Genomic DNA, 144,179 nt, shown 5'->3' with positions numbered 1-144,179 from the left:
CAGTGTGCTGTATTCAGGAGACCCATCTCACGTGCAAAGATGCACATAGGTTCAAAATAAAGGGATGGAGAAAGATCTACCAAGCAAATGGAAAGCAAAAAAAAAAAAAAAAAAAAAAAAAAAAAGCAGTGGTTGCAATCCTAGTCTCTGATAAAACAGACTTTAAACCAACAAAGATCAAAAGAGACAAAGAAGGCCATTACATAATGATAAAGGGATCAATTCAACAAGAAGAGCTAACTATCCTAAATATATATGCCCCAATACAGGAGCACCCAGATTCATAAAGCAAGTCCTTAGAAACCTACAAAGAGACTTAGACTCCCACACAATAATAATGGGAGACTTTAACACCCCACTGTCAATACTAGATCAATGAGACAGAAGGTTAACAAAGATTTGAACTCAGCTCTGCACCAAGCAGATCTAATAGACATCTACAGAACTCTCCACCCCAAAGCAACAGAATATACATTCTTCTCAGTACCACATCACACTTATTCTAAAATTCACCACATAATTGGAAGTAAAGCACTCCTCAGCAAAAGTAAAAGAACAGAAATTGTAACAAACTGTCTCTCAGACCACAGTGCAATCAAACTAGAACTCAGGATTAAGAAACTCACTCAAAACCACACAACTACATGGAAACTGAACAACCTGCTCCTGAATGACTACTGTGTGAATAACGAAATGAAGGCAGAAATAAAGATGTTCTTTGAAACCAATGAGAACAAACACACAACATACCAGAATCTCTGGGACATATTTAAAGCAGTGTGTAGAGGGAAATTTATAGCACTAAATACACACAAGAGAAAACAGGAAAGATCTAAAATTGACACCCTAACATCACAATTAAAAGAACTACAGAAACAAGAGCAAATAAATTCAAAAGTTAACAGAAGGCAAGACATAACTAAGATCAGAGCAGAACTGAAAGACATAGAGACACAAAAACCCTTCAAAAAATCAATGAATCCAGGAGCTGGTTTTTTGAAAAGATCAACAAAATTGATACACCTCTAGTAAGACTAATAAAGAAGAAAAGAGAGAAGAATCAAATAGACACAATAAAAAATGATAAAGGGGATATCACCACTGATCCCACAGAAATACAAACTACCATCAGAGAATACTATAAACACCTCTATGCAAATAAACTAGAAAATCTAGAAGAAATGGATAAATTCCTGGACACATACACCCTCCCAAGACTAAACCAGGAAGAAGCTGAATATCTGAATAGACAAATAACAGGCTCTGAAATTGAGCCTGGACCAGGACCAGATGGATTCACAGCTGAATTCTACCAGAGGTACAAGGAGGAGCTGGTACCATTCCTTCTGAAACTATTCCAATCAATAGAAAAAGAGGGAATCCTCCCTAACTCATTTTATAAGGCCAGCATCATCCTGATACCAAAGCCTGGCAGAGACACAACAAAAAATAGAGAATTTTAGACCAATATCCCTGATGAACATGGATGTAAAAATCCTCAATAAAATACTGGCAAACTGAATCCAGCAGCACATCAAAAAGCTTATCCACCACAATCACGTTGGCTTCATCCCTGGGATGCAAGGCTGGTTCAACACATTCAAATCAATAAACATAATCCATCACATAAACAGAACTAATGACAAAAAACACGATTGTCTCAATAGATGCAGAAAAGGCCTTCAACAAAATTCAACTGCCTTTCATGCTAAAAACTCTCAATAAACTAGGTATTGATAGAACATATCTCAAAATAATAAGGGCTATTTATGACAAACCCACAGCCAATATCATACTGAATGGGCAAAAACTGGAAGCATTCCCTTTGAAAACCAGCACAAGACAAGGATGCCCTCTCTCACTACTCCTATTCAACATAGTGTTGGAAGTTCTGGCCAGGGCAATCAGGCAAGAGAAAGAAATAAAGGGTATTCAATTAGGAAATGAGGAAGTCAAATTGTCCCTGTTTGCAGATGACATAATTGTATATTTAGGAAACCCTATCGTCTCAGCCCCAAATCTCCTTAAGCTGACAAGCAAATTCAGCAATGTCTCAGGATACAAAATCAATGTGTAAAAATCACAAACATTTCTATACACCATTAAAAGACAGAGAGCCAAATCATGAGTGAACTCCCATTCACAATTGCTACAAAGAGAATAAAATATCTAGGAATCCAACTTACAAGGGATGTAAAGGACCTCTTCAAGGAGAACTACAAACCACTGCTCAACTGAATAAAAGAGGACACAAACAAATGGAAGAATATTCCATGCTCATGGATAGGAAGAATCAATATCATGAAAATGACCATACTGCCCAAAGTAATTTATAGATTCAATGCCATCCCCATCAAGTTACCAATGACTTTCTTCACAGAATTGGAAAAAAAAAACTACTTTAAATTTCATATGGAACCAAAAAAGAGCCCGCATTGCCAAGACAATCCTAAGCAAAAAAAAACAAAGCTGGAGGCATCATGCTACCTGACTTCAAACTATACTACAAGGCTACAGTAACCAAAACAGCATGGTAGTGCTACCAAAAGAGATATATAGACCAATGGAACAGAACAGAGCCCTCAGAAATAACACCATACATCTACAACCATCTGACCTTTGACAAACCTGACAAAAACAAGAAATGGGGAAAGGATTCTCTATTTAATAAATGGTGCTGGGAAAACTGGCTAGCCATATGTAGAAAGCTGAAACTGGATCCCTTCCTTACACCTTATACAAAAATTAATTCAAGATGGATTAAAGACTTAAATGTTAGACCTAAAACTATAAAAACCCTAGAAGAAAACCAAGGCAATACCATTCAGGATATAGGCATGGACAAGAACTTCACGACTAAAACACCAAAAGCAATGGCAACAAAAGCCAAAATAGACAAAAGGGATCTAATTAAACTAAAGAGCTTCTTCACGGAAAAAGAAACTACCATCAGAGTGAACAGACAACCTGCAGAATGGAAGAAAATTTTTGCAATCTATGCTTCTGACAAAGGGCCAATATCCAGAATCTACAAAGAACTCAAACAAATTTACAAGAAAAAAGCAAACAACCCCATCAAAAAGTGGGCAAAGGATATGAACAGATACTTCTCAAAAGAAGACATCTATGCAGCCAACAGACAGATGAAAAAATGCTCATCATCACTGGTCATCAGGGAAATGCAAATCAAAACCACAATGAGATACCATCTCACACCAGTTAGAATGGCAATCATTAAAAAGTCAGGAAACAACAGACGCTGGAGAGAATGTGGAGAACTAGGTATGCTTTTACAGTGTTGGTGGGAGTGTAAATTAGTTCAACCATTGTGGAAGACAGTGTGGCAATTCCTCAAGGATCTAGAACTAGAATTACCTTTTGACTCAGTAATCCCATTACTGGGTATATACCCAGAGGATTATAAATCATGCTACTATAAAGACACATGTACACATATGTTTATTGTGGCACTATTCACAATAGCAAAGACTTGGAACCAACCCAAACATCCATCAGTGATAGACTGGATCAAGAAACTGTGGTACATATACACCATGGAATACTACGCAGCCTTAAAAAAGGATGAGTTCATGTCCTTTGCAGGGACAGGATGAAGCTGGAAACCATCGTTTTGAGCAAACTATCACAAGGACAGAAAACCAAACACTGCATGTTCTCACTCATAGGTAGGAATTGAACAATGAGATCACTTGGATACAGGGTGGGGAACATCACACACCAGGGCCTGTTGGGGGATGGGGGTGTGGGGGAGGGATAGCATTAGGAGAAATAACTAATGTAATTGATAAGTTGATGGGTGCAGTGAACCAACATGGTACATGTATACCTATGTATCAAACTTGCACGTTGTGCACAGGTACCCTAGAACTTATAGTATAATAATAATAATAAAAACAAAAAACTAAATATGCATCAACAGGTGAATGGATAAGCAAATTGTTTTGTATCCATACTAGAGAATGGCTGATTTTAATGTATGTGATGTCAATGAGTTTGCAGGATTCCCAAATATTTGAAAATTGGCTTTCTGTGAGCTGGTATATGCTGACTGTAGCACACCATTGGATATAAATAATGTATATATGAAAAAAAAAAAGAGCAACAGGCAGTGCAGCTGAGAGAAGGCCGTCTGCCAAGAGGCAGGGGCTGGAGAGAAGTTCTATAGGGTCGTGCTGGAGGGGCTATGTGTGTAATGAGGTATTTGGGAATAGGATGTTGTGCCAGAGGGTTGTTTGTGGCTAGAATTTCTCAGAACAATTGCTCTTCCCCACCCCAGGGCCCCCACCTCATTGTTGCTAACCTATCTTCTCAGGACTCCAGAAAGATGAAGCCCACATGTCAGTCCTGAGCATATTCCCAAGGCTTCCATCTGATTTAGTCACTGTTCCTTAATATTAAAATGGCTTGAGCAACTGTCATACACATGAGAAGAAACCCTGTATCAATCCTCACGTCTCTCAGTACTCTGACGGCTATTCCTTCGAGTCATCACTTTTTCTGACTCTTGCTTCCTGTGAAGTCTCTTTCTCATTCTTATCTCAGCTTCTCTGGCTGTCTCTTCTCTCTCTGTACATAGAACTCCATGGGGAATACCGGCCTCTTTGACTTGATTTCTGCAAACACACTCCACGGAGGCAATGGTGTATGGCAGGCTATCATTGAACCTCAGCTATAACAGAGGGGCCTTAACTGTTAGAGAAGCCCACTTAACGTTGAAGCTGTCTGTTTATGGTCTTGAAAGCCATTGCCTGCTCCATCTGCTAGGAATTTTTTGTTGTTGTTGATATTTATTTTGGGTTCCCCTGAGACAAGGATTTGTGAGCAACTGGTTTCCTTGGGGGTCTCAGAAAGTACTGATGGGCGGTAAGATGGGAAAGGAAGGAAAGCAAAAGAGGAAACGTTGAGGAGGAGGCCCCTGGGTGTTGTCTGCAGCCTTATTCCTTCCCTGCTTCACCAGCTACTGATTGCTGCCTGACAGCCGAGGGAGAACACTTTGCTGAGACCCTAGTTTCTTTGGGACTTTATTCATCTGTCCTGAGGAGGGTTTTGACATTCCGATTTTGTGGTCATCAGTGATACATCCAGAAGAAATCTTACATCTTCGGATTTCGTTTAGAGAGAAGCCTCTCAAAAACTATCGCTTTATTTCATTTAGGTAATCTCTGAAGGTTGTGAGCAGGTGCTCATGGGTAGAAAGCTCATGCAGTGTCTCCCACACCCAGAGGATTCGAAAATGACCCTGGAGGTGTATAAGCTGTCTCTGGAGATTAAACGACTGGAACACGCGTGAGACTTGAAGAGGAACAACGCCAGTTAGAAACCAGTTAGGAAGGATTTTCCTTCCCTTTCCCCACAAAACAGAGAAGCAGTTATATTTCTCTCTTTAGCAATTCTGTGTTTCTCAAGTACTATTATTTACTGGGGAAAAATATCTGTGTTTAGGAGAATTCACTAATATTCTTAGTGGCACTGATCATATGAAACAATTCATAATTTTTGTCTTAGTTCAGTTTAAGTTCCTGCTTTCCTGGATTTGGTGGACTGGCTGAATAAATAATTACCTATCAAAAATCAAATTGTCTTTGCTTTCACTTTGATTTCTGTGTAATGAAAAATTAGGGCTCTCTGCAAGTCATTCTCTGATGTTTCTCTGATTAACTTACTTTTCTACTTTATTGTGTATGTTGTCCTCAAAAAACACATACTTGCATCCTTTATCTGAAATATCTTTACCCTACATTTTCATTTCCTACTCTTCCTGACCTGTATCAGATCAAATATGCCATCTTCTTCTGAGTCTCCTCCATTCTGATTACTAGTATTTCTCTAGAGTAACTTCTTGTTTCCACTTTATATTTAAGGGGTATTTGGTTTTGTTTGATATCCCTTTCACCCAATAATAACAAGCTCGAAAGTGTTTGAAAGCTTAATCTATGTGTAACACAAGTGCTCCTCTTGGGCATACCCAAATCTTTCAATTCAATCTGATCACTCTTTAATATTTTAACTTCAATGACTTTGGTGTCTCTTTTAGGTCAGATTCCTCAGAAGCAGACCCTGAGAAGAGGAATCATGTGTTAGTAATGTATTCAGGAAGTGTTACTGGAAAAACAGGAAAGGCAGTCGTGGTGGCAAGGCTGGAAAGGGAAGGGCCCCCGCAGGGCTATCAGGGACCATCCTAAGGAGAGGGAGGTAGCAGCATAGCTTTATCCCAAAGGGGAACTTTGGGCTATAAACTATGCCTCAGAATTTGCTCCAATTTGAGGAAAAGAAACAGGGCTCTCATTCTGCTTTGCAGCAGCACCCAGATGCCTGCAAAGGGGTGCACAGAAATGATAAAAGGGAACCATGGGGGCCGAGCAGAGCTCTTCAGGGCTCATCCACATGTGTCCCCCTTATATTGCTGGGTATTGGGAGCCTTATATTTCTGACAAGTCACTAACTCTTCCAATATTTGCCTCCTCTGAAATCTCATGCTCACTCCCGCTTACCTTCTGTGGCTGGCCGCTGGTTCTCCACTGCAGCTTGACCAACAGCAGAAAACATTCCCCTGCTGCCCCTGTTTTAAAAATTTTCTCAAAAGAGCAGTCACACAGGAGGTTGCAGAGCAGACTTTAACTAAACTTTTGGGTTAACAGAGAGATATATGACTGGCAATGCCAGACTGGACCTTCACATTGTCATCCAGAAGACCAGCAGGATGGCTAAGTAGTAGAAAGGAGAGATTTATTGGTGATAACAGTTTGCAAACTGTGAAGAAATAGTCTCTGGCATGGACTGAAGGTGATCTCTCTTCACAGAAGGAAAGAGTAGATTGGGGTTTTTGTCTGACAGGGTCCATATTACACAATAGAGTCATGTATATTCAGTAGGTGATATGGTTTGGATGTGTGTCCCCACCAAATCTCATGTTGAATTGTAATCCTTAGTGTTGGAGGTGGGGCCTGGTGGGAGGTGATTGGATCATGGGGGTGGAGTTCTCATGAATGGTTTAGCACCATCCCCCCACTTGGTACTGTAGAGGGAGTGAGTTCTCAGGAGATCTGGTTGTTTAAAAGTGTGTAGCACCTCCCCATTCTCTCTTCCTCTTGTTCCTGCCATGTAAAAGGCCTGCTCCCCCTTTGCCTTCTGCCATGACTAAAAGCTCCCTGTGGCTCCCCAGAAGCAGATGCTGCCATACTTCCTGTACAGCCTGCAGAACCATGAGCAATTAAACCTCTTTTCTTTATAAATTACCCAGTCTCAGGTATTTCTTTATAGCAGTGGGAGAACAAACTAATACAGTCGATTTGGGGGCAAAGCTATACATATTTATGAGGAGGTTGAGCACATGTGCAATGGGTAAATGTACATGTAACATACACCCCATGTTCACTCTGGGGTATTAGCATTGAAAGGATGTGGGAATTTGGCTGTTTACATTAAAAGGTGAACTATAGGACACCAAATTTGCGTGCAGTGCCTTTGTGGGGTGATAGAAATATTCGGGAATCAGTGGTGATGGCTGCACAATCTTATGAATTGTATACTTTAAAATGGTGAACTCTATGGTATGTCAATTGTATCTCAAAAAAGAAAGACACTGAGATAGGCTGAATTGTGTCCCACTCCAAAATTCATATGTTGTTGAAGTCTTAACCCCCAGTACATCAGAATGTAACCATATTTGAAGATAAGGTCTTTAAAGAGGTAATGAAGCTAAAATGTGGTTTTAAAATTAGGCCTTAGTGCAATCTGGCTTGCGTCCTTAGAAGAAAAGAGGAAATTTGGACACAAAGAGAAACACCAGACATGTGGACATGCAGAGTAAAGATCATATAACAGCATAGCCAGAAGGTGGCCATCTGCAAGCCAAGGAGAGAGGCTTGAAAGAAAACAAGCATACTCACACCTTGATCCTAGACTCCCTGTCCCAGAACTGTGAGAATAAGAAAAACCAAAACTCTGTTGTTTAATCCCCCTAGTCTTTGATATTTTGTCATGGCAGCCCTAGAACACTAATATGGACACCAGTAAGAGAGTGAAAGACAAGCTACAATCTGGAAAGCATTATTTGCAAAGCTCATGTCAAACTAAGGGCTTGTGCCCCCCAAATATAAAGAACTTTTACAAATAAATTTAAAAAGATAATCAACCCACCAAGAGAATGGAAAAAGACCTGAAGAACCTTCACAAAAAATGATATTCAACTGGTTTATAGACATAAGAAAACTTGATTAACTTCATTAGTCATTAGGTAAATTAAAATCAAACACAAAGTACAATTTCAGAATTCATACTCAGAAGAATAGCTAAAATGATAAAATATCAAGTATTAGTAAAAATGTATTCCAACCGTAACTCTGAAAACCTGCTGGTGAAAGCATAAATTGGTCCAACTGCCTTACAAAATTCTTTGGCAACTAAGCTGAACATATGTCTACTCTATGATCCAGCAATTCTACCCCTAGAGATTACCTCTCAAAAATGCATCCATATCTATTCACCTATGGACATGTGTTAGAATGTTTATAGCAGCCCTATTTACAATAACCCCAAACTGGAAATGATCAAAATGCTCATGAGTAGTAGAGGATAAATTAATGGTGATACATCATATGATGAAATATACCGCAACAATGAAATGAATGATTATACAGATGAATTTCAAAACACAAAGTGTTTAGTGAAAGATGCCAGATACAAAAGATGTACATACTGTTTTGTTTCATGTATGTAATGTATAAAAACAGGCAAAAGTAATTCATAGTGTTTAAGTCAAAATAGCAATTTCCCCCGGGATGGGGGTATGAGGAAGGCTTTGGAAGTCCTGGTAATGTTTTGTTTCTTCATCTGGGTGGTGTTACATGGGTATGTTCAGTGTGTGAAAAGTCAACTAGCTCTGCATTTGAGACAATGTGCTTTTTTGCATGTAAAATATTCTTCAATAAAAATTAAATTAAAAATTGTAAAGAAAGTGAGTCTTCTTTTTTTTTTTTGTTTGAGACAGAGTCTCACTCTGTAGCCCAGACTGGAGTGCAGTGGTGCGATCTCGGCTCACTGCAACCTCTGCCTCCTGGGTTCAAGCGATTCTCCTGCCTCAGCCTTCCAAGTAGGTGGGATTACAGGTGCATGCCACCACGCCTGGCTAATTTTTCCATTTTTAGTAGAGACACGGTTTCACCATGTTGGTCAGGCTGGTCTGAAAGTCCTAACATCAAATGATCTGCCTGCCTCGGCCTCCCAAAGTGCTGGGATTACAGGCATGAGCCATTGCACTTGGCCAAGGGTTTTCTATACTCCACGGATCTCGGGGCGGGGTAATGGCTGGTCTTCCCATTGACGTAGAATATCCTTACCCATAATGCAGTCAGATATAGGAGAAATTGCTATATTCCTCACAACACAATTCATCTTTTCAGTGCTTATATTGGCTGCAAGTTTTTTTTTTGTTTACAACTACACCTGATATCCCCAAGGTTACTCTGTCCCCAGTTAGGTGGAAAATGTGAATATGTCCCAGAATCCGTAAGTTTCATCTACACTGTTTTGGCTCCCTGCAGGAAAGAATACCTCAGGCATTAGATTTTGTTGGTTTTTTGTCTATATTATTCCAACACTATTTCACTGGACCAGATTCTTGGAAGCTAAAGGTATAGTTTTCATGCCCCATTGGTAAGGTCTACTTCCATCATGCCTCTCAAAGTGATATGGTTTGGATTTGTGTCCCCTTTGCCTTCCACCATGACTGAAAGTTTTCTGAGTCTCTCTCAGCCATGCTTCCTATACAGCCTGTGGACTATGAGCCAATTAAACCTGTTTTATTTGTAAATTACCCAGTCTCAAGTTTTTTTTTTTTTTTTTTTTGAGATGGAGTCTCGCTCTGCTGCCCAGGCTGGAGTGCAGTGGCACGATCTTGGCTCACAGCAGCTCCGCCTCCCAGGTTCACACCATTCTCCTGCCTCAGCCTCCCAAGTAGCTGGGACTACAGGCGCCCACCACCACACCCGGCTAATTTTTTTTGTATTTTTAGTAGAGACGGGGTTTCACCATGTTAGCCAGGATGGTCTCTATCTCCTGACCTTGTAATCCGACCACCTTGGCCTCCCAAAGTGCTGGGATTACAGGCGTTAGTCACCGCGCCCGGCCAGTCTCAAGTATTTCTTTATAGCAGTGTGAGAACAGACGAATCCACGGGCTTTAGCTATCTCATAGTATCACATCGCTCCCCTTCATTGTCCTGTTTCCTCACAGAGACTTGGCTATAACGGGCATGGGGTCTTGCATGAATCCCATTGTCTATGCAATGATAGTATTTATAGTATTGACAAACGTCAAGAGGAGGCTGTGATGGATGGGGACATCAGATGCTTGGGTAAATCAAATCACTTGCATATCTAAAGATACAGAAATATGGGAGGACATTATCAAGGTCTGGATACAGGCAGAGAGATTAGTCACATTTTCCAGGTTAGTTTCCAGCCAAGTTTCCAGCTTTCAAAATCTTCACAGCAGATTCACAGTTGAGATAATTTTATCTGAATGAGTGAGAGCCTCATGAGAACTTTGGAAATGCAAATATTCCCTTCTAAGCATTGCCTTATAAGACTAGAGCAATTCTAGACACGGGCTGCTTTTGATATAGGTTAAGCCAACTCAGCCAGGCCAGGTGTACCTCACTGATATACACAATTACTTCAGGTGTAATGACTCAGCTTTCCTGGCTGATATAGCCCACATCCAGTACATTCCTTATGTAACACTGGGTGTTACTCAAATGTCTCTTGGCATCAGACTGATAGTCCATTAAGGCCAACCCTATATTTATTCTCTGTGCCTGAGTCATTATGTGTTTCTTAAATTGAACCATTGTCTTCAAGCCGGAAAACCACAGGTTTCTTCACATCTTCTCTTTTCCTTATATCTAATCGCTCATTTAATTCATTTCCTTCTTACTTTGAAATGTTTTCGAGAGAATGGAAAAATGTTTGTGTTAGAATTATTGGATAATTTCTACAAAATGTCTATTTTTAAAATTTCATTTACCCCAGTTCCAACTATTATTTGACCCAAAATGGAACTTCATCCAGTCCTTTGACTCTTGTACTTCCATTATTCTTCACCTCTCGTTTTACCAAGAAGGGTTAGAAATCTTTCAAACAAGCATGTTCAAGAATGATTTTTAAACAGGAGGTTGAGAGCCCATGCAAAGAAATGACTATAGAGATCAGTGACATAATCTAAATATATCCACAATTCTGTCATTTCTAATCACATTTACACTATCAATCACCCTGGCCTAAAACACCATCACTTCTGGACTAGATTACCACAATAGGCTTCTGGCTTTAGGCTTCTTCTCTTACCTCCTCACAGCAGTCATGGAGAGCTCAAGTGGTTGTTCCTCTACTCAGAATTCTTGATTAGTTTGTTCTCAAAGACTAATTTTAGATATTATTTTCTGACTTCTGTCATTTCTGAAGAGAAGTCAGCAGTTATTCAAAGTATTCCCTGTATGTGAGCACTGTCTTTTTCCTGGATGCTTTTAAGATTTCCTCTTTATTTTTGGTTTTCAGCAGTTTGACTATAATGTGCCTAGGCATGGTTTTCTTCATATTTGTTCAGCTTGAGTTTCACTGAACACCTTGAACCTGTAAATGTACCTCTTTTCTCAAGTTTGAGAAATCTATTTTTTCAGATAATTTTACTACTTCATTCTCTTTTTCCTCTTATTATGGAACTCCAATGACATGTTTATTTGGTCATCTGATATTGTCTTATAAGTCCTGAGGCTCTGTTTTTTATATAAATGTTTTGTCTTTCTCTACTTCAGATTGGACAATTTCTATTGATTTATCCTTAAGTTCATTGGCTCTTTCCTTTCATTTCCATTCAACTGCCAAGTTCCTCCAGTGACATTTTTATTTCAGAAGGTACGTTTTAGTTGTAGAATTTTTTGATGCCTTTTTTTTTTTTTTTTTTTTTTTTGAGATGGAGTCTCGCTCTGTAGCCTAGGCTGGAATACAGTGGCGTGATCTTGGCTTACTGCAACCTCCACCTCCCGGGTTCAAGTGATTCTCCTGCCTCAGCCTTCAGAGTAGCTGGGACTACAGGTGCATGCCACCATGCCTGGCTAATTTTTTGTATTTTTAGTAGACACGGCGTTTCACCGTGTTAGCCAGGATGGTCTCTATCTCCTGACCTCGTGATCCACCTGCCTTGGCCTCTCAAAGTGCTGGGATTACAGGCTGGGCCTGGCCAATGCTTTTTAATATTTTATTTTCTCTGAGATTTCTTATCTTCCTATCCATTACCAAGCATATATACCTTTACATCACTGAGCATATTTATAATGGCTGTTTTAAAAAACTTGCCTGCTGATTCCAACATTTGGATCATCTTAAAGACAGTCGCCATTGACTTTCCTTTCCCTTAACTGGAGCTCAGATTTTCTAGTTTCTTCATATGTCCAGTAATTTTGAATTGTATCCTGGACATTATAAATGGATTCTATTATATTCTCCCCAAAAAGAAAGTTATTTTTGTTTGTACTATTTTTTGTTTTTCATTTAAACAGACAACTAACTTACTTGCATCCAACCTGAAAACTCTTTCTCTCTGGAACAGCCCAAATCTCAGTTCACTTCTTTTATCCTTAGCTGCTCTGTTTTTAGTCTGTCCTGCTCATGGGTGATTCAGAGATCAGCCAGAGATTTGGGCAGAGTTTATACACAGGATGGGCTCTTCTCTTTGGTTAATTTTTAGAACCCCCATAATTTTCTAGTGGCTGTTGCTGCCCAAAGCTCTGTTTTTTTCAAACCAGAAAGACTTGGCTTTGTCTCAGAGTTTTAGCCATGCCACATCATGCCAACTTTGATATTGTCTCAGGCTAAAAGGCATAACAAATGGGAAGTTTGATCTATGGTGTCCCCTTCTTCTAAGACTTATTGCTCCTTTAGAATGTATCTGCTTTTGTTCACTTTCTGGTTCCTTAAGGTAGGATTTTTGTTGTTGTTTTCTTCCCTATTTTATTCAGAGTTTAGAATTGCTATCTGTGTGAGGGTGGGACCAGTAGACACTTACACAGCTATACTGAAAATGGAAGTCTTCATCCTCTTACCCATATTCAGTCTTTTGAGCTTGCAGAACATGATGTTCCCTCTTCAGACAAAACTTTTCTCCTTGGTATTTTCATGGCTCACTCCCTCACTCAATTCAGGTCTTTACTCGAATGTAACTTATTCAGAAGAGCCTTCCTTGGCCATATCATCTAATGTGTGCTGCCCATCCTACCTCACACCTTACCACCCAGCACATTACTCTGTTTTATTTTTCGTCATACTACTTCTTTCCCTGACCTTGTATATATTTATTTATCTGGTTTATATTTATTTTTCTCACTAGACTATAAGCTCCTTGAGTATGGGACTTTTTTGTCTGCTTTGGGTAGTGTGGCATTCCCAGCACCTAGAATATTGCTTGGCTCATCGTAGGGGCTCAAGAGATATTTGTTCAATGATTAGCTCATATTAGATGCTTAAAAATACATCTACACACAAACATGTTCAACCAATTTTTTATGAAGGTGCAAATGTAAATCAAAGGAGAAAGGATAGCATTTTTTAGAACAACTGAACATCTACACGCAAATAAATAAATAAATCTTGATGTAAACCTCATACTTTATATAAAAATTAACTCAGAATAAATCCTGGACTTAAATGTGAAACATAAAACTACAAAAATAAAAAAAAAACATGAGAAAAACCTATGGGATCTAAGAATTAACTGTAAAGTATAAAACTATAGCACTTACAAAATCTTGGGAAATAGCATAGGGGTAGGCAAAGATTGTTTAGACTTGACACCAAAAGCGTACTCCATTAAATGGAAAAATTGATAAATTGGATCTCATTAAAAGTACTCCGGGGTCGGGTGTGGTGGCTCACACCTGTAATCCCAGCACTTTGCGAGGCCAACGCAGGTGGATCATGAGGTCAGGAGTTCAAAACCAGCTGGCCAAGATAGTGAAATCTCCCATCTCTACTAAAAATACAAAAATTAGCTGGGTGTGGTGGCACACGCCTGTAATCCCAGCTACTCGGGAGGCTGAGGCAGAGAATTGCTTAAAACCCACAAGGCAGAGGTTGCAGTGAGCTGAGATCACGCCACTGCACTCCAGCCTCAGGGACAGAGCAAGACTCCCTCTCAAAAAAAAAAAAAAAGTACCCCGGTACACCCATACCCCATACTATGGAATACTATTTGGCAGTAAAAAAGAAAAAAAATGGATGATTGACACATATAAAATCTTAAATGAATGTCTGGGAATTATGCTGAATAAAAAACATATAATCCAGAAAGTTTATATACTGTAAGTTTACATACTGTATCATTCCATTTATATAACATTGTTGAAAATGACAAAATTTTAGATATGAAAACCAGATTAGTGGCTGTCAGAATTAGAGGTGAGGGGGATGGGCATGAGGGAGGTGAGTGCAGTTACGAAAAGGCAACATGGGTAATCCTTGTGTTGATGGAATTGTTCTGTATCTTGACTGTGATGGTGGATATACCAATCTACATATGTGATAAAACTGTGTAGAACTGAATGCACATGCAAACAAACAGGAATACAAATAAAATGAGAAATTTGAATAATATCAGTGGGTTATATCAATGTTAATATTTGTTTATTATTTCATAGCTCTTAATTATTTCCTTTCGTGATGACTTGGGGGGAAGGAAATAGTATCTCTGCTTTCTAGATATTAACCCCATTTCTTATCTTCTTTGTCTCTACCTAATTACCTAGTTTTCTGTGACAGTTATTTACATTATTTTAAAAGTACTAGATTTTAAATTAATGAGATTGAAGCCATAATAAAAAGTCTTCCAGTAAAGAAAAGCCAAGGACCTAATGGCTTCACTGCTGAATTCTACCAAACATTTAAAGAAATGCTAATACCACTCATACTCAAATTATTCCAAAAAGTAGAGGACAGAATACTTCTAAATTCATTCTAGGAGGCCAATATTACCTTGATACCAAACCCTGAAAGAGACACGTCAAAAAAAGAAAAAAAAAGAAAAAAGAAAAAAGAAAACTACAGGGCAATAACTCCAATGAATATTGATGCAAAAATCCTGAACAAAATACTAGCAAATTGAATTCAACAATACATTAAAAAGATCATTCATCATGACCAAGTAGGATTTATTCCAAGGATGAAAGGATGGTTCAATATATGCAAATCAATCAGTGTGATACATCACATCAACAGAATGAAGGACAAAAACCATATGATCATTTCAATTGTTGCTGAAAAGGCACTTGATAAAATTCAACATCCCTTCATGATAAAAAAAAACTAAAAAAACTAGGTATAGAAGGAAGATACCTCAATATAATAAAAGCCATATATGACAGACCCACAACTAGTACCATACTAAATGGGGAAAAACTAAGAGTCTTCCCTCTAAGATCTGGGACATGACAAGGACTCCCACTTTAACCACTGTAATTCAACATAGTACTGAAGTCCTGGCTAGAGCAATTAGACAAGAGAAAGACATAAAGGGCATCAAAATTGGAAAGGATGAGTCAAATTATAATGATTTGCAGATGATGTGATCTTATATTTGGAAAAATCTAAAGCCTCCACCAAAAAACTATTAGAACTGATAAACAAATTCAGTAAAATTGCAGGATACAAAATTCACACACAAGAATCAGTAACATTTCTATATGCCAACAGTAAACAATCAATCTGAAAAAGAAATAAAAAAGTAATTCCATTTACAATAGCCACAAATAAAATTAAATGCTTAGGAATTAACCTAAGAAGTAAAAGATCTTTACAATGAAAATTATAAAACACTGATAAAAAAATTTGAAAAGGACATCAAAAAATGGAAACATATTCCATGTTCACGGACTAGAAGAATCAATATTTTTAAAAAGTTCATACTATCCAAAGCAATCAACAGATGCAGTGCAATTCCTATGAAAATACCAATGACATTCTTCATAGAAATAGAAAAAAACTATCCTAAAATTTATATAAAACCACAAAAGACCCAGAAGAGCCACAGCTATCCTAAGCAAAAAAAAAAAAAAAATGGAGGAATCATATTACCTGATTTCAAATTATACTACAGACTGATAGTAACCCAAACAGCATGGTACTGGCATAAAAACAGACACATAGACCAATGGAAGAGAAAAGAGAACCCAGAAACAAATCCACAGACCACAGACCTACAGTGAACTCATTTTCAACATAGGTGCCAAGAACGTACACTGAGGAAGACAGTTTCATCAGTAAATGGTGATGGAAAAACTGGATATCCATTTGCAGAAGAATTAAACTAGACCCCTATCTCTCACCATATACAAAGATCAAATAGAAATGGATTAAAAACTGAAATCTAAGACCTCAAATTATTTCACTGCAAGGAAACATTAGGGAAAATCTCCAGGACATTGGTCTGGGCAAAAATTTCTTGAGTAATACCCGAAAAGAACAGGCAACCAAAGCATAAATGGACAAATGGGATCATGTTACGTTAAAAACCTTCTGCACAGCAAACAAAATAGAAAAGCCACAGAATGGGAGAAAGTATTTGAAAACTACCCATCTGCCAAGGGATTAATAACTAGAATATATAAGGAGCTCAAACAACTCTACAGGAAAAAAAATTTCATAATCTGATAAAAAGATGGGAAAAAAGGTTTGAATAGACATTTCTCAAAAGAAGATACAAATGGCAAACAGGTATGTAACATTACAGATCATCAGAAAAATGTGAATCAAAACTAAAACGAGCTACCATCCCCAGTTAAAATGGCTTTTATCGAAAAGATAGGCAATAATAAATGCTGGTGAGGACGTAGAGAAAAGGGAACGCTAGTACACTGTAGGTGGGAATGCAGATTAGCACAACCACCATGGAGAAGAGTTTGGAGGCTCCTCTAAAAATAGAGCTACCATATGATCCAGTAATCCTGCTGCTGGGTATATACCCCAAAGAAAGGAAATCAGTATATTGAAGAGATATCTGTAATCCCATGTATGTTTTTTTGCAACCCTGTTCACAATATCCAAGATTTGGAAAGAACCTAAGTGCCCGTCAACAGATGAATGGATCTATTGAAATGTGGCACATATATACAATGGAGTATTATTCAACTGTAAATAAGAATAAGATCCTATTATTTGCAACAACATGGATAGAACTGGAGGTCATTATGTTAAGTGAAATACGCCAGGCACAGAAAGACAACATCACATGTTCTCACTTCTTTGTGGGATCTAAAAAATCAAAACAATTGAACTCATGGAGATAGAGAGTATAGAGAGATGATTACCAGAGGCTAGGAAGGGTATCAGGGGTGAGCTGGTGGGGGATGTGGGGATGGTTAATGGGCACAAAAAAACAGAACGAATGAATGAATAAGACCTAGTATTTGATATCACAACAGAGTGACTACAGTCAATAATAATTTAATTGTACATTTAAAAATAACTAAAAGAGTATAATTGGATTATTTGTCACAAAAAGGATAAACGCTTGAGGGGATGGACACCCCATTCTCCATGATGTAATTATTACATATTGCATGCCTGTATCAAAACACTTCATGTACCCTATAAATAAATATACCTACTATGTACCCACAAAAATAAAATAATTCCAACATTTTTAAAAAAGCAAGAAAGGTAAAAGCACTAGGTTTTAGTGGAAAGCACAGATTTGATTCAGATTTGTGAACCAAATAAGTGGCTAAAACTTTACAGATAATAAGTGGCTGAACCACTTATTTGGGTACAGACAGGCTTGACAAAATTACTCAAGACAATATTTGAGTGGGACATTCCTTGTTGTTTTTCCTGGTTTACCTAAGTCACCTGATGAGTCACACTTGGTGCCATTCTAATCTGTTGAAAGAGGGAAGTGTGGTGCCTGAAGCACTGGAAAGCATGCAGGAGAAGGTGATAACAAGGCTCAGGTAATGAGGCTCAGCCACTTATTATCTGTAAGGTTTTGGCCAAATGTCACCTACACTTTTCTGAAAAGGGGATTTTAAAAAATCATAAGGCTGTCATAAGACTAAATGCAATCATTTATGGAAAGTGCTTAGAACACAGAGGTGCCTAATAGGTAAAAGAGTCATCTAATGAATGCTCTAAATTCCTCGTTTTTTTCTAACTAATATTCAGTTATTGTCTTAGATTCTCTTCTAAAGTTAAGTCAATTCATGACGAACTTATGTGCTTTCCTTTCTTTTTAGGGAAGTTAAAATTTAATCATGCTGTAATAAATGTTACATCATAATTTACCGAGTTACTTTTGGTAAATGAGAGCTAAGTGCTTTGGATTTTGAACTCCTCTAACAGTCTTTGCAGCTGAACTAGGTAGGCAGGTCATTTTCAGGCCTTTCCCAAAACTCATCTTCTTGTAGTAAAAATCAGCATATTATTACTATTATTCAAGTATTATTTCCCATGAAATATAATTATGCACATAAACAGCTTATCTTTTACTGCCTTTTTTCAGAGACATAACACCAGGCTGAGTGTGGCTTTTGGCTGACTGAAAACCATGCAAGTATTCTTCAGGTCTGATGGAATCTTGCTGTCTGAGTATGTTCCCACTTGCAGCCACATGCTCCTGCATGCTTTTCAGTGCTTCAGGCACCAGTTTCCCTCTTTTAACAGACCAGAATGGCACCAAAATGTGACTCCTTAGGTGACTTAGGTAAATCAGGTAAAACAAAAAGGAATGTCCCACTCAAATATTGTCTGAGTAATTTTGTCAGGCCTGTTTGTATTCGTGAGGCTTTTTTTTTTTTTTTCCATATTTCTCTTTCCCCCTCAGGCTTTAGAACTTTTGGAAGGAAATGTAACTTTCCTCATCAATGTTGTTTTTTTTTTTTTAAATTTCATCCTTCTTTTGGCAGTCCAAACTCATAACTGAAGCCACACCTTGTCCTAAGTAGGCAGTGCTGCTCAGGATGGCTTTCTCTCACACTGTGAATTCCTGACTCGAGTGGATCTCACATTCAGACTTATCACACTCAAGGTTTGCTTTAAGGGTGACTGAGCCTGCCCAGTCTGAACCAAAGTCCGTTTATTCCATCCCTTATTTGTTTTGTCACTCAAAAATGAATTACTTACATTCCTAGATAACAATTTCTTTTAAGTACGGCTCCTACCCTGTAAGGAAAAGATTAGGGTTCTATTGCTAAATGGCTTCAGAATTCCACAAGGTTACTTACTCCTTGCATCAGAACCCCTGATGCTAAAATTGAAGTTTTGAGTGTCCTTTGACTCAATTGATTCTGGGAACCTGATTCCACCCTCTTGCCCTGAGCTCTTCCTTAATGCAGAGCTTGGTCTTGACCTGACTTTGCCCCAGGGTGTAGCTGCTACTGGCTATTGGACGGCTGACCTCCAGTTTGGCAGAGGCTGCTGCTAGTTCTCTTTCTTTCCTTTAGTTGTTTCTAGGTGGAATCTGTGACCTTTGGACTTCTGTCAGTGCAGGTCAACACGTACCATGAGGCCTGCGTCAGGGAGCAAACCACCCTCCCATCTCTGTATCTCATGCCTATCCAGCCTACACCGTGAGCCAGGCATTCCTAGTGCACAGGGCCCCAGGAAAGCCTGGGTAAAGTGCACAATCAATAAAAGGAAGGTAGTTTACATCAATCAATTGCAAAGACATTTATTCCATGTTAGGAATTTTATAAGTATGGTCAAATTGTAGTAATTTACACCAATTTGTGGGAGGCATAATGTTACTTGTTTATTAACAAATTAATTATTTTATTAATGGTATAATAAATTGTTTATTAACTTCCATTTTATTTAAGGAAGGTTTAACTACAATTTTTTTAAGTTTTAATACTTTTAAGTATATGCTAATACCATTATTAGGGGATTAAAAAAACTTGATTTGTATATATTTCTGGGGATCTACTCTAGTAAACAGATAAAGATGAAGTGCAAGCAACTTCGCTTCCTTACATATAAATATAAATACAAAAGTGCTTAAAATTCCTTTACCTCTTAAATGAGTTCATTTTTATCGCCTGCTGTATTTTTGTTTAATAATTGGCTGTCACATTTTACCATCCAGAAAACAAAAGTGAAATTGTTATTGTTGTCACAAATTCTGAGAAAACGAACTAGAACCTACATTTATAAGGTATGTGTAAAAGTTCTCTGTAAACCATAAAACATTACATAAACACAAAGTTTTATTTTTGCAGTTTGGTAAGTAATTTTCATTATTCAAATACTTCAACTTTTTTCCTTAAAATTTTTGTTTGTTTGTTTTGAGATGGAGTCTCGCTCTGTCGCCCAGGCTGGAGTGCAGTGGTATGATCTCAGCTCACTGCAAGCTCTGCCTCCTGGGTTCACGCCATTCTCCTGCCTCAGCCTCCTGAGCAGCTGGGACTACAGGCACCCGCCACCAAACCCAGCTAATTTTTTGTATTTTTAGTGAGACGGGGTTTCACCGTGTTAGCCAGGATGGTCTCCATCTCCTGACCTTGTGATCTGCCCGCCTCAGCCTCCCAAAGTGCTGGGATTACAAGTGTGAGCCACCGCAAATTGTTTTCCATAAATGCAAAACGCAGGATATTGTTGAGGTTGGTAGGTAGGGAAGTGCTTGCAGATTCTGAGTTTGTGCAGTTCTTGCAAGTTTTCACAGGGCAATGTCTCTTTATCACAAAACACTTCTCAAATAACTTCAGTTAAAAAAAAAATCTCCTCTGCTGCTGACTTTATGTCTAAAGGTCCTTCATTGCCCTCAAATAGCACAGGCAGCAAGTTGTAAAGAACACAGACCACGTGGAGCAAAACTAAACTGACTGCTCCTCACTAGCTGTGAGACTTTGGGCAAGTAGCTTTACCTCTCTGTGGTTCTGTTTTGTCATTTGTAAAATGAGGATAATAATAATGCCTATCTCATGTGGTTGTTGGGGGAGTTTATATTTGTTAAATGGTTAAAATATTACCTGATAAATTATAGTAAGCATTTATACATATGTTTTTATTTACTTATTTATTTAGAGACAGGGTCTCGCTCCATTGCCCACCCAGGCTGGAGTGAAATGGTAGGATCTCGGCTCATTGCAACCTCTGCCTCCCAGGTTCAAGTGATTCTCATGCCTCAGCCTCCCAAGTAGCTGGGATTACAGGCAAGTGCCACCATGCCGAGTAATTTTTGTATTTTTAGTAGAGACGGGGTTTCACCATGTTGGCCAGGCTGGTCTCCAACTCCTAGCCTCAAGTGATCTGCCTGCCTTGGCCTCCCAAAATGCTAGGATTACAGGCATGAGTCATTGTGCCCGGCCTACATTTTAAAAATATTTTAAATTATTGAAAGAAATAGTTCTATAGAAGGTGAGAAGTCAATTCTGCTTCCTCCAAATACTTAGACACATACCCACTTTCCTTAATTCTTAGCCACGTGGTAATGTGAGGGAAGGCATCCCCACTTTGTGAATTATGCCATGTTATTTTATTGGCAATGACATTGATTGGGAAGCATAAAAGTCTTCCAATAAATCCCTTTAGTTCTGTGCTGCGTTCTTTAATGAATCAGAAAAAAACACCCTCTTTCCCTCTCCCTCCCTCTCCATCTCTTCCCCCCATTCTCCCCTCTGCCTTCTGTCTCTCTCACTATCCAAGGTTGCAATTCACTTCCCGGGATTACACACTGACACTATGAAAATATTAGTGAATTCCTCACTCAGCACTGTAGTGCAGTGTGAATGCAAGCAAGGATATGCTCTGACTGGAGCAGCTAAAATCTGCAGGTTTGCAGGTTGTTCATCTCTAGCTTCTCAATGCAACGGGAATCCAAGCTCCCCAGCCAAAATAATGCTGAGCAGCTAACCACTACAGAGTGGCTCAGAAGTGACTTGGAGGGAAGTGTTCCTCCCAGCCAGAGGCAGTTGCCATGGGTCAGTGCTTGACTCTGAGTGAGGTGGGTCATGGTTCAATTTCAAATATCCAAGAAATAGCACCATTACTCCCCAGTTTATATGTAGTCCAAAACGTTTCATGAGATAGTTGACCTATGGGGTTGACTCCCACTGTTGGTCAAATGACTGTTACGACAGAATAAGCAAAATATTTCTTAAAAGTTTATTTACATTATTTTACCCAGAACAATTTCAGGAGCTAAGTCATCATCACTGCTTTTATTTTACACAGGGGAAAACCGAGGCAAGAGGAGAAGTCCTGTTGTATAGAAAGAGAGAGCTCAGAAACTGGAATTAGATGCCCTGGGTTCACATCTTGGCTCTGCGTCTTAAAAGGTGCTGTGTGATTCAGCTTCTCCGTGCCTCAGCTTCCTTATCTCTACAGCAAATATGCTCATACACGGTTGCTGAAGGCTTACATGAAATAATGCACGTAATATGCTTGACATGTAGGCTGACATCTAGCAAGTGTTCGGTAAATATCAGCTAGTAAATACCAACTACCACTCAGCTAGTGGTAATGCTGGTTGACATGATGGGGTGGTGATAGCAGTGGTATCCAGAGTAGTGGAAAAAGAAAAGATAAAATTAAGCAAGATTTCTTATCCCTTTTATTAATTATCAGTGTCCAAATGTGTTTTTTCTGAGATTCCTAAGATGCTAAGGTAATGTGTTTTGACTACAGCTCTGTACCTAAAACCAGAAATATTAAATGCAAAGCTGTCTGTGGAGAAGAATCGGTATACCAGCCTTGAAACTGTCACCACCCAATATGACCCTGGCTATTGGACGTTTGGCTCCCAGAGTGTCTTTTCCTCAGAGAACAAATCTTGGAGTCTGGATGTGTCCAAGTGCAAGAGGATGAATAATATGCATTCAATGAATTTTATATATGATACCTCAAAATAAATGATAGGAAAATGGGATGGTTCATAAAATGGGAAAAGTAGTAATATCTCCTAAAGGATGGTCTCAGTTGTTGGGGTTAATTTATAAGGTGTTTACAGGTACTGGTTCTTTCTACCTTGAAACATTGTGATAAATCTGTGGTGGTAGCAAAGTTTATTGCGTTTGTTTTACAGGAGGTCAGCAGAGTCTTATTAACCAGTTGTCCTGGCCCTGGGCCTCAGTATTTCTCTATTATCTGATGTGTTTTTCTGGTGAATTAGTAGAACTGGATCCCCCTGCAGCTTAAGCTTCCTCTTTGCTTGTGCTGATTCTGATTATTGTCTAAGAACAGATATAGATTCAGCTCTCAGGGAAATATTTTGCTAGGATCCAAAGTTATTTTTCTGGAGTCTCCTGCCCATGCATCCTGGGGTCATTCCTTACCTTCTAATCCTCCTGTCACAAGCCTTCCTGAAAAGCTTTGATTTCCTCTTTCCATTCATTTCATTTCATTTCATTTTGATTTCCTCTCAGAAAGTCTCTGAAGGCTGTGACATGGTCACTGCAGGCAAAACCCTCTTACGCTGTCTCCCAAGTCGCAGGGTCTCAATAGTGGCCCTACAGTTACATAAACTGTCTCTACAGATGGAAAAACTGAAGCAAGAGAGAGACAAGGAGAAAACCATTTAAATATACTATACCTCTATTCTCAAGAAGATGGAGAAAAGATTTGCTTTTCTATACAGTTCTTGAGAGAAAACCTCAGTTTATCAACTCCATTTATGTATCATTATTTATGGCAATAAATGACTTTGGCAAAACTTGCTAATGTTCATGTGACCTTAGAATGTGAAATTATTAACTTATATCAGCGTAATTCAGCTGAGGATTTTACTTTTCTGAATTTGGCAGGCTAACTGAAATAAATAATTACCTAATAAAATCAGTTTGTCCTAATTTTCATTTGAATGTCTATGTCATGTAATGTCAGTGCTGTATACAAGTTCACTCCCTAAAGTTTTTCTTTTCCATTTTATTATATCTCAGTGGTTGTGAAGGGCGATGAGTTATGTAACAGTGTTCACGTGATTCTCTCTCTTTCTAGACATCAGTGCAGAGTTTAGTAAATCATATTCCTTAGTTCATAAGAGGCTATTATCCTTGGTCAAGGTAAAAGCCCTTCTCTGCTTTCTTCCCTTATCTCTTGACTGCCATTCCCCATTTTCCTCTCTCCACCCCCATAGGTACCTACTCTAATGTGTATGATACATGTCGCTTAGTGTGCACACAGATTGTGAATGTGTATATGCTTTTCACCTTCCTTGCTCCCAGGTACTACATAGTATTCTAATACATGCATCCTCCATATTTTGTTGATCCATTCCCCTTGTGATGAACACCTAGGTTGCCTCCAGCTTCCCTTTACTATAAATGACTTTGTGATGAGTATCCTTGTATATGTCTCTTTATAAAACTGTTTGAGGTTTTCTGTTGTATATATGCCCTAGAAAGTAGATGCAATATCAATTTATTTTGCTGTGTAGAAGAGATATTTTGTCTCCATTCTCACACAAACATATAGGATTACTTATCTTACTAATTTTTAATATTCTGATTTCTTATCATCATTTTAATATCTGTAAAATCTGTAGTGATGCCACTTTTCTCCTTTTCTCATTCCTGAGATTAATAATTCACATTTCTTTTTTCTTCCTGCTCAGTCTGTCTATAGGTTTTATAAATATTTTTTGATTTCTCAGAGAATTAGCTTTTTGTTTTATTGATTTGCTCTACCATTTTTCTTTGCTATTTCATTGCTTTCTGCACGGACCTTTATTTATTCTGCTTACTTTGAGTTTAATTGGCTCTTGTTTCTAGTTTCTTAAGATGGAAACCAAGGTAACTTTCTTAGACCTTTGTTTCCTTTCTAATAAAGCACTTTACTGCCATAAATTTCTCTCTTAGAACTGCCATGTGGCATTCCACAAATTTTAATATGTCGTACTTTCAATTTCATTCACTTCAAAATACATTCTAAATTCCTTTTCAATAAAAAAGTTGTTTTATGTTATGGCATTTTGGGATTGTTTTGCAGCAAAGCCAAACAAAAACTTCCTTCTACTTTGCTTGCAATTTGAAAGGCTAAGGTAGAGAAAGAACTGCAATGGCATCCAAATTATCAACCCCAGGAGTCTTGCAGGGCTCATTATATGTGCGACAGGTTCAACTTACAAAGAACTGATCTAGGTTTTGACACGTGAAATAGTTCACTTTTTGTTGTTTTGTTGAGGTGATAGTAAGTGTCGCCTTCGTGGTAGACTGTTCTCAAGAAAAGCTGACAGAAATCTTCTCAGAAGAGATGGAGAACTTGAGTGAGGATAGAAAGGAGTGTGAGAGAAGCTTGTTTTCCTAATGCTGCTACAGACCCTCTGATGTCAGGGAGCTTCTCTTTTTTTTTCCTTTTTTGAGACAGAGTCTCGCTCTGTCACCCAGGCTGGGGTGCAGTGGCCTGATCTCGGCTCACTGCAAGCTCCGGTCTACAGCTCCCAGCCTGAGCGACTCAGGCCGAGCTTTTTTTTTTTTTTTTTTTTTTTTTTTTTTTTTTTTTGATCTGCCCCCCCCCAGGCTGAGTCCTCGCCAAGAAAAAAAAAAAAAAAAAAAAAAAAAAAAAAAAAAAAAAAAAAAAAAAAAAAAAAAAAAAAAAAAAAAAAAAAAAAAAAAAAAAAAAAAAAAAAAAAAAAAAAAAAAAAAAAAAAAAAAAAGCTACCTGGGTGATATGACAGGTTTTTTTTTTTTTTTTTTTTTTTTTTTCTGCAATCTCCTTTTAAAGCATGGGGGGGGGGGGGGGGGGGGGGGGGGGGGGGGGGGGGGGGGGGGGGGGGGGGGGGGGGGGGGGGGGGGGGGGGGGGGGGGGGCTGCAGCGGGTGACAAAAAAAAAAAAAAAAAAAAAAAAAAAAAAAAAAAAGCTACAGCTCAGTGAGCGAACAGAAGACGGGTGATTTCTGCATTTCCTTTTGAGGTACTGGGTTCATCTCACTAGGGAATGCCAAACAGTGGGTGCAGGACAGTCGGTGCAGCGCACTGTGTGCGAGCTGAAGCAGGGCGAGGCATTGCCTCACTCGGGAAGTGCAAGGGGTCAGGGAGTTCCCTTTCCTAGTCAAAGAAAGGGGTAACAGATGGCACCTGGAAAATCGGCTCAGCCCCACCCTAATACTGCGCTTTTCCAATGGGCTTGGAAAACGGCACACCAGGAGATTGTGTTCTGCACCTGGCTCGGAGGGTCCTATGCCCATGGAATCTTGCTGATTGCTAGCACAGCAGTCTGAGATCAAACTGCAAGGCGGCAGCGAGGCTGGGGGAGGGGCGCCCGCCATTGCCCAGGCTTGCTTAGGTAAACAAAGCAGCCAGGAAGTTCGAACTGGGTGGAGCCCACCACAGTTCAAGGAGGCCTGCCTGCCTCTGTAGGCTCCACCTCTGGGGGCAGGGCACAGACAAACAAAAATTCAGCAGGAACCTCTGTAGACTTAAATGTCCCTGTCTGACAGCTTTGAAGAGAGTAGTGGTTCTCCCAGCACGCAGCTGGAGATCTGAGAACGGACAGACTGCCTCCTAAAGTGGGTCCCTGACCCCCGAGCAGCCTAACTGGGAGGCACCCCCCAGTAGGGACAGACTGACACCTCACTCGGCCGGGTACTCCTCTGAGACAAAACTTCCAGAGGATCTATCAGACAGCTGAATTTGTGGTCTCACGAAAATCCACTGTTCTTCAGCCACCACTGCTGACACTCAGCCAAACAGGGTCTGGAGTGGACCTCTAGCAAACTCCAACAGACCTGCAGCTGAGGGTCCTGTCTGGTAGAAGGAAAACTAACAAACAGAAAGGACATCCACACCAAAAACCCATCTGTACATCACCATCATCAAAGACCAAAAGTAGATAAAACCACAAAGATGGGGAAAAAACAGAGCAGAAAAACTGGAAACTCTAAAAAGCAGAGCACCTCTCCTCCTCCAAAGGAACGCAGTTCCTCACTGGCAACGGAACAAAGCTGGATGGAGAATGACTTTGACGAGTTGAGAGAAGAAGGCTTCAGACGATCAAACTATTCCGAGCTACGGGAGGAAATTCAAAACAATAGCAAAGAAGTTAAAAACTTTGAAAAAAAATTAGACGAATGGATAACTAGAATAACCAATAGAGAGAAGGGCTTAAAGGAGCTGATGGAGCTGAAAGCCAAGTTTCGAGAACTACGCGAAGATTGCAGAAGCCTCGGGAGCCGATGCGATCAACTGGAAGAAAGGGTATCAGTGATGGAAGATGAAACGAATGAAATGAAGCAAGAAGGGAAGTTTAGAGAAAAAAAGAATAAAAGGAAACAAACAAAGCCTCCAAGAAATTTGGGACTATGTGAAAAGACCAAACCTATGTCTGATTGGTATACCTGAAAATGATGGGGAGAATGGAACCAAGTTGGAAAACACTCTGCAAGATATTATCCAGGAGAACTTCCCCAATCTAGCAAGGCAGGCCAACATTCAGATTCAGGAAATACAGAGAATGCCACAAAGATACTCCTAAAGAAGAGCAACTCTAAGAAACATAATTGTCAGATTCACCAAAGTTGAAATGAAGGAAAAAACATTAAGGGCAGCAGGAGAGAAAGGTCGGGTTACCCACAAAGGGAAGCCCATCAGACTAACAGCTGATCTCTTGGCAGAAACTCTACAAGCCAGAAAAGAGTGGGGGCCAATATTCAACATTCTTAAAGAAAAGAATTTTCAACCCAAAATGTCATATCCAGCCAAACTAAGCTCCTTAAGTGAAGGAGAAATAAAATACTTTACTGACAAGCGAATGCTGAGAGATTTTGTCACCACCAGGCTTGCCCTAAAAGAGCTCCAGAAGGAAGCACTAAACATGGAAAGGAACAACCGGTATCAGCCACTGCAAAAACATGCCAAATTGTAAAGACCATCGAGGCTAGGAAGAAACTGCATCAACTAATGAGCAAAATAACCAACTAACATCATAATGACAAGATCAAATTCACACATAACAATATTAACTTTAAATGTAAATGGGCTAAATGCTCCAATTAACAGACACAGACTGGCAAACTGGATAAGGAGTCAAGACCCATCAGTGTGCTATATTCAGGAAACCCATCTCACGTGCAGAGACACACATAGACTCAAAATAAAGGGATGGAGGAAGATCTATCAAGCAAATGGAAAACAAAAAAAGGCAGGGGTTGCAATCCTAGTCTCTGATAAAATAGACTTTAAACCAACAAAGATCAAAAGAGACAAAGAAGGCCATTACATAATGGTAAAGGGATCAATTCAACAAGAAGAGCTAACTATCCTAAATATACATGTACCCAACACAGGAGCACCCAGATTCATAAAGCAAGACCTGAGTGACCTACAAAGGGACTTAAACTCCCATACAATAATAATGGGAGATTTTAACACCCCACTGCAACATTAGACAGATCAACGAGACAGAAAGTTAACAAGGAGGATATCCAGGAATTGAACTCAGCTCTGCACAAAGTGGACCTAATAGACATCGACAGAACTCTCCACCCCAAATCAACAGAATATACATTTTTTCCAGAACCACACCACACCTATTCCAAAATTGACCACATAGTTGGAAGTAAAGCTCTCCTCAGCAAATGTAAAAGAACAGAAATTATAACAAACTGTCTCTCAGACCACAGTGCAATCAAACTAGAACTCAGGATTAAGAAACTCACTCAAAACCACTCAACTACATGGAAACTGAACAACCTGCTCCTGAATGCCTATTGGGTACATAATGAAATGAAGGCAGAAATAAAGATGTTATTTGAAACCAATGAGAACAAAGACACAACATACCAGAATCTCTGGGACACATTCAAAGCAGTGTGTAGAGGGAAATTTATAGCACGAAATGCCCACAAGAGAAAGCAAGAAAGATCCAAAATTGACACCCTAACATCACAATTAAAAGAACTAGAAAAGCAAGAGCAAACACATCCAAAAGCTAGCAGAAGGCTTGAAATAACTAAAATCAGAGCAGAACTGAAGGAAATAGAGACACAAAAAACCCTTCAAAAAATTAATGAATCCAGGAGCTGGTTTTTTGAAAAGATCAACAAAATTGATAGACCACTAGCAAGACTAATAAAGAAGAAAAGAGAGAAGAATCAAATAGATGCAATAAAAACTGAAAAAGGGGTTATCACCACCAATCCCACAGAAATACAATCTACCGTCAGAGAATACTACAAACACCTCTATGCAAATAAACTAGAAAATCTAGAAGAAATGGATAAATTCCTCGACAAATACACCCTCCCAAGACTAAACCAGGAAGAAGTTGAATCTCGCAATAGACCAATAACAGGCTCTGAAATTGTGGCAATAATCAATAGCTTACCAACCAAAAAGAGTCCAGGACCTGATGGATTCACAGCCAAATTCTACCAGAGGTACAAGGAGGAACTGGTACCATTCCTTCTGAAACTATTCCAATCGATAGAAAAAGAGGGAATCCTCCATAACATATTTTATGAGGCCAGCATCGTCCTGATACCAAAGCCTGGCAGAGACATACCAAAAAAGAGAATTTCAGACCAATATCCTTGATGAACATTGATGCAAAAATCCTCAATAAAATACTGGCAAACCAAATCCAGCAGCACATCAAAAAGCTTATACACCATGATCAAGTCTGCTTCATCCCTGGGATGCAAGGCTGGTTCAACATATGCACATCAATAAATGTAATCCAGCATATAAACAGAACCAAAGACAAAAACCACATGATTATCTCAATAGATGCAGAAAAGGCCTTTGACAAAATTCAACAACCCTTCATGCTAAAAACTCTCCATAAATTAGGTATTGATGGGACGTATCTCAAAATAATAAGAGCTATCTATGACAAACCCACAGCCAATATCATACTGAATGGGCAAAAACTGGAAGCATTCCCTTTGAAAACTGGTACAAGACAGGGATGCCCTCTCTCACCACTCCTATTCAACATAGTGTTGGAAGCTCTGGCCAGGGCAATCAGGCAGGAGAAGGAAATAAAGGGTATTCAATTAGGAAAAGAGGAAGTCAAATTGTCCCTGTTTGCAGATGACATGATTGTATATCTAGAAAACCCCACTGTCTCAGCCCAAAATCTCCTTAAGCTGATTAGCAACTTCAGGAAAGTCTCAGGATACAAAATCAATGTACAAAAATCACAAGCATTTTTGTACACCAATCACAGACAAACAGAGAGCCAAATCATGAGTGAACTCCCATTCACAATTGCTTCAAAGAGAATAAAATACCTAGGAATCCAACTTACAAGGGATGTGAAGGACCTCTTCAAGGAGAACTACAAACCACTGCTCAATGAAATAAAAGAGGATACAAAGAAATGGAAGAACATTCCATGCTCATAGGTTGGAAGAATCAATATCGTGAAAATGGCCATACTGCCCAAGGTAATTTATAGATTCAATGCCATCCCCACCAAGCTACCAATGACTTTCTTCACAGAATTGGAAAAAACTACTTTAAAGTTCATATGGAACCAAAAAAGGAAAAAAGAGCCCGCATCACCAAGTCAATCCTAAGCCAAAAGAACAAAGCCGGAGGCATCATGCTACCTGACTTCAAGCTATACTACAAGGCTACAGTAACCAAAACAGCATGGTACTGGTACCACAACAGAGACATAGATCAATGGAACAGAAAAGAGCCCTCAGAAATAATGCTGCATATCTACAACTATCTGATCTTTGACAAACCTGACAAAAACAAGAAATGGGGAAGGGATTCCCTATTTAATAAATGGTGCTGGGAAAACTGGCTAGCCATATGTAGAAAGCTGAAACTGGATCCCTTCCATACGCCTTATACAAAAATTAATTCAAGATGGATTAAAGACTTACATGTTAGACCTAAAACCATAAAAACCCTAGAAGAAAGCCTAGGCAATACCATTCAGGACATAGGCGTGGCCAAGGACTTCATGTCTAAAACACCAAAAGCAATGGCGACAGAAGCCAAAATTGACAAATGGGATCTAATTAAACTAAAGAGCTTCTGCACAGCAAAAGAAACTACCATCAGAGTGAACAGGCAACCTACAGAATAGGAGAAAATTTTTGCAACCTACTCATCTGACAAAGGGCTAATATCCAGAATCTACAATGAACTCAAACAAATTTACAAGAAAAAAACAAACAACCCCATCGAAAAGTGGGCAAAGGACATGAACAGACACTTCTCAAAAGAAGACATTTATGCAGCCAAAAAACACATGAAAAAATGCTCATCATCACTGGCCATCAGAGAAATGCAAATCAAAACCACAATGAGATACCATCTCACACCAGTCAGAATGGCAATCATTAAAAAGTCAGGAAACAACAGGTGCTGGAGAGGATGTGGAGAAATAGGAACACTTTTACACTGTTGGTGGGACTGTAAACTAGTTCAACCATTGTGGAAGTCAGTGTGGCAATACCTCAGGGATCTAGAACTAGAAATACCATTTGACTCAGCCATCCCATTACTGGGTATATACCCAAAGGACTATAAATCATGCTGCTATAAAGACACATGCACGCATATGTTTATTGCGGCACTATTCACAATAGCAAAGACTTGGAACCAACCCAGATGTCCAACAATGATGGACTGGATTAAGAAAATGTGGCACATATACACCATGGAATACTATGCAGCCATAAAAAATGATGAGTTCATGTCCTTTGTAGGGACATGGATGAAACCGGAAAACATCATTCTCAGTAAACTATTGCAAGGACAAAAAACCAAACACCGCATGTTCTCACTCATAGGTGGGAATTGAACAATGAGAACTCATGGACACAGGAAGGGGAACATCACACTCCGGGGACTGTTGTGGGGTGGGGGGAGGGTGGAGGGTCAGCATTAGGAGATATACCTAATGCTAAATGACGAGTTAATGGGTGCAGCAAACCAATATGGCACATGCATACACATGTAACAAACCTGCACATTGTGCATATGTACCCTAAAACCTAAAGTATAATAATAAAATAAAATAAAATAAAATAAATAATAAAATAAAAAATAAAGATAAATAAATAAATAAATAAAGCTTTATTTCTTGTTAATACTACACGTATATCTTGGGTTGCTAGGGAGCAGGGTTGGGATCTGCCCTGGGACCCACATGGCCTCTGCTTCAGGGGGAAGGAATATGACAATCCCATGGCTCTTCATAACTTTACATTTTACTGCCAAAAGCAAATCACTTTAATGGGGCTATAAAGGAAGAGGGAAGAACAACCCTATCATGTGCCTGGAAGGAGAAGAATCAAAATCATTGAGGAACCACACTAATGACTAACACACTGCAATTACAGAGATTTCCTGGAAAACCAACATAATCACATATGCTAATTACCTTTGGATTTCTTGTGATTAGCAATCAAGGACAGTTTCTCAGCTAATCAGCACAGGAAGAAGAGCCTATTGTAACAGACAATAAAGGAACATATAAGACATAGATATAGGAACACCGGCAGGGGGAGTCAAAAGGATGTGAGGACAGGGTTTGCAGCTGAGAGGGCATGGCCAAGTTGATTTGTAATAGCAACAAACTTAAGACAACCCAAACATTTACCAATAGGGGACTGGTTTAAATATGATGTGCTTACAAACATTGGAATTTACTAATCTACCAAGTGTTCATAGAGAACCCACTCTGTGCTGGGCACTGAGCATAGTGCTGTGAACAATAAAAAGCCACTAAAATGAAATATAGTCATTAAAAAAATGAGGTATATTTGCATTTACTGATGTGGAAAGATATCTAAAATGTATAAAATGAAAAATGCTTTTTTCAGAACAGCATGTATCATATAATCCCATTTGTGTAAGAAATTCTTACATATCTAAGTATACTGTTTACATAATCTCATAGTGATTATCTCTGAGGTATGTATTTGAAGAATGGTTAGGAAGGCCAAAAATTTATTTGACATTTTATAATCTTGTGTTTTATTTGTAACCTGAGCACATTTATACATATAACATAGATTATATATAATGTAATAATAGTAATTTTAATTTTTATCTTTGGAATAATAGAAAACAGTAGTATAATTTGAATAATTTTTAAAACTAACAATGATATATTTGGCTGCTAAAGAAAGGAAAGGCAGGGAGTAGGCAGTAGCTGGAGCAGGACATCAGGTTAAGGGATAAGTTGACTACAATAGACAGGACAGGTGGGATAGGGGAGACTGGGTTGGGAGAGTAAGTAGTATACGTTTTTCCTGATAAAGCCATAGGGGATGAGATTTGGGGCTGAGTTGGGAGAAAATAACCTTAGATTGGATGATGGACATCTCGATTTTATAGGAGGGTGAAAAAGGAAAGAATGGGTATGGAGGCTGTCTGGCTATATAACAGGCATCCTTTATAATGGCTTCTGTTTTCCCACTGAGCTAGAAATAAGAGCACTTCCTCAGAGAGAGAGAGAAAAAGTAGGAAACTTTGCATTTCAAGAAAGGTAGACAAGGGTTGAAAATGTAGTAAATATAAAAACAACCTTACTAAATAAATTTAAAATTTTCAGAGAGTCAGACTTGAGGGCCCTGATGAAGTTGGTAACCACAAATTTATAGTGGTACCAATCTGCTTAATTTTTTGGGTATTTTTCTAGAGTTCTGCTAACATGAAACAGCAGATTCCTGATTGATTTAAGGCTGGGATTTTATTAGGTAGATATAATGAAGGGTCATAAGGGGCAAAGAAGTTTAAAATATTGATAAAAGGCTAAAATGGTGCCTCATTGCCCCTCAGTTGGGAAGGGAAGAAAAGAAATGAAAAGAAGAGGGGTTGGTGGATGGTGATGTTGAAGAAAAAGTGTTTGATGGCAGGGGACTGTCAAGAAGGAACAAACTTGAAAGACAAAAGGGTGTGGTCACAGAGTGTGGTATCTGAATATTTTATTCTTCAGCTGGAACAGCCCTGGGCAGTGACAAAGTCTAGGATGACCATTGGAGAGGTGCTAAGTGAGCAGGAGGATGTCACTGGAGATGTGGGGCTCAAGGAACTGAAAGGCCAGGCCCTGGCTGGGGTCATGTCCTGACCACATGTCTCCCAGTTAGGAAGCCAGGTCAAGGAAGCAGGAATGAAGACCCAGTGATGACAGGGAAGGGGAGGAATATTTGTCAAGGCATAATTCAGGTGTCCCTGAGTCCCCTGGCCATACTGCTATTTATTGCCATCCAAATCCCTGTGTAATATCTAATAATGAGATCTCTGGCCCTCTGAAATCAGAACTCATTGCCTTAGCTTCTGCCTCCTGGGATCTAAAATTCCATCACTGGCCTGAATGATCAGTGTTCCAGGTCCCCTAAAGGAGAGGGCTCAGAGAATTTGCTGGTATATCTGTTTCCTTTGTCATGCCATTTGCTAGGTCTAGTTTATGGCCACTGTCTACTCACTGTCCCTGAAAAATATGGTCCCAAGAGAGGATCAAGCTTACTGCCTCCAGGAGGTAGCAGCCCTTGAGGGCTAATTTGCAGAGGTTCTGCAAGAGATACTTTCTCTCTCACACAGGCTCCGCTTTTCACAACCCTCCCAACCCTCCATGTTGTCTTCCACCCCCAAGACTGGCCCTATTCCAAACTGCAGAATTTGTATGAGTAATCTAAAGTAATTGTAACTCTTATTATGCAATTTCTATCATTTATGAGTAATATGAGTTCTTCAGATAATTGGAAGACATGGTATTTCTATTATCCCACCTTACATGGAAAGTGGAAGAAATAGATGGGCATCTGCAGGAAAGCTAACATTCCACACCCAAACACAGAATGGTTCTGAACACTACTGGGGGCATGTCTAACTTAGACATCTTGGCTAAATCTATCGTTTTTTATTTCTACTAAAGTGGAGAGAATTTTGGTAGTCTGGGATCTGACTGCTTACCCAGAACTTGTCTAGAGATAATCCAAGCAGTTAGGGTATACTTTTAAGTTGTTGAACAAGGCCTATGAGTCTCTGGTGACGTGTCTATAACTGACATCCTTCAATTCACTTGTGACACATGTACCTAGACCAGGATGCATGCACCAGCCTTGCTCATGTGTCCCAGGTAAACAAATCATTGTTATAAAGTCACTCCAGGTTTTATAACACATCAACTCTCCTTCCAGCCCAGTAATACCATTTTAAAGGTATAGACACCAAAAATGTACTAATAGCCTTAGTTTGACCTAATTTGCTATTCAGCTTCATCATGTGGAAAGTCAAATAGCTGGATGCCACCTGCATTATTTCATTTAAATTTTTTTAAATTTTTAATTGTTGTGGGTACGTAGTAGGTGTATATATTTATGGGTTACATGAAATTTTTTTTTTTTTTTTGAGACGGAGTCTCGCTCTGTCACCCAGGCTGGAGTGCAGTGGCACCATCTCGGCTCACTGCAAGCTCCGCCTCCCGGGTTCATGCCATTCTCCTGCCTCAGCCTCCCGAGTAGCTGGGACTACAGGTGCCCGCCACCACGCCGTGCTAATTTTTTTTTTTTTGTATTTTTAGTAGAGACAGGGTTTCACTATGTTGGCCAGGATGGTCTCAAACTCCTGACATCGTGATCCGCCCACCTTGGCCTCCCAAAGTGCTAGGGTTACAGGCTTGAGCCACCGTGCCTGGCCCGGCCACTCTTTTTTCTTTAATCTCCTCTGATAGTGTATTTTCAAATAGCTTGTCTTCAAGCTCAGTAATTCTTTTTTCTGCTTGATGAATTCTGCTGTTAAGAGACTGATGCATTCTTCAATATCGCAATTCAGTTTTTCAGCTCCAGAATTTCTACTTACTAAAAAACTATTTCAGGCTGGGCATGGTGGCTAACGCCCGTAATCCCAGCACTTTGGGAGAACAAGGCGGTGGATCACTTGAGGTTGGGAGTTCGAGACCAGCCTGACCAACATGGTGAAACCCCATCTCTACTAAAAACACAAAATTAGCTGGGTGTGGTGATGTGCACCTGTAATCCTAGCTACTCAGGAGGCTGAAGCAGGAGAATCACCTGAACCCAGGAGGCAGAGATTGCAGTGAGCCGTGATCACGCCATTGCACTCCAGCCTGGGCAACAAGAGCTAAACTCCATCTCAAAACAAATAAACAAACAAACAACTTTATTCTTTTCGTTAAATGTATCTATTAAGATTCAGAATTCCTTCTCTGTTGTCTTGAATTTTATTAGGCATCCTTAAAACAGCTATGTAGGCTGGGCGTGGTGGCTCACGCCTGTAATCCCAGCACTTTGGGAGGCCGAGGCGGGCGGATCACAAGGTCAGGAGATGGAGACCATCCTGGCTAACATGGTGAAATCCTGTCTCTACTAAAAAAATACAAAAAATTAGCCGGGTGCAGTGGCGGGCGCCTGCAGTCCCAGCTACTCGGGAGACTGAGGCAGGAAAATGGCAAGAACCTGGGAGGCAGAGCTTGCAGTGAGCCGAGACAGCGCCACTGCACTCCGGCCTGGGCAAAAGAGCGAAATTCGGTCTCAAAAAAAAAAAAAAAAAAAAAAAAAAAGGAAAAAAACAGCTATGTAGAATTCTCTGTCTGAAAAGTCACATATCTCTTTGACTCTGAAATTGACCCCAGGTGACTTATTTAGTTCCTTTGGTGAGGGTATGTTTTCCTGCATGGTACTGATGCTTGTGGATGGTTGTTGATGTCTGGGCCTCCAATAGTTAGGTATTTATTCTAATCTTTGCAGTGTTGGCATGTTTATACCCATCCATCCCTCTTGACAAGGCTTTCCAAGTATTCAAAGAGAATTGAGTGTTGTGATGTAAGTCTTTAGTCATTGCAGCCATATCTACGTTATGGGGCACCCCAAACCCAGTAATGCTGCAACTCTTGCAGACTTTTAGAGTACTGCTTCAATCATCTTGGGTAAGATCCAGGATAATTACTTGAATTACCAGGCAGAGTCTCTTCCCTCACTTTCCCCCAAACAAACAAGAGTTTCTTTCTCTTTGTGCTGAGCTGCCTGGAGTTAGGGGAGGGGCGATGCAAGCACCCCTGTAGCCACCAGCACTGGGACTGTACTAGGTCAGACCTGAATTCAGCACAGTACTGGGTCTTCCTCAAGGCCTGTGGTGACTATTGCCTGACTACCATTGATGTTTATTCAAGGTCCAAGGCTCTTTAGTAAGCAGGTGGTGAATCTAGCCAGGCTTGTATCATTCCCTTCAGAGTGGCAGGTTCCTTTCTGGCACAGAATGTCTAGCAGCTATAGGACCTGGAGTCAGGAGCTTTAGGAATTTACTTGGTGCTTTATTTTTGCTGTGGCTGAGCTGTTACCCAAGTTACAAGGCAAAATCCTTTTTACTCTTCTCTCTCCTTCCCTCAGGCAGAAGGAGTCTCTCCCCAAGGCCACCACAGCTGAGAATGCACTGGGTCACATGGTACTGGGTCTTGCCCAAGGCTCTTGGTAAATACTGCTTGGCTATCCCTGATGTTAATTCACGGCCTAGGGCTCTTGTCCCCAAGTGATGAATTCTGCAAGAACTGGGTCCTTCCCTTCAAGGAAGCAGGTTCCCTTCTGCCCCAGAATGTGTCTAGAAATGTCATCTAGGAACTAGATCCTGGAATGGGGACTTCAGGACTCTGCCTGGTGCTTTATTTTACTGTGGCTGAGCTGGTATCCCAGGTATAAGACAAAGTCCTCTTTACTTTTCTGGAGCTGTGAGCTGCACTGCCTGGGGTTGGAGGAAGGTGACACAGCATTCCCTTGGCCACCCCAACTGGTGTCTCACTAGATTACATATACCCTGTGTCCATTGGCTCCAAGCCCATCACAACACCAGGACTACCCAGGAATTGCAGTCATTTTGACCTAGATTGCCTTTCAAATTTATTTGGAGCCCAGAGCCCTTTAACTCACGGTGATGAGATTTGCCAGAACTCAAGGTCTGGCCACTGGGATGGAAGAGTCCCCTCTGGCTAGGGCTTGTCTAAATGCTCCCTCCACGGGTGCCAGCTAAATTTCACCCTGTGTTGCCTTCTGCTGTAACAGGGCAGCTCTGAGTTTTAATGCAAAATCCCAGTTACTGTGCTCTCCCTCCTCCACACACCATGTGGCTGCTGCCTGAAGCAGGGGATGAAGGAGGGGTGGTGTAGACAATTTGAGTGTCTGTCCCATACAGGTGGCCAGCAAGCATATGAAAAAAATGTTCAACATCACTAATCATTAGAGAAATGAAAATCAAAACCACAATGAGATGTCATCTCACACAAGTCAGAATGGCTATCATTAAAAAGTCAAAAAATAATAGATGCTAGTGAGATTGTAGAGAAAAGGGAATACTTATACACTGATAGTGGGAATGTAAATTAGTTCAGCCACTGTGGAAAGCAGCTTGGCGACTTCTCAGAGAACTTAAACCATTCAACCCAGGAATCCTATTATTGGGTATATATACAAAGGAATATAAATCATTCTACCATAAAGACATATGCACACATATGTTCATCGCAGCACTATTCACAATAGCAAAGACATGGAATCAATCTCAATGCCCATCAATGGTAGACTGGATAAAGAAAATGTTATATACCATTGAATACTATGTAGCCACAAAGAAGAACAAGATCATGTCCTTTGCAGCAACATGGATAGCACTGGAGGGCACTGTCTTAAACAAACTAATGCAGGAACAGAAAGCCAAATACCACATGTTGATCACTTTCTGTGAGCTAAACATCGACTACACGTGGAAACAAAGAACGGAACAATAAATCCTGGGGCCTACTTGAGGGTGGAGGGTGGGAAGAGAGCAAGGACTGACAAACTGTCTATCAGATACTATCCTTATTACCTGGATGGTGAAATAATCTGTACACTAAACCCCTGTGACATGCAATTTACCTATATAACAACCTGTACATGTACTCCTGAAACTAAATGTTAAAAAAAAAAACAAACTGTCTTTCCTACCCTCTTCAATGCCTCTTTCCTTGATAGGATGTTAAAACCTGTTGCTGAGATTGCTCATTTGATTTTTGATTTTCATGAAGGTGCTTTCTTGTGTGCATATTTGTTCAATTTGGTGTTCCTGTGGAGGGGGAAGATCATGGGAGGGTCCTATTCAGCTATCTTGATCTGCTTCCTCTCAGAACCACTTTCTTGCTTGCTCCTGCCACACTGGCCTTTCCTGTCTCAGGCACTATGTACATGCTATTGCTCCTGTTTTGTACTCACTTTCTTCTCTCACCTAGTTAATTCCTACCCATCCCTCACACCTTAGCTTCAATGCCACTTCCTCAGAGCGCACTTCCATGATGCCCCAATCGAAAGTTGGTTCCTCATTATTCTCTCTTAGTATACTTCATAGAGCTTCATTTGTAATTTATTTTCTAATTACATATTTATTTGTACATTTGCTTGTTTATGTGGCTCTTCTGTTAGATTGTGAATTTCATGAAGGCAGAGATCCTGTCTGGTTTCTTTCTGAGCCACATCCCAGCACTTAGCACAATGCATTGTACTTGAAATGAGTGCCTGAGACATATCTGTTCAAAGAATGAATGTATGTGTGGATTGTAGGAAACGATTGAAAAAAACCTGGACTCTGTTAAATTGCAAATTGTGTAACTATAATGGATTGAGTGAAAAAATATTGACTGAGACATCAGAGATCCTGTTGACAGTCAAAAGTTGGTTCAGTGGTTATGGCAAAATGGCACCAGGTCAGTAAAGAAAGAAAGAAGCAAGAGGATGGTTCAATAGGGAGATGTGGGGATGGAGTGCTGGGGCTCTGAGATGAGCAGGGTGAGGGTGCACATGCTGGTGGGAAATACAGAGCAGATGAAGATTGGTGAGCTGAGAAACAGGAATTGGGACAAAAAGCTGTCAAAGAAGTCAATACAGTGGATACAAATAGTCTTGGCATGTAGTGGGGTGCTGTATCCACGAAATGAATAATAACAGCAGAAATCCAGATAAAGAGGAAAAATGGGAGAGCATTTTGAATGCTCTCCCATTCCATCCCATGGATTCTACTTTGAATCCATGTTTATGAAGTCTGTGGAGTCAGTACGTCATAAGACCATATCCTGCTTTTCTCAGGCTTCAGAGACCAAACATTAAAAACAACATCTTTCTTTTCAGCCCGGTTGTCACTATTTTTAAAAGAGGAGGAAGTTCTTACCGTAATTCAACAGGTTCTTTTTCCTACTCATTAGTTTTCTAATATTCGTCATGCAGTTAGAATGACTGAATTTATAATGACAAATATGCCTGCCCTCAATAAAAGTCATGAGGATCACGGATTTACATTCTGGAAATAAGTAAATGTATGGATCAAGGGTTGGAAAGATTTTGAATAAAAATAAATTGATGGGCTGAAGGTACAGCAATATAAATTTCTCTTCCACCATAAAACATGTAGGAAGGTGGAGATTTTGCAGGAAAGGCAGTGAGGCAAGAAACATCAAGATAGCTGGGTTTCTGTTTTATCTGTGAGATAAGAGTAAAGGCAAACCTGTCCAACAAGGCCAAGTGTAGGTGTGGACAGGGGAGGGTTGGAGTCACTCAGATTATTTTGAACAGAAAACAAAGGTGATGGTTTTGATTGGTCTGTTTCCAGTTTTGTTTTTTCAGGTAGTAGGAGTAGAGAGCACACATGAAGGAAACTGAAGGCTTAAGGAACGGGCTGGGAACAAAATTCAGCAGGAGGTTGGTGGGACTGTAAACTAGTTCAACCATTGTGGAAGTCAGTGTGGCGATTCCTCAGGGATCTAGAACTAGAAATACCATTTGACCCAGCCATCCCATTACTGGGTATATACCCAAAGGACTATAAATCAAGCTGCTATAAAGACACATGCACGCATATGTTTATTGTGGCACTATTCACAATAGCAAAGTCTTGGAAACAACCCAAATGTCCAACAACGATACACTGGATTAAGAAAATGCGGCACATATACACCATGGAATACTATGCAGCCATAAAAAATGATGAGTTCATGTCCTTTATAGGGACATGGATGAAACTGGAAATCATCACTCTCAGTAAACTATCACAAGGACAAAAAACCAAACACCGCATGTTCTCACTCATAGGTGGGAATTGAACAATGAGAACACATGGACACAGGAAGGGGAACATCATACTCCGGGGACTGTTGTGGGGTGGGGGGATGGGGGAGGGATAGCATTAGGAGATATACCTAATGCTAAATGACGAGTTAATGGGTGCAGCACACCAACATGCCACATGTATACATATGTAACAAACCTGCACATTGTGCACATGTACCCTAAAACTTAAAGCATAATAAAAAAAAAAAAATTCAGCAGGAGGGCAGGGAAGAAGCAGCTAGGGCAATTCCTGTAACTTAAGGGAGTTTGCCCTGAGCAGCATGGAAATGAGGAGTTGATTCATGTAGCCTTGGTTTATTGCAATTAGACACTCCCAAGTTTTAGTAGATATTCAACAGCTAGGCAATAAATGCATTCTAGAACTGTTTCCTTTTCCAATGAAGAGAAATTACTTTGAATCCATGTTTATGAAGTCTGTGGAGTCAATAGGTCATAAGACCACATCCTGCTTTTCACAGGCTTTAGAAACCAAACATGAGAAATAACACCTTTCTTTTCAGCCAGTTGTCACTATTTTTAAAAGAGGAGGAGATTCTTACCACAATTCAACAGGTTCTTTTCCTTCTCATTAGCTTTCCAATATTCATCATGCAGTTAGAATGACTGAACTTAGAATGACAAATATGCCTGCCCTCAATCATGACCAAAATATCAAATGCTCTATTTTGGTAATTTGAGCTTGTGCATTGCAAGCCCAGTTTCTCCTGACTCCACAGGTCTTCTCCTTGCAAAGACTCATCCAACCTTAACAGATAAATCCAGGGTTCTGTATAGCCTTGGGCAAGTTGATCTCATAAGAATAGAGACTTTAGTGGCTAAAATCTTATACAAATAAGTCAGTAATAGTCATTTTATATAAAAAGTATAGTGGTAAAAAAAGTCATCAAGTCTCTTTGCTTCAATAAGCACTCCAATGATGTAAACACACTGATGAGCTACTGGGAAAGGAAAAACTATGTAGTTCTCAGTGTTAATTTGGGGAAGGGGATGGCTCATCCTGATTTTTACAGGGCAAGGTACAGGTCTTGAACAGCCCCCATCTCCTCACTCACTCTCACCATATGGACACAGGATTATGTTTATTAATCATTCATGGTATTTTGTATTATTGAACCTCTACAGGATGAAGGCATCTTCTGGTGTGTGGGGTTGAGGAAATTTCACCTAAAGATTGGGGCCATTTATGGTATCAATCATTTGGCTAAAATATGTATTTCTGTGGCCAGAACACTGAAGGAAGCCCTGCTTGTGCTGATTGGGGAGGAGAAGAGAAAGGCCCTGATGGTTGTGTGGAAACCAGTCTCTCTTGATCTTCACCACAATGTAGCCAAGATGTCTAGAAGGAGTTTTAGGATGTTCAGATGGTCCCCTCCATAGGAAGCTGAGCCAGAACTTTAGAAGTAAGAACACAGATACAAGGCTGTAAATTTGTCCCAGCCATTTAGGGTTAAGAAAAATCACTCGGATAAAGCATAAACTAGGACAAGGTCTATAAGCCCTGGGTGCACACCACCATATACAAAATCAGAAAATGATAGTTTATATGCCAGAGAGTTTTCATATATTTATATATTTTGTGTTCCTTTTGTTTGTTTTACTTGATATTTAAAAAAAAAGAAAACCTTTGTGAAAGGTCTTAATTGTGCTAAAGGGGGAAACAAAGAAATGAGTTTGTGCTCACACTTTGGCCAAAATTAAAGGGCACAGTGTTCAACTAGGGATCAGTATGAGTGACAGCAACAACTGAAATGTGAGAGCCTTAAGCAGAATGTGGATCTGGGAGGCTAGCTGTTGGATTCCATTTGAAGATTCTCTAACAAAATAGAAGCATAGTCGTGCCACGTTTCCTTTTACTGAGGAATTTGGTTTTCACTTTCCAGGTAAACCCAGACCTTTAAAGTGAAAGCATCATCACAGTCTCAGGACTAAGATTCAATGCTGACCTTTAGCTGTTTTCATTGCAGGATATTAGCTCACCAGACAGCTGGGTGAGATGACCTCTCTTTTAAAATAAAGCAACCCTAAGGGATTGGAGCAGCAATAATTACCCTCTTATTTCTGCAAGAAACATTTATTACATTTGGAGCTGGCCTCATGCTAGTCAGTATTTGCTTGAAAAACAGACGTGTTAGTTCCATCTGGACTGGGCTAATGCTTGAATCTTGTCATTAACAATGTATTTGTGTTCATCATTCCTCATTTTCTGCATATTTTTAAGGAATTTTTCCTAATAAAGGAAAAGTTATCAAGCTGCATTTGCTTGTAGCAGAGTTTTTTGAGTCAAGAATAATAATAAAGAACTGGACAATTTATGCTGGAGAAAGCAATGGAATTGTTAGTGGGAATAGGAGAGTGACTATGTGAATACCTTTAGGACAAACATTACCTACACCCAATACGCCTAGAATTGGCAATAATTGGTTTTTGTGATCAAATTTCTTTTCATTTTGCAAATGGGAATGGCCTTTAAGGTTGAAATCAGAGTGACACAGGAACACTATATAACAAGCTTTTAATCCCAACTTTTAGCAAAATTTATATAACTAGCACATTATGTGTTTTACTTAGCTTTCAATGTCACTGCAGTTGGAAAATAAGTTTCGCCTTCTTTCTTCCGTGGCCTACTCTTCCCCAAACAATGCCTGTTTGATTTTTACTAAAGTCAGTCTTGTGAAGATTAATAGCCAGAATCACAAAAACAGTTTGCTAGTTGGGCTCTAGAGTCCAAAATGTTGAGGGAATCAATTTCGTCTGATGGGACTACCAGAAGAGAAGAGAGGAAGAATTGTTCATTAATTAAGCAAGTATTTAATGAGAGTGTAATATGGGCTTATTGAAGCAGATGTCACTAGAACATAAAGGGAAGGGTAAAACAAGTCCTCCACCCTCTCACAATTCAAACCCACTTGAGGAGATGAGATATCAGTATCAGAATAACTAAGTGGAAGCAGAGAGTATTTTGGTTGAATGTCAGCGCAATGTATAGGAATTTGGGGTCAAGAAAGACCATGAATTTCCTTCCCTGACTGGAAGGATTTGTAGAGGAGGTAAGACTTCACCCTTAATCTTTACACTTAATAATTTCTTCTTTCCCTTGAGTTTGCCTAAGAATTTTGAATAATTTTTCAAGACCCCTATTAGTCTAAGGACAGAAAAAAATCAACATGGCAGGCCTGTGGGTCAATGAGATTTCTGAAAAAAGATTAGCCATCACTGACATGATTATTTTACATTTGCTGAACCCTGTTGATACTCAAACCTCAGGAGAAAAGGTTGTTGTCTTCTGTAGGAGATCCAGAACAAAGTAAAAGTCTGCCTTTGTGACTCTGGGAGTATCATTATATACAGCTGAAGCTTTTCCATTTCAGTTTCATCCAGCTATGCCTAGAGCCCAGCCAAAGGCATTTTAGGATACTCAGCAGTCTCTTTCCATAGTAGGGAATTAAGATCAGATAGTTCTTTTCATTCTTCACAGGAGCCTGTTCCCATGTGAAACTGGGCAGAGTTGAGCCTGCCAAAAGGCATGCTCTCTGGATGTTGAAGAGAAATTTGCAGAAAAAGGAACACATCAACTCCACGAGATTTCAAAATATGGTGGGCACAGGGAATGGAAATTCTAAGGATGTAGAGAATGAAATAAACATGAAAACAAAACAAAACAAAACAGAACAAGGACTTGTCCTGCAGAGGGAATGCCCATGAATTCTCTCGTACTCATAGAACAATGAGTGCTGTGTGGAAGGTAATGGTCTCAGTGGTATCTTAGTTCTTAGCTGCGCACCTGCCTTTCATCTTCCTGTGTGGCTTTCTCTCTAGTTCCAGTAAGGAAGCTTTCTAGAGGTTTGAGTTGTTCAGATGTGTGTAATACACATCCTGCCTGGTACACTTTATAAGCACTTTTCCTGAAGCAGCAGGTAGTTCTTGTGTCCCTCTTTCCCCCTTCACTAGCAAATCCTATTTCTTTCCTGCAATATTGTTGGCAAGACCCAGAGAGAGGAGTTTGTCAGGAACTCATCGGATTTAGCATTGAGCAAGCCACTATGAGATGCCTAGTTTAAGGGGCATGGCTGTTTTGGCCACAATATGCCCTCTCCAGAGCTTCCCACTTTTAGTATTTGCAGTAAGGGATTTCTGAGGCAGGCAGTAAGTTGTTTCCAGTTATGAGAAAATATTAACTGCATCAGTGAAATGAAAAGATGTGGCACTTGGTCAGTAATTTCTTTGTGGCTCAGAATCAACAGTCATCACATTCTCAGCTTTCCATTTCTGGCAGTAAGAATGCAAAGTCTAAAACATAGCTCTGTAAAGTATTTCCATAGATATAACATGGGTGTGTGTCTCTCTCTTCAGATTCCCTCCTACAGAGCGCTCATTTCTCCTTACTTATCCTTTTTTGGATTTTAGTGTATCTGTTTTAAAGGATTGCAAATGAAAACCAAATCCTCCCCATGAATTCACCATAAAAGTCACAGACTTTTTTTAATGGAAAAGATGTTTTTCCTGCAGATTTTCATCTGGTTCATACATTTAAAAAGACTTGCTCAGCATAATTGTCTTTGGGTGGGCTGGTCACATTCAGGGATTCTACAAGTGAAAGGATGCTATTTCTGTTCTGAAATAATTTATATTTCAATGTTGCATCAGCTATGCTTAAATTAATGAGAAAATGAATATTTTGGTGCCATTGGTGTGTATAGCTTCCTTCCTGCTCTAAACTAATAATGCTTCTAGATTTTGTAACAAAATTTATCTGCAAAGCAGATGCTTTGTTGTAAAATGGGGAGAGATTCCAAAGTCATTTAGTGCTGATAGCAAAGAAAAATGGCGGCTGCCTGGCATTTGCAAATTGCATTAATCCCCTTAATATGGACTAGATGGATTTGGGCATTTAGAGATGATACCATCATATTATGCCATTCTGTATTCTTAGATCAACAGATAATTTAACAATGTTCCTTTTCCTTAAAGCCCTCTTCTCTCAAGAAAAAATAAGTTCACTAACGAATTTCCCATTTTTTTCCAGGAATATTTTGGGGAAATATTCTATAAAAATCCGAACAGTTTGTGGGCCTTGAAGTATCCTAAAGATTTTTAGAAGCTCCTAGTTAATACTGGCATGATACCTTTCAGTGATCTGTATCAGAGATTAATGAAATGTGATAATGCTAATGAGTCAAAGAAAGCTCAAACTTGTGATGTGGGAAGTTGCACTTGAAATCGATGCACCAATCTTCCCCAGACACTCACACACACATATGGTACATTTGAGCCAGTGGTAAGAGTTTGAATCCACGCATTAGCCTCGGGTTAATCAAAGACAAAAACTGCTTCTCTTGCCCTTAAATCTTCCCCTCAGGCTGCTGCTGAGCAACGTCTGAGGATCCCAAGGGCTGAGGCAGCCAGCTGTGGTAGGGAATCCATTTAGCACTTATACCACGGGGACTCTGCAAAGAAGTGCAGCTTATAATTCCCAAAGTGAGGGTCCAAGAGAGAAAAGGGAAATAAATAGGTCTTAACTTGAAGCACATTCTAACCAGTCATAGCACCCTTTGGAGGAAGCCAGCTCAAAATGTCCCTGGGAGTTACTGGAGTTAAGAGTCCAGTGATTACCCCCATGAGCGTACAGCAAACATAAAGGTAAGGTAAAATTTGGGTGACATGCTCTTCCCATGGCCAAGGTCATTTCCCAAATAGGCAATTGAATGGAGACAATTTTTATAAGTGTGGTCTATGTGTAAATGGGAGATTCAAAGTTTAGCTTTAAAAAAAATTGTTCCCAGTGGTGAGCATCTCAGGAGCCAGACTGAGAGTTGCCAAGCAACAAGAAAAACAAAGGCAAGTTCCAAGAAGTTCATTAAAATCTGCAACTGCAGAGCTTTATTCTAATATTCTCCACCCTAGTGGAAAAGACAACCCAGTCAAAACTGATGCTTCCTGTCTGTTTCCACCCTCCGCCCTTCCTCCTTTGAGCTCCAAAAGCACACTGGTTACACTGTCAACTTTAGCAGAAAATATATTTTGTCTTATACTATAGTTTTTCGTACATCTATATGTTTCCCAGTTAGATCACTGACTGTTCTAAGGCAGGAACCATGTCATATATCTTCGTACCTCTCTATGACAAAACTGATTGCTTTTCTGTCCAGCAGATTTAAAAAGTGGTCAGTATTTGTGTAGGACATAGGTGAAAGGAAAAAGAAAGTAGCGAGTGGAGAAAGAGAAGTTTGGGAAAGTCCAGATGTAGGTGATGTTGTAGCTCTCTGACAGTCTATTTGGGAATCAGAATTGGTGTGAGTGCCAAGTTCACTACGCATAGCTTCGCACATAGTAGATAAGTGATAAGTATTAAGTGAATCAAAAGCATAGGGGGTACGTAGTTCACCTACTCAGAATATATTCTTTAGAGTTTTTGTTCAGATGGATTCTACCTTTTCTAAAAAGGGGCAATTGAAAGAGTAACAACTAAAAAGGAACTAAATATTGTACAAAAATCTGAGAAAGGGATAAACACAGTCTTTTCCTGGAGGATTTGCCATTTAAAACCACAACTGTTTTTAATGTCAAGTATCCTTGGTGGCCAGTGCCTAGCGAAAGTGTAGAAACTACAAAGAGCAGGATTCAAGTGCTCCCTGAGGGCATGGCTTGTAGCTTTCCACTCATTATGGAATCAAGCCTGGAGAGCCAGTCTCCTGTTTGAGCTCATTGGTACTGCTCGCCAGAGAGGGACAGAAGAGGTAAGAGGACCTGAAGAATATAAAATGGAAGATATGTGGATGGTGATAAAATTTAAGGGATTTAGTGATTTACAAATTCATGCCTTATTTGGATATGAAGAAAAAAGCTAGAGAACATAGTTTAGGCCAGTAACTAGGCTAAAGAAAGGAGTAGAATATAAGGTTGAATGAAATTTCCTGTGCAGTACCCTGGGACTACAAGATATAAAATAGTTTTCCAGTTCTCTCACAGTTGGTTTTAATAATATCAAAAGGCTCACTCTTTCTTTGCTTTCTCCTGAGTTTTCCTGCACTCATCTCCTAGGTCCCTTGGGGAAATGCAATGGTTATTATAGTTATGCCTAACATTTCAAAATCATTTTAACTTAATCAAGCATGTTTGCATGGAAAAGTAAAGGCTTTGGTGCCAGAGAAATTTGAGTCTGGTCCCTACTCCACTGCTTCCCAATCGTGTGTTCTTGGGCAGCTCCTCAACCTCTCTGGCCCTCAGCTTTCTTAGGTGGATCAATGCTATCAACTTCTAAGGATTGTTATACTCAGTAGCCTAGTACTTGGTGTATAGTAACCACATAGTCAAGTCCAGTTGTTACCAAATGCTCTACAGATGTATGTTTTGGGCTCTTTATTTTCAACTTAATATAGGTCCTTGCCTTCAAAATCAAGGTGAGACCAAAAGGTATGCAAATACAGCGTAACAAACAAGCCTAGACAATTAAAAAACAAAACAAAAAACCTGAAATAATAAGACTAACATTGAATAGCAAAGCAATTTAGTGAAGAAAGAGGTTATGAGAGTGAGACACTCTCAAACCTCCTCTTTCTTTTTAAGTTCCGGGATACATGTGCAGGATGTGCAGGTTTGTTACATAGGTAAACGTGTGCCATGGTGGTTTGCTGCACCTATCAACCCATCCCCTAGGTATTAAACCCAGCATGCATTAGCTCTTTTTCCTGATGCTCTCTCCCCATTGCTGCTCCTGCCCCCAAGCATCAGTGTGTGTTATTCCTCTCCCTATGTCCATATATTCTTATTGTTCAGCTCCCACTTATAAGTGAGAACATGCGGTCAAACTTCCTGTTTCATTTGGACCTCACTACAATTCTGTGACAGAGGCAGGGGAAGTGATCAACGCATTCAACAAACTGGAAAAAGCAAAGCACAGATGGGTTTCAGCTCCATTACAGCTGCTATAAAATGAAATCATAGGATTAAGAAAATTTTAAAGTTTCTTTTAAGGCTGTAATTCTATTATTCTTTGGCTTTCCTAAAGTAAGCCTACTAGTTAATGTGAGATCTGATACCAGAACTCGCATTTCTTGATTCTCAGCTCAGGACTTTGTGCTAGACTGGGAAGTGTTGGGGACATAAGAGAACCTCGTTTCAAAGAAAAATGAAAATCCCAGCTGGGCAGAAATGCCCTCCTTCCTTTTCTACTGGCAGCATTTTAATACAAGCTTAAAATGTCAATTGAACAGCGTTGGCAATGTTTGCTCAAACATGCTCATGCCTGAATAATGATTTCCGTCTTCACACATCAGTACTTTCATTCTTGAAACCGTACCCAGTTCCTGCATACTTACTGCTGCTTGATCAGTTGAAACTCTTCCATACTTAAGCCTTTCATCATGCCAGAAAAACCACAGCTTTCCACCTCTCAGACTTACTTCATTTCTTTTGAGTTGTTTACTCCATTATTACAAAAAGCCAATCATGCTTTGCAAGATAAATATTTACTCTTAGAGTTCCACTCTTCTTTCAAAAGACAAAATAGACACCTTAGAAGAACAGCAAATGATGCATGTAGAATACTAACAGTGGAAGCCACATATTTCTATTTGTGGGCACATAAGTGCATATATGCCTCTGGTGTGCTTTATGGTTGACTTCTTTAGACTCCAATTTGATCTGAAGTCCAAAGTGGCCTCAGCTCCCTGAAGACACCAGGGCCTTATTTTGTATGAAGAGACAATGCCATGGCAATGTGGTGTTTGCCTGGTTACAAGGACTTCCACAGAGGCCACATATTCCTGGCAAGATGTTAGCAGGTGCTGAATTTGAAATAATTATAGCATCTCTACAATTTGATTCTGCATGCTTTTATTCTATGAATCTGGTTATATATAGTAAATCCCTATTATGTGAATAAGAGAGAACTATACTTGACTGTTTAGAATGCTAGATAAATTACATTTGCAATAACAAGTCGCTTTTATATATGCCCAGTCATCTTTTTAACTCATTTCCTGTTTAGAAAAAAAAAACTGCAGCTTGCTGCCCATGCTCATTTAATTTTACATAAACATGCTCTTTGAGGCTGAAGCAAATCTGACTGATTTTCAATATGAAAATAAAATATAAAAACTGTTCTTGAAGTTATTTCCAGATAGAACTTGTCTCTAATCCTAATGCAACAGAAATGTATATGATGTTATAAGGATTAGAGACAAGAGTATTCTCAGGGCAAATGGGAAATGGGTTAAAAATCTACAACTTCATTATATTTATTAGATTATAAGTACCTTGATGTGTGGAACTTGATCTTATTGCTCTCATCTGGCACCTAGCTTAGAAATTGGTACAGAAGAGCTACTACATTGATATGTGATTCACATAGGTGTTGAGAGTGCTATGACATACAATAGCAGATTCTGTACTGTGGAAATACTAGAGGCCTCCAAGGTAGTGTTTGGGATTCAGGTTCCTTTACTTACAAACTTTGCAACCTGACCAAGTCATTAATTTCCTCCTATCTACAGTTGTGATATAATAACATCCTCAAAGTGTTACTGTGAAGAATTATTGTGAGGTTAAATGAAATTATGCATAGATGTGCCTAGCACAGTACTTGACACATAATAGGTGCTCAATGTGTTAAATCTGAACTTATTGAATTAAAAAGAACATACCGAAGAATGGTCATGAGAAGTTTCATGAGGATGAAAGTACAAATGAAAGAAGTAAAGGAGAATGTGATTTTGTAGTCTGCATGAAGGAGACTGGCAGTATCTCAGAGGTAAATGAAGACTGAAAAAAAAAAAAAAAAAAAAGAAGAGGGCAATCTTGAGTCCCAATGAGGGGTTGCAGGAATTTTAAGGAGTCTAGGAATTTTCATGCTTGGTTGAACCATTTTCTGTAGGACAAATTAATAGACTAATACTTATGAAAGTATATGAATACTATTTTGATTAATAAGCAGAATACATTTAAAAGTACTGTATTTCTGAATCTGTGATAGCTTTTTATCATTATATATTTTTTAATCAAAGGCCACTAAAAAGTAAAACTACTATTTATACAAGGATCCAGGTTTTGATGTTCAAAATGAGTTGTAATACTGGGTTGGAAACCACTAGTTTAGACTGATAGCAATTGAGGGACTGACTATAAAACCCAGTATAAGACCTGTCATGCTGGCCCAGGAAAATCCTTGGATCGAGTTATGAGAGTCAGTGTGCTTCCCAATAAATCCAACAACAATTTTATAACAGCATGCACAAATTCTATGTTAACTTTACATATTTATATAGGAAATTTAAAAATTCTCCCATACCAGCAATGTGAAAATGGTGTCACATCATTATTATAACACATAGCAAACACACACAGAGCCACATGTGGAACTGAGACCAAAAATAGTTTTTAGGACGGAGGAAAAATGGAAACTTCAGGCAAACTGTGGTCTAAGAGTGAAATAATTAGAAAATAGAGATGTTGAAAAGCCCAGAATTCTGAAAAAAAAAAAAAAAAAAATCTCTCTTCAAAGCAGATGATTCTCTGTGTCTCTGTCTTATACAGACATAGCTCAGCTAGTTCCTCTGAGATAAAATGTTGTTTGTTTATTTTGCACAGGTTCTGGTAGGTCACAGTGGGAGTTTCTGGTCTTAGAGCAAACATTTGGGAGTCAAGAGCTATGGGCTCTATTATCATGTATAATGCTGTTACTGACACCCTTTTCTCCATTCCCTTTGTTTATCCATTAGTTAGATATGGAAAAGAATTGCTGCCTCTCAAAATGTTAAGCTTCTTTAATGAAGATGTGTTTGTATCCTACCAGGGAGGGAGTAGTGCTCATAAATTATAAGGGAATGTTAACATTAATTTGTTTCCTGTTGTTCAACTATATATTAATTTACTATTAAGTGTAGGGTTGGGGGTGAATGTCAGGAATATAGCACTCTGCAAGGATGATTGATAGGTGGCAGAGTCCACAATTATTCTGCTGGTCATAGGTGGTCCAAGAACTTCAGGGCCAAGAATAAATGGGCATTTGTAGGAGGTTCACTTGAACTCCAAAGGAACTAGATGGGAGGCTAAGGAAAAGGAGATGAAGTCAAGGACTGGCTGCATTTACCATAAGAAAATACAAAACATACCCAATACGTAACTTAGGCAAAGTCAGCATTGAGACTGTCTTCATTATGTCTTCTTTCTTCGTTGCCTCAAATGCTTATTGAAATCTTACTATCTCTCAAGCTTTGTGCTGGGCTTTAGATTACAAGACTCAATAAGATAGACATGACCTCCTTCCTCCTGGACCTGATAATTGTTCCTCTAAATCACTTCCACACATGCATTGCCTGGGGACTGGGGACTGGATCCCATGGCCAGACCAAACCCCAAAGGTGGGTACTGGAGCATCCTTAAATTGGGACAGATATTCACACGGAAAGGTTTGAAGAAGCAGAGCTCTCGAAAGGTAGGACTGATCTGTAGCTCTGTAAGACAACGGACCAATGCTATTAAATGGGATCTGCCCATGAGGGTACCTCTTGAGAATAAGTTGGCTTTTTTCTTATTTTCTCTTGCACTATGGTTACCAGTATATTTAGCCAAGTGTTTTTGTTATTGTTTTTATTTTATTTTCATTTTCAATTTCCCTCATACAATAGAGTTATCTGCTACCAACTCTTTAGAAAAATCTAATAAATCAGGATAGCTTTACTTGATACCATTGCAAGGAATAAATGTATGAAGTTTAAAAAAAAAGTGTGGCCTGCCTCACATTCACTCCTCTGCTGAAACCCATGCAGGACTTTGAGGAGGCTGTACCCAGGTATTCTGGGAGGCAGCCAGCAGTAAGGGAGGCTTTTCCTTGATGGAGTTTGGAAAGAAGAGGAGACGCAGGCAATGCATGTAAAACGACTTCCAGAAGCCTGTGAGGCAAAACCTTCCTTCTCCTAAAAGTCTAGAGAAATTAAGCTTTTAAGAGCATGTTTGTAGGAAGGCTGATGCTCGCCTTACATCTGCTAATTAGAAGAGGAAATCTATGGAGGCTCAGTGAAAGGTGTATTGAGAGGAAGGGTGGAAACTTGAGAAAAGCGAAAAAAGTGTGAAATAGGTGAGGGGGAGGATGGGACAGAGGGTTGATGAAGAAACGTATACTGTGTTCAAAGTTCCGTTAAGATGGTTTAGTGTCCATTTGGTTGTCTTATTTTCTCCAGCAGATCATCTGAAGATTTAGAAATGGGCAACAGTAGGGTTCATCTAGCTCTGGTATTTTGCCAGGCCGGTACAACAGAAAAGCGAGATAGGAAAGATAAGGGCATTGGAAAGAAGGAGGAAGTGATGGGCCACAGAATGTCAATCAGGAGAGGAAGAAATGAAGACAGACAGGAACTGAGAGGAAGATACAAAGTAAAGAATCTATGAATTGGAAGATCTCAGTGAGGACAAAGAATGATAGGTTGAGAGTCATTTGATTAAAGGTTATGCTGAGAGAGTCTGACCTTTGAAAAACTGTTTTTGGAGCTGGAGCAATTCCAACAATGACATGTTCCAGGGTGTGTTTATGGGAATGACTGGCTGACGTGGAGGAGGTCCATGGAAGTTAGTAAGTCAAGGCAGTAAGTGACCAGAGTATCAAATAAGGATATGATGTCATCCTGAAAATGGGTGGATGTTGGACAGACAGGAAGACTCTGAGGGTGTTGAAGTTTTTATAAATCAAAAGGAGGGTTGAAGAAAGGTCAGTACCTAACAGCAAGCAGAAGGTGTTGAATGGTAGTATTGCTCAATGGAACAATTTCCACAGAAGCTGGGAAACTTTATATGAGAGGGAAGATAAGAAATAATCTGAAACTGACAGACTGGAAAAAGCATAGAGTTTTCATTTACTAATAGAAACCACAGACTGGTAAGGCTGGATATCGGGGGTGAATTCAGCCAGATATCAGGCTAAATTCACCCCCAATATTTCACATAGGTTCTTTTCTATATTCCCTAAGTGTCGGCTGGCCTGAGAAATAAAGGGACAGAATACAAAAGAGAAAAATTTTAAAGCTGGGTGTCTGGGGGAGACATCACATGTTGGCAGGTTCTGTGATGCCCCATGAGCCACAAAACCAGCAAGTTTTTATTAGTGATTTTCAAAAGGGGAGGGAGTGTACGAATAGGGTGTGGGTCACAGAGATCACGTGCTTCACAAGGTAATAGAATATCATAAGGCAAATGGAGGCAGGGCAAGATCACAGGACCACACTACTGGGGTGAAATTAAAATTGCTAATGAAGTTTCAGGCACCCATTGCCATTGATAACATCTTATCAGGAGACAGGGTTTGAGAGCAGACAACCGGTCTGACCAAAATTTATTAGGCGGGAATTTCCTCGTCCTAATGAGCCTGGGAGCACTATGGGAGACTGGGGCTTATTTCATCCCTACAGCTCGACCACAGAAGACGGCCGCCCACCAAAGCGGCCATTTTAGAGGCCTACCCTCAGGGATGCATTCTCTTTCTCAGGGATGTTTCTTGCTGAGAAAAAGAATTCAGCGATATTTCTCCCATTTGCTTTTGAAAGAAGAGAAATATGGCCCTGTTCCACCTGGCTCACCAGCGGTCAGAGTTTAAGGTTATCTCTATTGTTCCCTGAACATTGCTGTTATCCTGTTCTTTTTTCAAGGTGCCCAGATTTCATATTGTTCAAACACACATGCTCTACAATTCGTGCAGTTAACGCAATCATCACAGGGTCCTGAGGCGACATACATCCTCCTCAGCTTACGAGATGACAGGATTAAGAGATTAAAGTAAGACAGGCATAGGAACTCACAAGGGTATTGATTGGGGAAGTGATAAGTGTCCATGAAATCTTCACAGTTTATGTTCAGAGATTGCAGTAAAGACAGGCGTAAGAAATTATAAAAGTATTAATTTGGGGAACTAATAAATGTCCATGAAATCTTCACAATTTATGTTCTTCTGCCATGGCTTCAGCTGGTCCCTCCATTCGGGGTTCCTGACTTCCTGCAACAGCTGGATTGGTATTTTTTAACCATTTCTTTTATTTTAAATGGAATTTAAATTTTAAATGGAAAATGAACTATAATCTGGTAAATGGCATGCAGTTTGTTACCTTGCTTGCATATTTTGTCTTATTATCTGCCCCTTGAGTTTATGTTAGTCTTAGGCTCTACATCATTCTTCTCTGTGCCTGGTAGAATGGTTTGTTTGTACCACCCTGCAATATATTTAATATTATGATGGCACATATTATGTACCATGCCCAGATCCTATGACTCACAATTAATAGGAAAGATTAACAGACATTAATCATTCATTTATAGCTAAGTGATGTGCTATTTTATTGTTTTATTTATTTTATTATAAGCCCATAAGATGATGGCTGTTATGTACATAACCCCTAGACCAAGATTGCTAATCAAAGGAAAGGGAACTAAACTAAATCTCTGTTCTTGGCAGCATCACTCATTGTCCATTCATTCATATGTTTATTGACTCTATCTTATATGTCATGCACTGTATTAGTTGAGAGGTAATATGACTCATTCCTAATCTTTGTCCTTGAGAGGCCATGATCTAGTGGCAAAAAGAAATAATTATAGATCTTTGTTAAATGTTGTAATAGAATATTGTTCAAGGTGTGTGGGAAGGTTACGGAAGACTTTCTGAAGCTGATAATAGTTCATCTGCATCCTGAAGTAAAATGAGTTAGGCAGGTATGTAAATAAATCGCATCTTAGGTAAAGGGCAAAGCAGTTGAGGTGGAAGGACTGGAGCCTAGACAAGCAATGCACATCACGTTCTGGAAGCAGCATGCAGACTGCCAGTTTGCACCCCTCACACATCATATCTGCTTATCCTGAAATTACACTGGACTTTGTGGATCCTTTGCAGCAGAAAAGGCTTCACTAAAAAACACTGAAACATATTCAGATTTCAGCTGCTAAATTAAGACTACTGACATTTCTCAAAGAATCTGATTTGTCCATTAAGTACAAGCTGATACCATCACAGATATTTTTTATCTTAGGAGCACCTTTTGGAAACTTAGACTCCAATTACATATTTGAAATGGCAAAAACCTTCTTTGTCAAACAGCACTTCAATTAGCAGCAAAACCATTAGTGCTTTGTGTGCACATTGGGCAACTGTGATCCTTCAGGACTGGCTGCTCTCGAGAAAGAAAACTCCCTATGGGCCACCACATCCCACTACTTTATCCATGGGGAAGCAGCGGTATCAAATGGCCAATGATCCTAGTTCCTGGCACAAAGTAGAAGCATGATAAACATTAGTGATTAAACATATTAAACGTAGAAAACATATAAAATTAGTAATTAAAAATTAGTCTAAATCTATGTTCTATCAGGTGGATTGTTATCTCCAGCAAACCCTGGGCCTTGAATTCACTATTTGTCAAGGAATTTTATTAAGAAACATGAGTCAAATCTGAATATTTTTAAAAATATAAATTACAAGTTAATTGGCTTTGCAAAAGACAAATGTTGATGTACTTTGTTGCATTTTAGGTAGCATTTTGGTTAAGAAGAGCCCCCTCTTTAAGCCATTTAAAAGGAAAAAGCTGATTCACAGTTTGCCTTATTTGCTAGGTATTTCTATCCCAGGGGCAAAGAAGATTTTTCAACATATACCTCTGTTCTCTCTTTTGACATATCCAGTTTTTTCAAAGTTCCTAGCCAGATGCTAAATTCATATTGGCTGATAAAGCAGTCTCTGTTCTTAAGATAATAGAGAGCATTTCATGAAATGGTTAAGCAGTAACACATATACATAGTATATGTATATATATAGTGACTTCTATTGAAAAAATGACCCAGCACTTTGGGAGGCTGAGGCGGGCAGATCACGAGGTCAGAAGTTCGAGACCATCCTGGCTAACATAGTGAAACCCCGTCTCTACTAAAAATACAAAAAATTAGCCGGACGTGGTGGCAGGTGCCTGTAGTCCTAGCTACTCGGGAGGCTGAGGCAGGAGAATGGCATGAACCCGGGGGGTGGAGCTTGCAGTGAGGTGAGATCGAGTCACTGCACTCCAGCCTGGGAGACAGAGCAAGACTCCGTCTCAAAAAAAAAGAAAAAATGATAAGTGACTATTCATATTTATTTCCACTCTTTCTCAAAATGCCATTAAAATTAGTGTCATTTTAACTAAAATTAAAAATAATTTTTTAAAGGAATAAAAACACAAAAGAATAAATGGCAGAGGAGATGCAGAAAGGTGTTTAAATTGTTACTGATTTAGCAGAAAGTAGAAAGCTAAAACCTTCCTGCCTGTAGCCAGTCTGTTTATGCTGCAGAACCCCAGAAAGGCTCAGAAATTGGAGGCACAAAGAACCTCTGGAGATGAGGAATTAAACTGAAAATAAGAGGATCAGTTGAAAGTGTATATAAAGTCGACAGACCTGAAGGACCCTTCTCATATGCAGAGCATTTAGGAGACTATTATCATGCTTTTACTTTGTGCCAGGAACTAGGACCATTGGCCACTTGACACAGCTGCTTCCCTATGGATAAAGTAGTGGGGTGGGGTGTGGTGACCAGTAGGGAGCTTTCTTTCTTGAGAGCAGCCAATCCTGAAGGATCACAGTTGCTCAATGTGCACACAAAGCACTAATGGTTTTGCTTCTAATTGAAGTGCTGTTTGACAAAGAAGGTTTTTGCCATTTCTCCTACCCAGAGAGGAGGCAAGGGGCATTAAATGGAAAAATCAAAACCAGAGTAGTTCTCAACTCTAGGAAAACTGACAGTGAAAGAAGAAGGGTAGGAAAGGCAAACATTGAATGGTGAGACCCGTAACTTCCTGGTGAGACTAAGATCCCAGAACGTTGGTAGCCAGGCTTATACCTCTCTGTTCCATTCCAGGTAAGACTTCAGAGGATTTCTTTTTAGGGAAATGAATGAGACTAAGAGAAAATACTTTCAGCTGCTAACATATGGGGTTGTTTCTCACACTGTCAAGATCCCAACCCAATAACCCTACGCTGAAGCCAACCAGGAAACACACACAGTTTACAACTAGCTTTTTGGAGTCTCATTTGTAAATATTGAAGGAAACATATGGATCATAAGATGCTTGAGGAGGCCTCCAACATGAAATACAGAGAACAAAACTAACAAACACAGACAAAAAGAAACTCGGAAGACAGACAATGCAAACAGAAGGAGAAAACAAACCACCATCAAAACAAAGCAAAATCCTGTATATTTAATATCATCACATATAAAAGAAGATACTATATATGTTAAATGAGTAAATAATGCTGGTTAAAAATATTCAGAGAATAAGTAAGAGCTCATGGAAATTACAAATATTATAGCAACAATAAAAGTTCAACAGAAGCACTGGATAAAAGTTGAGAAATTTTAAGAAAATATAACAAGATGAGAAACAAAAATAGAAAGGATACAAGGTTTAGAGAACTAATAGGAGTTCTAGGATTAACAGTCTGACTAATAAGAGTTCTAAAAAGAGTATACTGAAAAAAATTATCAAAAGAATAATATAAGAATAGTTTCCAAAGTTGGAAGACACAAGTTTCTAGACTGAATGGTCCGGCACAGTGAATGGAAACAGACTAACACAAGTCACATCGTTATTAAAATTTCGGAGTTCCAAGTTTACAGAGACAAAACCATAACTTTCAATAGAATAAAAGTGGATCAAACATAAAGAATTAAGAATCAGGATGACATTACTATTCTGAAAGTAATTCTGAAATTAGATGTCAATGGATAAATGCCTTCAAAATCCTAAGGAAAATGGTTTCACCTTAGATTTTAAGACCTAGACAAACTATCAATCGAGTTTGTGGGCAGAATAAAGCCTTTTCAACATTTAAAAAAAAATCTAAAAAAGAAAATTACCTCCCATGCCCCTTTTCTTCCAAGAAGCTATTGGAGAATATACACCTTCAAAATGAGGAGAAATATAAGAAAAGGAAGACAAGAATTCAAGAAGCCGGGCATCCAACAATAATAACTAAAGAGGCGAGGTAATTCTCAGGATGATGTAACAGAAAGTCCAGATTGGTGAAAGACAATGAAGAACTATAAGAGGTTTGTACTCCGAAAAGAAGAAGGAAAAAGTGGAACTCACAGTTTGTCTAAAGTTTTTGACCATGTTTCAAGGAAGTATACGGTTCTGTGCAAAGTTAGCAAAACGTACATTAAAAAAAATGAGAAAACAACAAAATCAGGCAATTACCAACTAAAAGAAGTATAACGAATTTGGTACAAAAAAGGAAATTAATAATGCACTACATGCTAACTTGTTAACAATTTTTACAGAGTACCAATACGATAAATACAATGTTAATTTCAAACTGCAATTAATTATGCTGGAAGGATGTGGGAAGTGGGAGTGTTAAGAGAGTTAAATTATAATCTTCATAACAGGAAGTCAACAGCTAATACCTACTGAATATTTCTACTTTTTGGAGGGATGTTGGGCTGGGGAACTACTATTTCATTTCCTTAAAGTACCATTTGGCTTTTTTAATTGCCTGTGCACATGCATATACATACATAATCTAAAGTTAAATTTTTAAAACCACATATAAAAGCCATGTGGGAAAAGAATTATTGTGAATGCTTAGTAAAAGAATGTATGCACAGCACATAATACAATGTTGATACACCATAGAGTATTAACAAAGTCCCCAAGATTTGCCCGCTTGGGATAGTCTTATTAACAAAAGTTAATCTTTTTAATAAAACAGTCAACAAATATATAAATCTTTACTCATCAGTCCCTAGTAAAATTTTTCAACTGTTGTGGAAGATATAAAGAAATATGAAACATAATCCTTACATTAAAATATCTTCTAATAACAGTTATGGCAGTTAATATTTAATTGGTGTTAAATGTACAGTAGGCACTGTCCCAAGTTCTTTACATATTATCTCTTTTAATTCTATGAGATGGACATTATTATCTCCATTTTATTATATAAATGAGGAAACTGAGGCACACTAAAATGAAGTAACTTGTCCAGGTCATGGAGCTCATAAGGGAGGGAGGTAGGATTCCAGTCTAAGCAGAAGGCTTGGGAGTCTCAAATTGCTTTATAATCTAATTGAGGGGAAGAAGAAACAGAGCTAAACAACCTTATATGATTTAAGGTGGAGTTCATCATAATACTGGAAGAGATGTCACAAACAAATGCAAGCATACTTTAGGGGAAATTGCTGTATTACACTAGGAGATCAGAAAAGAGTACAAACCCTTCAGACTGATAGCCAAGGAAGCATTTAATTGGACCAGCTAGGTGGGGAGGACATTCTCTGTAAGTGAATCAACATGCAGAGGTGGTAACCATAGCATGCCAGGGATCAGCGAGGAAGGTAATTTGACTAGAGCATAGCACATTTTGTTCATCCACAAATAAAACCTCTGAGAGCAAAGCAGGAAAGGCCTAATAAATTATAAATGGCCTTGAAAGCAGACTAAGAAGCTTGGACTTCATTTTGTGAAAACGGGAAGTGATTGCTGAGCATGTGCACTTAATTTGGACATTGTATATGTAATCAACTGACAGGAAGAGAACAAGTAACGGCTTATTGTGGCAGTCTGGATAAGATTTATCGAAATCTTAAACTAGCCTGGGGTAAGTGAGAGTGGAATTGGCTGGATCCTGGATGAGAAGTCCCACAAGGACTTACAGAAACAACTTGCATTTTATCTTTCTACCAAGGAGAAAAGTTTTTCAAACTACAAAGGCTAGATATAATTAAAAGGGAATCAAATTTCAAAAAGTTCAAGTAAGAGTATCTGCTTTGAAAAAATGAGTTTCTAGGTTTCAACAAGTTACAACACAGCATAATCAAATACTTAACTATTATGATTATGAATCGGCTGGCAGGATTTCTTTTAAAATGAAAGTAAATCTTTCTGCATGTAACAATAAAGCATGCTCAATATGGAAAAAATATATAAAGAAAAAATCAGTAAACTTATTCACATACCCTTAGTTTGGTTATTTTTTTTCAATCTTTTCTATGAATAACTTTGTTTCTATGTTAATACAAACTTACAATTGATCATCATATTATATATAGGAGATATAATTTTCTTCTTGCTTAAACATTTTAATAAAACATTTTTCAGTCTTTTCTTTGAATAACTTTGTTTCCATGTTAATACACAGTTACAACTGAATTTTCTTCTTGCTTAAACTTTTTTTTTTTTTTTTGAGATGGGGTCTCACTCTATTGCCCAGGCTGGAGTGCAGTGGCCCGATCTCGGCTCACTGCAAACTCCGCCTCGCGGATTCACGCTATTCTCCTGCCTCAGCCTCCCGAGTAGCTGGGACTACAGGCGCCCACTACAACGCCCGGCTAATTTTTTTGTATTTTTAGTAGAGACGGGGTTTCACCGTGTTATCCAGGATGGTCTCGATCTCCTGACCTCGTGATCCGCCCACCTCGGCCTCCCAAAGTGCTGGAATTACAGGCGTGAGCCACCATGCCTGGCCTTGCTTAAACATTTTAATAAAACATTTCATATTCCATGACAAATTTATTTGTATACATAACTAATAATTGCATAATACTTAATAATGTGTATATATGTACTAAAAGGTTTTTAACCATTCCTGTGTAGTTGGATATTTAAGCACATTCTAAATTCTCTGTTTACATAAGCCTAATATCTCTTTGCTCAAAATCAGTTTTCTCTATTGTGGATTACCTCCTCACGCCGGCTTTCCAGCTAAAAATCTTAAGAAAAACAATGGAGAATGAAAGAAGTAAACAGTTTAAACATAACTTCTATTTAAGAGGGCATGAAATGGTTAAATTGCAAAACCTTAGTGAGTCACCAGAGTGATTATTTTTAACCACACTGTCCCTGAAGGACAACTGATAATGACATATGGGAAGTAACTATAGTGTAGAAAATATCTAAGCAGGCATAACTAGTGTTTAGTAATTAACATCAGAATGACATTATAGTTATTATTATTAGTAGTAGTAATTTTTGAGACAGAGTCTCACTCTGTCACCCAGGCTGGAGTGCAGTGGCGCAATCTCGACTTACGGAAACCTCTGCCTCCCAGGTTCAAGTGATTCTCCTGCCTCAGCCTCCTGAGTAGCTGTGACTACAGGCGCCTGCTACCACGCCCAGCTAATTTTTGTATTTTTAGTAGAGACGGGGTTTCACCATATTGGCCAGGCTGGTCTCGAACTCCTGACCTCGTGATCTGCCCTCCTCGGCCTCCCAAAGTGCTGGGATTACAGGCATGAGCCACCGTGCCCGGCCGTAGAATGACATTATAGTTACATCTACACTTGAACGTATTTTATATTGCATTTAAATTTATTTACATGTATTTTAACTGGTAAAATAGATGTAACTGGTAAAATTCTGAAGCATGGGTATAATTATTCTCTTAATGCACCTTATTCTTTTAAATTTCTGAATTAATGGAATCTGTAAACATTATTACAAAGATATATCTGAGCCAGTTATATTACTGAAATCACCTTTGCAAAAATTATGACAGTGAGAAAAATGTGACATAGGAAAATTATGACAGTAAAGGAAATCTGACCTGACCAACTCCATCTTGGTTCTAACCTCCAAGCTGTCCTTGTTCATTCCTGCGTACAGGCTGAACTAACTTTGAAAGGAATTTAGCTCACGGTTTAACTTTGAAACAAAGATGATAGCCTTCCCCAAAACAAACCCCCTCCTTGTTTGGGGACTAGATTGCCTTTGTAAAACTAACAAAATTAGCCACAAGATTAGGAATTATGGAGTCATGCAACCAGAGATCACAAGATTCCTAATCTCCTCAATTGCTCTGATAGATAACATTACTGTTGTAAAACCTAAGATTGGTGTTCAAAGCATTTTTCAGACCCTGCATTCTGATAGACCAGCTGGTGCCACCCAGACTGGTAAATTGGCTCATCTGGTTTTGTGGCCCCCACTCAGGAACTGACTTAATGCAAGAGGACAGCTTGGACTCCCTGTGATTCCATCCCTGACCCAACTTATCACCATTCCCCATTCCCTAGCTCCCTACCCGCCAAACTGTCTTATAAAAATCCTAGCCTCTGAATTTTTGGGGAGGCTGATTTGAGTAACAATAAAACTCCAGTCTGCCATTCAGCCAGCTCTACATGTATTAAACTTCGTCTACTGTAATTCCCATCTGGATAAATCAGCTCCATCTGGACAGTTGGCAAGAAGAATCTGTTGGACAGTTACATTACCCACTGACAAGAAGAATCTGTTGGGCAGTTACGTTACCCACTGACAAGAAGAATCTGTTGGGCAGTTACGTTACCCACTGACAAGAAGAATCTGTTGGGCAATTACATTACCCACTGACAAAGTAAAAATCTGGTGCTTGGAGCGAGCAGACCAAATACACAACACCCTTTAAAATATGGTGCTTGCAGGGATCTGCTTTTTATTTTGTAGTTTATTGTGAAGTGTGGGTGGTGTGATGGGCCAAGCACAAAGCCTGCAGACAGTTGATGATGTGGGCTCATGCTTTACCCTGATTATTATTAGATGTATGACTCTGGACTTGTTAGAGAATCACTGAAATTCATTTAGAGGTTAATAATAACACCCATCTCACAGAGTGGATCTGAGAATTAAGTGAGATATTAGTGAAAAACACCCCACAGATGATAAGTCCTACATTCATCTAAATTGTTGCTGTCATTATTTCTGTCTGCCACATTATCCTGGCACAAGATTTAGTGGGGATTCATTGAGCAGGTGAGAGGTGATGTCGAAAAGGTCCATAAAATTACCTCATAAGCTCTGAGAACCTATTACTAGCTCTTCAGATTGAGCAGTGAGAACAGGCTGGGATCAAACAGTATGGAGAACAGAATCTCCTTGGTTCTCCTTTCATGGGAAATTGCATCAGAAGTTCCTGTGGATGGCTTGGTAATTGGTGAGCATTCTGATTCAACACTGTGTCTCTCAGAATATAGTAAACAACCAAGGTTATACTATCCACATCAAATGGTTAATGCAATATGCTTATAATTGTTTTGTGATTTTGCCAATTTTCTCATATATATAACAACTCAGTATTTTGCAAGTCAGCAAAGCCCATTAATGTTGTTCTTTATGGGCTCAGCTCAAATTATTTCACATCCATGGTTAACACTACTTCAAACTGACTGACAAATCAGTTTGCAATATCAGGGGGCAAAATGAGAAAAGGTGTATTTGGTTGTGCTATTCTTGACACATAACCCTGTTGATTCACTGTTGCCAAAGCGCAGCAACTCCACATCTGAGACCTTTGAGTCTATTTTATGATTTTTAATCAACTTCATTGAGGTATAATTTACATAAAACCAATGGAAACATTCAAATTATCCAGTTTCATGAGTCTTGACAAATGTATACACCATGTAACCACTACCCCAATAAATATATAGAACATTTTCCCCCAAAAGTTCCCTTTTGCCGTTTTGCAGTAAATTCTCCTAACCTCTTGCACTCCCCACTCCAGTCATTACTTTGATTTCTATCATCATAAGTTGATTTTGCTTGTTCTGGAACTTCATATAAATGAAATCATATAATATCCACTCTATGTGCCTAGTTTCCTCTGCTCAGCAATTTTTTGAAATTCATCCCTATTGTGTGTATCATTAATTTGTTCCTTTTTAATGTGAAGTAGTGTTCATTGTATGGAAGTGCCACAATTTGTTTAGCCATTCAGCTATTTATGAATTGTTTCCAGCTTGTAGCTGTTATAAATAAAGCTGCTACAAACATTTACATACAAATCTTTGTAGACATTTTTATTTTTCCTGGGTCCATACTTGGAAATATAAGGTCATATGGTAAGTGTCTGTTATGTAAGAAGTTACTGAAGTATTTTCCAAATTGGTCCTTTTCCATGCAAACCTGACACACACAAACAAACCCTGACATAATTATTATAGACCTTTGGGCTGAATGGACTAAGTGACATCAAAATGAGGCCACATGCTTTGGAAACATGAGGGGGAAAGTATGTCACAGAAGTAGTAGAGGAGGTGGTATCAGATGGGGGACTTGAGAAAACAGAAGTGTTTTCAACAAAACCTGCAATTATTGTTTGTCTGAAGTAAATTACCTTCCTCATAGCAGAACATTTGGCTATATGAGAAAGTACAATTTATCCTAGAGAAATGATCATCATGTAGGTAAATGGATTTTATTTGACATCTGAAAGAACAGTGCTAGGAAAATACTCACCGATGAACACTTTAAGGTTGAGGAACCCTTTAGTCTTCATTATGCACCAACAAATAAAAGGTAACACGTAGAGTGGATGGAGCATAATTTTAAATCTCCCCAGACCTGGGTTCAAATTTGCTTGGCTTTGCCATCTTTATTGTTTTATGCAATCACTTTCCCCTCTGAACCTGTCCCAACATGTGCAATTGTAAGTAATAACAGTTTACTCATGGCATTGCTGGATGTTTAATCAAGGTTAAGTCTCAAAGTGAGAATATCAATGGAAGGTGATCCCTTCAGTGTGAATTTCTTCTTTCTTCCCTCCTTACCTTTGTGCAATTCTAGTAAGCTTAAACTGTAAATCTGCTTAACTTGCAAGCTGATAAATCAAGGGAAACAAACTGCAGATGGGACTACAGGGGAGGTAAAGAATCCAATGTTTACACAATTCTGAATCTTGGTAAATGACCTAATCTTTGCTAAAGGAAAAATACTACTGGGTGGGGAAAGAATAAGGAAAACAACTAAATGATCTCCACATTGCTAATACATGAGAATTTTATATTGCTTTTACAGAATTTTAAAACTGTATATCATGACATGGCTATATTTATAGATTTCATGAAAAGTGGCCATGAAAAGTTCTTCTTATAGGAAACATTCATTCGTGTCACCCATGATCATTCATTATTGCTAATATTTATTGAGTACTGTGCACCAAGCAATGGACCAAATGCTTTACATACATTATTTCCTTTATTCCTCACAAAACCCCCATGAGGTAATATCATTACACCTGTTTTATAAGTGAGAAATTTGTGTTTCAGAGCGGTTGGGTGCTGGACCACACTCTCACATGCACAAACACTCTCACATGCTCACACACATTCATACATGCACACACACTCTCACATGCTCACACACATTCATACATGCACACACACATGCTCACGCACATTCATATACATGCACACTCACATGCTCACACAGACTTTCATACACACTCACATGCTCATACACATTCATACATGCACACACTCAGATGCTCAGACTTTCATACACACACATGCACACACACATTCATACATGCACACTCTTACATGCTCACACACATTCATACATGCACACACACTCTCACATGCTCACATTCATACATGCACATACTCTCACATGCTCACACACATTCATATATGCACACGCTCACATGCTCACGCACATTCATATATGCACACACACTCTCACATGCTCACACACACATTCATACATGCACACACACTCACATGCTTACACACTCATACATGTACACACTCTCACATGCAAACACATTCTCACATTCTTGCACACACATACTAAAATGAACAAACTAGCCACAAGATTAAAAATTATGGCTCAGGAGTCATGTAGCCAAAGGCTACATGATTCCTAACCTTCCCAATTGCTCCTATAAATAACGTTACTATTGCAAAACCTAAATTTGTGTTTGAAGTTCACACATGAACACGCGGCCTCACATGTGTGTGCACACGCACATTTTCTTGCTCCTGCCCCTACCTCCAAAGTGGAGGTAGCAAAAATTCACTGTTGTCTCAGAAAGTTAGATCTTGGCAAATAAATATTTGCTCACATAAGTCAAGCATTGCATTTCCCCCTGGCTGCTGAGCCTGTTCTCACACACATGGGGAAGTCAGCTGCAGGGCAGGATGCCATTTCATAGGTGAACATGTCACATGGAATTAGACCACTTTTTCCAAGGTCCTGCTGAACCTGCACCTAGTGAAAAAAAAACTACTATGTCTGCTGCAATACACTAATACCTTGATTAGTGAATTCCTGAAGAACTCATGTATACAAAACAGGAAAGTCCACTCATTTGTTTTCATTTATTAAAAAATACCCTTATTCTGTGAAGCAGAATTACCTGTATTTGCAGCTGCATGACAAAAATGCCTCAATATAAAGTTCCCCCCAACCTCCACCCCCCCAGCCATTGGCTATTTTAAGTTGGGAATACATTTAGGCTGAGTTAGAATGTAAATATGAAATAGACTGGTTCCTTAGATGTGAGGCACAGATAGGCACATTACATACTTTGGTAGCATAGAGGAAGGTACCAGCCATGATGTCATGGCAAGGGAGATTTTCTGGAAGAATGATGCCTGGCCAATCTAACAGAGGCGTTAAGATCCTAAGCACTCGTTCTACTGCCAGCAAGCGATGTGGTTTGGGGCTAGTTTCTTAACTTCCCTAAACACCAGCTGGTTCACTTGCAATGAGGGTGATAATATTTGCTCACAGTTTTGTATCCCTTGGCTTTCAGGAAATTGCACGATCCTCTTTCCTTTCCACTACCTTCTCCTTTCCCTTTCTCTGTCATTTGTACTTTCTAACGTGGGGCTCCTCAAGTCTCACACCTTGGGCTTCTCTATTTCCACATGCTATGCTCCCTTGGTTCAAACCTTGCCTGCAGTCACATCTCCACCTGCTCCACCTCAATCTTGCCTCCGTTTCAATCGCATGCTGGACATTTCCATGTAGACACTCTGCCAAGGCATTTAAAATTCAACAAGTGTAAAGCTGAATATGGATAGTTCTTTTAAATAAGGCCGCTAATCTCACAAACTCCAAACTTCCGAGTCCTCTTCAACATCTTTTTCCCCACTGTTCCTTATCTAATCAGTTGCCAAATTCTGTGGGTTATTACTTTGAAACTTGTTTGGTCAGAGCAGGAATGGAAATTCAAAAGTCTATAATAATTGTGTCAGGAGTTTTATAGAGCAACACGACTGGAACTCCTTAATATAGATTTATTAATTTTAAAACTAAAAGACATTTTTGTTCTCTAATCTTAAACACCTGGACTGTTGTAATTAGCTAAATTGGATCTTTGCTTACACAGCCATTCCCATTCCAGCATCTTAGATGCAAATTCCAAATTACCCAGGTGCTTCCTCCTTACAAGTGTCAACAGTCCTTTAATGCTTCTGAATGGTGTAAAAGGCACAGGCCCTGCCTTTAAGGCTCTCTCAAATCTCTTTCCAGCCTCTCTCACCCTCTTGTTCCATTGCCTCAATTCAGTTCTCCATACTCTCCCTAAACTAAACTCCTTACTACTCTTGGAATCAACAGGCCTTTTCCTGACCCCAAACCTTTGTTCGTATCTCATCTCTTTTCCAATTTTTGCCCTATTGCATTGACACTTGTCATATTTAGTTGAATCACTGGGCCTTTAGCCTCCCCCACCCCAATTACCACACTCCCTTCTTTCCTTTCTGAAGCCCCATACCACTTTGGTTGTGATATTTGTATAGCATTTATCATGGAAAACCTCCCTACTAGATTATAGATTCTCAAACACAAGTATTGACACTTAGTGGGTTTCTGTGTACTAGGGAAGTTTATTAAACAGTCTTTGATTTAGTCATTGTATGGTTCCTGGGATAAGAGTAAGAACCGTGGTCCCTTGCTCTGTCAAAATCATAAACCTATTTTCCTTGTATTTTGACCTAATTACATAAGCTTGTTTTGGATTGGAAGCTCGATAGAGACTATTTTTGTGCCAAATGTTTTTTAATCAATGGGGAAATAAGTCCTTGAGAGGTGCAGTGACTCAGCTGAGGACACACAGATAGTTTCTGGTAGGTAAGTATGAAGCCTTGGAACTACTGTTCATATCATAAGCCCCTGGGTTCCCAAATGACCTCCCCAAGTATCTAATTCATCATCCTCTGCATACAAGAAATTTTTGCTCATTCCAATAAAAAGAATGTAGTATGGTAGGACAGGAGAAGTATAGGTTTTGGAATCAAACTAGGTTTAGATTCTGACCTGGTTGCTAGTTAGTGCATGGACTTTGGTAAACAGCCTCTCAGCCTGTTTCCTTGTCTGCAAAATATGGTTTTTACTTCATGAAGTTGTGTTGGTGAAATGGTATAATGTGTATAAAGCAACTGGAACACAACAAATGAGGCCATTTATTTAAAATAATCTTTAGTAAGTTATAAATTCACATATTTGTTTTTTCTGAGGAATGCTTAGATTTTATCATAGATCTCTTTTCTAAACTGAGTAAATACATAGTGGATTTCTTTGTTTCCTTCCCCTCAGAATGTTGAAATTTGGGTTATTGTAACTATTACTTAAGGGTCTATCCAGTAATTGTTTGTAAAATTTCTTTTCTTTTTTTTTTTTTGAGACGGAGTTTTGCTCTCGTCCCCCAGGCTGGAGTGCAATGGCGCAATCTTGGCTCACTGCAACCTCCGCCTCCCAGGTTCAAGTGATTCTCCTGCCTCGGTCTCCCGAATAGCTGGGATTACAGGCACCTGCCACCACGCCCAGCCAATTTTTGTATTTTTAGTACAGACGGGGTTTCACCATGTTGGCCAGGCTAGTCTGGAACTCCTGACCTCAGGTGATCCTCCCGCCTTGGCCTCCCAAAGTGCTGAGATTACAGGCATGAGCCACCACGCCTGGCCAAAATTTCCTTTTAAAAAAAGTTATTGCCAGTAACTAAGTATTCTGGAAGGTGAATGCTTAGGACATTTAGTGTCACTGAGCTGTGTGATAGAGATAATATTTTTGACACTTTGCAGAGCTCATTGTTTTCTCTGCATATAAAGCTATGACATTCACATAAGAAACACGTAGAGAGCTTTCACAGACTTCAATGTTAAGTCTTCTAACAGCTGCATAACTGGTCTTGCTTGAACCTGTCTTTTTCATAATGCTACCTTGCCTTTCACACCAATTCTGTGAGCCCAAGCAGGAATGAAGATTACCTATCTCTAATGGCACGACAGAAGGGAGTGGTGGTTAAGGTTATTGGAGGTTATTAGGGGGAATGAATGAAGACCTTGTGCCACTTCTAAACACTGCCAGGACCTGACATACCTTGTGTTTTTATATCCAATATGGGAGTAAAAGATATTTTAACATCAAATATGAGGATGACACTAGATGGTTTCAAAAACCCCCCCATCATAACTTCTAAACTCCACAATGTTCGAATATTGTTAGGTTTCAATGAAATCCTACAGTAGTCCCTTGCTTGGAATCACTGTAGGATTGGCTCCAGCAATGGGCAACACAGGGTTTGGTTCTATACAGTAGGTATGGGTCAGAGAAAATGCTATGATTGAAAAATTGTTGTTTTCCTCCTTATAAAGCTTATACCAACCAGTAAAGAGCTATCAGAAAACCTTCAGGAAAGAATATCATGATAGGATATAACAAATACCCCCACAGCTGGTCCATAGACCAAAGTATAATTCCAAGTAGGGAATTTCACTTAACGAGGTAAGACATTTAAGGGAAAAGGAATCTAGGCTAGGACTCTGCTAGGCAGACCCAGATAAATTATTAAAGGGAAGCATGTTCTTGAGGCTATTCTCTATGAAGAAGGGCAACCCACCTTGCCATCTATATCCTTTCTGTTTTTGACAGGGGTGGTGGTCCTAAGCTGGATAGATCTTTACTCTGACCAGTACCATATAGGTCTGTGGTTCTCAAACTTGGCTGCACAGTGTGGCACTTTAAGTAATCCTGATACCCAGTCCCATCCCCAAAGATGCTGATTTAATTTGTCTAAGGTGCAGTTTAGGCCTCTGGATTGGAACCAACCCATATGCCCATCAATGATAGACTGGATAAAGAAAATGTGGCACATATACATCATAGAATACTATGCAGCCATAAAAAAGGATGAGTTCATGTCCTATGCAGGGACATGGATGAAGCTGGAAACCATCAATCTCAGCAAACTAACACAAGACCAGAAAACCAAACACTGCATGTTCTTACTCATAAGTGGCAGTTGAACAATGAGAATACATGGACACCGGGAGGGGAACATCACACACGGGGGCCTGTTGGGGGTGGGAGTTAGGGGAGGGATAGCATTAGGAGAAATACCTAATGTAGATGATGGGTTGATGGGTGCAGCAAACCACCATGGCACGTGTATACCTATGTAACAAACCTGCATGTTCTGCACATGTATCCCAGAACTTAAAGTATATATATTTCTATATGTACACATATATATGAATATATAAATATATATATATATATATATACATACATATAAGCTACCCACATGATTCTAATGTGTGGCCAGTCTTGCAAACCTCAGGCTATTTATTCCAAAGGGTTTGTAACAAGCCTTCCTCTTAAAATCCACCCCAGCACCATTCAGCTTTTTGGGGTCTGTTTTTGTTGTTATCCCACCCCTTTCCCCCACCCCACACCGCCCCGAGGTGCACACACACACACACACACACACTGGTGAATTTCCCTCTACAGTCAGGCTGGAGTAATCCCAAAGTGGTGTCTTTGGTAAATAAGGAGAACCCGGGTGAAGAAAGTGACTCCCACCCGAACAAGGCATGAACAATGTTCACTCCCTACTGTGTTACTCAACCTGTTTCCCTAGGTCTCCGTTTTCACATTAGAGAGTGTTCTAGGAGATAATGCCCTTCCTCCTTAGTTACTTCCCCTCCCTCCCTAGTTATTTCCCCACCCTCGTGCTGGCGTTTGACAGACCTCCCAGTAGAGGGCCCACGACGCCCCGAACTCCACCGCACCTGAAGCTCCGCTTGGCCGCACTCAAGCACGGGGATGCTCCGCTTAGACGAACTCACGTTCGGGCAGCAAGGCCTGCGATACTTGAGCACCCCTCCCCCTCTCTCGTTTCCACCCCGTTTGTGTTTACGTAGCGAGTAGATATTTAGGTTTCTAGAAGGCAGGTCATTGCAGGCCCCACCCAGCAGTGGAGAGAGTGAGTCCCAGAGGGGGTTGCCAGCGAGCTCCTCTTCCTTCCACTCCCCACGGTCCCCGAGTCGAGGGCCCCCAGGGGCGTATGACGCCGGAGCCCTCTGACCACAACAAACCCCTACTCCACCCGTCTTGTTTGTCCCACCCTTGGTGACACAGAGCCCCAGCCCAGGCCCCGCCCAAAGCACTCATTTAACTGGTATTGCGGAGCCACCAGGCTTATGCTTACCGTAACTCGCTCAGGTCGCTGGGCGTAGCTGCGACTCCGCGGAGTCCCGGCGGCGCGTCCTTGTTCTGAACCGGCGCGCCATGACCGTCGCGCGGCCGAGCGTGCCTGCAGCGCTGCCCCTCCTCGGGGAGCTGCCTCGGCTGCTGCTGCTGCTGCTGCTGGTGCTTTTGTGCCTGCCGGCCGTGTGGGGTGAGTAGGGGCCCGGCGGCCGGGGAAGCCCCTGGGCTGGGTGGGAGGTCCAAGTCGGTCTCTGAGACACGCACAGGGGCCGGGGACTTGGCAGGTGGGGAGCGTGGCCCGCGGTCGTGCTTCCCGCCGTCCTGTACCTTTAAGGCTCTTGCCGCTCACCAGCATTTGGGGCTCCTGCTGTGTCGTCCCTCAGCTGACTTGGCTTTAGGGGTCGGCGTGGAGGGTTAAAGAGGCCCCGGCTGGGTTTGCGGAGCAGCCAAGCCTGGGAAAATCGAAAGGGAGGGCTCAGAGTGTATCCTTAACCCGCAAAAAGCTGGTCTAAAAGGATGGGAGGCCAGACCGCTGACCGCTCCCCACTCTAGACAGAGTCCAGCCGTGTGGAGCACACGATGTTGCAAACTTGCATGCCATCCCTTTCAGGTGTGGCATTTCAAGGGGGCTTGTGTCTTGAAAACAGCAACTGTGAGGACACCTGATAGTCATTTCCTTCAGTTCTGCTTTTGTCTCCCTAGGTGACTGTGGCCTTCCCCCAGGTGTACCTAATGCCCAGCCAGCTTTGGAAGGCCATGCAAGTTTTCCCGAGGGTACCGTAGTAACGTACAAATGTGAAGAAAGCTTTATGAAAATTCCTGGCAAGAAGAACTCAGTGATCTGCCTTAAGGGCAGTCAATGGTCAGATATTGAAGAGTTCTGCAATCGTAAGTTCTTCATCTTTTTAGAAAAGTTCTGGGAATGGAATGTATCTTAAATTTATTTTTATATATCTTTGGAGTGACTAGTAATTGATAGTTCTCTAGCGTTACTAAACCCCAGGGTATACCCTGTTGGCACTTCACACTCCAGCTAATTGAAGACATTTACCACCCTGAGTAGGTCCTGCTGCTTCATTAAGAGTTTTTCTTCCTAACACTGTACCTCTTGAACGAACTAGTAGAGAAAATAAACAATAGTTATTGTTTAGGGAGTAAACATAAAATATATTTGGCAATTGCCTTGGGACACATAGCATAAATGAACTGTTTTCTTAAGCATTTTATAAAGTAGGACTTACCAAATACAACTCTGTGGTGGCATTTTTAAAAGCTCTCAATATTTACTTCAAAGTCTGTTATACTTGTACGTATTTATAGGGTACCTGTGATATTTTGGCACATGCATACAATATGTCATGATTAATCAGGGTAATTGGATAGCCAGTACCTCAAACACTTGGTGTTTGTGTGGAGAATATTCCAAATCTTCTCTTCTTGCTACTTTGAAAAAATATATGTGTATATATATAAATTGGGATTTATATATATATAGGGATAGATATACATATATATATATGGAGAGAGATATATATAGGGAGAGAGAGATGTATAAACTGGGATATAGATAGACAGGTAGATAGATTGATTGTTAAAAATGAATAAGAGGCCCAGTGAAGAGTTGTTTTGGGGCCAACACAGTAACCGTGTTTGATACTGATATCTAGTAGAATTAAAAGAAATGAAGATTTCCTGTTTTAGGTGAATATACATACAGTCATCCACACCTCATGTGCCCTTTGGTTTCATAAAATATGTATTGGCATTATCTTGGAGGAAAAAAATCTGTTACTTACATAGCCCTGTATTAGCTTTGAGATATATGAGTAAAGATAAAGAGACCCGATAACCTGACTTTGAACAACCTAAATCAATAGCTACAGTAAATACAGAAATTGTTACAAATACCTTTAGAAGCCATGCGTGAAATAGGCTTTAACTTTTTATTTTTATCCACAATAGAGGCAGTAGGATGAAGTACATAGTCTTTGCACATGTATCATGTTTTAACTCTTCCCCATGTTATTACTTTATCCAATCCTCCAAACAACCTCATGAGGTAAGTTGGGGCTCTTACCCTCTTTTTATGGTGGAGGAGACAAACCCCAGTAATTTAATAACTTCCTCAAGAGCAGCAGCTTTTACGCCAAAACCAAGGTGTAAACTTGGGTCTTCTGACTACAGATCCAATGATGACCCTTCCACTTGACCATACCTCTCTAGATTCACATTTGTGGGCAATCTGTTTACAGATGTAAATACTTTATATATACAATTTGTGGGCAATCTGTTTACAGGTGTAAATACTTTATGTATACAATTGACTCATCCTTGCCCCCAGGGCTTGTGGGAATTAAATGAGTTTATATGTAAATAAATGTTAGCTGCTATTATCGTTGTGCAGGACATTAGTCCAGGCGTCTGGAAATACCTTATTCCTGTACTATATGGTGCTGTGTAGTTCTTTAGGGCAGGGTAAGGAAACCAACATTTATTGAATGCCAGAACTGTGCCAGGCAACTTAAATGGTTTTTGTTTTTTAAGTGGGGATAGTGATATCTGTGTACCAACTCTACTTCCTAAGCCTCTAGTAACTAGGAAATAAAGTATACATGTGAATACATTTGCTACATTGCAAGTGCCATGGTGATATTAATATAGTTAAGTACCAAATATGTGCAAAGCAGTAAAGAAAGGGGGTTATTAGGGTCCAAATAATTAAGTATAGATGATAAAACAAAAATTGATACTACTTTTTTTGTTGCTGCTTTTGTTAATACTTTTAGGTAGCTGCGAGGTGCCAACCAGGCTAAATTTTGCATCCCTCAAACAGCCTTATATCACTCAGAATTATTTTCCAGTCGGTACTTTTGTGGAATATGAGTGCCGTCCAGGTTACAAAAGAGAGCCTTCTCTATCAACAAAACTAACTTGCCTTGAGAATTTAAAGTGGTCCACAGCAGATAAATTTTGTAAAAGTGAGTATAATTTTTTAAAGTATTTTCAACCATCTGGTGTTTGGGGGAAATAGTATCCCTTCATTCATGCTAGAACTCTATTTGTATATATTATTATTTAGGATGTTTCTTCATAGGACCATGAGTGTCAATTTATTTTGGATTAGACAAACTAAATATGTGGTAGGAATACTTATTCACTCAAAAATTTCACATTTAATTAGTTTGAGGTTGCCTAAAATGAAATAAGTATATATTCTAAATTCATTGCTTTTTCAAAACTTATTATAAAGAGAAATTAGAATTAAAGAAGTCTAAGGGTCAGGCATGGTGGCTCATGCCTGTAATCCCAGCACTTTGGGAGACAGAGGCAGGTGGACCACTTGAGGTCAGGAGATTGAGACTAGCCTGGCCAACATGATGAAACCCCGACTCTACTAAAAATATAAAAACTAGGTGGGCGTGGTGGCGCATGCCTGTAATCCCAGCTTCTTGGAAGGCTGAGGCAGGAGAATCCTTTGAACCTGGGAGGCAGAGGTTGCGGTGAGCTGAGATTATGTCACCACACTCCAGCCTGGGCAACAGAGCAAAACTCCATCTCAAAAAAAAAAAAAAAAAGTCTAAGGATAAGAAATATCAATGGTTCAGATGATGAATTTACATATATATGCTTGATAATTTTTTCAAAATTTTTTCCCGAGCTTTATTGAGGTATAATCAACAAATATTATTTTAGGTGTACAACATGATGTTTTGATATATGTGCACATTGTGAAATGATTAACACAGTCAAGCTAATTAACATATCCACCACCTTACATAGTTACCTTTGTGTGTATGCCTGATAATTTAAAAAAATCAATTTGTATTCTATTCTAGAGAAATCATGCCCTAATCCTGGAGAAATACCAAATGGTCAGATCAGTGTACCAAATGGCATATTATTTGGCGAAACCATCTTCTTCTCATGTAATACAGGGTAAGTTTGGGCATACTAAAACCCTGTATTTAGGAAATGAGAAAACAAATTAGGACTTAAGGTGAGATTGTTAGTTTCATGACTGGTATTCACAGCTAGTAGCAACTAAAACAATCCCTCTCCTCAAAGACCCTTCATCATGAGCTCATCACAGTTAAATTTAGTAAAATGGGGCAAGAAAGGAAGATTTCTTATACCACCAAAATTCTCTAAATTCTGATTTCAGTAAATATGTGATTCAATATAAAATTTTAAATGTGATTAATAAAAAAATTGAGATGATGATACTTGCAGAAATAATTCTTCAAATGTTAAATACTAAACCAATCTTTAGTTGACCTAAATAATGAATTTTCATGAGTTTTTCTATATGCAAACAAGCTGTTACAAAACAACATGAGTTAAAGACATTCCTATTGTGAAAGTATTCTAAGTTCTTTGATCAGTTCTCTATATAGGGAAAAGGAACTCATTCATTGAGTACCATCAATGTCTCAGACACTGTTGAAAACTTTACATTTATTTTCTCATTTCATATCTGTAAATTAAATATTCTGTTTTACTCTGTGTGTGTCCCTATTCTTTATAAAGTAAAAATATCTGTATCACTTGTCTCCTATATGAAACACAGATATTGGTTAGGTCATGAACACAAAATCTGGGAAGTACTTTGAACCCTTTTTTTTTTTTTTTTTTTTTTTTTTTTTTGGTGAGACGGAGTCTTGCTCTGTCGCCCAGGCTGGAGTGCAGTGGCGCAATCTCGGCTCACTGCAAGCTCCGCCTCCCGGGGTCACGCCATTCTCCTGCCTCAGCCTCTCCGAGTAGCTGGGACTACAGGCGCCCGCCACCACGCCCGGCTAATTTTTTTTTTTTGTATTTTTAGTAGAGACTGGGTTTCACCGTGGTCTCGACCTCCTGACCTCGTGATCCGCCCACCTCGGCCTCCCAAAGTGCTGGGATTTTAGCCCTTTAAATATAAGTACATTCTGTTATTCTGTGAAGCCCATATTTAGAACTCAGAAGTATGAAATGTTCAATTATCTATGTCATTTAAAAATGTTTAAAACACTTTTATGCTTTCTAACATATTCCCCATGCAAATAAAAAATGTACATATCTTATCCGTTTTTACTCTTTGGATGTCACCTTTTTAAACTTAATTTTTGTTTTCCTTTAAACTACTGTGTGGACTTTTATCAACTACTGTTTTATCTTCACCTAATTCTGTAGTAAATATTTTAAGATAATAACCTGGAGAATTGAGGAAAGTCAAATATGTGTGAATGTAACAAACTCTTTTTTCTTCCCCTATTGCTTTAGGTACAAATTACTTGGCCCAACTTCTAGTTTCTGTCTTACTTCAGGCAGCTCTGTCCAGTGGAGTGAACCGTTTCCAGAGTGCAGAGGTAAGAGTTAAAAAATCTAAGCACTCAGGTTGTGAGGCTGAGTACTCAATGATAAATTAATTTCTGCCCCTTAAGAATTAGCACAGTGTGTATTTGTGGCAAACCCACCTTTCAATATATGAGTGCTTTGCTAATTTTAAGACCTTTTCTAGTGATGTTCCTTCATTTAGCAGCTGTGAAGATAAACCATCAAGTTTTCTGAGTCCCAATTCCCAAACTATAGAATGAGGATTAAAAACAAACTTAGGTTTGTATTGCACTTGGTCATTTATTGTTTAACCATTACTTCTAAAGTCAAGTATGATAGGTAAAAGATTTCCGCCCCACAATTTTATGTAAGAAAATACTGTCAATCAGAGGGTCTATAAGACTTGACCCCATATCCTAAAACAAGTGGCAATGGAAGGCCTTTAACCCAGGTCTCTTATTTCAAACCCAGCATTTTTCTAAAATCCAGTATTGCCTACATGCTGCTTCTTAGGATTAAAATAATTAACTGAGATAATTATCTAGAAGGGTTTTAAGGTGTGATATATTCTTATCATTAGAGAGAGAAGCTTATACCGTCAAGAAGAAATACTGTGTCTGTATTTGAGAATCTTCTCAAATATATGGTGCAGAAATAATATTATAAATGGATATATATCCAGTCAAATATATGTCAGTTAGAGACACATGTCTCTTGGAAATTGAAAGGAATAAAATACATGCAACATTTTAAAATGTAGGCTTGCTTGCTTTCCATCCTTCTCTCTCTCTACACACAATGTGCCCTCCTGCAAATGACTTCTGAAGGTCCCTATTGTCAAAATTATTGATAAGTTAAAGTTTTTGTGTGTTATTAGGGGAAGAAAACTAGAGTAGATTTAGTGTAATTTATCAAATATTTATCGATTGACACTCTGGTAGGCAACGTGTAGGGTCAACTGATACGAAGACAAAACAAAGCCGTGCCATCAAGGAGCCTGTCCCTGCCACACCCACCATGTGCCCTTCTTTTTGAGATGTCATACTACTACCATTTTTTTCTCGTTTTTAAATTTTTCATCATTGCTACCCAGTAGCACCTTTCCCATTTTCGTTGTCCAGTAGGAGACATTGTAAATGATAGTAAATTAAAGATAGAAAACAAGGAAAAGCTGGGCCATATCTTTTGTTTGACCCAGGCAACATGTCACAAAGTTCAGACAAACAGTCTCCCATCTGAAGCCAGTATTTTCACAAGCACCTGCTGTGTCATGAATTTGACAGAAATGCAAACCCACTTTATCTTCCTGCTTGTGCATCTAGGCCACAGCGTTGCTTCCCTATCTGGTGTCTTGAGCTCCATGCTGAATATTCTGATGTTCATGTTTTCCTTCTTGACTCTTCTATCCTCTGTGTGACTCAGCAACCACTGACATCTGCATCCTGTAGGAAAGAGCCCCTGTTCTTAAGCAATCCCAGTGCCTTCAAATATCCCTATAAGGCCTTACTTCTTTTAGGATCATTTTGATTTTCCACATAACTTGTTCTGACCATACCAAAAAGATTGAATGGAAAGTAAATTCTTAAATAATGTACTCCTTCACCTCAAGTATATAGCCCTAGCCTATAAACACATGAGGTTGCTTCAATGTCCATGCATGAATATGGATATGAAGAAGGAAAGAACAGTGGACACATTCACTAATTGTCTATAGTTATACAGAAAACAGAGGTGCTGCTAGTTTACCCCTGAATGGAGCCTCACTGTCAGAGGACCTGTTTGTCTCTCTGCCAATGTTTTCTTTTTCAAAATTTTAGTTGACTGATGGTGTCTGCTAACCTAGAATCAATCCCTGCTATGTAATGACTATCATCCCAGACCCTTCTCTTTATCTTAACTCCCCACATCTCATCCCTAAATCATTGTGCTTTACTTCCTCAATCTGTTTTTCAAACTTGTGTTTTGCTCTCCATCTGTATACTTCTAGCATAGTTTATTATTCCTCCCATGGACTATTGCAATTAGGGCCACCCCTAACATTTTCAGGGCCCAGGCAAGAATATAAATGGAGGTCGCTGACCTAAGACCCACCTTGTTTTACATAGCCCTTCCTCTTCCCACACTGTATGGGTTCTCTGGTGCACATAAGCGGACAACTCAGCCTACATACCCAAGTCATGTCCACTACATCCACATAACTTGTATCCACCCTCCATTGTCTGTTGGGTTAGAGGTGAGTATATCAGCAGGATAGACCACCTTCAAGAACATGGACCAGTGGGAGGGACCCTCTCAGGCCCTGGAAGGGGTGTTGGCACAGGGAATTCTGGGTGCTAGTTCCTGGAGCATGTTCTGGAATGGAGGAGAAGTCGTAGGACAGGCTGTCATTGAGTATATGCTCTCAGCCTACAGACATCCCACCAACAGGGGAGAGATGCATCCAGAGGAGGGCCAGAGCACAGCGTTTTAAAATGTGGGGTCTGAGGCAGCAGTCTTAGTTGCCTGAGTTCAAGAGTGACACTGATAGTAATGGCCTCCTGCCTCCATTCTTTCACTCTATTAATGTTTCATCCATATTTTACCCAGAGCAATCTGAAACACAGATGTGACTTAGACATCTGTTTCCTCCTTAGAGCTTATTCATATCTCCTATCACTTAAAAAGCCCAAATTCCTTAGTATAGTGTACAAGGCAGCCGTGGTCTACCTACTGCTTGACACTCAGGTCTTGCCCTCATGTTTTATGCCTTACACATGCAAACTGCTGTGGTTTCCATGTATCTCTTTTTTTTCTTTTTTTTAAATTGAGACAGGGTCTCACTCTGTTGCCCAGGCTGAAGTGCAGTGGTGCGATCACAGCTCACTGCAGCCTCAACCTCCTCAGCCCAAGTGATCCTCCCACCTCAGCCTTCCTTGTAGCTGGGACTATAGGTGCACGCCACCATGCCCAGCTAATTTGAGTATTTTTTGCATAGACAGGGCTTCCTTATGTTGCCCAGGCTGGTCTCGAACTCCTGGGCTCAAGCAGTCTGCCCACCTCAGCCTCCCAAAGTGCTGGGATTACAGGTGTGAACCACCATGCCCCGCTGCCCCTTCTTTACTTAGCTATATTTTCCTTACTAAGAGTTAGTTCCCTAGCCCATCAGAAAGATTCCCAGGCTGGCTACTTCTATGATGACCCTTACATTTTTTATTGAAATCATCTCTGAATCTTTTTTCCCACTAGCTTTTAAGACATAGGAACTATATCTTGTTCACCTTTGCACTTCCAATTATAAAAAAATGCCTGGCATGTGTTAGGCACTCAGAAAATGTTTGAACTGAACCAATGGTATGTGTGTCTCTGCGCACTCTGTTAGAGTAAATCAGAACAGCTTGTTCTTGCTGCTTGTTTTGATCTAAGACCGAAGAGTGATTGATAAATGTGCTGAGTATTTTCTGTGTTCTTAAGTACGTTTGGTGTAACATAATTTGGCATACACACATATTAAATTGCCTTCATTTTTTTTTTTTTAAAAAAAAAAGGACAACAACATCATGCCTTTAGATTATGTGGAACCATTGAATTTTTTCTCAGGGTAACTGCCAGGGAGTGGTCCCTTTTTACAGTATAATTAAACCTCTGCTTGTATTTATTTTGTAAGTTCCGCTGCTCAGTAAGATTGTTTTGAATGAAGTCTCTGTGAGTCCATATGTGCTAAAATGTTTACTCTAGAAGTCAAAATGTAATCCTGACATTTAAGATCTCTGCTCTATCCGAAATGATCTGTACTTAGTTCTTAAACATGCCGCTTGAATTTTCCACTCCTTGCATTTGCTATTGTTTCCCTCTTAGAGTGAAGAGCAATGCTTTCTCCGCTGTTCTCTCTCAAAAGCATGGTACATATTAGGTTTAAACTCAAGTTCTATTTCCCTGCCCAAGTCTTCTCTGACTACACTGCTTTCATCTCTAAAATCCTGCAGTATTCACTTTTCCTAGCACCATTTTGATATGCACACATCTTATTATAATTTTTCTTTTACATACATGTTCTGAATCTTATTATTTCTATGAATTGGCCTCAAGGTTAGCATTTGTCTTCTACACGATTTGCATTCAAAGCTCCAATATACTACCAATTACTTAATAGGCATTTGTAAGCATCTCTTGTTGGTAATGCTGAATTTAGAAAAATGATATTTTGATTTGTTTAAAATATAAGCTTTAACATGTTTTGGGTCTTATTTGTAAAAATACTTTACTAGTTTTATTTATTTAAAAGATGTTGGAATTGTTTTTTAAGAAATTTATTGTCCAGCACCACCACAAATTGACAATGGAATAATTCAAGGGGAACGTGACAATTATGGATATAGACAGTCTGTAACGTATGCATGTAATAAAGGATTCACCATGATTGGAGATCACTCTATTTATTGTACTGTGAATGACATTGAAGGAGAATGGAGTGGCCCACCACCTGAATGCAGAGGTAATCACTTTGGATAGTTATATTTTTGCTTTATTTTTACCCTTAGGTCTATGTGTGGGTTGCAGACATTCTATGAACCCCCTAAGAAAAAAATGTAAAATGTTTACATATACATATTTGTATTTTTCTGTGGGACACAATTTTTCTAAAGCTTCTCAGAAGGGTCTGTGGCTTGTACACACACACACACACACACGTATTATGATGTGTATATATAAAATAGGCCTCATATTTTTGGTGAATTTGCTTAAATTTGCTGTTTTATACCATGTTGCTTTCAGTCAGTTAATATAGGTACTTTGTTTATACAAAGAGTATATCAAGTGGTTTATTGGAGGGAGAATCTTAGATTGAAGGCTCTAGATAGTGATCCTACATGTTGCAACGACTGAGAAACTCTTGCCATCTGTTGACTTCACTGAATTAACATTCAATTCTTTTCTGCCTCCAGAATTTCTATTATTATCCATTCTCCTTCATCCTTCTAGACTTTTTTCTTTCAATGTCTTTTTATACCCAGAAGGTACTCTCAGAATCCTTCGAACTGCTCTTAAAATATATTTTAAAAGAAATATTTAGAAGATCAGTGAAGCTGGACCAAACATTGCCTAGTATCAATAGGTGGCGTTTAAGTAGTGGTGAATGCCAACGTGACTCAAACATTTGAGTATTTACTTTTGTAATTATAATTGAAATTTTATTAGTATGAATTTTAAAAATTCCTTATTAAAATAGATTTTTATTATAAGTATTATACATAGACATAATGACATAATATTAAAGCCATGGAGATGAGTACAAAATGGGAAGTGAAAGCGTCTTCTCTATCACTAGTCCTACTCGGAGAGGTAACCATTTTTTACCAATTCTTTTGTTTCATTCTAGAATATAAATAAACATACAAATATTTTTTATTTATTATATCAATGGTGTGGATATTCATTTATCTAACCAGTCCTCTATTGATGGCAATAGGTTTTTTGTTCTAGTTTGGTTTTTTTTATGAACTGTTATTACAAATGATGCTATAGTATTCTTGTACATCTGTCATTGCACATGTATGCAAGTACCTTTGTACAATAAATTCCTTGCAGTATAATTATTTGTAACAAAGGTATGTTAATTACATTTTTCATACCCGTTAGTAACACTGCTTTTTAAAAGACTGTACCAATTTAGTCTCCCACTAATATTACATCATTGTGGTGTTTGCACCTTTAATGATAATGATTGTTAGGGAGATTTTACAATGTAAATGGTAAAAATTTTTATTATTTGAATTCATTTAATTATGAAGTTTAGTGTGTGTGCATTTTTAATTTGGCTGTTTGATCCAGTTCATATTTATTTTTCCAAGTTTTATTAAATGATCAGTTATTTAGAGCTTAAAAAACCATATGGAAGTACCCAAGTAGGTCATGGCAGGCTGATGCTTCCACTAAAACAACTATAAAATCTGAATAGATTACCAAAAAATTATATATTTTAAGGCATAAGATACAGCTGTGGAAGCAACAAGGTCTGAATGAACTAAAATTCCTGGGGGCAGGTGGTGAAGGCAACCCATCCTGATGTAAGCCAGTTTTCCTTAGGGACCTTTGCTGATTCTGAAGCTGGACTAAGGATTCACCTTGACCCAGACAAAAGACCACTTCCAGGAAAGAGAAACCAGCAACGCTTTAATGGTTATGGAGGGATAGGGTAATACACTGGAAACTGAGGCCCTCAAATGTGGAACCAATTTTTCCTAAAGGCCATTCGCTAATTTTGGGGCTGCATGTGAGGCTGGGAAGCTTGACCCAGAGCTTCTAAAGTACAAAATGAAATCTCTCAGAACTTGATGGTATTTGGATAGCATATACCCACCAGCGAAACAGGCTTTTAGCTAGCATAACACAGGTCTCCCCTTTAGCACATCTGTGCTCATTTTGAAACTGTATAGGGAAGGACATTAGATGGCTGGGAGAACTCTGAAGGACAGACCTGGATCTCCTGCCATCTTTCAAAGGTGAAACAACAAAAATCCGCCAGGCTTTCAGTCAGAAGCCCGGAAGGGCCACTCCCAAGAAACAGAGGCAAAAGCAGAAGTAGATGGAGTCTTACTGAAACTGAAACCCAGCTCAATTCCTAATAGGTTGAAGATATGATTACCTCAATGCAGTCCGCTTATCAGAAAGGCATATCATATCATCCAGATGTTTTATATACAATGTTTGGCATACAACAAAAGACTGTTAGATATGGAAGGAAGCAAGAAAATATGACCAAATCAAGAATATCCAGATAATTGAGTTAGCAAATGAGGACCTTAAAATAACTGATTAACAAGTTTAAGATGATAAAAGAAAAGAGAACTTCAATTGGAATCTGTAAAAATGGAGTAAAATGAATATTCTACAACTGGAAAATATCTGAAATTAAGAACACAATACATAGGTTATCTATTCAGACAGAGAAGGAAACAGTATTAGGAACTGAAAGATCAGTTAAAAATACCCAAACTTGATGCACAAAGAGAAAAAGGAATGTGAAATATAGATAAAAGTTTGAGACATTTGAGACATGTTAAACCATGCTAACACGTTAGGAAAAAGAGAAAGTGAGACAAAAAGGAAGAGGGGAAGGAGGAGGAGGAGAAGAGAAATAGGAGCAGAAGAAATATTTAAAATGATACTTACTCAGAATTTTCCAAAACTGATAAAAGTACATTAGCCAACAGATTCAAGAAACTCTCTGAATCTAAGCTGAATAAAAATAAAAACACTCATCGCAAAAACAAACAACAAAAACTTCAAAGAAGCAACAGTAAAACTGATCACCGCTCAGCAAAAAATGATGCAAGCCAAAAGACAATAAGAAGAAATCTTTAAAATACTGTAAGAAAATTACTGTTCACCTAGAATTCTATGCCCAATTAATATATCATTCAAAACTGAATGCAAAATAGAGATGTATTCAGACAAAAACCAAGAAAACTTTGCACTAGCAGACCAAACATGCACAGAATGAGAAACTAAAGAAAATTCTTCAAATAGAATGAAAATAATCCCAGGTAAAACATGAAAATACAAAAGGAAATGAACACTGACAAGGATAAATGGATACAGAGTTTACAAACAGTGCATGTAATGTCCTGTGGGGTCTGAATTATACATAGAATACAAATGCACAATAACAATGCAAAAGGCAGAAAGGTAAATTTATTTAAAGGTTACACAGTTCTAGCAGTACTGAAAAGGTGGTAAAAGTGATAGTTTGCGTAATTGACTTATAGTCTAATATTGTGATCTCTAGGGTTGCTACAAATGAATGACAGAATAATAAATCACAAGCTAATAAAAGAATAATAATGGATATTTAATCCAAAAGAGAACAAGAGAGAGAAGCAGAAAGGAACAAAGAATAGATGGGAGAAATAGAAAACTAATAAGGTCGTTGATATAAACCCAAGTATGTCAGTAATTATATTAAGTGCAATTTGACCAAGATTGTCAGACTTAAAAAGATTTTAAAAAGAACCTAGTTCTTTACTATTTACAAGAGACACAGTTTAATTACAAGAACACAGAATAGTTGAAAGTAAAGGATGGAAAAATATACCTTGCAAACATTAACCCTTCAAAATAAGCTGACACAGTTACATTAATATCAATGTGTATTTTAAGATGAAACAGTTCATAATGATAAGGAGGCCAACTCAACAGTAATATAGCACAATCTGGAATCTATGTACTTGATAAAATAGCTTCAATCTATATGTAGCAAAAATGGACAGAAAAAATAGACAAATACACACTCATAGTTAGAAAATTCCACACCTATCTCAATACCTAATAGGACAAGCAACCAAAAATCAGTGAGACTAAAGATCTGAGCAACAATTAAACATATATACATATGAGACCATTGAACCTATTAGGACCGTGACAAGTATGTTTTTTCAAGTGCACATGGGATATTTACCAAAATTGACCCTATGCTGGGCTCTAAGCTACAGTACATTGCAAAAGATTGAAGTTATTCAGACCATACCTTCTAGCCACAGTGGAATTAAACTAGACATCAGTAACGAAAAGATAACTAAAAAATTAACTTCTAGGAAATTTAAACTCTAAGGTAGTATATACATTCTCTGGATCAAAACTGAGAACTAACCTGATAGAACAAAGAATAATTTAGAATAGTTTTCATATAGGAGGGTCTTAGAATGAAAAGTTCATTAAAAAACTTTACTTATCTTAATAATGATTTTCATTGTTTGAGTGCCTGCTAAGTCCTGTGTTACCTGCTAGGCGTTTTACTCGATTTATCCCTTATAGCAGCCTGTGAGATAGGGTTAGGAGTCAGAAAAAAGCGACCAATACCATCTGAGTTCCTAGGGCATCCAGTGTGTGATGGGGCTGGCAACTGTCATCCTGGATGATGTAATCTCTTGCTTCTGGGACAGACACTGTGAAATAGCTTACTCAATTATTTCCCTTAATCCTCACTCAATAATAATTACTCAATCTGTTCTGCTTTTATCCTCATTTTACAGATGAGGAAATTATAGCTTAGAAGGGTTAGGGACTTGCTAGAGCTCACTAGTACATGGTGAAATCAGGCTTCGGCACTACCCAATACTGCCTCAACAGGGACTTTGTATAAGCGACCCAATGGCAGATGGGCTCTGAAGACCGAAAAAGTTGCTCTGCTGTTAGATTTATGCTTCTCAGAGTATGTTCTTATGAAAGTTTCACCTGACTTGTTATCTAGTCTGAAATCTAAAGAGGAACTAGTGTATGGAAAGTTGGTAACCGGCACAAGAGAATTAAAAGGAGTTATTTTTACTCAGACTCAAGTATCACTTGTAAACAAGAAATGAAACAAAAGAAGTTCTCAGGCTCATTAAGGTTAAGTGATAGAAAAGGCTGTGACTGTCTCTGTTGGCTTAGTTGTTCTAGAACAACATCCTGTTGTTCTTTAGTATTAGCACGAAAGATAATTTGGGAGAGAAAATAGAGATGTGCCACAGAATAAGATCACTAGTGACTCTAACTTTGATTTGTTTATTTCACAAGAAGCAGCTTAAGCACCTCAGTATACTTTGGTATAAGTCTTTAGTCACCCGTAGGTATAATTTATATCAAAGCAAAAGCAACTTAGAACTTCAGCTCCTTGAGAAATACACAATAAGACTTGGTTTCCTAGAGAAACTAGTGTATGGAAAGTTGGTAACTAGCACAAGAGAATTAAAAGTTATTTTTACTCAGACTCAAGTGTCACTTTAAACAAGAAGTGAAACAAAACAAGTTCTCAGGCTCATTAAGGTTAAGTGATAGAAAAGGCTGTGATTGTCTGTTGGCTTAGTTGTTCTAGAACAACATCCTGTTGTTCTTTCGTATCAGCACAAAAGATAATTTGGGAGAGAAAATAGAGATGTGCCACAGAATAAGATCACTAGTGACTCTTTGATTTGTTTATTTCACAAGAAGCAGCTTAAGCACCTCAGTATACTTTAGTATAAGTCTTCTTTAGTTACCCGTAGGTATAATTTATATCAAAGCAAACGCAACTTAGAACTTCAGCTCCTTGAGAAGGAGATAATAAGAGTTGGTTTCCTGAAAGTCATACCTAGGTGTTTGTGGGGAGAGAGAAAGGATAGCCACAGAGAAAGCAATGGCTAAGAATCTTAATATGGCCAGCAATATTCAGCTAACTTGTTTCTCAACCTTTTCTTTCACAGGAAAATCTCTAACTTCCAAGGTCCCACCAACAGTTCAGAAACCTACCACAGTAAATGTTCCAACTACAGAAGTCTCACCAACTTCTCAGAAAACCACCACACCAAATGCTCAAGGTACAGAGACTCTATCAGTTCTTCAAAAACACACCACAGAAAATGTTTCAGCTACAAGAACCCCACCAACTCCTCAGAAACCCACCACAGTAAATGTCGCAGGTACAGCAGTCACACCAACACCTCAGAAACCCACCACAATAAATGTTCCAGCTACAGGAGTCTCATCAACACCTCAAAGACACACCATAGTAAATGTTTCAGCTACAGGAACCCTACCGACTCTTCAGAAACCCACCAGAGCAAATGATTCAGCCACCAAAGCCCCAGCAGCAGCTCAGACATCTTTCATATCAAAAACCCTATCTACAAAGACCCCTCCTGCAACTCAGAATCCCACGATGACAAATGCTTCTGCTACACAGGCCACACTGACAGCCCAAAGATTCACCACAGCAAAAGTTGCATTTACGCAGAGTCCTCCAGCAACACGTAAGTCCACTAATGTACATTCCCCAGTGACTAATGGTCTCAAGAGTACACAAAGATTCCCTTCTGCTCATATTACAGCAACACGGAGTACACCTGTTTCCAGGACAACCAAGCATTTTCGTGAAACAACCCCAAATAAAGGAAGTGGAACCACTTCAGGTCAGTTGACACTGTTCAGGTTTACTGAGTATGGATCTAATGTGCTATGGTGAAAATATGAACTTGACCAAGATTGCAGGATTAAATGGTCTCTAATATATTGTAGCCAGGGTTTTTCATACTAATACTTTTTACTTTATTTGGAAGCGGACTTGGATTGTACTAGGGCAAATCTTAAAGAAACATTTACAATAATAGAGAAAAAGACTGTGGCCCCATTAAAAAAAAATGCTAAATTAAGATTGATAAAAAAATTCTGTTTTCTGTAGTAGTTTTAGGGAGTCAACGAATTATTCAAGACCCCTTCAAAGAACCAAATATGTACTGTCTTTAAGGGTGAGTCCTGGGTCTGGTTCATTGATAGAGACCCATCCCTCAAAGCATGCTAAGGAATCTTTCCGGATTCCCTAGAGTTGCAGATCTGGTAAAACATCTCAATAGTGTCGTCTAAGTAATTGAAAATACAGAGATCCTTTCAAATAGTTCATATTATTACAAGGCTCTATAAACGGTAGGTTCTCAGTGGCACCAAGTAATTGTGTTTTATCTATAGTTTTACCCATTATGACCGTATTTTCAAAATGATTTTATATATTTCATAATTGTTACCTTGAAGCCTATTTTGCCAGCACCTGGATATTTTTAAGAATTTAAACATTATGGATGTTATTGTTAAAGTTCCCTTAATACATTTCCCCAGCCCATTTTTCTCCCTCCAAGGCAATTACTGCCCTGAAACTGATGTGCTTACTTCCTGTTTTCATTCCAATACTCCATGTATGTTTCCATAAGTAGTACATAATAATGTTTCATATTTTTAAAATAATTTACAGAAACTGTATATGTTTCATTACCTTTTAGCACTCAGCATTGGTTTTGTGGCTTACATTGATTAATTTTGATTTACTTCACTAATTTTAATTCTTTATGTGGTTTTTTACTTCTTTACAATTTTGTGACATCTCTTGGTCTAAAATTTCTAGGTTGAATACATCCAGTTTTTAATAGGGCAAGGCAAAGAGAAATAAGCGTCACTTATAAATTCGTTATAGAACTAACTTTATTGACATATTTCCTTCTGTAAAAAGTATAAGATAATTTAACACATTTAAACTGAACCTAATGAGTCAATTATAATATATGAATATTTGAGATCAAATTTTACTCTTAGGTACAATTAATTTACTCTTTCAGGGCACAATATAAAATGCCATATTTAACTCTTTTTTTATTTAATTGAAAAAATATTGTAGCCACCACTTACTGAGTATATACTATAGCGATATGTTCCATTCACCTTCTATTTGATGCCACTCGTCTGTACCACAACCTTGCAAAGTATCTTCAGATTGATTTTATAGATGAGGAATTAGAGGCTTAGAGATTAATTCATCCAGTTCATATCCAGTGCACAGTTTAATCCTGCACTTTTTCTGCTGAGTAATATTGCTTGTTCTAAATGGCACTCTTGAGTCAATGTGTTCACCTCGCTTAGGAGAGCAGCTTATTTATTGTTATAAATATGCTTATCTGAAAGTAAATTTACTCTTGCAATGCCTCATCCATAGTCATTGAAAGATATAAATAATAAGGTGATATGGCAGTTTTGAGTTTTGATATAGTCTGTTAAAAGGGACTTAGTCATCTTATAAGTTTCTTGATAGTAGGATTGGATCAACAATTATTTACTGTTTAAGTTTTCAAACATGTTTCTTGCCCTAAAGTCTTATAACCAAATTTAAATGGCATTTGTTTTGGTAGTCAATAACTCGTTATCATAATTTATATTTACAGTGTTGATTCTGTTGAACAGATATAGACAGTAATGTTTACATTCTACTTGATTAAGTTAATAATGTGTAATTGTTTTTATACATTTATAATTATTTCATTTATGGAAATTTGAGTTGCTTTTGAGTTTTCTAGTGTAGTTTATTGATAGTATATGAAATTGCTAGCAAATCAATGACTTTAACAAATTCTTGTTGTTAACCCTTTTTTTTCCCTTCGTCTGTAGGTACTACCAGTCTTCTATCTGGTAAGTTTGGCTCTCAGGCCATAAAAGAAATTGTTTTCACTGTGGGATATACAATCCATATTCCTGGGAGATAATATTGTCTTCTTGTTTTTAAAAAAATTTATCCTGCAATTTATTTTTAAACTTTTTAGTATGGAAAACTTTAAACATCACTCAAATAGGGAAAATAGTACAGTGAATCCTCATATACTCACTCAGATTCCGCGATTTTCAACTCATGGATACCCACTTCCCTCACACTCCCTGGATTATTTGGAAGATAATACCAGACATCGTATCATTTCCTTCATAAACATTTCACTAAGTAACCTTTATAAAAACATAACCACGTAGCATACCTAAAAAAATCCAGTAATTCCTTAATATCAGCAAATATTTAGTCAATATCCAAACTTCCCTGATTATCTTATATTTTTTTAATTGATACATAATGTTTTATATATTTATGAGGTACGTGTGATATTTTGTTACATGCATGGACTGTGTGATTCTGAAGTTGGTATTTGGGGTATTCATCACCTCGAGTATTATTTTTGTGTGTTGGAAACATTTTAGGTCCTTTCTTCTAGTGACTATGAAAAATATATCACACATTATTGCTGACTATACTCACCCTACTCTGCTATTGAATATTAGAATGTAAACCTTCTATCTAATTGTATGCTTATACCCATCGGCTAAAGTCTCTTCATCCTCCCTCCTACTCACACACTTTTCTCAGCCTCTGGTATCTAACATTCTTCTCTCTACCTCCATGAGAACTTTTTTAGGTCTCACATGTGAGTAAGAGCATGTGATATTTGTCTTTTTTGCTTGGCTTATTTCATTTAATATAATGGCCTTTAGTTCCATTCATGTTGCTGAAAATGACATGATTTTATTCTTTTTATGGCTGAACGTATTTCATTCTATATATGCTAGATTTGTTTTCTTTCTTTTCTTTTTTTTATTTTTATTTTATTTTTTTTTTTGAGACAGGTTCTCGTCCTGTCACCCAGGCTGGTATGCGGTGGTGTGATCGTAGCTCACTGCAGTCTCGAACTCCTGGGCTCAAGCGATCCTTCCACTTCAGCCTCCCAAGTAGCTGGTACTACAGGTGTGTGCCACGACACCCGGCTAAGTTTTTGAAATTTATTTTTTGTAGACACAGGATTTTCCTATGTTGCCCAGGCTGGTTTCGAACTCCTGGCCGTAAGCGATTCTTCCGGCCTCCCAAAACATTGCGATTATAAGTGTGAGCCACTGCACCTGGCCCCACGTTTTCTTTATCCATTTGTACATTGATGGACACTTAAGATGATTCCATATCTTTGCTATTGTGAATAGTGCTTCAATAAATATATGAATGCACATATCTTTTTGATATATTGGTTTTATTTTCATTTGGATAAATACCCAGTAGTGGGATTGCTGGATCATAAGATAGTTATTTTTTTTATGTTTTCAGGAACCTCCATATTGTTTTCCACAGTGGCTGTACTAATTTACATTCTCACCAACAGTATATAAGATTTCCCTTTTCTTCACGTCCTCAGCAGCGTCTGTTATTTTTTGTCTAAAAATGGCCATTCTAACTGAGGGTAAGAACTGATACCTCATTTTGGAGCTTGATTTGCATTTCCATGATGATTAGCGATGAGCAGTTTTTCATGTACCTGCTGGCCATTTGTATGTTGTCTTTTGAGAAATGTCTGTTCATGTCTTTTGCCCACTTTTTAGTGTGATTATTTGTTTTTCGCTAGTAAGTTGAGTTCCTTGTATATTCTGGATATTAGTACCTTTACAGATGAATAGTTTATATTTTCTTCCATTTAACAGGTTGTCTTTTCACTCTGTTGATTGTTTCCTTTGCTGTACACAAGCTTTTTAGTTTAATATAGTCCTGTTTTTCTATTTTTGTTTTTATTTTCTATGCTTTTGAGGTCTTAGCCATTAAACTTTGCCTAGACTAATGTCCTGTAGAGTATTCCTGATGTTTTCTTCTAGTAATTTTATAGTTGTGGATCTTATGTTTAAGTTTTTAATCATCTCGATTTGATTTTTGTACGTGGTGAGGGGCAGAGGTCCAGTTTCATTCTTCTGTATTTTCCCAGCACTATTTATTGAAGAAGGTATCCATTTTCCAATGTATGTTCTTGGCACCTTTGTAAAAAATCAGTTAGCTATAAATACGTGGATTTATTTCTGGGTTCTCTATTCTGTTCCATTATTCTGTGTGCCTGTTTTTATACCAATACCATGCTGTTTTTGGTTACTATAACCTTATATTTTGAAGTCAGGTAGTGTGATGCTGCCAGCTTTATTTTTGCTCGGGTTGTGTTAGCTCTTTGGACTCTTTTTTGGTTCCACAATCATTTTAGGACTTTTTTTTTTTTCTATTTCTGTGAAAAGTGACATTGATATCTTGATAGGGGTTGTACTGAATCTTTAGATTGCTTTGGCAGTATAGTCATTTTAACAATAATAGCTCTTCCAGTCCGTGAGCATTGGGATGTCTTTCCTTTTGTGCCCTCTTCAATTTCTTTTATCTATGTTTTGTAGTTTTCCTTATAGGGATCTTTCACCTCCTTGGTTAAATCTGTTCCTAGGTATTTTATTTATATTTTTAGTCATTGTAAATGGAATTGCCTTCTTGATTTCTTTCTCAGTTTGTTCATTATTGTATAGAAATGTTATTGATTTTTGTATGTTGATCTTGTATTCTGCAAGTGTACTGAATTTATCAGATCTAAGAGTTTTTGGTGAAGTCTTTAAGGATTTTTTTTTTTTTTACATATAAAATCATATCATTAACAAAGAGGGACAATTTGACTTCCTCTTTTCCAGTTTGGATGCCTTTTATTTCTTTCTTTTGCCTGGCTGCAAGTTAACGAAATGAAAACTTGGTTCTCTATGAGCCAAATGAAAACTTGGTTCTTCAATGAAATGGAAACTAGGGCTTACAGCACTATGTTGAATAGAAGTGGTGAAAGTAGGCATCCTTCTCTTGATCCAGTTCTTAGAAGAAAGGCTTTCAGCGTTTCCTCATTCAATAGAATATTAGCTGTGGGTTTGTCATGTATGACCTTTATGATGTTAATATGCTTCTTCTATGCCTAGTTGAGAGTTTTATTGATTTGTGTGTGTTGAATCATCCTTGCATCCCTGGTCGAAATCCCACTTGGTCTTGGCATACTAATTTTTTTTTTTTTTTTTTTTTTTTTTTTTTTTTTTTGAGACAGAGTCTTGCTCTGTCGCCCAGGCTGGAGTGCAGTGGCGCGATCTCGGCTCACTGCAAGCTCTGCCTCCCGGGTTCACGCCATTCTCCTGCCTCAGCCTCTCCGAGTAACTGGGACTACAGGAGCCCGCCACCACGCCCGGCTAATTTTTTTGTATTTTTAGTAGAGACGGGGTTTCACCGTGGTCTCGATATCCTGACCTGGTGATCCGCCCGCCTCGGCCTCCCAAAGTGCTGGGATTACAAGCGTGAGCCACCGCGCCCGGCCTGGCATAGTAATTTTTTGATGTGGTGTTGGATTTGGTTTGCTAATACTTTGTTGAGAATTTTTGTGTCTATATTCATCAAGAATATTGGCCTGTGATTTTGTTGTTCTTGTTGTGTTCTTGTCTGGTTTTGGTATCAGGGTAATGCTGGCCTTGTAGAATGAGTTAGGGAAAGTTTCCCCCTCTTCAATTTTTTGGAATTGTTTCAGGAGAATTGGTATTAGTTCTCCTTTATATGTTTGGTAGCATTTGGCTTTGAATCCATCCGGTCCTGGGCTTTTCTTTGTCAGGAGACTTTTTATTACAATTCAGTCTTACTACTCATTATTGGTCTGTTCAGGTTTTCTGTTTCTTCCTGACTCAGTCTTGATAGGGAGCATGTCTCCAAGAATTTATTCATTTCCTCTAGGTTTTCCAGTTTGTCAATGTATAGTTTTTTATAATAGTCTCTGATATTTTGTATTTCTGTGGTATCAGTTGTAATGTCTCTTTTTTCATTTCTGATTTTATTTGGGGCTTCTCTCTTTTTTTCTTGGTTAGTCTAGCAAGTATGTTATCAATTTCGTGTATCTTTTCAAAAAAACAAGTTTTCACTTTATTGTTTTTTAGTCTCTATTTTGTTTAGCTCTGCTCTGATTTTTCTTATTTCTTTCCTTCTGCTAATTTTGGGGTTGGTTTGTTCTTCCTTCTCTAGTTCCTTAAGATGCATTGTTAGATTATTTGAAATCTTTCTCCTTTTTTGATGTAATCATTTATTGCTGTAAACTTCCCTGTTAGCACTGCTTTTGCTGGGTCTGATAGGTTTTGCTACACTGTTGCTGTTTCTATTTTTTTAATAAATTTTTTTATCTAATCCTGAATTTCTCCCTTGACCTAATGGTCATTCAGAAGCATGTTGTTTAATTTTCATTTATTTGTATGGTTTCCAAAGTTCCTGTTGTTATTAATTTCTAGTTTAATTACATTATGGTTTGAGAAGATACTTGATACGATTTTGACTTTTTCAAATTTATTGAGACTTGTTTGGTATCCTAACATATGTTCTATTCTGGAGATTGTTTCATGTGCCATTGAGAAAATTCTGTAGCTATTGGGTGAACTCTTCTGTTAGTGTCTGTTAGGTCCATTTGGTCTAATGTGCAATTTAAATCCAATGTTTCTTTGTTAATTTTTTGTCCAGATGAGCTAATGCTGACAGTGGGATGTTGAAGTTCTTAACAATTATTATATTGGAGTCTATCCCTTTAGATTGGATGATATTTGCTTTATATGTTTGGGTGCTCCAGGATTGGGTGCATACATACTTAGAATCGTTATATCCTCTTGCTGAATTGATCTCTTTGTCAATTATATAATGACCTTCTTTGTCTCTTTTTACTGTTTTTTACCTAAAGTCTGTTTCATCTGATACAAGTGCAGCTACTCCTGTTTGTTTTTGGTTTGTGTTAGCATGGAGTATCTTTTTCCATCTCTTTACTTTCAGTCACAATGTGTTTTCACAGATGAGATGAATTTCTTGTAAGGAACATATAGCTGGGTTGTGTTTTTGCATCCATTCAGCTGGTATACGTCTTTTAAGAGGAAAGTTTAATCTGTTTACATTCAAGGTTATTGATACATGAGGGATTATTCCTGTCATCTTATTAATTGATTTCTGGTTGTTTTGTTCCTTTTGTTCTCTCTTATTATTGTGATGTAGAGTTTTTCTTTCATAACATTTTAGTCTTTTCTCTTCTTTGTGTGTTTGCTCTACCAGTGGTTTTTAAAATTTCTGTGTGTTTTCATGATTGTAGATATCATTCTTTCTCTTCTGGGTATAGCACTCCCTTAAGCATTTCTTGTAAGCCATGTCATGGTGATGAATTCCATCAGCTTTCTTTTGTCTGGGAAAGACAATGTTTCTCCTTTATTTATGAGGGATAACTTTCCTAATCCGTGGCTGGTAGTCTTTTTCTTTCAGCGCTTTGAGTATATCATCCCGTTCTCTCCTGGCCTGTAAGGTTTCTGCCGAGAAATCCATTGTTAGTCTGATGGGTTTCCTTTATAAGTGACTAGATGCTTTTCCCTTGCTGTTTTTAGAACTCTCTCTGTCTTTGACTTTTGACAGTTTGACTATAGTTTGCCGTGGAGAAAACCTTTTTTTTTCTTTTTTTTTTTGGTTTCAAGACAGTCTCATTCTGTCACTCAGCCTGGAGTACAGTGGCGCGATCTCAGCTCACTGCAACCTCTGCCTCCCAAGTTCAAGTGATTCTCCCACCTCAGCCTCCCGAGTAGTAGCTGGGATTACAGGTGTGTGTTACCACACCCGGCTAATTTTTGTATTTTTAATAGAGACAGGGTTTCACCATGTTGGCCAGTCTGGTCTCGAACTCCTGACCTCAGGTGATCCACCCGCCTCGGCCTCCCAAAGTGCTGGGATTACAGGCATGAGCCACTGCACTGGGCCAGAGAAGACCTTTTTAAATTGTATCTACTTGATGATCTCTGAGCCTCCTGTGTCAGGATGTCTAAATTTCTTGTTAGACTTGAGAAATTTTCCTCTGTTGTTTTAGTAATAGATTTTCTAATCCTTTCACTTTCTCTTCACCTTCTGAGACTCTTAAAATTTGGATAGTCATGTAAACTTTGCACATTTTTTTATTCTTTTTTTCTTATTCTTCTCTGACTGTGTTATCTCAAAAGACCTGTCTTCAAGTTCTGAGATTCTTTCTTCTGCTTGATCTAGCCTATTATTGATGCTTTCAAGTATATTATGTATTTAATATTTCATCAAGTATATTATGTATTTCATCAATAAATTATTTCCAGAAGTTGTTTGGTTCTTTTATATGTATTTTTTTTGGTAAACATCTCATTAATATCCTGAATTGTTTTTCTGATTTCTTTGTATTTTTTTAAAACAAATTTTAAAGTTTGTATCTCACCTCCCTGAGCTTTTTTAATATCACAACTTTGAATTCGTTTCCCAGAATTTTGTAAATTTACTTTTGATTGGGATCTGTTGCTGGAGAATTATTGTGTTCCTTTGGTGGTATCATATTTTCTTGGTTTTTCACGTTTCCTGCATCCTGAAGTTGATATCTGTGCATCTGATGTGATATTTGCTGTTTCTAATTTTTCGAATTTGCTTTTGTAGGGGAGGACTTTTCCTGAAGATGTATTTATGATGTCAGTTAGATGGGGCACTTTGGCTTTGATTCTGGGTGCATGCAGTAGTGTAGTTTCTGTATGACGTTCAGCTGTAAATAGCATCAGTGGTATCTGTCATTTCCTCAGTGCCTTAGGATGCAGTTACTAGTGGAGATTTGCTAGGGAATAGGATGCCATGTGGGCCAATCTTCGGACCCAAGTGTTGGCAGTGGTGGGCTGAGTTTGCCTGTCCTTGGGCCCAGGGTGATGTTGCTGGCACCAGTGTTAGCAAGCCCCATCAGGCCAGTTATTGGGTCTCCAGGTGGCTCACTTGGGTGCCAGAAATGGCAAGTGACCTGGTTCTCAGGCTACTTGGCAGCAAGTGGGGGCATGGGTGATGGCAGTAGTAGTGGTGGGACAACCCTGTGGGACACAAGCAGTCTGTGCCAGTGTTGGCTGTGGCTGCGGTGATTGGGCGGGTCAGTTTCCAGGTCTGCAGGTGGCTTACTAGCTGTGATGTTAGTGGCAGGTTGAGTGGGCCTGACTTCAGACCCCAGGAAGAGTGCTCAGCTGCCAATGGTGGTGGACTGGCTGAGCATCCAGGTACCTAGATGGCAGGCTTGTGTACTCAGAGGATGAGGCTGGGCCAGATGGACTTGTCCTCAGGCCTCCCTATGGTACATGTGAGTGCTGGCTGTGGTAGGAAGGGGTAGAGTATTCCTAGGCTACTGGTGGAATGCTTAGGTGAGGACAGCGTGGCTGTGCTGTGGACCAGCTACTTGGGAGAGCAGTGTTGTTTTCAGTTGGGAGCAGCCACAGAGAGGTGGCTGGGGCACATGCGGTTTGCTCATGCCTCAGCCCAAAGCAGCCAGCAGCAGCCATAGCTGCATGCATTAGAATTTGTCCTCAGGGAACCAGAAAATGCCTGGCTGCTCCTCTACTGGGGGTGCCAGGTCGCTGCCAGTGACTCCTGCTTTGGCTCAGGCAACAGTGACCCCAGAGCAAGATGCAGTCTGGGAGGGGCTGGGCTCTCAAAATACTCTTGTGCTGTGGCTGCTTAGGACTCAGGGGTTTGTAGTACTCAGTGTGAACTTACTCTCTGGAGTAATGCCATCACACTGTCTCCAGGCAGCTTCCTGTGTTAGATCTAGGGCCTGCGAGAATCAAGGGACTCCTGTAGCTAGGATTGTGGGAGTCTTCAGAGGGAATGTGGACTGCTGGGGTTCTCTCACTTACTCTTTTCCTGCATTAGGGAGTCTCTCCAGGCTCCCAGGCAATCTCAGCCAAACAGGCTGCCTTGCTTCTGTCTCCTTCCTTGCTTTGGTGCATCCTGTCACTTGTTTGTTAAATTCTAGTGTTCTCTCTTTGATGATCTCTTCAAAATGTGATTATGTAATTCCTGCTTAGGTTTCTCTCCATGGAAGAGGAGAAGACCAGAGGCATCTAGTCAGACATCTTGAAGCCACTCCCCATGATACTGTCTTAGGAAAACAATCAACATGTAGCGTTCATGGATACCAAAGGGAAAATGGGTAAACATATATATATATTTTTTTACACGGGAGTCTTGCTCTGTCGTCCAGGCTGGAGTGCAGTGGCGCGATCTTGGCTCACTGCAAGCTCTGCCTCCCAGGTTCACGCCATTCTCCTGCCTCAGCCTCCCGAGTAGCTGGGACTACAGGTGCCCACCAACACACCTGGCTAATTTTTTGTATTTTTTAGTAGAGACGGTGTTTCCCCATGTTATCCAGGATGGTCTTGATCTCCTGACCTTGAGATCTGCCCGCCTCGGCCTCCCAAAGTGCTGGGATCTGTAATCTCACGCCTGTAGCGTGAGCCACCAAACTTGGCCAGGTAAACACATTTTTTTCTTCCACCTTTTATTTTAGGTTTGGGAGGTACAGGTGAAGGTTTGTTACATGGGTAAATTGTGTGTCATTAGGGTTGAGTGTACCTAATATTTCATCCCTCAGGTAGTGAGCTTAGTACCCAATAGATAGTTTATTGATTCTCACCCTCCTTCCACCTTCCATTCTCAAATAAGCCCTGGTGGCTATTGTTCCCTTCTTTGCATCCATGTGTACTCATTATTTAGTTCCCACTTACAGGCGAGAAGATGCAGTATTTGGTTTTCGGTTCCTGCGTTAATTCACTTAGGATAATGGTTTCCAGCTGCATCCATATTACTGCAAAGGACATGATTTCATTCCTTTCTATGTTTGTGTAATATTCCGTGGTGTATATATATCGCATTTTCTTTATCCACTCCACCACTGATGTGCATCTAGGTTGATTCCATATTATTGTGAAAAGTGCTGATGAACATATGTGTGCATACGTCTTTATGGTAGAATGATTTTTGTTAGTTTGGGTATATACCCAATAATGAGATTGCTAGGTCACATGGTAGTTCTAAGTTCTTTGAGAAATCTCCAAACTGCTTTCCACAGAGGCTGAACTAATTACATTCCCACCAGCAATGTATAAGTGTTCTCCTTTTTCCACAACCTTACCAACATTTGTTGTTTTTTCACTTTTTAATAACAGCCATTCTGTCTGCTATGAGATGGTATCTCATTGTGGTTTTGATTGCATTTCTCTAATGATTAGTGATGTTGAGCATTTTTTAATATGCTTGTTGGCCTCATGTATGTCTTCTTTTGAGAAGTGTCTGTTTATGTCCTTTGCCCATTTTTTAAGGGTTGGTTTGATTTTTGTTTGTTGATTTAAGATCCTTAGAAATTTTGAATATTAGAACTTTGTTAGATGCATAGTTTGCAAATATTTTCTCCTTTTTTGTAGGTTGTCTGTTTTCTCTGTTGATATATATATTTTTTGCCATGCAGAAGCACTTTAGTTTAATTATGTCCCACTTGTCAATTTTTGTTTTTGTTGCAGTTGCTTTTGGAGACCTCATCATGAAATATTTACCAACACCTATGTCAGAATGGTATTTCCTAGGTTTTCTTCTAGAGTTTCTATACTTTTAGGTTTTAGGTTTAAGTCTTTAATCCGTATTGAATTTTTGTATGTGGTGAAAGGTAGGGGTCCATTTTCAATCTTCTGCATATGGCTAGCCAGTTATAGCATTTATTGAATAGAGAATCCATTCTCCATTGCTTGTTATTGTTGACTTTGTTGAAGATAAGATGGTTGTAGGAGTGTGGCTTTATATCTGGGTTTTCTAACCTCTTCCATTTGTCTATGTGTCTATTTTTGTACCAGTACCATGCTGTTTTGGTTACTGTAGCCTTGTAATATAGTTTGAAATCAGGTAATGTGATGCTTCCAGCTTTGTTCTTTTTACTTAGGGTTGTTTTAGCTATTTGGGTTCTTTTTTGATTCCATATGAATTTTAGAATGTATATTTTTTAATTCGCTGAAAGATATCATTGGTAGTTTGATAGGAATAGCATTGGATCTATAAATTGCTTTGGGCAGTATGGCCCTTTTTAAAAAATTTTTATTAATTTTTTTTTGAGACAGAGTTTCACTCTGTCACTCAGGCTGGAGTGCAGTGGCATGATCTTGGTTCACTGCAACCTCCATCTCCTGGGTTCAAGCGATTCTCTTGCCTCAGCCTCCCAAGTAGCTACGATTACAGGTGCACACCACCACACCCAGCTAATTTTTGTATTTTTAGTAGAGATGAGGTTTCACCATGTTGGCCAAGCTGGTCTCAAACTCCTGACCTCAAGTGATCCACCTGCCTCAGCCTCACAAAATGCTGGGATTACAGGCATGAGCCACCATGCCCAGCAGTATGGCCCTTTTAAAAATATTTATTCTTCCTATGTATGAGCATGGAATATTTTTCCATTTGTTTATATTGTCTCTGTCTTCTTTGTTTTGTATTTCACTATAGAGATCATTCACCTCCCTGGTTAGCTATATTCATAGGTATTTTATCCTTTTGTGGCTATCGTGAATAGGATTGCATTCTTGATTTGGCTGTCAGCTTGACATTGTTGGTGTATAGAAATGCTTCTGATTTTTGTACCCTGAAGCTTTACTGATGTTGTTTAACAGTTCTAAAAGCTTTTGGGCAGAGACTGTGGAGTATTCTAGGTTTAGACTCATATCATCTGTGAAGAGAGATAGTTTACTTCCTCTCTTCCTATATGGATGCCTTTTATTTCTTTCCCTTGCCTGATTGCTGTGGCTAGGATTTCCAGTACCATGCTGAATAGGAATGATAATAATGGACATCCTTGTCTTGTTCTGGTTTTCAAGGTGAATGCGTCCAGCTTTTGCTCATTCAGTATGATGTTGGCTGTGGGTTTTTCCTGCTGGCTCTTACTATTTTGTGGTATGTTCCTTTGATACCTAGTTTGTTGATGACTTTTAACATGAAGGGATGTTGATTGTTGTCAAAAGCCTTTTCTACAACAATTCAGATGATCATGTGGTTTTTTTGTTTGTAGTTCTGTTTATATGATGAATCACATTTATTGATTTGCATATGTTGAGCCAACCTTGCATCCCAGGAATAAAGCCTACTTGACTGTGGTAAGTTAGGTATTTTATGTGCTGCTGGATTCAATCTGCTAGTATTTTGTTGAGGATTTTTGCATTTACTTTCATCAGGGATGTTGGCCTGAAGTTTTTTTTTTTTGTCCTGTCTCTTTGCCAGATTTTGGTATCAGAGTGATGCTGGCCTTATAGAATGAGGAGTCCCTCCTCCTTGATTTTTGGCATAGTTTCAGTATGATTGGTACCGGCTCTTGTTTGTATGTTTGGTGGAATTTGGCTGTGAATCTATCTGGTACAGGGCTCTTTCTGGTTGGTAGGTTTTTTAAATTACCGATTGAATTTAAGAACTTGTTATTGGTCTGTTCAGGTATTTAATTTCTTCCTGGTTCAATCTTAGGAGGTTGTATTTTTCCAAGAATTTACCATTTCTTTTACATTTTCTAGTTTATGTACATAGAGGTGTTCAAAATAGTCTCTGAGGGTGTTTTGTATTTCTGTGGGGTTGGTGGTAATGTCCCCTTTGTCATTTGAGATTGTGTTTATTTGGATTTTCTTTCTCTTTATTATTCTAGCTAATTGTCTATCAATCTTATTTATTCTTTCAAAAAACCAGCTTTTAGTTTTGTTGATCTTTTGTATGGATTTTTGCATCTCAATTTTATTTAGTTCAGCTCTGATTTTGGTTATTTTTTTTCTTCTGCTAGCTTTTGGGTTGATTTGCTCTTGTTTTTTCTAGATCCTCTAGAGGTGATGTTACTTTGTTAATTTGAGATTTTTCTAACCTTTTGATGTAGGTGTTTAATGCTACAGACTTTCCTCTTAACATTGTTCTGGCTGTGTCCCAGAGACTCTGGTATGTTGTATCTTTGTTTTCACTAGTTGCAAAGAATTTCTTGATTTCTGCCTTAATTTTCAGAATGCCAAAAGTCATTCAGGATTAAGTTGTTTAATTTCCATGTAATTGTATAGTTTAAAGAGATCTTGCTGGTATTGATTTATATTTTTATCATACTGTGGCCTAAGAGTATGATTAGTATGATTTTGGTTTTTTGAATTTGTTTAAAATTGCTTTATGGCTGAGTATGTGCTATATGCAGATGAGAAGAATGTATATCCTGCTGTTGGGTGTAATGTTTTGTAGATGTCAAGTCCATTTGGTCAAGTGTCAAGTTTAGGTCATGAATATCTTTGTTAGTTTTCTGCCTTGATTATGTGTCTAACATTGTCAGTGGGGTGTTGAAGTCTCCCACTATATTGTGTGGTTATTTCCATCTCTTCATAGGTCTTTAAGAACTTGTCTTATGAATCTGGATGATCCAGTGTTGGATCTGAAAAGAGTAGTAAAAACATTATCATTACTATCATTATTATTTATTGTGGTTATTTTATATTTTGAATGAACTTCTAAGCTGAAAGATTTATCTTGAAAGATTCCAACTGTTGGAATTCACTTTGTTTTAAATAGAAATAAATGTGTTTCAAATGTAAGTCTGATGATCTAATGATCACAAAAGTGATGAGTTTAATAAATGAGTTTTTTCTCACCTGCTCAATGGCACTCAATGAAGGTTTGAAATGCCTTTTTTTCCTGAAATTCTTTAAGTATTATACCCTTTGATTTTCTAGAAAACTTTCCTTAGTCTTAGTTGGAATTCCAGCTTGTGTTAAAAAAAATAAAGAGGTAGTCCTTCCTTCTTAAACTGGACATATGGCAACATTTTTGTGTGTGATTTCATATTTGTAGGACATAAACCTGAAAATTATATTCATTAAGTTTATTCTGTGAAAGAGGTTACTCTTCTTTAAAGATAAATTAACTCTACTGCAAGAAAATTGTTTCATCAATTACACTGCAATGTAAGTAAAATGATACAGATGATTTTGAATTTTGGAAGTATTTGATTTTTTTTTCCTATTCTGCTAAGGAAGAAAGACTGACTAATGTTACAGAACTTTCTAATTTGCCTTGTAAATGAAGCATGTGTTGTGAATTTTAAATCTATTCTTCCGTTGGCCTTGTATAAGTGTTTCCCAATTTTTTGTGTGTGGGTGGGTGGTGCGTTAATTCTTGCTCTCTTCTCACCAAAGACCTTTTTAGACATTTTTTTCTTGACCATCATCCACCACACATATACTGTAAATCAGTTTATGTATCACATATATATCTGCACTCTGTACTTAAAAAAGGAAAAATTTTTTTTAACTTTCATCAGGTATCACCCCCATTGAAATGCTTGCTTTCTGTTGGTTTTGTTTTTATTTTTTTTAAAGACAAAATCATAAAGAAGAAATAACCCCTGGAGTCAAACCAGTCGGATGTTGGTTTGAATCCTGTTTTTTTCACTTAGTAATTATTCAACCCAAGTGATTAACTTAATCTCTCTGAGACTCAGTTTTCTCATTTAAGAGTTAGAGATTGTGATTCCTATGTGAAGTATTTGAAGCTTAATGTGATTAGTGGGTATGAAAACTCCAAGCACAGTCCTAAAAGTTGAATAAATATTAGCTTAAGGAAGTCACCAGATGCGATCACCATTATTTTCCTAAGCTAGATTTCTGATAATTTTATCACTCCCTCTGGCCACACCAAGTAATAAGAACAGTCTTTTATTCAGGTAATATTTACATGTTTTCTCTGTGGCAAGTACTGTACTGATTTTTTAATGTATTATTTCATATTATTCTCACAACAATCATAATGTAGCATTTATACCCCATTTTCAGCTAAGAGAACTGTGGTTTTGCAAGATTTGTAACTTGCCCTTCACAGAGCTAGTAGGCAGTAAATAGAGGCCGATGACTAGTTTCTCTATTACCAGAAATAGAGAAACTATTTTTTTTTTTTGGAGGGGGGGCAGGGTCTCACTCTGTCACCCAGGCTGGTGTGCAGTGGTGCAATCTCGGCTCACTGCAACCTCTGTTTCCCAGGCTGAAGTGATCTTCCCAGGTACTTTAAAAGATAGAAAGATGTTCATCCTAGTGACAGACCAAGAGACTACACAACCCAAATTGGACAATTAAGGTGCCCTGATTCCCTACAAGTATTGCTTTATTCCCCTCTGTTGCCAAAGTCCTATACTGAGACATTCATAAGTCCCTCATGGGGACTAATAGATCAATTTAAAGAATAATAAGAAGTCAGGAAATAATGAAATATAGAAAATATTTTTTCTGTATCCCCTAACAATTGTGTACTTATTTATCCTTTAAACTTGAATATGGCATATATTACAGACTAGCCCAAATCTAAATGTACTTTTAAGAGTCTTGACTCTTAAGTAGCTATTTGAAGTTAATAAGATGTGGTTACAGGGGCCTTTATGTCTTATTACATGCCCCTATACATGACGAACTTAAGTCCCATTGTAAAGTGACATCAGTTATCTGCCTGTTATTCAGGTTTAAGTCAGATAATATAATCATATAATCTTTCTGTGATATGTTTAGTCTGGAAAAGGAAGTATGTGAATTTCCCTTATTAAAAAAATTGAAGAAATACAGAGGTACAGAAAATCCAACAATGATGGCAAGACACTTAAAGGGTCCTGTGGATGTCTCTCTGAGGAAGCAGAGTTGAATCTGCATTTACAAAATGGAAAATTTAAGGGTTACTCAAGCATACTGTTTTTCAAATCATCTACGAAAATCTCTTCCCGGGGTGACTTCACTTGTCCACAGGCCCTTTATTCTGTTACATTAAGTATGGTATAAGCAAGAACAAAAGCTTTCCACAACTTTTTGTTTTCATAGCACATGCATTGCATTTCCACTTTGTTAGCTCTGCAAGTTAGACCTTTTGAAGTGTCTGGGTCATCCCACATTCCTTCAAAAAAGATGATGTGCATCCTCTAGGTCACTCCAGTTCTTGTAGATAGTAGGTAGGTAGAATTCTAAGTTGGGTTCTTTGGCAATGAAGATGATACCCTATATATTAATGTAGTATCTGTCTAAAGTAAATTTTGTTTGATGAATATCAGGTATTTTATTGAAAATATTTCAAACAGTTAAAATTATGGCCTGAATCTGGGGCTAGAAGTAAGTTTTTCTATGGCAATAAACTGTTTGACTTACCCTTTCTTGTTCTCAGTTTTCTTATCTGCAAACAAGATATTCAGTGCAATTTAATAAATAATTGTTAAACACTTTCTACTGTTCTACTGTTTGCCATGCACTGTGTTAATAATGAGAGGTGACTGAATGAGATAATAGGTGGCAAACTGCTTTGCAATGTTTTCAGTGCTATGGAAATACAGTTCTACATGATGGGGAACCTTACTAAAATACTCCTTTTGTGGGGGAGAAAACCTTTTTCTAACATGTTATTTTCCTACCTAAGAGCTCTTCAGTTTAATCTTAGGAATGTTGGAATCATAATTATTATTTCATTCATTATTTCATACTTTCATTTTTCCCAAGTTGCATAAATCTTAATGTTGATTCACCTTTGGTTTTCTGTAGATACCAAGTGAATTTTGAGATCATAAACAGTTGCCTTTGAACCTGAAAGTTTTGTTTCTAATTTGGGAGATAATATGCTCTTATTAATTTACTGAGAAGATATATAGAATTTTGTTTTTTCATATTTCTGTGTTTTGCCCTGGTTTTCTGTTAAACCATCAGCCTCTACACTTTCTTCTAGAACTATGTATATGTGTTGATCATTGTTCTGGGAATAGCCTTTTACTTCTGTCATCTGGATGTTCTAGATCACTCTGAATTTTCTGTCTTGATTTAGCACTCAAATAAAAAATAAGGTATTGAAAATGGTGGAATTAGTGGGAACTGGTGACAGAAAGGGGGAAACCCAAAATTTTTTAGGAGCTGTGATTTATTTCATGGATTGTCTTTCTAAGTTAATGATACAATTCTAGGGGATCAGTTAAATAAACTTCTGAAGTAAAATACGGTAAAAACTTATCTGTGGTAGAAATAGTTGTTTTTTAAATCACAATTTCCACATGGCAGTGCAATTGTACAGTGTCTCTATTTTGCTGATTTGGAGCCAAGTACACTCATTAGTCACGTTAGATTCAGCTACTATTCTAGTGTCTTCTGTCATTTCCTTTGTAGTACAGACCAACAGAGTTGAGTCCAAGGACACTGGGCAGAGTTGGTGGGGGTGGGGGTGGGAGGGGGGCTGTTGGTGAGGAAAGGGAGAATGAGGATGGTGAGAGAAAAGGGCAAATGGGTGCATTTGAGAAGAAAGATTGTGTAAGCTGTAAAAATGATTTGATGTTGACCAGTTTATTTGACCAATTATTTGCTGTTGTTCAGCTCAAAATAGTGCTTTGAATCTTAAAAGTGAATATAACTTTTTGAAATGAAATTTAATCTACCATAGACTGAACACTAAAAAGCATATTCTGTAGGCAAAGTAAATATAGTTTGCCCTCCAATCTCAGATGATAATAGTACAGGCATATTTCCTGTGACAGAGAAATGTCTACATATCTGTTATATCTACTATAAACTAGGTACATGTCCTTCCCATTAACCACATATGTTAATGTTCAACTTCCCTCTTTCTGAGACTCAATTTACTCATCTAAAAAATAAAAGTGAACTCTAAGATACTTTCTAGCTCTAAAATAACAATTCTGTCACCATATTTGAATGCTCAACGATCAAAACATTTAAAATCGAGCATGATTGGGTTGAAACACTTTAGAAGCCTCTCAAACCTGTCAAAAAAATTTATTTGAGCATTGTGATACTCTAAATATATTTCTTCCTTTTTCTTTCAAAGAAAACAGGGAAAATAAAACACACATTTGTCAAAAATTTGTGACATAAGGAAGCCATATACAAAATGCAATTAATATCTCCTATTTTTTAACTCACTTCGTAACCAGTATGTATGTCATTGGGAAACTATAATGTAATTCTAATTGCTCATGTTTCTATTAACTGTGTTACCATATCTTTTCCCCTTCAAGGATTTATTGCTGGTACTATATTAATTGGTACCCTAATTCTAGTCATTGGACTGTGGAAAATCAGGGTGAGCAGAAATTCTGATGATTTTTAAAAATTTATTCCTAGTTTATTTCCAGTAAAATTTGGTACTGTATTAGATGACTCTCTTAGCTTTATTTAAATTTTGGCGTGTCTCTGTATTCATTTTTGTCTGTAATTACTATCCTGGATTAACAGACTTCATGTCTGTTTTTTCTCAATATATTCAAAGGCGCATTTCAAAGCAAAGTGACTTGAAGTCTTATTTTGTGATCTATTGATCCACTGACTTTTTTCCACTCAGTATAATTTATGATAGTATCTAGTGTTGCACAGAAGCAAAGAAATCTAGGAAAAATAAACCTCTAACATACTGTGAAATTGCCTGTGATTAGGGCTTTTTCTCAGTTATATTAATAGATGCCAGTCCAGCTCAAAACAGCACAGTGGTTAAGACAGCAGACAAATGGGGGAAATATAATACCTACCTCATATGATTATAATAAGGATCAAATGAGTTGCCACCTGTCAAGTGCTTAGAACATTGCTTGGCACATAGTAAGCACTCAGATATTAAAACAACAACAGCACACACACACATCAGTATTATTTAAAATATCTAATCTGCATTGAATATACATAATGTGAAGTATAAATGTCACGATTGGCTCTGATGTGTCCTGTAGACAGAGGATGATTTAAATTGACCCTCTTCTGTTTTGTAGTTTTAACTGTTCAGAAAACTAGTTGTGGTATTTATACAAACTTGAGTTATTTCTAAGCTGCCCTAATGCCTGTCCATTTTCCCCATTAATAAGAAAACTATAATGCTGTTATTAAATTGTCTGTTTTAATTCTTTGGATGATGTGACCTATCTCCTTTCTACCCTCTACAATTTTTCTACTTAAATTAACAATATTACTTAAGCCTATTATAAGTTAAAGTATGTAAATATTCTTTAACTCACTAAATGAGTCAGTCTTTTAGAAAGACTTGACCATTAGGTCTAGGGGAGTGATAAATAATTTTTACAGGCATTTGTTTAATATCAACAAAATATTCTAGCTGTCATGATAGCAAATATAGTAAGACATAACTTTCTCTCCAGATATATCAGAAACGTTTTAGGAATGTGATTTAGAGCTTAGCAAAAACTCAGTTCTAAGTCATCTAAAGTGAGTTGGTAAGGAAGCGTCAGCAAAGCTACTCTGAAAAAAAATTAAACCACCAATCTTATGTACGTTCTTGTATTTGTTCCAACTCTCCTTTTGAAATACTGTTATCAATTTATCAAGTTATAAAGTATCAATGTACAGAGTATTATCAATTTACCAAAGCTACTGCTTTGAGGCTCCCTGGATCGGTGGGAATGGAGACTGGGTGGGGGCGGGGGCAGGGGCAGGGTAGCAAGATGTGGTAAGTTTACCAGGTGCTGTCTCTTGGCTTTCATCAGTTTCTTTACATACTTTGGTAAGGTGATTGGCTGCGATACTTGTGTGTCCTATTAAGGACATAAAGTACTGGAACATAGAAGGAGGGAATACAGTAATTTCTGCTTATCCTCGGTTGGGGGGCGGGGTGTTTCAAGACCCCCCAGTGAATGCCTGAAACAACAGATAGTGCCTAACCCTACATATGCTGTGTTTTTTCCCGTATGCACATCCCTATGAGATAAAGTTTAATTTATAAATGAGGCACAGTAAGAGATTAATACCAATGAATAATCAATTAGAACAATTTATTGTAGCAAAAGTTACGTGAGTGGGGTCTCTCTCTCTCTCTCAAAATATCTTATTGTACTCACCCATTTTCAGATTGCAGTTGATTATGGGTAACTGAAACCACAGATAAGCAGACTAGTGTATTTGTTTTGAATTGTATTTTGGGGTTTTACAGTGAACTTAATTTCTTATTTCCTGAATTAGAGGGAAACTCATGCAAACTCCTAAGAAAGAATTTGTCTTTTTTATGTGCACATAAAAAACACTCCACTTGCCTTATTTTGGAAACATAAGCCGTTGAGCTAACTTTATATATGTTTGGCTAGCCTCCTGATTTCATACTGATTTAATTAAATATTTGATCTTAATTAAGACAGGATATAGTTAATGTGCAAGTGATAATGTGGTTTCATTTAATGATTCTTCATGTTTGCCTATCAGAGGATTGATTTATTTCTTTTAGAAGAGTTAGGTCTGTATGATAAATTTTAGTTTAGGGATGGAAGTGTAAGCAGATGCCTGACTTTGTTTTTTGATTGAAATGACAGTTATATAATTCAATTCAATAGTTTTTTTCTTCTCTACTATTCAGCTCTTATAATGCACATGAGAGCAACAAAGTACTCAATGTCGTGTTTGACCATTTAAGTGTGACTGATGGTACCTCAGAAATAAGACTTTCTGGTAAATTATAAAAGGTATATATGGTTTAATAAAATCACATTTCTGTATCTTGCAAAATATCCATTAATACCCTTGGCTAGGGGGTTCTTCATGACTTTTAAAGGATAATAGAGGCTTAAGTCTCTACTGTCACTAGAGTTGTTTTTTTCTTTGTTGAATGAAAGACTAATACATTGAATCTCTCATTACTGTGACACATCATCAGTTCTGGACTTGGTAGCAGTAATGCTTATCATCTCATCCTCCATTTTGAACTCAGTTTATTGTAACGATTAGATGCTATAGTGCCACAAATATTCGGGGGGAAAGGGATGATATATTAGGACTTAAAGAGAATGCCTTCATTATGATAATTTGCATCATGAGATGGTTGACCTACATTGTATTTCTCCTTTTGCTTGGTGGCTTTTAGAGTTTTCAATGTTTAAGAAAAATTATAATATGTGCTAAGATATCCTTTTATACGTCATGTTTATAGATCTCAAAAGACATCTCATATCTTTATACAAAATTATCACCAAAAATAACTTGGTGTAAATGTATCTGTAAAACTTTCTGAGTGTCTTCATCTCTTAATTTTCTCTTCCACATGTAGTAGTATTCAGGGGTTTTTATTTATTTTTATATTTTTTTAACATCTCCCACACTTAGGAATTCATTGACTTTTAATCTGAGGGTACCTTAATTCATTCTAGCTTAGCCACTATTCATCTCAAGAAACTAAAAACTCCATGTCACATTTTAGTTGTAGCTGTAGCTGATAAACCCCACCTGTAGAATCTCGTCCATATTCTATTACTCATTTTTTTTTGTTTTGCACCCCAAATTAACTGATTCTTTTTGGTGATTTATCACATAGTAACTAAAAATTAGTATTTATCACTAGTAAATAAAATCATTTTGATTTTAACTTTTTTTTTTTTTTTTTTTTTTTAATTTTCAGGGCACACGTGTTTCACATTGACAGGTTTGCTTGGGACGATAGTAACCATGGGCTTGCTGACTTAGCCAAAGAAGAGTTAAGAAGAAAATACACACAAGTATACAGACTGTTTCTAGTTTCTTAGACTTATCTGCATATTGGATAAAATAAATGCAGTTGTGCTCTTCATTTAGGATGCTTTCATTGTCTTTAAGGTGTGTTAGGAATGTCAACAAAGCAAGGAGAAAAAAGGCAGTCCCGGAATCACATTCTTAGCACACCTACACCTCTTGAAAATAGAACAACTTGCAGAATTGAGAGTGATTCCTTTCCTAAAAGTGTAAGAAAACATAGAGATTTGTTCGTATTTAGAATGGGATCACGAGGAAAAGAGAAGAAAAGTGATTTTTTTCCACAAGATCTGTAATGTTATTTCCACTTATAAAGGAAATAAAAAATGAGAAACATTATTTGGATATCAAAAGCAAATAAAAACCCAATTCAGTCTCTTCTAAGCAAAATTGCTAAAGAGAGATGAACCACATTATAAAGTAATCTTTCGCTGTAAGGCATTTTCATCTTTCCTTTGGGTTGGCAAAATATTTTAAAGGTAAAACGTGCTGTTGAACCAGGGGTGTTGATGGTGACAAGGGAGGAATATAGAATGAGAGACTGAGTCTTCCTTTGTCGCACAAATACAGTTTGGAAAAAGCCTGTGAAAGGTGTCTTCTTTGACTTAGTCTTTAAAAGTATCCAGAGATACTACAATATTAACATAAGAAAAGATTATATATTATTTCTGAAGTGAGATGTCCATAGTCAAATTTGTAAATCTTATTCTTTTGTAATATTTATTTATATTTATTTATGATAGTGAACATTCTGATTTTACATGTAAAACAAGAAAAGTTGAAGAAGATATGTGAAGAAAAATGTATTTTCCCTAAATAGAAATAAATGATCCCATTTTTTGGTATCATGTAGTATTTGAAATTTATTCTTAAACGTGACTACTTTATTTCTTAATAAGAAATTCCCTACCTGCTTCCTACAAGCAGTTCAGAATGCTGTGCCTTGGTTGTCCTAGCGTGAATAATTTTCAGTTACTTTAAAATTATATTGTACTTTCTCAAGCATGTCATATCCTTTCCCATTAGAGTACCTATATTGCTTGTTACTGATTTACCTGAAGGCAATCTGATTAATTTCTAGGTTTTTACCATATTCTTGTCATCTTGCCAATTACATTTTAAGTGTTAGACTAGACTAAGATGTGCTAGTTGTATAGAATATAACTAGATTTATTATGGCAATGTTTATTTTGTCATTTTGCTTCATCTGTTTTGTTGTTGAAGTACTTTAAATTTCATATGTTCATGGCATTTCACTGTAAAGACTTTAATGTGTATTTCTTAAAATAAAACTTTTTTTTCCTCCTTAACCACAATTATCACAACTAGCAGTACTATCAATAATTTCCTAATAGTTTCTAATATTAGGAAATTCTTTGAACTTCCCTAGAAGTTCTAAGAGTAGGCACATATCCACCTATTCATTCATTCATTTGTTAAATATGAGGGCCCGCTCTGCCTATTCTGTAATAACCCAGTGCTTCCAGGGATAACAATAACACTGGCTTGGCTATTCAGAAAAAAAGCTGAGTGCCTTCTATGTGCAAGTTGCCATATGCTAAATGTGAGCTTACCAAGATAACTGCAAGTGTCTGCCCTCAAGTTGCTTATAATTTGCCACAGGAAGACCAAAATATGTACTTATTGAGAGAAAGAAGATAAAGTTACAAGTGTTACAGCCCCGAATATGGTGGGTGCTTAAGCTATTTGTTAAGCAGTTGAGTGGCAGGGAGGGAGACATTCAAGGCAGGAAGCTGATTAAGAAAGCAGTAATAGATGAGATTATAATGGCAGGATGGTGGAAGTAGGAAAGGCTTAGAGCAAGGGCTAGACTATGTCATGTGTTCTGTGTAGAAGTGAAAATTGTCAGCTCTAGACTTTTTATTCTGCTCGATCAAATTAGAATTAGCATAAAATAGGTTTATAATAGCAAGAACTTGCTATCTTTAGATAAGGGTAAAAGCGGAAATACTATTAAACAGTCATTTACCTTGAAGAAAATATGAACAGTAGGCTTGCTGAGGGTAAAGATATTTTCTTGTAGGATTTATATTTACTGTGTGTCCCGTAGTTATGAGGTTGAGTGGTTTTATTTTTGCTCAAGATAACCTCTCCTGTGAGATTTTACTTTGATTGCAAAGGTTGTATTGCTTTTCCTCTTGAGACTGATGTATTTGTTACAGCAAGTTATACCTGCTCACTGTAGAAATTTGTGAGTTTTATAATATTTAGCCCACTATCACTGTCACTTTTCTGGGAACACTTTGAACATGAATAGTTTTTGTCTTGTCACACCCTAGCCCTGTTTGCTTTGGTTAATGTCCAATGTGCGAATGCTTCATTTTCCTCCCACCCATCCTGAGTGTTTTCTTCCTCCTTACCGAAACTAAAAACAGCCCCTTCCCTGAAGGTACTGCTTCCTTTGCAGCCTATTCCAGTGGTGGCTGGTTTATTTTCATGCATATGACTCATTGTTAAGAGGTGGTGGAGGTGTTTTCCTTGTTCCTCATTGTCATGTCTTCCATCTCAACCCCCACACACATCTCTTTAAAAAGAGTAACTGTCCATTTACTCTGGTAGGGTAATTTACTAAAATGTCAAATGTTTTCCCTATAATTCTCCTTGGTGAAAAGCATGGATTCTGGAGACAAATCGGAGCCCTGGCATTTATCAGCTACAGGACTCAAGGGATATTCCTTGTCAGTGTACCTTAGTTATCTATGTGTAAAGTGGGCCTAAAATCAGTACCAGCCTCATAGGATTTGCAATGAGAATTAAGTTAATACACATAGAGCTTAAAATAGTGCCAGCCATGTAGTAAGTGCTCAGTAAGTTTTAACTCTTTTTAGTGCACAGGTGGAGATTGCCTTAGGTGGAAGCATGCAGGGCTTCGGTAGATACCAGGAGGGAACTGTTGCAGGTGGGTTGGAGATGCCCATTGTGGCAGCTTTTAGAAATTGATTTCACATTTCTTCTGTTTTCTCAGGGACATATACATCAAGGTCATCATGAAAATGATGACACATGAGGAGGTGTTATGTTTGAAGACAGCAGAGAAGGAAAGGACTAGAGACATTTAGTCAATTAGCAGGCAATGCTAAAGACCCAGTTGAGGTGAGTGCTCATGAATTTAGAGTGCAATCATCAAGCTTGGTTCTGAGTTTTTCTGCAGTCATATTTAGCTTTCTAGATACAGTCTCAGAAAAAACCAGTTGCTTGGATTTAATCATGATTGGGTGTTCCCAGGTGAATTTGATGATGTGAGTTGAGCATGTGCACAAGGGAGTGATTAAAATGATGGACCATAGAATTTAAGCTATGTGAGAAGGGAAGTGAAGATATATGAGTGGTAAGAAACAATGAGTAACAGGATCAATATTTTGTAGGCCTTAATGGGGTCATGTCATTGTTAGACTTGGGGTACTATTTAGGTTGAACTAGAATGGTAATATGCAGTAGTGAGAAATAAGAATGCCTCAATTGAGGGTAAAACAGAATTGGCGACCAGAGGACAAAGCAGTCTACAAATACACTTCCCCTTCATTTTGGGCACAAAGTTAGACACATTTCCTGGCACCCTTGCAGTTAAGTGTAGACATAGGACTGAGTTCTGGCCAAAGGAACATGATCAGAGATGTATAGCTTTCTAAGTCTAGTCCTAAAACATTCCCATATGCGATCCTCCTTGCCTCTTTCCCTACACTGAGTTGATGAAAGTGATTGTAGTAACCTACTAAGTCACATGCTAAAGATAACAGAACCACAGAAAGGAAGGAGCTTGAGTCATTGCTTTGAGGAGAGCTGTCTGCTGATCAGGAACACCCACAGTAGATTTCATGTGAAGAAGAAATAAACTGTCATGTTTGAGTTCTAACATTTTGGGGATTGGTGTGTTACGTTATTGTGGTTGACATTATCTAAACTAACACTAAAGCCTTCTAGATTTTGGTGATGCAAGGGTTTAGACAGAACTATGGTTGTGAGAAGTTGAAATAAAATAGTGGACAAAAGTACTGGTGAAGAGGAGGCCATGGAACATCTTAATTGACACTGAAATCACCAAGCATGGGGATTCATGTTAGAGGGGCTAAAATCTTCATGAAATGAGGAGGAGTGGCTTGTACATCTGAAGATGATTGCAAACAAGAAGATAGCAGGTGCTATATTCTGATGATACGCGACTCGAAGGAAAGGGTTTTGTGGAAAGGAAGGAGGACGGGTCTGCAAATAGCAATGATGAATAAAACAGGGCACCAACTTCACCTCTATGCCTGGTACTATGTGGAATGAAAGTGCAATGAGATATTTTTGCCTACCAGAGATTTGTTTGCACATTCAAACCCACTGTATGATCCTCTTCCACTCCTTGTTATTGCAATCCCCCTACTTTGTGATAACCCACCCCTGTCTGTTGAGGGATTTGGAACTGGCTCACTGTCTCCCAACCATCCTGCAATCTGGTATTGTCCATAATTATTTCACATTGACAAGGAGGACTCCTTATAACATCTGTGCCTCTGGATTTTATTGACCTTTTGATTTCTAATGACCTCCTTCACTCTATCTGAGTCACTCATCTCCATGGAACCTTCTTAAATCACTAATTCAGGCATATTTTCTTGCTCAATATAATCTTTTCAGCTTTCTAGTTTAGTTACCCCAGTATGTTCATCAACTCTCCGCCTTCTTCCTATTTATAAGTCTGCTGTGATGGATATTTTCTGTTTGTTCATCCAGAATCACTCTCTAGCACACTCCAACTTGCTGTGACCTCAGAGGCTGACCTATAATGGAGGCTGTGGAGGGGAGAGCTGCATTCCTTCTAATTTTTGTTTTGTCTCAAAACACTCCACGACTTCTTACTTTGTCATTTTTTTTCTACCATCCTATCACCAAAGGATGGCTCCCCTTCCTTTTGCCCTTTTCCTCTTTTAGAAACTACACCTTTCAAAGGCTATCAACTCAGATCACATTATGTTTATGGCCCTTTCTTGAAGGTAGTGCTTGTAGTTAGTGCTCTGGTCTACAAGGACACCTTTTCAGCATTTTCATTTTTACGGCAGACTCTTACTTTCTGGCAATGGTTTTGGAGCAATTTGAGGACTCTGCTAGCTCAGCTTTTTTCTCTTTCATGATGTCTTTCCACAGACTGCCCTTGCTCACCACAGAGGCTTCTAGGAGCAGTGTGAAGGACTCCTGGGTTGTTTTTGTTTGTTTTCTTATAGACAATTTGAAGTTGGTGCTTTGTCTTCTAGTTATGTTGAGAATGTGGTTTTCATGTGACCACACTTCCTATTGGCGTGGCTGTGGAAAATCAGATGTTTTTATATATTATTGGTGGGAATGCAAACTGATACGGCCATTTTATAGGGGAATTTTCCAATATCTAAAAAAAAAAACCACACATATGCATTTACTCTTTGATCCACCAATCTCACATCTAGAAATGAACTCTGAAGATATACCTCCAATAATATGAAAATATACAGTACAAGGATATTCACCAAAACATTGTTTGTCATTGCAAAAGACTGGAAACCACTTAAATGCTCATATGTAGGACTTGCTGAATAAGCTGTGTTATATCCAAACAGTGGAGCACTATGCAGCTCTGAAAAAAGAATGAGGACTATCTCTATGAACTATTATGAAGTATTTCTAGGATATATTATTAAGTGAAAAAAGTACAAAAGACATATGCTACTTCTCATGTGAAAAAAATAAAAAATACACATCCTCGTTTGTACAAAAAGAAACATAGGAAGGATAAACTAGAAACAATGAGATGGTTATATACACGGTATAGGTGGAAACGATGGGGAAGATGGGAATTCCTTCTAATTTTTGTTTTGTTTCAAAAATTTTAGAATCATTGTCTCACATATTAAAAAGCCAAGTAAATATAAGCAATGAAAATAGGGGAGAGAAAAAAATTCAACAGAATACAAACACAACAAATGAACCTTTATATATTTTTTTTATTTTTTTTTTATTTATTTTTTTGAGATGGAGTCTCACTCTGTCATCCAGGCTGGAGCGCAGTGGTGCAACCCCCACCTCCCAGGCTCAAGCGATTCTCCTGCCTCATCCTCCCAAGTAGCTGGGATTACAGGCATATGGCACCATGCCCAGCTAATTTTTATATTTTTAGTAGAGATGGGGTTTCACCATGTTGGCCAGGCTGGTCTTGAACTCCTGACCTCAAGTGTTCAGCCTCCCAAAGTGTTGGGTTTACAGGTGTGAGCCACCACACCCTGCCCCTTACTGTATTTCAAATGAATAACTTGACCACAGTTAAGAGGGAGCTGTGAGGTAGAAATGAATTAACCTCGGAACACAGTATTTTGATTATACAAACAAAAGGCTAAAGACAAGAATATGAACAAATGTTGGATTCTGTCTAGTGGGTTTGTTTTTCGTAGTAGTATGAGTTAGCAATTTCAACACTGCATTCTAAGATGGGGTAGGTAAGCAAATATATTGCAAATAATGAGTCAGGTTTCTCACTGTTGAAGGGAATTACAAATAAGCGAACACTAGCATGGAGCCTGTGGCATTTGTAATTTATCAGTATAAACTCATGATTTCAAACATAACTGATACACAGAGAAACGTGTATACACACACACATGTGCATATCTGTATTAGGTTCTCCAGAGAAACAGAACCATTAAGATATATATAGATATATGAAAAGATTTACTGTGGGAATTGGCTCATGCAATTATGGAGACCTGGAAGTCCCATAATATGCCATCTTCAAGCTGGAATCCCAGGAAAGCAGGTGGTGTAATTCTGAGATCGAAGTCTTGAGAACCGGGGGAGTCAATGGTGTAACTCCCAATCTAGGGCTTAAGGCCCAAGGACCAGGGGCTGCTGGTGTGCAGATGCAAGTCCTGGAGTTCAAAGGATTGAGAACCACGAGCTCTGATGTCTGAGGGCAGTAGAAGATGGATGTTCCAGCTCAAGAAGGGAAAGTAAGAATCCGTCCTTCCTCCACTTTTTTGTTCTATTCAGATGAGCCCTCGATGGACTGAACGATGCTCACCCACACTGTGAGGGCTGGTCTTTACCTAATCCACTGACTTAAGTGCTCATCTCTTCTGGAAACACCTTCACAAACACACCCAGAAATAATGTTCTACCAGCCATGGGCCTGTTACTTAGCCCAGTCAAGTTGACACACAAAATTAGCTATCACAACATCTGTGTGTGTATATACATATGTATTTGCATGTGTCTGTATATATGTGTATATATATTCGTGTGTGTGTATATGTGTGTATGTTGTGACGGTGTATACACATACATGTATATAAAAATTTCAATATATTAATATATTTTGTATATAATATGTTATATATAATGTTATATAGTAATATATATTTGAATATTATAAAACATTTTTATAATCTATATTGTTATACATTATATAAATATATGTATATATAAATTATATACTTATAAATGTGTTTTATGTATATTATATATGCTATATGTATTTATTGTATATGTTATATGTTATATATAATTTGTTGCATATATTTATAGTATATGAAACATATATAATCTGTCTTCTTGGAAAAGCATACAAACAATGAGACTCCAGATCCAGATTTCTTTTTTTTTTTTTTTTTGAGACAGAGTCTTACTCTGTCACCCAGGTAGGAGTGTGGTGGTGTGATCTTGGCTCACTGCAACCTCTGCCTCCTGAGTTCAAGCAATTCTCCTGCCTCAGCCTTCGGAGTAGCTGGGATTACAGGCAAGCGCCACTACGCCTGGCTAGTTTTTGTATTCAGATCCAGATTTCTAAATGTCTTTCTCCAGTTAAAAAAAAAAATAGGGCTCCTGGGAGAAATGGCTGATCTCTGGGCTAGGGTAGGGAAAGTAAAAGATGAACCTGGAACATCTTGTGGTATCACAAATTAAGTGTTCTGAAAATAAGTGCTGAAAAAATTATAGTGACATGTCAAATGGATTCAGAAGCCAACATGAACAAGCTCCCACTAACCAAATCTGAAACAGTTACAGCAAATAAATAATGATGGCAATGGATCATAGCACATAGAATAAGAATTTGAGTCCATACTGATATAATTGAATAATAAAGAGAAGAAAGACACCTTCTTTATAGGAAGATTCCAATTACCTACATGTAGTAAAAATGATGCAATTAGAAAGTCAGCATTTAGCAACCGTCACAGTAATAATAATTTCAGGCAAGAATCAATGAATGCTAAATCAGTAAAAGTCTGATGATAAATAATTATATAGTCTTCAATTTTTTCTCCACAAAATACTTAATTGCAAATAATAACTTTAGAGAAGAAAAACCTGACAGACACTATTTTAGCCAAGTGATAAAAATTAGCATCACTGATAATAGGACAAATAACACCTAGTTCCTCCTGAGAGGATACATTGAAAAGAACACTGTCATTTCTGTGGTATTGTTGCCAAAAATCATAATCTGAATCAAAATATGGGGAAGTATCAGAAAAAAGACAACTTGACCATCATCCTACAAATACCTCCTCCAGAGTGGAAAGGGAATGAAAATCAAGTAGAAGAAGGGAAATAAAAATTAATTTTAAAAATTAAGAAATGAAATAAAGGTAAGTGTAAAAATTAAAATAGAAAACAAAAATAATAGTGAAAATCAGTGAAATCAACAGCTGGGTCTTTAAAAAAATAAAATTGGTAAACTTCCATTTAGATTGATAAAGAATAAAGAGATAAGACAGAAATTGCCACCCATGAACTTTTAGTAATGCAACAGAATACATCACTCACTGCAGAGCATAATCATTGAAAGAAAAATATGAGAATATGGCAAGCAACTTTATGCCAATAAATTCAATAAACTGGATGAAATGAACAATTCATTGAAAGACTAAAATTACCAAGACTAACCCAATAAGCAATATAAAACTTGAATTGCCCTATTCAAGAAATTGCATTTTTAATTAAAAATCTTTCCAAAAAGAAAAATTCATGCTTAAATGGCTTCACTTGTAAACTCTAGCATTTAAGGAAGAAATAAAACCAATTATACACAAACTCTGAGAAAATAGAGAATACTTCCAAACTCATTTCATGAGGCCAAAGATATAAGAAAACTACAGACAAATATCCCTCATGAATATAGACACAAATATACTTAAAATTTTAACAGGGCAAATTAGTATACGTAAAAGAATATTATACATCATGATGGAATGAGGTTTATCTGGGGAGTAAAAGATTGGTTTGACATCAAAAAATTAATCAATGTAATTCACTGTATTAGAATAAAGAAGAAAAACCATATAATCATTTCAATAAATGCAGGAAAAGCTTTTTATAAAGTCCAACACTAATTTGTGATTTAAAAAAATCTATCAGCAAACTAAGAATAAAAGAAAAATTTCTCTTAATCTAATTAAGGGTATCTTCAGAAACCTGCATCTTTCACTATACTCAATAGTGAAAGCCTCAAAGCTCAAAGATAAGGAACAAGGCAGGGATATCTATTCTGCCACTTCTATTCAACATTATACTGGAAGTTTTAGCCGGTGCAGTAAGGCAAGAAAAAGAAATGACAGTCAATAAATTGGAATTGTAGAAGTAAAGTTTTTATTGGGAGATGACATGATCATGTATTAATACGTAGAAAGTTTAAAGAGTACTAGCACTAATAAGTGAATATATTGAGGTCAGAATACAATGTTAATGTACAAATATTATAATTTTATATATTAGCAATGAACAATTAGAAAATGAATTTAGAAAACAACTCCATTTCCAACAGCACCCAAAAACATGTTAGAGATAAATTTTACAAAACATGGAAGATGGTTTCTTTTCCTGTGCAGAAGCTCTTTAGTTTAATTAGATCCCATTTGTCATAAAGATCAAGTCCTTTGCAGGGACATGGATGAAGCTGGAAGCCAACATTCTCAGCAAACTAACACAGGAACAGAAAACCAAACACCGCATGTTCTCACTCATAAGTGGGAGTGGAACAATGAGGACACAGGGAGGGGAACATCACACACTGGGGCCTGTCGGAGTCAGGGGCAAGGGGAAGGAAAGCATTAGGACAAATACCTAATACATGCAGGGCTTAAAACCTAAATGATGGGTTGATGGGTGCAGCAAACCACCATGGCACACGTATACCTATGTAACAAACCTGCATGTTCTGCAGATGTATCCCAGAACTTATAGTAAAATTTTTTTAAAATGGAAGAATTCTATTTTAAAAAAACTATAAAATTTTGCTGAGAGAAATTACAGACTTAAGTAAATGTTATATCTTTTCATGGATTGGAAGACTCAATATTGTTAAGATAGCAATTCTCCACACATCAATTTATAACTCCAATTTTAAGAAAGTGATTTTAAATTTACATTGAAATGAATTGCCTCTCTTAAATCTCCCTTATTTTTTTTAAAGATTTCAGAAAACTAAAAACTATATTGCTCAGACTCCATTGAAGCTAGGAGTCTAGGAGTAAATTTGATCTACAGCGTAACAAGCAGTTATGTGATATTTGAAGGTCAGAATTAAGGAATAGGCCAACTTCCTATTGCTGCCTCTCTTTTCAGCAAGATAAGATCAGACATAGGTGACTGTTTGTGATGGTCTTTTTCTACTATCATTTATCTAGTCATCAACTTTATGGAAATAAAAATCCGTGGTAGGAGAGCGATTGTAGCAGCAGCAGATTCCTGAGCTCCGTGACTTCGATGGTGTGATCCTGAAGTCAGTAGTTCAAAGGCAGTTCTCTAACTTCTAACATTCCCAGGTCTTTCTTTCAAGGAAACTAAGAGGGATTTTTGTTTTCTTCACTGAAATGTGGCTAACCCAATATTCCACAACTCTTAACTATTTTTATTTCAATCAGTTTCCTTCCCTTAGCTAATCAATTAAGTTAATCCACTAAGTTCATCAGTGCCTTCCAGTCCACTGATTCTCTCTCGACGTTCACTTTGGAAAGGGCCATGGAGGAAAATGAACCAGGAAGATCCTCCCTGGGGCAGAGCTACCACACTAGAGGCACACAGTATGGAGTATAATGAGACTTACAGAGAAGAATATAGCAATCCGGGGGAAGCAGACCACACTTACTGAAAGTAGCACCACAGAAGTAATGCTTATTAATTTAGATTGTAATTTGAAATTGCCACATTATTCATTTCTAAGATTTCAAATTGCTTTATATCTGACAGTTTGTACTTCAGACCTGCCTATTTTTGTTTTACAGGTCCTATTTAGTTACTAATGGATATTAATCCTTTGTTTCTCAGATTTGTTTTGATATCTTTATCACATTTTTCTATTAAGGGAAATTCCACTTAGAGTCAGTTCCTTTCCAAAGTTGATTTTGTTGGCTCTCTCTCATGGCATTGCATTTCTTCACATTTTACAGTTGTGATTTGCAATTTTTTTAAGTAGACTTTTTGGTTTGTTCCATTCTTTGGTAGATTGTATTAGTGTTTCTAATTCTTTACTCCTTCCCTTTTACAGAATTATACCTGGACATCTTTTGCCAGGTGACTTTTCAGTGCCTCCCACTATAGTAGATGGAATATACTTCCCCGCTCCATAGAGCCCATTTTTTGTGGCTAACCTCTGATTTTAAGATTGTAATTTTTTAAATCCAGTTACCCTGGTTGCTTTTTAGAGAGCAATTAGTCCCAATAACTTAGACCACCATTATTTAAAAATGGAATTCCTAACCACAATGTATGCACCTCATCATAGGAAGGAACACAAATGAGGGAGTAGAAGAAAACAGAAATGAATAGGCGACAGTGAGTACTTCAGCTTTATGTGTAATGTTTTATTTCTTGTATTACAAAGTAAAAGATATGAAGCATTTGACTAAAAATGTTAATTTACATAATTTGATGGGTACATGGGCATTTGTTATATTTATATATACTTTTATGTATTCTAAATTTTTTTCTCAAAGAGAAACTGTCAAGGGTTAGTATTGTGTCATCAAACTCATTACAGACCTCAATTCATTTTGTTTTATTTATTTCTGAACAACATAGTTTGAGGAAGTACAGCATACTTTAAGGAAATCTGTAGAAGGGCAAAGTAACAGCATTTAAAAAAAGTCTCATCACCTGAAAAGGGCAGAGAAAAAAAGAATAAAAGGAAGAAGTGTTCTAGAGGTCTCATCTAGTTTGTATAGGGAAGAAAGTTGAGGTAATACAGCTGTGTGGGAGAAGGGATAGATTCATATATACTTGGTCTTGAGAGCAGACATGTTGTTAACAATGAATGAAATGGAAACACACAACTAATCTTTGAAAGAATGAGATGAACCTAAAAAAAAAAAATAAAAGAAGGAAATAATGATTTAAAATAGATAATGAAGAAACTAAGATACAGATGTTAAATAAAATGTAAATGGATTATTTTCTTTCACTAAAGCTTAAAGACATAGTTTGGATTAGAAAACAAAAGCTGTGTATGAGGGACATGGTGAAATAGTAAAGAAGGGAGGAAAATAAAAGATAAAGATGAAATGTAAGGTCAGACCAATTATAAAAGGCAAAAATTTATGAAAAAGGTAACATTCATAAATATGTATATATCAACCTACGTGCAACTAGCTAAATACATAAAGCAAAATCATTAGGAATTTGATAAGCCTAATAAAATATAATTATGACTGAAGATTTCAATACATCTCTGCCAAAATCAAACAGATTTTGTAGAGAGAAAGAAACCCAGGACAGGGAATAACAACCTTATATTATCTAGAGACAATAAGTTGGCTTTCGTCCACACTAAGACATTTTGATACTGGTGCTTTGTTGATTTCTTGATCTTACCAGAACATGTCAAGTGAAGGTTTTACACAACTACAGCACCACTCCTATGGGCTGACAGCTGTAAAGAGATGCATCCCAATTCTAGTGATGTTAACATGTGAGAAAAATGTTCCTTAGAATCAAAGATATGAGGGGTTTTTCCATATGTCAATGAAACATTTGCTCAAAAACATCATATATTTGGCCATAAAAGTATATTCACTTTTTTAGAAGGCCGTGTTGATAAATATGAAAAAGAAGGTGATCAACAAAATCTTAAACACTTGAAAATTAAGATGCTCCTAGATCACCCTTATATCAAAGTTAAATTTAAAAAATTAAAAAGTAGGAAAGAGTGAAAAGAAGAACAATTCACACTAAGTTATTTGGAACACAGACAACTTTTCAGTGGAACTTGCAAGCTTTAAATGCCTTCATTATTAAGGAAAAGATTAAAAATAAAGGAATTGGAACTCATCTGTGGAAACTAAAGAGAAACAAAAAGGTTTTAACATATTAGTCAAGATACATATATAAACATAGAATATCAGATAAAACCTAAGACCTCAATCTAAGGTCTGTAAAAAACTTTAAAACAAAGATTAGAATCGTAAGAGTTAATGAAATATCGACATTTTTGACAATGCAAAAAATGTAAATAATGAATAGAAAAAGTGGATAATTTAGCAATAAATTGCTAAAACACAAAAGAGAGATTAATGATTTGTGTCTATAATAGACAAAAAGCTCTTACATTGATAGGTAAATGACATAAAACCCAGTACAACATGGACAGGTATACCAATAGGAAATTTTTAGCAAGGTAAATCAGTTTGATCAAGAACATATGAAAAGATGTTGACATTCACTAGGAGTCAGAGTAAAGAAAATCAAAATAATTTTCCGAGGTATGAGGCATTAGAATGAACACAGAATGATGGCATTTCAGGGCTAAGGCTGGAAATGGCCCTTCTATGTTCCATGGGAACTGAATAAACCTGGTCTTAACCATGTATTGGAGAAGGAATCTATCCACAAACCAAGGAGGTGCATGGGTGCAGGTTGGTACTGGGCTGACCAAAGGCTGCTGGAGGGGAAGAGGCCTCGGAATCTCAAAACGCTTGAGGATGGCACGGCGCCCCGGGTCTTACAATATGGTTTGCTTCCAGCTGAGATGAGAAAAAAAATAATTACAAATTACATGAATACCTACCTAGACAATCCAATTAAACTCTAACAAAATGTATTGGATTTAACAATGGACCTCATATTAGGTAAATAGTGACAATAATAAATTGGATATGACAATGCAAAAATAATCCCGCTTATGAGGGATAATCATCTTAAAATATCGAAGAATGTAGGTATCCAGAAAGATTCTTCAAATATGTGAAGCAACTGTTCACATTTCTTTAAAAATTATAAAAACAGCTCTGAAAATTTAAGGTAAGTCATTTCCTTGTTGAAAAATGTGAAAATAACTAGTCATCACAAATTTAAAAATAAAATCAATGCAATTCCAAACAAATTCCAATGAAGTTTTTGTTGAAGTGAGTTGGACAAAAGATAATGAAGGTTTGTATGTGTGAAAGAAATAGTTCAATTATATTATTGATTATATAAGGAAAATTCATTATTTCTGGAAAATTATAATTGACTTTAATCATTAGCTTTTTAATCATAAGTGTTACTACTATATGAACAAAAACAGGTGAGGTTGTTATTCATAAGTCCAAGAAATGACATTGAATTTTGTTAGTTCTCAGAAAAAAGTAACTTAGAATGAAGTTCATGCAGTGTTCTAATTTATAAAACAAACATTAGTTTTCAATCAACCATTGGCATATGATATGGTACCCAGATATTCTAATTGTAGTAATTTGTTAGTGCTACATAATTTGTAATATAGTCCAAGATTGATGAGAAGTAATTTAGAATGACACTGCTTATGTAAATTGTTAATCATTTTAGTTAAGCATATATATTAAATTTACATAAATTCAACTTGTATTATAGATATCAAATATTTATGTTTCATTTAATTTAGGCTTTTTTAATGAACAAAAAGTTTTGGCACATACTAAAATCAAGACCAGCTACATAATTTGTAGAGCCCAGTTCAAAATGAAAATGTAGAATCCCTTGTTCCAAAATCATTAAGAGTTTCAAGATGGTGACCACAGGGCACTAAACCAAGGGCCCTTGTGAGCCTGAGTCCCAGTGTGACTATATGAGTTGCATGCCCATGAAGCCAGCCCTGACTAACATACCATGCATGCATTTATTTTTACACTGAAACATCTGAGAGAAGACAGAGCTTTTTGTCATACCTGAAATACATAAAATGATATAATTTATCCAAGGGTTTACCTCGATTAAGGATATGATGAACTTGGATTGTAAATGTAATTATTTAGCATGTAAGAGTAAAGCTTTGTAATTCCTGGTTTAAAATACTTATATCAGAAGTTTTCAGTCTTTAAAGATAGAAAATTAGGTTTAAAATTTACCTTTTTACAGAAAAAATGGATGAGAATTTAAATTTCCATTTTTCTTGTTTACTTTCTCAAGGACAGAAAGAGTTTAAATTTGGGAAAATAAATTTTCAATTAATCATTTAGATGTTTTTATGCATAGACTTATGAGTATTTTTCTTTTTTCTTGCCAAAAATGTAACATCTGTTTTTAACTCAATATCATTAACTAAAGGGCTTAAAACTCAGTTGAATAATGTCCTTTTAAAATGAATTTGGCAGGAGCTGTTTCCAAGGAGAAAAGACTTTTGAGATACAGTTCTCTGATAAATTAATTAGTCTATTTATAAAAACTACATTGACCTGGTGACTGTAGAGCCTTTACTTTTTCCCCAGCAGATGTGTTTTCTTATACCATGACCAAATATGAAGAATTAGAAAGTTTTGCTTCGTTTCTTAATTTTTTGCAAATTTTTAGTCATTCTATATTTAGACAACTATTAAGTGATTTTTAATGCCAATTAAAACAGGGATTCCATTATTTAAGGGACTTATCAGAATTATCTAAAAACACACAAACTAGTCTAGATTTTAAAAATCCTCCAATCACAACCTGTACCTACCCTGGAATTATTTCATTTCTGAAGAAGTCTGCAGTCATAGGTGCCTCATCATCAAATGCGAAATCTCTTTTTGGAGTTCTGGGAATTCCCCATTCCTCAGGGAGGATTCCAATTTTGTTGGAACTAAAAATTATACAAATGTTGGGGGGAGGGATACTTTTTAAGAAAAAAAATACAAAACCATGAATTCAAATTTAGTTTCTACTGCCTTGGAAGGAAGCATACAAGGAAAGCCTCCTGAAGCATTAGCGTCAAGGGTAAACCTTCCTCTGACCACATCCCACCTCTCAATTCAGGTTGGCATTCATAAAGGGGAGGGGGTAATTTCTCTTAATCAATGTCTACAATACTTTTCTTCCACGGAAAATAAAGAACTGTACATATTCTGAACAAGTTTAGGTAAGCTGATAGAAGGTTGTCTTTCTGCCTGCCTGCTTGGCACAAGGTTCAAGAGGGAAGCACATACTCAGTAGGGGAAAAAAAAAAAAATCCTTCCATTCAGCTACCCTGAGCTTCCACTTCTGCTCAATCAGACCTTCATCTGCCCTATTTTCCAGGTGGTGGCAGTTCCTTGCAGTGAGGAACGGCCATCGATCTACTAAGGAGAGGGCTCTGCTTTTTACTGAAGTGTCATATTGAGGCAGGAGAATAGAGTCTGGAGACAGGGAGCCTAAGGCCAACCCACTGCTGACTTCTTGGAATTGGATCAAAAGGAAAACCCCACCTCTTCATGCCCAAGTGATAAGGGGCCAGAGGCCCTCTTCCTCTACAAAACCCCCTTTCCCCTTTGTCACAAACAACAAATGCCTCTAATTAGTCCCAGGCCGAACCTTCACTTCAGCCTCTGATTAGTCAGGGGCCAATCCTTCATCTGCATAGGGTGTAACCAATTGGCGACCTCTAAAGGGTACCTAGTGGTGTTACCAAATTCTTTTAGCTTATAAAAACCCTAAAGAACATTGCAATTGGGGCTCTTGAGCTGCTTGTTTGAGCCCGCTCCCGCTCTGTGAAGTGTACTTTCTTTTCAATAAATCTGTGCTTTCATTGCTTCCTTCTTTTATTGCTTTGGTTGTGGGTTTTGTTTAATTATTTGTTCAACACGCCAAGAAACCAACTTGCAGTCAAGGCTTTCCATCCAGCAACAATATTTTGTTAGCTGGCTTACTTATGGTAAGTGTTGCTCACCTTCAATCCATGAATTTTGTTTGACTACATCTTAAGATTGACCAATTTGGCAAATTTTTGAAGTCCATTTTTAATTTTTGTTAACAAATGTATTTTCACAAAATTCATTTGATGTTTTTCTCTTAAAATTGATTATTTAATTCTGTTCTAGACTATATCACATGTAATTCTGTCAATAATAGCTTTTACTTCTCATAATTTTGTTTTATATGTGCATTTTTATTGAATTAATCTTTCGTTTTTATAACTGTATTCTTAACAATAAAGGACTTTTGGACATTGCTTTTAGTGTATCATGTGTTAAAGCTAAATTTCTTATTTATTTTATTGTACTTTAAGTTCTAGGGTACGTGTGCACAAAGTGCAGGTTTGTTACATATGTATACACGTGCCACGTTGGTGTGCTGCACCCATTAACTTATCATTTACATTAGGTATTTCTCCTAATGCTATCCCTCCCCCCTCCCCCCACCCCACAACAGGCCCCTGTGTGTGATGTTCCCCACCCCGTGTCCAAGTGTTCTCATTGTTCAATTCCCACCTATAAGTGAGAACATGTGGTGTTAGAATTCATTTTTTAGATGTTTACTGCTCCCATTGCAAATTAGTATTGACGTGAATTCACAGAGCTTGAAAGACTTCCAAGCTGCATTTTCAGCTCTCGCTCCTCAGCATGCTCACCAACATCCAAATAATCTTTCAATTTTCATTATTTCGATGTCTGCCTCTTTCTTTTGTCATTATTTTATATAATGCTTATTGGATTGTGAAAATGAATAAATAATTGTTGAGAAATGATTTGTGGTGCTTTGTTTGATTTCAGTTTCCTATTGAATCATTCAGAAACAATTAAATATATTGGCTTTTAGTGCCAAAGTAAAATATCTGAAATTTTTCTAGCATTTTGGCCAAAGTTCCAGACATTTCTCCTAGCATGACACTGATGACACCAGTTCTCTCTGTATAGAATTCAGTGATATTTTCAAATAAATATTTCTAATTGACACCACTTTTTGTTTTAGGAATATTTGTGTGTGTGTGCGTGTGTGTGTGCGTGTGTGTGTGTTTTAAGAGACAGGGTATCACTCTGCTGTTGGAGTGCAGTGGTGCAATCATGCTCACTGCAGCCTTGAACACCTTGACTCAAGCAATCCTCACACCTCAGCCTCCTGAGTAGCAAGGACTATAGGTATGAGCCACCATGCCCCACAAATTTTTTTATTTTTATTTTTATAGAGACAGGATCTTGCTGTGTTGCCCAGGCTGGTCTTGAACTCCTAGCCTCAAGCGATCCTCCCACCTCGTCCTCCCAAAGTGCTCGATTACAGGCATAAGCCACCAAGCACAGCTCAAAACTATTTTTATCAATAAATAAGTATAAATTTTGCTTTAATTCAGATGTTACATTAATTACATTAATTCCAGCACTACCAAATCATTAAATTACAAGGAATTTTACATTTAAAGTAAGTAAATAAAATATATATTTATGTCAAATAAAATTTGGGAACAGATTCAGTTCTGTAAGAGATTTTAATATATGATGAAGAAATAATAGATTATGGTATGGTTTGTTAAATTAATAGTGCTGACATAATTGATAATTGATTAAAACAATAATCCCTTGCTTTGTAAGTTTTCATAAAAGTTATTTGCTCATTTTAATAGAATATATGTTGTGACAAGTGGTCCACAACCCTAGATAACAATGAAAAACCTATATCACTATTATTTTTTGAAGTGATATTAAGTATTTTACTCTGAAGTTGCTTTAGTATTTTTAACTAATCATAGTATTTAAATTATGGTTTATTCTCAGTTTTAAAATTCATTTCATCAATACATTAATAAAAGATTGTTTCAGAAACTTTAAAATATTTTAAGGTAGAACTTATTTAATATGTGCTTTTAATTATGTCTCTTGATGATTATAACTATTCTTTATTTCAGCATGAGTTTTACAAAATTTTAGTCCTGTTTTGGTGAATCTACAAATGTTTCCACTTTTAAAGATACAACATTTAAGTGCCATTTGCATCCATTTTCTTTTTTAGTATTTTTTTCCTCAATATGAAAGGATACTTAAGAGTTTTCTGGCATTTCCTGATGTTTCTCATTTAAGACTTTTACCGCACTTTTTAAATTTTTTTATTTTTTTGAGATGGAGTCTCGCTCTGTCTCCCAGGCTGAAGCGCAGTGGCGTGATCTCAGCTTACTGCAACCTCTGCCTCCTGGGTTTAAGCGATTCTCCTGCCTCAGCCTCCCGGGCAGCTGGGACTACAGGCGCATGCCACCAAGCCTGGCTAATTTTTTTTTTTTTTTTTTTTTTTGTATTTTTAGTAGAGACGTGGTTTCACCATATTGGTCAGGCTAGTCTTAAACTCCTGACCTCGTGATCTGCCTGCCTCAACCTCCCAAAGTGCTGGGATTACAGGCATGAGCCACCGCACCCGGCGACCTTTTCTACTATATCAGGTGATGTTCCAGGCTGTAGCACATTAATATAATCTTATTTTCTTAGAGATTCAGAAGATTCATATTAATAATAGTAAAAAGAGGAACATTAAGAAACATATTCAGAATTTGTTGGATGTTTTCAATATTAATACACATTATTCACTAAGTATCAAAGTACTACATATTTACTAGTCACATAAAAATCTCACTCTAAGAACCATAATATCAAATCAAACTAGTTAGAAACTGAAGCAGGTATGAGCAAAAGAAGTGTTATGATTGAAATTATCATTAAAAAGATAGTTAATATGCATATTGGATAAATATCACATTAAAACAATTTTAAGAGTGAGGCAAATCGAGTTTTAAAATTTTTACAAGCCATTATTTTATTACACAGGAATCTTATTCCTGCACCAAGGAGAAAGGAAGCTCAATTAGCTCATTCAGAACTTTTCTTCCTTAAGTTCATGTGACATTACTTCAATTATATCATGAATTTAAAGGAGGACATCTCAAAATATTATTCATAGTTAATAAATTCCAGGTCATTGGCATTATTATATGGCTCTGTGTTCAATACAGGTTATTCTATTGATTTAATTTGCTTAAATGTTTTCACTCATTCAAAATAATGACAAATTGAAATTAAATATATCTTATTTGAAGAGAATTGACATATTTCCACTAAGGATTCTTCTTTTCCAAGAACAGGAATAAGGACAACTTGACACTTTGATCTTCTTTACCAATAACTGATCTGTTAAAAATAACTTGGGTACTATGCTTACTACATGGGTGACAAAATAACCTGTACAACAAACCCCCATAACATGAATTTACCTATATGACAAAACTGCACATGTACCCTGAACCTAAAATAAAAGTTTAAAAAACAAATAAATACTTTGGAAGGCTGAGGCAGGTGGATTGCCTGAGCTCAGGAGTTCGAGACCAACCTGGGCAACACAGTGAAACCCTGTCTCTACTAAAATACAAAAAGTTAGCCGGGCATGGCGGCGTGTGCCTGTAGTCCCAGCTACTCAGGAGGCTGAGGCAGGAGAATTGCTTGAACCGGGGAGATGGAGCTTGCAGTGAGCCGAGATCATGCCACTGCACTGCAGCTCTGGGTGACACAGAGTGAGACTCAATCTCTAAATAAATAAATAAATAAAAATAATTGGTCTGGTTACACATTTTTTTCACTTCTTACATAAGTTTTGGTAATTTATTTTTCTTAGAAAAATTGCTTTTGAATCCGTTTTTTCATTTATAAGAATAATTTGTGCCTGTAATTGCAGTACTTTGGGAGGCTGAGGCAGGCAGATCACTTGAGGTCAGGAGTTCAAGACCAGCCCAGCCAATATGCGAAACCTCGTCTCTTCTAAAAATACAAAAACTAGCCAGGCATGATGGTGCATGCCTGTAATCCCTGCTACTTGGGAGGCTGAGGCAGGAGAATCGCTTGAACTTGGGAGGCGGAGGTTGCAGTGAGCTGAGATCACACCACTGCACTCCAGCTTGGGTGACAGAGAGAGGCTCCACCTCAAAAAAGAAAAAAACAAAAAAGAATAATTTGTTATTTTATAATTATTTCAATTTCCTCCATTTTTTTGCTCATTTGTTTTTTCAGTGAAAATCTACTGAGGGCATAGCAAGTTTCTAGGTACTGTTCCAATATTTAGTATATATTGGTGAATAAAATGGATGAAGTTTCTTCTATTATGGGTCTTCAGTGTTACTGAGGAAAGACATGGGAAAAAGCAGCAAAGTGATTTCAGGTAGAGTAAGTGCCATAAAGGTAATATAGCAGTGTGATAGGAGAGAGAATAAATGGTAGAAGGAATTTTTTTAGAGTGGTCAGAAAAGGATATTTTGAAAAATTGACATTTAAGCTGAGACCTGAAAGATGAGGAGGAACCAGCAACACAGATGTGGGAAGATCTAGGAAAATAATATCTCCGGAAGAAAGAAAATACCAAAAGCTCTAAAAAGAAAATGAGGTTAAATCATATTTATTTCTATATTTTCTTTGCTAATTCACTGTATTTGTGGTTTGCCTCTTTTTTCTCATTGCTTGTGTTTTAATTTTTATTCCTAAGTCAGAGAATTAGCATTGAATTTGTTTCTTCGTTCTACTACTTGTTTTCTTTTTCTTTTTTTTTTATTTTAAGGCATTATTAAAATATAATTGACAAATTGCACTTGTTTAAAATGTAATATCGGATACATTTTTTGCCTATTTATACCCCCATGAAATCATCATCTTCTGTTACTATGAAGATACCCTTTGTGCTCTTTTCCTAAGCAGTCCCTCCACTTGATGTGATCAATGCCATCCACTCTTGCCTACTCCAGGATGTGTTCTTGCAATCATTCCTCCTCTTTCTCCTCTGGAATCAGTTTCTTGTTTCTATATTCTCCTCCACTTGCAGCCCCAAACTTTCCAAAGATGTTCTCTATTCTCATTATCTCTGATTTCTCATCTGCCTTTCTCTCTTGAATCCAATCTAATTAGGCCCCATTTCCCATCACCCCACCAAAATGGCTCTTGTCAAAATTACTGATGACTTCCATGTTACCAGACTGGATGGCCAATTCTTGAGATTCAACTGTCAGCAGCTTTTATTACATATAAATTTCTTTATTTGTTAGTTGTTACAACCCACAGAATATAAGGTCTTTGTTTTGTTCACTGCTATATTCTTAAAATCTATCATAGTTTGTAGCACATAGTAAGGGCAAGTTAACTGTTCGCTGAATGAATGTTAACTGAATCTCCTTCATGTGTAGTTTTCTAGTGTATAATCTTCTCTATAATATTTTATGTTCCCTTTCTCCACTGGGAAGGGGAGGCATGTCAATATCATTTCATAGGTCACGTGAGTTTTTTTTCCTAGTTACTAATATTCTTAAAAAGATACGATCTTTAGGGCATATACTGAGTGGGGTGAGTCAAGGAGAGTGCTTCAGTATTGTTTGTTGACTCTAATCATCTCAGTAATTTTTCATTTGTTTGAGACAGAGTCTGACTCTGTCACCCAGGCTGGAGTGCAGTGGTGCTATCTCTGCTCACTGCAACCCCTGCCTCCTGGTTCAAGTGATTCTCTTGCCTCCACCTCCCAAGTAGCTGGCATTATAGATGTGGACCACCATCCCCAGCTAATTTTTGTATTTTTAGTAGAGATGGGGTTTCACCTTTTTGGCTAGGCTGGTCTCGAACTCCTGGACTCAAGCATTCCGCCCATCTCAGCCTCCCAAAGTGCTGGGATTACAGGCATGAGCCACTGTGCCCAGCCTAATCATCTCAGTAATTGGACTCTAGGCTAACAGGAAGTCTTTCTAAGTCATAAAGTATCATACAGTATGTTTCCTCATGGAAATTTGTATAACAGGTATTTCAGAGCTGTCTGCTCTTCACTTTTTCTCCTTCACTCTAATGTACTCAAGCCTGATTTTTGCAAAGAAGGCATGACATTGCTTTTTGTTACTTTTGTTACTGCTAAGTCCTTCTTCCCTTGACCCTCCAAAGTCTCAAATGGGCTATCGATACTCCCTACTCCCAATCTATTCTGTGTATTTACCTGAAATGTTATATTTTTTGTTTACTTGCTATTTTATGTATCCCCCAACTAGAACACAAGCATCATGAGGAGCTCTGTTTATTTTATTCGTTGCTGAATTCTTTGTGGCTAGAAAAGTGCCAGGCATGTTACTGGCTCAGTAAATGAATGTGTGAATCTACTTAAAAATCAGGTATTACATGTGCCTCAGTAAGGCATATGAAAAGGCCACAGGTGCGATCCATCCAAAATTACTTTCTCTCAGCAAAAATTCCATCTTGGCATCCATAGGTTTATTGGGGTTTGTTACACATGCATTCTATTCAATACTGTTCATTGAAAAGAAAGCTTCAGTTAGCCTTTCTACCTTCTTTATTATCTATGAGATTTGTTATGATTCCACCTTGGGGGGAACGTGGGTGATTTTTAACATAATTTGTTACCCCTTGTTTTGTTTTTTTCTTTTGTTTCTAGATTTAAAAGGTGTAAATAGGTTGGAGTTTAATAAGAGGAACAATGTATATTTCTTAAAGGGGGGAAGAAGAAGACAAAGATACAGGTATGTTTGTGTATTTCATAGTGTGAAAATGAGAGTGTTCTTTACTTTTGCCTGCCATTTTCTTAGTGAATTAAAAAGTAAATTATCACCTGAATGTGGAACATCGTGGAAAAGAATATAACGTATTTTAGAAGAACAATGACATGATACAGTAATATAATGAAAACCTTAGGACACATTGGCAATGCTGAATACTAGTTTAAGGTTTCTAAACATTAACATGTAGTGAAAACAATCAACCCAGATGTGTGGATTTTTTTTCCAGCAATTTTCAGCTGCTAGAGCCCACATATGTAGAAAGAGCAGATGATTGAATTCATCCAGGGTTGGAGCATATGTATGCTAGAGAGAAATTGAGACAACGAATACAACAAATTTGCAAGAGTGATTATGATGTACTACACCATCAAAACTGAGAAAGAAGAGTGTATAAAAGGGACTAATGGATGGTGAGTAAAGTGCTGGAATCAATCTAAAGGTCTTATTTAGATTAAAAAAATTCTGAGGTGGAAAGTGTTTTAATAAATGAACTGGAAGTTTAAGAGGTAGTAGATGTAGGATGTTTCAGATCACAAGAGGTAAAGAGTCAAGAAATTTAAGGTCAGAATATTCAATGGATTATTAAGTGAATGGTGATAGCATAAAGATATTTCTTTGTCTGTACACAACCTGTCAAATCTTGCATGTTCTGGCCCCATCTCTCACTCAAGATTTACCTTAAGCTGCCTCATTCTTGCTCCATAAGCTTTAGCCACATCAGTCTATTCTCAGTTATTTGCCTCCTAAGCGCCTTCTCACAAGATGCTAGTTTTATTGTACAGGTTTCTATCTTAGAGGCCCTTTATGACCTGCCTCTCTTCCCCACATCTTACCTGTCACATCTCTTCTCTCTGTTTCTTAATTTATGCTGTATCAAAAGCAAACTCTCGCACCTCACACACACTATTTTCTATTCAATATTTTCTATTCAATTACATATCACTTCTTACTGTTATATATTTTGCTTCATATAGATATTTGTGATATTTATCCTATTTTGTTGTTGACTGCGTATGCTAGTTTTACAGCTGAAATTATTAAAGGATCAGTTAAATTCTTATGGTGGTAATAATTATCTCATTATTTTGTAAGCTAGTTTCATGAGTTATGAGTAGATGTTTAACTGTTACTTTATTTTTATATGAGATGCTGAATTGTGTTGTTGGTTTCCTGATAAATATTTTTTATTTTTCAGATTATCATATCTTCCTTTACATTAATTTATCAGACTTAGCCTCTTCTTCTGCTGGTAGTATTAATCTCAAGGACAAAGTCAAAAGTATTTATAAGGATTCAAACAGGTGCTCATAGAGCTATTGAGAATTTTTTTTTATTTCTTCCTAGCATTTAGAAATATTCTACTTTAAAAGGTAAGATAAATAAAAGAAGAGATGAAAAAGGAGACATTAAAACCAATACCACAAAAATTCAAAAGATCATTAGAAGGTATTATGAGCAACTGTATGCAAATTAATTGGAAAACCTGGAAGAAATAGATAAGTTCCTAGACATATATACCTACTGAGATTGAATCATGAAGAGATAGACCACCTAAATAGGCCAATAAAAAGTAATAAGATAGACACAGTAATAAAAAGTGTTCCATCAAAGAAAATCCCAGGACCTTATGGCTTTCCTGCTAAATTCCACTAAACATTTCAAGAAGAACTAATATCAATCCTACTCAAACTATTTCAAAAAATTATGGAGAAGAAAATACATCCAAATTCATTTTGTAAGGCCAGCATTACCCAGATATCAAAAACAGACAAAGATACACAACAATGAAAAAACCAAATGCCAGTATCTCTGATGAACATAGATGGGAAAACCATCAATAAAATACTCACAAACTGAATTCAACAACACATTATAAAGATTATTCATCATAATCAAGTGAGATTCATTCCAGAAAAGCAAGGATGGTTCAATATATGCAAATCAGTAAATGTAATACATCACATCAACAACATGAAGGAAAAAATGATTTCAGTAGACACCAAAAAAGTATTCAATAAAATTTAACATTCTTTCATGATAAAAAAAATAAAACTCTCAACAAAGTAGGTATAGAAGGCAAATACCTCAACACAAAAAAGGCTGTATGTGACAAACCTGTAACTAGTATTATACTGAATGGGGAAACACTGAAAACCTTTCCACTAAGGTGTGGAACAAGACAAAGATTTCCACTTTTACCACTTTTATTCAACATTGTACTGTAAGTCTTAGAGCAATTAGGCAAGAAAAAGAAAGAAATGGCATTTAAATAGAAAGAAATCGACTTATTCTTGCTTGGATATTATCTTATAGTTAAAAAAGCCTAAAACCTTCACTAAAAAACTATTTGAACTAATAACCAAATGCAGTAAAGTTACAGGATACAAAACCAATTCACAAAAATCAGTAGCATTTCTATATGCCAACAGCAAACAAGCTAAAAAAAAAGAGAAAGCAATTCTATTTACCATAGCTACAAAAAAACCGTAGAAATCTACTTAATCAAAGAAGTGAAAGATCTTTACAATGAAAACTATAAAACTCTGATTCAAGAAATTGAAAAAGACATAAACATATGGAAACATATTCCATGTTCATGCATTAGAAGAATCAATATTGTTAAAATATCCATACTGCCCAAAGCAATCTACAGATTCAGTGCCATTCCTATCAAAATATCAATGATATTCTTCACAGAAATAGGAAATACAATCCTACAATTTATATGAAATCACAAAAGGCCCAGAATAGACAAAGCTATCCTGAGCAGAAAGAACAAAGCTGGAGGCATCCCATTAGTTGGCTTCAAATTATATTTCAGAGCTATAGTAACCAAAACAGCATAGTATTGGCATAAAATCAGACATGTAGACCAATGGAACAGAATAGAGAACCCAGAAATAAATCCATGCATTTACGGTCAATTCATTTTCAAAAAAAGGTGTGAAGAACATACATCATGGAAAAGACAGTCTTTTCAGCAAATGATGCTAGAAAAACTGGATATCCATATGCAAAAGAATGAAACTAGATCCCTATCTCTCCACATATACAAAAATCAAATCAAAATAGATTAAGACCTGAAGCCGTAAAACTACTAGAAGAAAGCATTGAGGAAATTAATTGAGGCAAAGATTTCTTGATTAAGAGCTCAAAAGCACAGGCAATGAAAGCAGAAGTGGACAAATGGGATCATATACAGCTAAAAAACTACACAGCAAAGGAAACAATCAACAAAATGAAGAGAAAACCCACAGAATGGGAGAAAATATTTGTAAACTATTCCAGTGACAAAAGATTAATAGCCAGAATATATAAGGATCTCTAATAACTCAATAGCAAAAACCAAATAACTGGATTTAAAAATGGGCAAGAGATCTGAATAGTCACTTCTCAAGGAAAGACATATAAATGGTCAACAGATATCTGAAAAAATGCTCAACATCACTAATTATCATGGAAATGCAAATCAAAACCACAATGAGTTACCCCAGTTAAAATGGCTTTCATTGAAAAGACAAAAAACAATGAATGCTGGCGAGGATGCAGAGAAAAGAATGCTGATACACTGTTGGCGAGAATGTAAGTTTAGTACAGCCACTACGGAAATCAGTATGGAGGTTCAGCATGGAAAAAAATAAAAAACAGAACTACCATATGATCCAGCAATCCCACTGCTGGGTACATATTCAAAAGAAAGAAAATCAGTATATCAAAGAGATATCTGCACTCCTATCTTTATTGCAGCACTATTCACAATAGCCAGGATAAAGAATCAACATAAGTGCCCATCAACAGATGAGTGGATAAAGAAAATGTGGCACACATACACAATAGAATATTATTCATCTATAAAAATGAATGACGTCCTGTCACTTGCAACAACATGGATGGTAATGGAGGTCATTGTTAAATAAACCAGGGGCAGGAAGAAAAATATTTCATGTTGTTGCTCATATATGGAAGCTAAAAAAGTGATCTAGTGGAGATAGAGAGTAGTCACCAGAGGCTGGGAAGGGTATTGGAGAGGGATGATAAAGAGAGATTGGTTCATGGATACAAAAATACTGTTAGATAGAAGGAATAAGATGTTGAGTTCAGTAGCACAACAGTGAAAATATCGTATATTTTAAAATAACTGGAGGAGTGGATTTGGAATATTCCCAACACAAAGAAATGATAAATGTTTGAGGTGATGGATACACCAATTACCCTGCTTTGATAATTATACATTGTGTTCTTGTATCAAAACATGACATGTACACTATAAATATGTACAACTATTATGTATCCATAAAAATTAAAACATTTTTAAAAGGTAAGAAATAGTTCTCATTAAAAATATCACTGAGATTATTTTTCCATTATAAATTATCTTTCAAAGAACTCAACACAATAAGAACATTCAAAACTCATTTGCAACTTCTGTGGAGGTTTTTTCTCTAACCCTCTCTCATTTATTTTATCATACTTTTCTAGCTTTAAAACATATTTCCTTTAGATGTCCTGGGATAAAAAAGACAGAGGTCATATACCCATTTTGCTTTATATTTAATAAATCTAAATAGAATCAACGCTAATCATTTCCTTTTACACCTAATGCTTTTATATATACAAAATTATTGGATCAAGGCAAAGGGTTCTATAAGGTAGGGAGTGATTCCCTAAGTTGGGCTGTGTATCAGTGTCACTTCTTCAGACATACAGATGCCTGGTATAAAAGTTGGTCACATGAATTGGGTCATTTTTATCATATCCAACTAAAACAGTCAATTGGCCAGGGGGAAAAAGCATTCAGAACACATAACATTGATCAAAGAATGCAATTCTATGCAAGCCTGGTTGCTGAAACTGCCTTCTGTAACCTAAAATTGGTTTTATCTAATTAGTGAAACAACCTGCTGTGACTCTAAGACTAGTTTTACCCAAGGCTGTCACTCACCAATCAGAAGTTGCCAGCTCCCCCAAACTTTACTAGTGCCAATAAACTTTCCTACAAAATAATATGCAACATTTCTTGTTTTTTTTTTTTATATAAAACCTCTAACCTCTTTGTTTTACAGACATACCATGGACAACCCAGTCTGTGTGTATGCCCCAAATTATAAGTCTTGCTTCCCAAATAAAACATTTTAAATTTAGAGATTCATCTCTAGTTTTATTTGACTTTGACACTAGTCATAGATCCAGATCACCTGAGTTAGATTTTCCAGCAGTGAAAAATGAAACCCATGATTTGTCATAGGTGACTCACATATAGCCAAGTATGAGAGCCACTGTTTTAGACATGAGTATATGCACAGAATGAGTAGCTGTTTACATGTAATGAGTATATAATGAATATCTGTTTAAATGAGTAGAATGTTTTAATGTCTTCTGTTAAAGTCTGAAATATTCTGGTAGATTTACCAGAGGTCTACCTACTCTAATTTCTGGATACAAGATGCTGAATTACAATAAATCAGTATTTATTATGTCACTGTAATTGAGTTTGAAATCTAATTGACTTTACATTTTTACATTTTGCCAAATATTGCCAAGTCTACTTTTAACATTAAATGCTCCTGGCTCAGTGATATGGAGAAAAATAGCATCTTAAATCATTCAGTAAAACCTAATTATAATTTTAATAAATACATTGTCACTTTTATCAAAGTAGGTTATTCACTAAAATTTTAACCTTTATTAGTTTGCTTAGAATCTTAATGAAATAATAAATCAAATGTATTTTACATCTTAAAATTTTTAGTATTTAAAAAATCTTGGAAGCAATTAATATAAGAAATTTTTATATGTTGACACCAATGCTTTATAATTATTGGATTTTATTTTTCTTGGCATGATTATAATAAAAGAAGCTTAGTAGTAGTGATCTTCATTGTTGTAGTTGTGGATTTGTTAAAACTCCTTTCTGGTAGGTAAAATAAATCAGCCCATTTTAGCTTTAGGAAAATTCAATGTATATGTATGTGAAGGGTGTTTTATAAGGATATAGGAGTCTCAGAGACCCCACTGACAGTACTATAGCTGCCTTCAGATGGGCAGTGGAGCCAGGCCCTGGAAGGCAGTCAGGGTCTTCTCTCCATCTTTCTTCTTTTTTCTCTCTGGGTGCCTGCTTACATTTTTGTTGTTTGTTTTTTGTTTGTTTGTTTTGTTTTGTTATCTTTCTTTGGACTGTTCTGCTACATTGTCTGTATACAGCAGGAGACATGATAACCAATTGTTTCCAGGTTTTGCATTTCTATTCAGGAGATACATCCAGACAGAAGCTAGAATCTCTTAGACATAGCCAAATTCCAGGAATTTAATTCTTGGTACTGGTCAGTGAAGGGCCAAGCAACCCTGAAGTCAGTTTCAATGGCTAGAGTCATAAGGTCATCATGAAAAAAAATTTCAGCCAGAATCCAATCTGGTAACCTTGTAGATTGCCTAAGTCAGTTTCCAAGAAAGAAGATTACTAGGCAGAAAGTTTAGTAGATGTCCACTTGTATTAGTCTGTTCTCACACTGCTATAAAGAACTACCTGAGACTCCATAATTTATGAAGAAAAGAAGTTTAATTGACTCATAGTTCTGCAGGCTTAACAGGAAGCATGACTGGGAGGCCTCAGGAAGCTTACAATCATGGTGGAGGGTGAAGGGGAAGCAAGCACATTCTCACATGATGGAGCATGAGAAAGAGAGCAGGAGCAAGGGAGGAAGTGCCACACACTTTTAAAACCACCAGATCTCATGAGAACTCACGCTCTATCATGAGAACAGCATGAGGGAAATCCGCCCCAGTGATCTAAACATCTCCCACCAGGTCCCTCCTCCAACGTTGGGAATTACAATTCAACATGAGATTTGGGTGGGGACACAGCCAAATTATATCACCACTTCCAAGCCTAACTGAACGCATGTGGCTAAAGGGTACCTTTTCTTAATGTTTTGGATATACTTCATTATTTAATGTACACATTGATGCTGGATTAATATTTAGGGGTAGAACTTCAACAATGTTATTTTTGGAACTTTTAATAAATTGAAGATTTCTCTACTTAAATCTCTTGAACTATCTAGAGAATAAATTTCAGAACTGTGTGCTTATTTAAGAATTACTAAAATCTGGCTCTAGCCTTCCAATCAAGTACTATTTTGCACTCCTCCTTGATTCTTCAGCCAAACTGGAGAACTTCTCCTTAATCACAACCCACTCTCCATGCTTTAGCTATCTGTTTAGTTCACTCAAAGGGTCTTCCCACTCATACACTAATATGCCCAAATCTTATACATTTTTCACAGTTGAAATGTCAGCCCCTGCAATGACCAACTCCTCACACCAAAAGGTGGCATTATTCTATCATTAAACAGACAGTAACTTTCCTACTGCGTACCTTCATGTCTGCACTAAGGAAACAGTACTGAAGATGATATGCTCCTTTCTTCAAGAGGCAAGTGTTAGCCCTATGAGTATGGGTTCAAGAAAAGGGGCAGCACATGCAAAGCCCTGGGGGTCAGAAGAAGCAAGCATAGCAAGGTAACTCAAAATGTATGAACCAGGCTACAGAGTAGGTCAGAGATGTAAGCAGAAACTATCAATACATAAGTCATTTTAGTTAGCCTCTACGTTGCCATGAAGACAATGGTATAATCAATCATAGAAGACTTTGATGCAGGAAAGTAAAATGTGCCCTTGCAATGGTTTCCAAGCTATCTACACAAACTAACAATCATGCATATTCTGCAAATTATAGCTTGATCATCACTTTAAAATAATATGAAAAAATACTTAATATGCATTATTACAATAACCATATTTATCATTGCAAGAAAAAGGAGAGCTGGTAGATTAAATGTGATTTCAAGTGCTATGACTTGTCAATAGTTTAAAACAGTCTAAATTTTGCAAAAAGAATGTTTCATTGACAGTGACCATCAAGAATATAAGATCTTCATTGAAGGCTCTTGATCAGGAATTATATGGAGCATTTTAAGCACAAAACTCTGTATGAAAAGTCATGTGGAACTTCCAATTTCTAATTCTACACATAAGGAGACTGGAAGTTACCACTTTGGCCTAATAACAAGTAAAACATATCTTAATAAATCTGAAAGAATATAAATCATATAATATCTGCTCTCAGACTGCAGTGGAATTAAACTGCCAGTCAGTAACAGAAAGATAGCTAGAAAATCCCAAAAGCCCGGGAGATTAAACAACACACCTCTAAGTAACACAGCAAAGGACAAAAAAAAAAAGAGCAAAAAAAAAAAAAAAAAAAGACATCACAAGGGAAATTTTAAAATATTTTGAACTAAATGAAAATGAGAGCATGACTTACCAAACACAAGCCAAAGTCCTTACCAAATGCTTTACCAGTGAATATATACAGATGGCAAATAAGCATGTGAAAAGATGCTCCACATCATATGTCCTTAGGAAAATGCAAAATTACACAAGGAGTTGTCATTGCACACCTATGAGAATGGCCGAAATCCCAAACACTGATAACACCAAATGCTGATGACAATGTGGAGCAACAGAAACTCTCATTTATTGTTGGTGGGAATGCAAAGTGGTCCAGCCACTTTGGAATATAGTTTGGCAATCTCTTGCAAAACCAAACAATCCAGCAATTGTGTTCATTGGTATTTACCCAAAGGAGTGAAAACTTATATCCACACAAAAACTTGCACACAGATGTTTATAGCAGCAGCTGTTGGAGGCTGAAAGAATGAGGGTTGTGATCAACTCAGTATGCCACTGGAGGCTGTATGAGTAAGCAGCAAACTGTTTCTCATAAATGCAGAATGTTGGCAAGCTGACAAACTGCATATGCCACCCAGAAGGAATGCTGAAGGCAGTCACGCCCCTAATCTTGTGATTAGGTACATCTGAAGTCTGTTAGTAATAATATGAACCTGTGATCAATTAAGCAGCTGACCAATCGTTACCTTCTCCTCCCTGCTCTTGCTACCCAATAAATACGAAGGGCTATAGAAAGCTCAGGGTTGCTGCCTTTGCTCACTAGAAGCGGGGAGCTCTCTTCTTCTTCCCCTGACCCCTGCCTTTAAAGCAGTTTTTTTTCTTTCTTTTTTTTTTTTTTTTGAGATGGAGTCTTGCTCTGTGGCCCAGGCTGGAGTGCAGTGGCACCAACTTGGCTCACTGCAAGCTCCGCCTCCTGCATTCACGCCATTCTCCTGCCTCGGCCTCCTGAGTAGCTGGGACTACAGGCACCCACCACCACGCCCAGCTAATTTTTTGTATTTTTAGTGGAGATGGGGTTTCACCATGTTAGCCAGAATGGTCTCGATCTCCTGACCTCCTGATCCGCCCGCCTGGGCCTCCCAAGGTGCGAGGATTAAGGGTGTGAGCCACCGCGCCCGGCCTAAAACAGTTTATTTTGTCTTAAGTTTTCATTTCTACGTTCATCTGTCTTCATTCAGTCTTGACGGTCTCAAGTAGTAACAGTAGTA

General features: G+C 37.7%; 1 protein-coding gene across 6 annotated transcripts; it reads left to right on the top strand.

The window, feature by feature from the left end:
* Positions 1–71,917: 71,917 nt before the first annotated feature.
* Positions 71,918–134,661, top strand: CD55 (CD55 molecule (Cromer blood group)). Of its 6 annotated transcripts, XR_004030120.1 has the most exons (12): positions 71,918–72,450; positions 72,963–73,148; positions 75,047–75,238; positions 76,097–76,196; positions 77,517–77,602; positions 81,853–82,041; positions 87,767–87,880; positions 88,391–88,471; positions 90,489–90,509; positions 110,899–110,995; positions 113,995–114,122; positions 134,598–134,661. XR_004030120.1 is itself a non-coding variant. In XM_030813084.1 (11 exons), exons 1-10 carry the CDS (start codon positions 72,342–72,344, stop codon positions 110,961–110,963), a joined length of 1,143 nt encoding a protein of 380 aa, XP_030668944.1. In that variant the 5' UTR covers positions 71,918–72,341; the 3' UTR covers positions 110,964–110,995; positions 113,995–116,407. The 6 variants fall into 6 exon arrangements, 5 of the variants coding, with proteins under 5 accessions (XP_030668944.1, XP_003273035.1, XP_003273033.1 ...); XM_030813084.1 differs by lacking the exon at positions 134,598–134,661 and having other exon boundaries at positions 113,995–116,407; XM_003272987.4 differs by lacking the exons at positions 113,995–114,122; positions 134,598–134,661 and adding an exon at positions 91,488–91,605 and having other exon boundaries at positions 110,899–111,853.
* The last annotated feature ends 9,518 nt before the right edge of the window (positions 134,662–144,179 follow it).

The sequence above is a fragment of the Nomascus leucogenys genome, chromosome 5 (assembly GCF_006542625.1).
Source record: "Nomascus leucogenys isolate Asia chromosome 5, Asia_NLE_v1, whole genome shotgun sequence".
Classification (NCBI taxonomy): domain Eukaryota; kingdom Metazoa; phylum Chordata; class Mammalia; order Primates; family Hylobatidae; genus Nomascus; species Nomascus leucogenys.
This window is presented reverse-complemented; position numbering and strand designations above follow the sequence as displayed.

Coding starts and splice junctions, on each gene's coding strand:
- CD55 (XM_012506759.2), top strand. CDS start 72,342: ATGACCGTCGCGCGGCCGAGCGTGCCTGCAGCGCTGCCCCTCCTCGGG. Junction 77,603..81,852: donor ACCGTTTCCAGAGTGCAGAG/GTAAGAGTTAAA, acceptor TTGTTTTTTAAG/AAATTTATTGTCCAGCACCA. Junction 82,042..87,766: donor CCCACCACCTGAATGCAGAG/GTAATCACTTTG, acceptor TTTCTTTCACAG/GAAAATCTCTAACTTCCAAG.